The sequence below is a fragment of the Cavia porcellus genome, unplaced genomic scaffold (genome assembly GCF_034190915.1).
Source record: "Cavia porcellus strain 051 isolate PalLab524CR breed Dunkin Hartley unplaced genomic scaffold, mCavPor4.1 scaffold_2, whole genome shotgun sequence".
NCBI classification, from domain to species: domain Eukaryota; kingdom Metazoa; phylum Chordata; class Mammalia; order Rodentia; family Caviidae; genus Cavia; species Cavia porcellus.
This window is the reverse complement of record NW_026947485.1, coordinates 62,098,526-62,218,007: the sequence shown is the minus strand read 5'-3', so window position 1 is coordinate 62,218,007 and position 119,482 is coordinate 62,098,526. Positions and strand designations below refer to the sequence as shown.

The 119,482-nt window shown below is 37.4% G+C and overlaps 2 protein-coding genes and 1 long non-coding RNA gene across 3 annotated transcripts; 2 read left to right on the top strand and 1 right to left on the bottom strand.

Annotated features, from left to right (window-relative positions):
• The first annotated feature begins 427 nt into the window (after positions 1-427).
• On the top strand, positions 428-71,351 carry Asb4 (ankyrin repeat and SOCS box containing 4). Its single transcript, XM_003475110.3, has 5 exons — positions 428-687; positions 13,301-13,600; positions 43,845-44,335; positions 68,056-68,169; positions 69,169-71,351. Exons 1-5 carry the CDS (start codon positions 501-503, stop codon positions 69,355-69,357), a joined length of 1,281 nt encoding a protein of 426 aa, XP_003475158.1. The 5' UTR covers positions 428-500; the 3' UTR covers positions 69,358-71,351.
• Positions 71,352-97,904: 26,553 nt separating this feature from the next.
• LOC134474433 (uncharacterized) lies at positions 97,905-103,262 on the top strand. The gene is made up of 2 exons (XR_010045310.1): positions 97,905-98,143; positions 98,494-103,262. It is a non-coding gene; the product is annotated as an uncharacterized LOC134474433 (long non-coding RNA).
• Pdk4 (pyruvate dehydrogenase kinase 4) lies at positions 102,231-114,181 on the bottom strand. The gene is made up of 11 exons (XM_003475111.5): positions 113,851-114,181; positions 112,720-112,861; positions 111,809-111,880; positions 110,915-111,099; positions 110,661-110,747; positions 110,104-110,181; positions 108,164-108,240; positions 106,201-106,299; positions 105,912-106,022; positions 105,497-105,610; positions 102,231-104,446 (listed from the first exon to the last, which is right to left on the bottom strand). The coding sequence occupies exons 1-11, from the start codon at positions 113,978-113,980 to the stop codon at positions 104,303-104,305; spliced, it is 1,239 nt and encodes a 412-aa protein (XP_003475159.1). The 5' UTR covers positions 113,981-114,181; the 3' UTR covers positions 102,231-104,302.
• Between the last annotated feature and the right edge of the window lie 5,301 nt (positions 114,182-119,482).

The window sequence follows — 119,482 nt, the reverse complement described above, 5'->3', positions numbered from 1 at the left end:
TAATCAGTCTTGATGTCACTGATTTGTATTACAAAATTATTACAGATTTTCAGGAGCACTTGTATTGACAACCAGAAAAATTTTCATTTTTGTCTTTGTGAGTCAGAGTGAGACACTGGGTGTCCAGCCAGGCACCAGAGGGTTTTAATGAGGAAAGAAAAAAAAGGGCAGTAGGAGCTTTTAAATCTTATATTACTCCTCTGATCATAAAAGAAGTAACAATGACATTTCATGCTTGTTAATGTATTGTGAGAGCTTCCCTTCCTATCAACATTGTGTGTTACTGAATGAATCAGCTGATATACACTCAGTTTAAGGGACATGAAAATGCAGTGACAGTCAAGAAGGATATTTTGAAGTTTGAAATGATCCCTATATAAATAGAACGGATCAGCATAACTTTGGGATAAAATTAGCCGACAGTTTGTGGACTCTCTAGCCTGTCTGCTCGGCGTTGCTCCTCTGAACAATCACGACACAACTTCCAGAGGGACAGGAGGATGGACGACACCACCGCCCCTATCACTAAATCTGGAGCTGCCAAGCTAGTTAAGAAAAATTTCCTTGAGGCTCTAAAGTCAAATGACTTTGGAAAACTGAAGGCTATTTTAATCAAAAGGCAAATAGATGTGGACACAGTTTTTGAAGTTGAAGATGAGAATATGGTTTTGGCATCTTATAAACAAGGTAAAAAATATAGGTGTAATTGTAAAATGGATATAAAATGAATCTTTTTAAAAAGCACAAAGCTTTAGTCACCTACTGTAAACCAGTAGCTCATATTGATTAAGCATTTAATTAACACATATTTGTATCTCTTAATTTTTCTCTCTTCATTCTTTTTAAATTGAAATGCTTATAGACTGATATGTATCACATACTTATGTATACTATATATAAAATACAGAGTATATATAAGCAAATATATTAAATATATTTCTTTTCTTTTTCTGTCCTGTGCTTAGAATTTGAAATCCTGAACAACCATATTTAGTAATGCATTGTGTGTTTCTAATTTTTCTTCTGACTGTAATGATACAGATTAATAAAATATTTTTAGATTATGATTGAAACAGACAATTGAGACCTACTCTAGACATTGTGATTGTTAATTCTCTATTAGCAGCCACTTAAAGATATATCATCTCAGTGTCCATGTGAATGAAAAGAAATCTTTTCTCTTCCATTTGAAGATTAATTAAGAGAAGGAGTTATAGTGCAGGCACCTTGATGATCTTCATCATTTTAATGAGTTTTAGTTCAAACACAAAAGCTAAATTCAGAAAAACTAAAAAGTTAACTTCAATTTCTGAACTACAATTATAGATCAAGATTGTAGAAGTGCAGAATATCTGATCGGATGCAAAACTAAGGAAAACAAAAATTAGCACAGAAATCCTTTTATCGAGGATTTCCCTGGAATTCACGCTTAAGAAATCGGAAATAAACAACATGCTGATTCTAACTTCCAAATCAACTAGTTAATGAGGGAACTTGAGTAGTTTGGCCATCTGGTGAGCAGACCGCAAATAAACACCCTACTTAACATCACTTCTGTTTAAATAAATAGATGAGACAGTATCATGTGTAGCATTTAGCAGTAAAAGTGTATACAATTACTTTTCATGTGTATAGATGCCTTCTGTTCATATATATAAATCACTAGTTCCATACATTTCCAGACAAAATGCTAATGGTATATATTTTTGTACTAATTCAGTAGTCCAGGATAATCAAGACTCAAGGAAGTAAGTAAAATAGTTAAGACGAGTTTCTGTGCTTACAGTTAGTACTTACGAGCTTCGCAATAAATTGGCATTGTTATTTTGACTGAAAGACAAAGGAAGTGTCTATGTTTTTAAAAAAAATTTTGATGGGTACTCTGCTAAAAAGAAAAAATGATATACTATGTAATTAAATTGCTTCTATATTATGAGTCTGTTTAGTGAAAGAATTTATTTAGTGAACAACTGGTTAGTTAGCAAAAGTCTTGAATGCTAAGCACATTTTAAAGGTATTTTGAAAACTTATATTTATGTCTAATGCAAAATAACTCAGGGCCAAAGCTCTGGGTAATTTATTTGACCCAGATTCCGAAAGACTGTCTGTTCTCAATTCTGTGTAGCCAGAGTACCAGGATCTTGTGAAAGCTTTGAGGTTATTACAAAAGAACTTTGAGGTTCCGGCTCTTAGGAAATAGTTTTATTTTATTCCCTGCTATTTATAATGGTGTCATCACCCCTGGTTAAGAAGAAACAGTGTCTTAAATTCTTGTCAATGCAAGTTGACTCCTATGGTTCTCCCAAAGCTAAATCTTCCTTTACTCTAATGTGCATTTTTACAGTTTTAGAACTATGGGCAGTGGCTTTCAATTAGGAGACAGCAAATCACAGAACCTGAGAAACAAAAGGAAAGTTCCAGTGTTCTTTGTGCTAGGTGTGTGTCTGAACAGAAATACCAGGACTTGGGACCATATCTTCAGGGTTGCAGGATATCACTGGTGTGTGTGTGTACATGTGTGTGTAGAAACACAACCCATTTACCGTGAGTCTAAAACTCTGTCTCTTTAATTCAGGTTAGAGTGTCATCTCTCTTTGATATTACTTCAGTTCTTTTTCACATACTTCCAGTCTAATCACCAATTTAATACCAACGTTTGGAATGGAAGTGATAAATAGCAGCCTGGTTGCTGGCTGAGCATTGTAGACCTAAGTGGTCTTATCAATTTCTTAACTCACAAAGGAGTGCTTTTGAAATAGTGTAGAGCAGAAAGCCTACACCTAGTGTGTTAGTTTCTGAGTTCTTTTTCAAATTGTTCTGAAGAATAAGTCCTATTCTGTGTGGCCTTGAAGGACGTGTAGCTGGATTAAATCCTTTGAGTATTTATTAACTAAAAGCAGAACTTTTGGCCATTGAAGACTGCTGAATTCTTATGTGCTACTGTTTGATATTTTTTAAAGCATGCTTGAAAAGCTCTAGGCAAAAAAGTATACAAATTGTAAGCATTAGCCTAATAAACCTCAGTAACTAGCATACAGATTGGGAAGCATTATTTTTGTTTACTTTGAAAGGGTGGGATTCTTCATCTTCAGTTACTTTGGTTTGTATAAAACCAATGACAATGTTTAAAACTATAACAGATATGTTACTTTAAATTTTCTTATGTAATTAATAATGTGAATCTGAATTCAACATGTGATTATCCTGAAAAAGGTTAATAGATGATTTAGTCACCATTTTTTTCCTTTAAAACATACTATAGTGTTTTTATGGCATTGAAAAAAGTAGTTAGATTTTAATTCTAAATACAATACATTTAAAATAATGCAAAAATCATACTATCATTTTTGGAATGGTAACTCAGAACTTAGCTGGCTAAGAAGCCCATTTAACATCTAAACGTTATTTCCCCAAATCTACACCCTAATAAATATACTAGTAGTCAAAAGTAGATGAATATGATCGATAGTTTGTAATCTATACACGAATATAGATTTAGTGAGTGGGAGAAAATAAAGCTATTGTGTCCAAAGAAGTCTGAAAATGATTCTCTGCTTCTCCTGGTAGCTCTGGATCCAGTTCCAAGCAGCCCATGGAGCACAGAATTGGAAGTCAGTCCCCTGAGCATATGTTCAAATTGTGGGTTCTGTGTTTCACCAGCACTTGACAGTAATTTCTTAAAGTTGGAGAATCGTCAGGTTGCTATTTCAAGATACTTTAAGCTTAGTCATAAAATCTTCAACCAGTTTCAGGGACATATGCTGGTAGCTGTAGTCCCAGCATTCTGGAAGGACCCCAAGGTCACACCCAGCCTGGGCAGTTAGTGACTGAGCAGGACTGTCTCAAAATAAAATTTTTTAAAAAAGGATTGGGATGTAGCTTGCCTGTCATGTAGAAAGACCTGGTTCCAATTTTAATACCAAAACAAACAAACAAAAGGAACAAATAAATAAATAAAAATCAAAAGCAAAAGACTCCAGGTAAAATTATGTTTATTCATTTAAACAACAGCATATTTTGTAAGGCAAAGTAAAATGTGCTGGCTGGCATTTGAGAGACCTCCCCAGGAATGACAGGGACATGAGTCTTAAGAAGTAAACAAAATAGCATTTACTAGACGGTCACTTTAAAAATGATGGAAAAAAGAATAAATATAGGAATTAATGTTTAATTACTGGATGCAATAAATGGTTGAGTAATTAAGGGACGTCATGATATAAAGTTTTTTCCAAGATGAGTAGACAGTATCTAGAGAGAAAGCAAACTGAGATGAAATCTCATGGAAACAACAAAGGTGCTTCATATTGGTTCCTGGTGGTAACCTATGTACTGGAAACGTGAACCAATGGCCTCCAAAGTGTTCCAAAAGTTTGTCTGATTACATGGTTTGATTTTCTTTTGGATATGTTTTTGGCTTGTTAATGATATAAGCACATCAGACATCTTGGTATGAAATTTTCTATTCAGCAAGGTAATCAGAATCCTTTAATTAATCAGTGTAATGCACTTTAAATATTCTATTTATGACCCACAGCCTCTGGTTTCTTGGTTGGTAGTCATATTTTTAAATTAATATCACCAATGAATAATTTTACTTGAAAACTCTCTGGCAGGTACTTTATCTGCTTTACGTGTTGCAACTGCTTTCCAAATACCATGAAAGTTCTTCTTTCTACTCTTCTAATCAATAATCTCTTTATCACCCCATTTTTCTTGTTTCCAGAAATCTACTCTCCTGCTTTGTATTACAATCCTAGAGTTCTTTTCCTTTCCTGGATGCTCAAACTTTTTTCCTTTACTTTTTCATTTTCAGTTTGCTTCCTCTTACCCTCCCAAGGGGAGATCAGAGAATTATCCTGAACGCATTAGCTATTACAAAATAGACAAGAATTGCACTTTAGTCTATAATCCTTCAGGACTTTGTAAATAAGTGGACACAGGCAGAGCAAATGTCTGCTAATCCATCCACAAGCCGTGTGTATAACCTTTGGCTGTAATCACAGAGGCCTCTTTGCATGGGACTTGGGTGACTCATAGCAGTCTGGTTGATAACTGTTACAGAGCCCTGGCTTAGCTGAAGTTTTCCCAGAAATGTGTACAGACTCCCCAAATGCTGGAGCAAAATCAGTGCCTTCTCCCCAAAAGATGTCTGAATCGCTTTGCTCCTTACCATTTTTCTTGAGCTAGTGGGCTCTCTGTCCAGCCACACAGGCATAATTCTTTGGTTTCAGATTTAAATTAAGCACACATACAGGAGGATAATTTGCATATTTTTGCAAAGGTAAAACTTCTAAATTTCTTTGAGAATTTTTAGCTATAAGTGAAACTGGCTTGGAGGTGAAGTACATGTAGCTTTAGATCAGAGATGGCTACATAAAGATTTGGGGAGATTAGTTTGAGAGTTTGATGGATCTCTATCAGTACTAGTTTACATGGATATGGGCACTTTCTATTACTTAACTCCTAGCAGATTTGTCTTCATTTGTAAAGTGGGTGCTTTGCTAATACCCTCCCTAAGCTCCTGTGTGCAGAAGATTTATGTTATGGAGATAAAATTATGTAAGCAAATAATTCATTAGGGTCTGGGGAAGGGAAAAGGTGAGCCTGTGTTTGGAAGTTCTAGGGGTCTGTTCACGGGGAGAAGCATCTCTCTCTCTCTCTCTCTCTCTCTCTCTCTCTCTCTTTCTCTGGTGGAGCCCTTCACGGACACCAAGCTCATCTCAAAGTAGTCATAACTAAACACAGATTTTGGACTTCAGGTAGAGAGTAAGTGGTTTACACTAGTGGTAAAGCCTGAAGCTTCACTCTCCTACCCAGCCCCCAAGGGCACTGTCTCCTGATGCTTCCCACCCTAGTTCTTTGTGCAGCCTGACCTCACGGATATCTTTATGATATCCGTGAAGACAAACAGAGGGGGACTTTTAAACACAAACACTAAGAATAAACCACATTCTAGGCTTTGAATCCCTGGGAAAATTCTATGGAGGAAGAGATAAACATAAGTGAATCTGGATGATCATTTTGTGGTGTTTCCAACATGCTGTGCGCAGAAGTGGTTATAGTTTGGGGACAGATATCTATCCCTTCGCAGACCAGCATCCACACAAGTATGCTTGCAGGCTCAGTCACATCTATGGTATTTGAAGACCACTGTACCTGGGGTCCAGTCCTTTATGACAGTAGGTGTATTTCCACACTTGCTACACAGTGACCCAGGTCTCTAGTCCCATTTTAAGGTGGTGACTATATGTGGGGGGTCCCTTTGCAATAGTCTGTTCTTTCCTCTGTTCAGTGCAGCAGGCTTTCCTGTTCAGCTTGGGCATATTGTCCAGGAGCTCCTGGCCTCAAGCACACACCAAAGTCCTACAACAGAGCTTTCAAATGAACACCAGCGTGCCCCAAGCCATGACCACTCATGGGGGCGGCAAAGAAAGTGTCTTGTTCAGTTACACATATTCTGATCTAGCAGAGTGAGTTGTAGGCACAGTACCATTCTGAGTGTTGGCTCCATTCCAAGCCCTCATGGTGTGTGAGCCCGATTTACTAGTTAATGCTTATGATTATGGAAGATGCAGATGAAATGATTGGAGAAGCCAAGGATGACTGATTCATGTAATAAACAGGCAAGATAAATTCTTTAGGTGTTAACGGGAACTTAGGAGGAAGAAAAAAGATCAACAAGGAAATGAATTTTCAGATCAGAGATCTGACTTTTACAGATGAATTAAGATTTTTCCCTTTCTTTGTTATGTAAAGCAGACTTGGAGATAAGCCTATTCTGCCTGCACAAAGACAAAGACAGATATTCTGCATTGCAGAAGTCATGAGCTTGGGCTGAGGCAGGAGACTTATGGCTTATGAGTAGGAGACTTACGAAAATGTGGCAGTTTTTTCTTCTGGAAAATAAAAGGCTTGGAATGCATAATTCTCCTTCCACTATCAACACTATGTTTCTTTAATTTTACATCAAAATGATGTTTTCTTAATCAGCTCTCTGCTTCTTCCTTTTGGAGATCATCTTTTCTTCCCATCGCAGAAGCAGGCATGAGCTTCTGATCAGTTGCCGCACAGAGCTGCCTAATCTTTGAGGCTAATCGGTAGGCAAAATACAGCCTGGTTTTCATGTCTGGAGCCAGCTTCTTTCCAAGACAGAAAGAAAAAAAAAAAAAACAAAACAAAAAACCTATCTTTGCAAGTTGCTTACTGAAGAAAGTTGAGTACTAAAATGATTATGTATTGGTATTAATAGGATTCATTCATAATTAGTGATCAAAGCAGGTTGCATACCATTCAGCTTGAGAATTTTGCTTGGCAAGCATAGTCAATGTCAATAATTAAATAGAAATGTATAAATACATGTGTATATACAAGCATCCCTATGTTGTGTGTGCATCTGCATGGGTCTGCTGGGAAAAATCCTTAGCACCCATGCTCATCCTTCTCAGTGTCTGAAATCTCCTATCATTATCTTGGCAACTTAGTTTAATGACTGAACACTAATATGCAAATTCAGATAAACCTGAGAGCGATCACACTTTAAACAATGTGCAATCCATTAAACCTTAGGATAAAATAAGTGAAATTCTTTTGAAAGCACAGATTTAGGTAAGGACAGATGTGGGAGGAAAAGAAAGAAAGATGGCCTTAGAATTCTGAAGAGCTGCAAAGGGGATGGTGTGTGCGTGTGTGAGTGTATATGTGTGTGTGTGTGTGTGTGTGTGTGTGTGTGTGTGTTTGTGTATGTGTTTGTGTGTGTGTGTGCATGTGTGTGTGTTTATATGTGTTTAGTTAGGTGCAATGGTGGAATACAGGAAGATAAAGTCTTGATTTATTCCTGGGGTGTTTATCAGCATTGTGTATGACCCTGTAAATGCTGTTTTAATTTTATAAAATTTTAAAAAATTTAATACATGTATCAGATTCTAACTTTATAATCACAATGGGCGCATTCAGGAACAAGTAGACCTATGTTTTTTTCTTCCAGTCTGTGGTTTTCTTGGAGACCACCATTATAAATAGTTTCTGATTCAGAGTATTTAAAAATTTAAAAATATATTTGCATATGATTAGAGTACTATATCTTGACTTCTGTTTATTTCAGTGTATGTACAACTTCCCAGTTCTTTTAAATGGCTAGATAGCATTCCATGCAATGAAGATACTCTATTGGTCTCCTATAACAAACAGTGAAGCTGTGTTCAATCATTTAACTACCAGGAACAGTGCTGTAGTATACACACAGTCTTATGTACAGGCCAGGTTATCACGATCCATAACTCCATGGGCTTGTGTAGTGCAGTGGTCCTGTAAGTTATTTCACACATGAATGATCTTGCTTGTAGAAGAGATACCCAGGAATGATAAATATGTATTGTTTTCACTTAACTGAGAGAATTTTGGTATCTGATAACCAGGCTCACTTTAGTGTGGTCATCATCTTTAGAATGCTTCCGGTTGCTCATCATTTCTTTTAAAGTCTGGTGCTTAAGGAAGAGTTCTAATATTTGAGAATTATTCTGGCCTCATCTAATTAGTGAGGAATACAACTTTTGCTTCTGTTTTTCTGGGTATCAGTTTCTGATTAACGTGGATTAATATGGTATACTTTTTTAAGCAGCTCCATCCCACTGTTTCTGAAATTACTATCAACTCAAACTCCTAGGTTTTTCCTTAAATAAATGACCATTTAACCATATTCTCATTACCTTTGATTTGTGAGATCTTTATAGCCAAAAAGTCATTTATTGAAGTATCTGTGTTAAAATTTATTTTGCTGTTTCAGCTTTCAAGTGTATCCCCACATCTTCATTTTGCCATAAGTAGTTCATCTTTCTCTACCCATGTTCCCTTCCACACTTATATTGAATTTAAAATGCTATGCTTGTAGATGTTGACAGTTTTATACATTCATCGTTGTCACAGCTTGTCAAATGTGGCAACTGTTAAAGACTTATAGAAGAAAGAATAGCTCAGTGAATAAAAAAATTGGGTCAGTGGGAGAGGGCTAGAAAGGAGGAGAGAGGGGAAACATTCCAATAGCTAATAAAATTTTATCTAAGATCTCAGTTCTAGGAACAACTATTCTTCTCTTGGCCAGCTAATGTGTGCGGAACTTGCAGGCATAGTTAAGTGTATAAACACATCTGGATTTCCTGTTTATTTTGGCTGCTAGGAATTTCAGAGGCAATCTCACTGAAGTTCTATTGGGCAAAATGTCATTTATACTTTGTGTACCTTTGGTACTCTTGACATCTTTTCTGTCTTTTTTTTTTCTTTGCCTATATTTTTTAGATCATTTTGAAAAATCTTATATTGTGTACAAATTAGTGTTTTGTATTAATTATGTTTTGGAAAGAAATAGTGTATAAATCAACAGGTAGGCAAATAAAATTTTGGAATGTGTAAAAGATTTTTTAAAGAATATTGGAAACATTCACAATTTGGACTGAACAAAGCTATAGGGAAAATAATTGAAATGGAATAAAAATTTTAAGCTAACAGTTTGGCTTTATTCAAGACAAATTCTCAGTGATTCAGGGAGAGTCTCATGTAGTTCATCATATAAAATAAAATACAACCACAGAAATGGAGGTCTCAAACAAATCCTTTTGAGACCCAAGACTGTAAAGTTCATAAAGAAATAAGATAGCATGAATAGTACAGACAGAAAGAATTTTAAAAAGGACAGGGTATGTTGGTGCCTGCTTGTTATCCAGCTACTTGGGAGGCTGAGACAGGGAAATCAGAAGTTCAAGGCCAGCCTGAGAAATTTATCATGACTTTTCTGCAAAAAAACAAACAAACAAAAAAAGAAATTGGGAAGGGAGCTCAGTGGTACAGGATTTCTTAGCATATGTGAGTCTCTGGGTTTAATCTCCAGGACCATTAAGAAACAAGAAAGTGGGCATATAGGAAGATAGTGGAACAGTAAGCAACAGAGAAACTGGCCTCTGTGAGAGGATGTGGGAATATAGCATCGTGGGGAAGACAAGAAGGAAGGAAGTGGGTCCCCTCGACCTAGGAAAAATCTAAAGTGAGAATTGAAGCTCACAGAGAGAGTAAAGCAAGAAGCATTTAAACAAAGAAGAAGGTGGTAGCTGGCAGCATTTTCACCCGGAGCCAGACCCACCATGCGAGAAGGGCTATTGAAACCTGGGGACGCACAGTCACAGTGATAGTGGTGGCTGGCAAGCCTGAAGGCCTCTGCAAAGAAACATGGGGGCAGAGGGAAGCATTGGACATGGAGAACTGCACTGGCTGACGATGAGTGTAGAAGACTTAGTCCTCCTATGGGAGAGGGTGATGGAGGGCTCAGTCCTGCCACGGGAGAGGGTGATTGGCCAGGAGCCATTTTGGAATCAGGCAAGATAAGCCCAGAACCAGAAATGCAGCTGGCTTCCTTCAGCCACTCTTAGCTCAGAGCAGAATGGTGGAAATTGCTTGGACTGAGTCCTGCCACTCTGCGCATCCCAACAGCCATTGCTGAGGTTCCCTAAAGCTGTCTCCAACCAGCTCTGTCTCCTGCACATACTGTATGTAGTGGGGGCTCCTGCTGTTAACCAGCTTGGGAGGGAGGTGTCAGCCTGCCGTACCCCTGCTTGCACTCCACCAGCCGCTGGTGAGCCAAAGCAGGCTGGGAAAAGCAGCAGATAGTCCTATATCAGCATACCCATTGGTCACCATCAGATATCTCTAGCCAGCCCTGGCTAGAAAAATCAAACAGTCTCCCTTCAGAGAAATTATAGCCAACACAGGAAGTGCTGGGAACCCCACTACCCACCTGTCCAGTAGAAACCAGGAACATGAGAAGAGGAAGAAGCATAAAGCAGTCTCTCACCTCTAACCCTCTGGTCCATGAGGTGTAAACATGGATGAGATCAGGAGTTGCACACCTGAAGTTTCTGAAGTGATGGCAACTGAAGTAAAGAAACAACTTCATGAGGCTATAAAAGAAATTAGAACAGAAATATTATCTCAGGTCAAAGAAGAAATGAAAAACATAATAAAAGAACTGCTAAGCACCTCTAAAGAAGACATAGATAGAAGGATAGAGAATCATAGGAAAATGAGGGAAATCTTGAATGAAGAATATAAAAAGGAGTTAGAACACATGCAGCAGATTCAGAGAGTACCAGGAAATTAAAAACTCCATTGAAATCTGGCAAAACTGCTTGAAAGAAACTAAAGACAAACTTTCAAACCTTGAAGACAGGTTTGCAGCTTGCGATCAAGAAAGGAAAGATCTCTTAAAAATAAGAAGGAACCAGGAAGTAACGATTCAAAGACTACAAGATGACACGAAGAAGCACAATTTAAGAATAATAAATGAGAGTGAAAAAGCAGGGGTCAACAGAAATGAAATACAAAGGCTACTTACAGAAATAATTTCAGAAAACTTTCCAAGCACAGGAAATGGAAATGATATCAGATAAGTGAAGCATTTAGAACTCCAGCCAGCTACAACCAAAACAGATCTATCTACACCCAGACATACAATAATCAAGATCCTAGAAATTCAACACAAGAAAAAAAAATATTAAAAAGCTGTTAGAGAAAAGAAATAGGTCACCTATAAAGGAAAACTCATCAGAATCATGACAGACTCCTCAACACAAAACATCAAATCAAGAAGAGCTTAGGGCAAAGTATTCTAAGCCCTAAAAGGAAATAACTTCCAATCCAGGTTGATGTACCCTGAAAAAATATCTTTCAAAATTAATGGAGAAACAAGATGTTTCCTTGACAAAGAGGAACCGGAGGAGTTCAACCCTACAAAAAATACTGAAGGATATTCTAGAGAGAGGAAAAAAAAAAAGACCATGGTTTCAGGAACACTGGCAGAGGGAGCTCACTGAGTGAGGCAGACAATGGGGTGAAGGGGAAAAGTAGGCAACCAATGGCAGGAAAATAGTGTGGCAGAGATGAGGCAGAGAATGTTGGCCATATTCACTAATATAGATGGCCTCAATTCAATAAAAAGAAACATAGGCAGAGTGGATCAGGAGACAGGGTCCACCAATGTGCTTTATACAAGAAACATATTTAACCTAAAATGGGTTTATAGACTGAAAGTCAAAGATGAGAAAACAATGCTCTATTTGACAGGGAACAAGAAAAAAGTGGGGGTAGCTTGCCCATCAGCTGCAGACTGGTTAGAAAGCCATGCCACTTTTATACAATGGAAAACTATTCGGCTATAAATAAAGATAACCTTGAGGCTCTTGTGGGTAAATGGATACAACTTGAGATCATGTTCAGAGGTAAAAAGATTCAGAGTCACATATATGAATAGTGTGTTGCTTCCCTATAAAAACTAAAGGAGTTAGTGGGATCCAACTTGTACAATACATCCTGTGAAAGTGCAAGGGGAGGAATTGTCTAAAAAGGGAAGGAAGTAGCCATTGTTAATCTATTATTGTGATTTGAAACTCGTATTATTTTTATTGTCCTGTTTAGTTTGGTTTTATTCTGTTTGTGTTTGTCTAATTATATTATATTTGATGGCGTAGACAGCTATTTCAAAGTTAACAAAAATATATTATGGTAACCATTTTTTGATTTCCTATTAGCTTGATTTGAAACCTTGTATTCTTTCATTGTTGTTTTGACTGATTTTATTCTATTCTGTTTTGTTTGATTTTATCATGTCTAATGGTATAGGCAACTACTTTGATGATATTAAGATGATTATGGTACCTATTGTGATTTTACTACTATCTTCTTTTGAAGTCTTATACTGTTTACGTTGTTTTGTTTTTATTGATTTTACTCTGTACTGTTTTGTTGATTTTATTATGCCTGAGGGTATAGGCAATGCATTTGAAGATAACAAGAGGCATTATAGTAGCCATTGTAGAACTCCTTGTATTTTTGTTTTTAAGTCATGCACCATGTTCATCCTTTTGTTTTGATTGACTCTATTCTTTTTTGTTTCATTTGGTTTTCTTCTCTTCAAAATAAAAATATATTTTTAAAAAAGAAACAAGAAAGAAAAAATGGAAGGAAGGAAAAAAAGGAAAGAATAAAAGGAAGGGAAAAGAAAGCAAGAGAAAGGAAGACAAAAAAAGAGAGAGACTAGAAATTACAGAGAAAGAAAATTAGGAAAAAACTTAAAAAGTCTAAATCACTTAAGCACATCTAAATAAGTTAATGAATGAAACAATGGCAAAAACCTCAGCTACTAGTCTATCATCTGTGGAACGGTTGTTCCTCAATTTGTAAAAATTTTCACAAAATAGGGAGAAATCCTCAACCTAAAAAATGAAACGGTGCTCTCTTTCTCTTCCCTCTCCTTCTCCAGGCTATTGGTTGCCCAGTTATAAATTAAAGTCTTCCTGGGCCACAGGCCTGCACCTGTCAGTCCTGTTCGGTCATGTGGAATGCCTCCTGGTGCTCTTGGACCACAATGCCACAATCAACTGCAGACCCAACGGAAAGACCCCTCTTCATGTGGCGTGTGAAGTGGCCAATGTGGACTGCGTGAAGATCCTGTGTGACCGTGGAGCCAAGCTCAACTGCTATTCTCTGAGTGGACACACAGCTTTGCACTGCTGTACAACACCGAGCTCCATCCTCTGTGCCAAGCAGCTGGTGTGGCGAGGTGAGCCCTTCTGGTTGGCTGACAGCAGCATCCCTGCACTCAGGCTTTTGAGAGTCAGTGAATCCTCCTCACTCAGACTATCTAGTAGGTGTGCCCATGCTTTCAGAAGAGTTCCAGGGCTGTAAGGTACATGAACTTAAAATGTTGGCTTCTTTTGGGAGAGGTCACTCAGTGATGACCACACTGCAAGCTTAACATGTGTCCCCATAGGAAATACACTAACATTCGTTTTCTGAACAGACACTCACTGAGCTTCTTCTATGCATTAGGCAATGTTGTAAGTGAAAAGAAGGAATAGTTTCCTCTCTCATAAAATCAATAGTCCAGTAGGGGATAGGAATGTTAATCAAATTAATTCATAAATACTGCATATAATTAAAAGTGGGGGAAAGTGTGATGGAGGAGAAATAAGGAGTTACAAAGGAGAGAGTTAGAAGTGAACAATGATAAAGTAAGGATTTCTCTAAGTAAGACCTTAGGAATAAGAAAGTGCTAGTGTTTCAAAAAAGGAGTCATGAGCAAATGGAATGGAGATCTATGGGACAGCACAAACCAAGTGTTTGTTAGGAGAGTGAAAGACCTGGAGTTTTAAATGAATGTCCTGAGTATGGGAGATGTGGAAGGCCAGAGGACAAATGGGAGAGGGGAGAGCTCCGAGATGACATCGGGTAAGTTGGGCAACAGAGCCCTCTGCAGGCGGAGGTGCAAGGTCCCAAAAAGCAGACGCTTAACTGTCCTGAGCAAGACATGGTGTGCTTTAATCTCTACTTGAAATTCTCATACTGGAATTATGCAGGGATGGGTCCACGGGGCAAGAACAGAAGCAGGCAGACCAAGAAGGGAAACGACTGGGTGTGATGTGAAGGGGACAGTGGCCCATGCTAGGTGGTGACCCTGGGTGAAAAGATTAGGGGACTAAGGGACGGCTTTGCACTCAATTCTGGAAGTGGCATGGAGGGATTTAGAGACAGATTAGAGTTGGGGTGGGGGTGAAGGGGAAGGAAATTCCAGGGTGTCTGGTTTCAGAAAACAGGCAGACAGCAATGCTAGAAGAGATGGAGAGACTTGAGGAAGAAAACACATATAAGGGGTGAATGCTAAACTAGAGTTTTGAAGGGTTAATAGAGTATAATTTACATGCAGTAAGATTCAGGATAAAATTCACCATGTTTGAGGAACATTCTTTTCATAAAACTATTACCAAAATTATCTTAAAAAAGTTATTTGGTGCCCTTCATATTATTTCTTCTCCCTGTCCCACCCAATCACTGATCTTTTTTCTGTCCCTAAAATTTTGCTTTTTCCATAATGTCATATTAATTAAATTAAGTGTGTGGCCTTCCACTTGTCATAATTATGGGAGAGTCATCCATATGCTTGTATGGACCGGTAAATCAGAGCTTTTCATTGCTGAACAGTATTGCATGCTTTATACTGCATGCAATTGATTCACTTTCCAGTAGAGAGGCTTGAAATATTCCTGGTTCTTGCCAATTTTGAAAAGACAGTGATATCAACTTTTACACATGAAGTCTGATGTTTCCATATTTTCATTTCATTTGGATGAATACTTAGAAATGAAATGATGGATTCTTTGGTAAATTTATAAGAAATGACCACCTTACTTTCCAGAATGGTAGTATCGTTTTATATTTCTATCAGCAATGTGTGACTCTTCCAACTGCTTCTTGTCCTTGCCAAAGCCAGACATTGTGAGATTTTAAAAATATTCTCTAGCTGTCCTATTAAGTACATACTGGAATCTCATTGTGGCTTTAACTTACATTTCCCTAATGACTAAGAGTGTTGGATCCGTTTTCATATATTTATTTGTCAGATGTATATTCACTTTGATAAAATATCTGCTCATATCATTTGCTTCTTTAAAAAAAGCAACGTGTTGCTTGCTTTGATAGTATTGATTTGAGAGTCTCTGCATATTCTGGATACTAGTATTTATTACACTTATAGTTCACACATATTTTTATTCATTCTTTGCCTTTTTGGGGGGGGGGTCTTTTTCATTTTTATCGGTACCAGGGATCGAACTCACAACTGCCTGCTTTCAAGGCAGGCGCTTATGCTGCTGAGCTAAATCCCCAGCCTCTATTCTTTGCCTTTTTTTCCCATTCCACTCACAGTTTCCTTCAAAGAGCAGTATTTTACATTGATAAATTTAATTTGTCTAAATTTTTATGGTTTGTGTTTTTTTTTGTCCTATCTAAAATACCTTTGACTACATTGACAACATTTTCTACTATGTGTTCTTCTAGAAGTTTTATCATTTTAGGTTTTACTTTGGGGACAAGAATTCATTTTGAGCTAATTTTTTGTATCTAATGTAAGGTGGGAATTACAGTTTAGACTTTTTTAAAAAAAATATGAATGCCTAATTGTTCCAGCATCATATGTCACTAAATTTCCTTGGTATCTTTATCAAAGACCAATTGGCCTCATATATATATATATATATAGTTTTTATTCTGCATGTCTTTTTTATATATCTTTTATTTTATTCTATGTATTCTATATATTTTATATATGTTCTCTCTATGTATTGTATGTATAATATATACATATATTATATATATATTATATATTATGCTATACATCTATTTTCTTTTATTCTATGTATCTAGTTTTTATTCATTTATTTATTTTGCTTGTGCTTCATTAACCTGACTGCTGCCACTTTGTACCAAGTCAGGTAGAGTAAGCCCTGCTATTTTGGTTTTAAACAGGAGACTTTTCAGGCTCTTTGAGCTGTCAAAACAATTAAGTCAAGAATACTTTTGATATAAAAGTGTGGGTTTCATGGAGCCGGATGTAGCTCAGTGGAGGAGTGCTTGCTTAGACCATAGAGGACCCTGGGTTCAATTCCAGAGCCAAAAAAGAAAAAAAAATGTATCTCAAAAGAAAGCTTTGTACTAAAACTACAATTTTTAGAATTGTTGACCTATAGATTGCATTCAAACTCAAGGACCTCATTAAAATCACCTGGAAAAAGTATCTAGAGAAAAAAAAAAAATAGAAGGCCAGGGAATTCTAACATTTAGGCTCTAGAAGGATGAAAAGGTCAGTAAAGGATAGTGAGATGGCCTATTCTGAGGAATTGAAAAAACCAAAACTGGGTTAAGTAGCAAGGGTAATTAACTACGTGGACAGCTGTCAAGGTTTAATGAGATGTTCCTTCAGTTAGGTAGCAGTCATCACTAGCAAAAAGAGTTGAGTGAAGAAATGTAGCAGCCAGATTTTTGTGAAGTGTGAGTAGGTGACTAGAAATGAGAAGCGGCATATGTGTGCAGTTGTTAGCGGTTTGGCTGCAAAACAGCTTAAGGACAGCATCATCGTTGCAGGAGGCTGGGGGACGTCATGGGAGAGCAATGTTGCAGATGAACAGAGAAACACATGTGCCCAGGGAAATGATGCAGTGGAAGAAAGCAATTGACCGTACATGTGATAGGGTTACTGAAAGATTCTAAATCTTCAGAAAGGTAGGATGGAATGAAATCTAGGAACCAGTGGACACACTTTTATTCCTAACAAGTGGACCAAAACAAAAGTTGGTTTTTAATGCCAGAACATTTATAGATTCAGTGATGTTAAAATGAGAGAGTTCATGCTGGGCATGGAGGTACAGACTTGTAATCTCAGCACTGTGGAAGCTGAGGCAGGAGAGTCACCATGAGTTTGAGACCAACCTGGACCACACAATGAGTTCAAGACCAGCCTGAATTATGAAGCAAAACCCTGCTCAAAAACAACCATCAAACCATATGCCCCTGCCAAAAAAGGGTCATATGTGACTAAGGCCAATTAATCATATCTGAGGCAAAGTCATCAGCCAAAAAGGCAAGGAAAACAGAATGTATGGACATTTGATGTGGCTGGGGAAGGACCAAAAGGTCTTAGGAGGAACAGATTTACTTAAGAATTGTGGCCAAGTACTGGGCTCCTAAAAATGTATTTTTGTCTCCTCAGCCTATGGGACTGGAGGGAAAGAGTAAGCCTAGCTTGCTTGCTTTCTTTTTCTCTCTTTCTTTCTTTCTTTCTTTCTTTCTTTCTTTCTTTCTTTCTTTCTTTCTTTCTTTCTTTCTTTCTCTCTCTCTCTCTCTCTCTTTCTTTCTTTTTTCCTTCCTTCCTTCCTTCCTTCCTTCCTTCCTTCCTTCCTTCCTTCCTTCCTTCGTTTCTTTGTCTCTTTCTTTCATCTGTCTGTCTTTCTAATACATGTTTGCATTACGTAGTGATTACGTTTACGTGAGGAGTTGGTGCATCTATGTAACAAATCTTAATTCTTTTTTCCCATCCCCGGTCCCACTTCTCCCTCCTTCTCCTCCATCCCTTTCCCATTTGCAAAAGTTCTGTTTTTCATTTTCTTTCTTTTTATTGATTTTCTTTGAGCCCCTGGACAGAGGGCCCTGATGAAAGACACAGAACAGGGGGGCATCAGCCAGTGTTCATCCACCTTTCTAGGTGTGGCCCCCTCCTCTGTTCATACTTACTAATTGCTTAGATTTAGATTTAGTTTTTATGTTTATGAATATTTTCAATATTCTAAGCTATAAAGATATTTGTTCATTTTTACAAGTTTGAAAAATTATGTTTTTTTAAATAACTTATTTTAAATGTTTTACTTTTGGGGGTAAGAATATTAAGGATTTGCTACTCAGCAGGGTAGTATTGATTCTGGTCACTATGTTGTACATGGGCTCTCATGGACTCAGTCACTGTGCTTTACTGAAATTGTATTAACTCTTTTTGCTCCCGCCTGTTCCTGTGACTTCCCACAGCACAAACTGACTGAGAGGGAACAGTCCTTTCCTTCCTCAGAGCCGCCACCTTTCCAGCAGGCACGCTATGCCCATCTCTTTGGAGCTGACCAGAGCCCTGGGCAGTGCTCCCTGCACCGATGAAGGACACTCATGCCAGTCAGGCCCACCAGAGACTCGCATGCCACAGGCTGAAAGGTTGAATCTATGAAGGAAAGAAAAAAAATTGGAGAAAGCAAAAATAATTACTTTCTGGTGGCAAACATCATAAAGTTAAAAGATAGTCATAAAACTCTGGGGTATGTGTGTGAGACTATGTGAGAGAAGTACATTAAAACATTTTGTAAAAATTAAAGGACGGATTGGTTAAAACTAAGCAGGAGAAAGAAGGAAAGAAGGAAGAAAGAAAAGAGAAAAGTGAGGGGGAGAGAGAGAGAGAGAGAGAGAGAGAGAGAGAGAGAGAGAGAGAGAGAGAAAGAGAGAGAGAGAGAGAACATAAATGCCAAGACTAGGAATAGATAATAGATATTTCAGGAAAAAATTAGATAAATAACCAAGGTATGCCACAGTGACTACCTTCATGGGTAGTCAGCGAGCAGCAATGGCAGTAGCAGATGCTTTTGTCACTGCTAGCTATGTTAACAAGGACACAGGTGGTAACACTGTACCCACACATGAACATACAGGGCAGGGCCTCTCTACTGCTATGACAAGGGGTACACTCTGGAGGACTTACACAACACATATCAGAGCTCTTAACTGCTTAAAACCTCTGTAAATTCATGAATTTTACTGCTAGCATTAGAGACTAATTTCAGGCAGAAGGAGCTTTTGATCTAATTCTGTTCTTTGTTTAGAGCTTCATTCAGACTTTAAATACCTCCTTTAAATACTTCCATTAAACAAGGTTGCACAGAGTCAGAGGTAACTGAAGAGAAGTAAGAAGAAGGTGTTTGCCATGACTTTAGGACTGTACTTGGTCACTCAATCTGTATGCACTAGAAATTAAGAGACTGTCTTAGTCACTGGCTACAATAACCAACGCCTGCGACTTACAGGAGGAAAGCTTGATTCGGGCTCACGCCTTCAGTCTGCAGTCAGCTGGCTGCAGGGCAGACATGGTGGGGTGGAAAGGCATGACAGAAGAAAGCTGTGCTTCCCCTGGCAGCCAGGAAGCAGAGAGGGAAAGGGGGACCCGGGAAGGGAGATACATGCTCCCAGGTCACACCCACAGTGAACATCCCGCCCTCTCCTAGCAGACTACATGGCCAGGGAACTAGTTGGTGGGTAAATCCATGGCCAAAAACAGCAACTCCACATTCCAGGCATCCTCCCGTCACATGAGGCATTTGTGGGACATTCTTGATCCAAATCATAACAAACACTTTATCCTAATTCTGCAAAAGTCTTCAGAATAGATCAATTATAACGAACTTTATTTTTTATATTTTTGTGTTAGACCTTTTTGTTGGTTAAGGAAATCATTCAGTATACACAACATTTTAAAAATATACAACACTTTTCCTTTTACAAACACGGAGTCTCTAAGGAAGAACCCAATTTCTTTTTGCCATCAGAGAGTCATTCATATTGCTAAAAAGCTGAAAAATGCTTGCATATCTAAAAAACTTGAAGTTGCATATTCCCCATATCAGGCAGGCATTAAAAACGACATTGTAAAAGATTGTTCATTGATATGGAAAAGTTGTTAAAAACTTCAGAAGTTAAGAGGTTTTTCTAAAAACTATCACAGAATTAATATCTAACATACCAGTCTAAAGTTGCTGTCATGGCTAGTGTTTAACTGCACCTACACAATTGCAGAAAGGCAAATCTATTACTTAAGATTCTCGGTCCTAGAAAGAACATCTGGCAAATAGGAATCAATAGGAAATTGTACCCTGCACTTAAAAGAATGACTAGGTAATGGGGGAAATGTATTTCTTCTGTTTTATGGTGGGAGAAACGGAACGAAAAGGTTAGTGTTGACAACTGTAGAAGACTGTGAGCAGCCCATGTCCTCTGCTTCTGTGTGTCCTCATCCTCTAAGATAGGACTCGGTGCACAAATGTCACACTTGCTATCTGGCTCCTGGCTGCTCTGGAAAAAGCTCACGAAGCCACTGCCGTCTGACTAATGGAAACTGTAGCGTTCTTGGTCAGCTTTGCCCTCCGCCTCTCACAGGAGGTTGCTGAGGGCCGAATTCACTGTCTCTGGGTTGCCGTGGGCACTTTGAGGCGAAGCCACCTACCTCACTTTGTGGCTGGACAGAGGGAGTGGAGACAGCACAAGGACAAGGAAAACAAGTCAGTCTAACATGAGACTTGGGGTCCGAGCAGTCCATTAGAGAAGAACCAATACCATGGCAACTGAAAACCCATGTAATTTAATTTGCTATTTAATGGGCTGCTTGTGGAAAAGTGCTCTTTGTGGAAAAGGCTAATTGAGTCCAAAAAATTACACGCAATTTTCTCTTAAAGGATTTTCCCCTGTTTTTTCAGTGTTGCAGAGCCTGCTTTGTGCCCATGGTGGGTTCTGTCTGCTATTTTTCTGTTTGCCTTTCTACTTAATGCCTCCCATCTTCAGGCCTTTGTTTCCTTTGGTATTAGTATAATGGTGTTCATCAGTTGAGAGAGCTTATTTACTTCGGTGAAAACGTCCTCTGCTAGCATCTTGCATTTCTCTTCCAATAAAGGGAGTCAGGTCAGATTTGGCTGCTAAGCAGCATATTATTTCTACCTATTTCCTTTTGTAAGGCGGAAATGAAAGCTGCTTGCTTTACTCTGCATGAAGCAAATCCTGACAGGAGGAAGAAAATTCGTGACTGCAGGAAAGCCGTAAAAATTTGAATGTTTTCCCACAGAATGTAGCATGAATGTCACATAAAGAAGACTGTATCTTTTCAAGACTGTCCCCTTATACTTAGTATGACAGTGACACGAGTCACCCACATGTTTAGGACATCCCTTGTTCACTTAAGTGGTACATAGTAAGGCAGGATACCTGTGACCTTCACGTAAATCAGGACGTGGAGAGGTCTGCGGCCAGCCACTCCGCCAGCCTTCCAGCTTGCTCTTGCTTGTGTTATATATCGCAGGAGCACAAATCTGAACATCTTAGTCATTTACACACCATTCAAAGATTTTTGCCACATCTATATTGTTGTGAGCACTACTTGTGCAATAAAAATTTAATCTTTTAAACTGACACTTGTTAGTAAAATTAATTTTAAAGGAACAATATTACTATGAAAATTTTGAAAAGCAAAATCCCTTGCCACCCATAGAAAGAAACAGTCACAGTGAATCATAGAAAATGAAATTCTGGACCTCCACCTGCTCAAAGGCCCACTGCTCTTAGATGTCAGAGAATGACTGTCAAAAGCCTCATTTTCTGGTCATTGCTTTTCCTAGAAGCCTGTCTTTCTAATCATTCTGCCCTGAATGGGAGAATCTGAAATTAGTTCGCAGGCCACCTCTCCCACACGACAGTTCTTCCTGGCCCATGACAAGAGTCCCATGTAAAGAATTATCCCACACTTTGCAAAACACAGTCTTATGCGGTGTTATATATAAGCTGATGGTCTCTTTAGAGGTGGAATTTTCAAAGCAATTCCTTTTAGAATCAGGGTTGAAACAAGTTTCCTGTGCAGCAGGTCCTAGCCGACACAAAGGGAAAAGGAAAATAAATAATGCATGAAGACAGGACAGAGGGAAGCAAACTGCCATTACTCCGCACAATATGTTTGTCTACAAAGAAAACTCAAGAAAATAGAGTGTGGAATGGTTAAAATGAATAATTGCATTTACCATTGTGTTTAAGATCAATTTAAGAAATCAACTGTATTTCTGTATACCAGAAATGAGTTGCCAGAAATTGTTCAGATGTATTGTAAAAGAAAAGCTATATTTATAATATCACATGAAATTAAAGAAGCTTACAAAATATATTCAATAAACTATTGAAGAAATATATAACTGGGAGAAACATACAATTGTTTGAAAGACATGAAAACATTAAGAAGACACCATATTCAAGATTTACTAGGAAAAAAATTTTTCTTTTTCATTTGCAGGCGAGTCAAGTGCTCCACCACTAGGTTATGTTCCCAGTGCCAATATTAAAAAGTAATGCTTGACTATTTCTTCCTTGGAGGTGGTTGGTTTTTACACCTTTAATCTCATTAGTTTAGTGTTCATCTATATAGTGACAAACAAATACCATTTCTTTACACACGAAAACTGAAAAAAATAAGTAGTAATTTAACAGTTTTGTGCCCATCTACTGTTTGCTGGATAAAGCAAGATAAAGACCTAGTTCCTATCCCTCCATCTGCCCCCCTCGCTAGTTCTTCCCTGGGCCTGGTCACCTCAATGCAGTCATGACTATGAGGTTTGTAACAGCTAGGAAGACTTTTCCTATTTGTACAATGCCTTGTTTTCCCTTATGTGGTTGGTCTTGATCTACCTACCTATGTTTAGTTTTCTGTGAATGCATTGCTATTTTAACCCCATTTTTTGGATCAAAACTTTTTAATTTTAATTTTTTAGATTTCAGAAAGGATCTTGCTCTGGTAGTCCAAGTTAATCTCAAACTGGTTCTCTTACAGCCTCAGCCTCCCAAGACCTCTGGCTACAGGCATGTGCTACCATGCCTTTTTGGAAATATTTAAACTCAAAGGGTATTTTGTCAATTTCATTTTCTTGAGAAGATCCCCTTGAGAGCCTTCAGATCCAGGTCCAGCTGGCTGAATACCTACTGCTCCTCTGGGGGCTTGGGATCCTTGTTTCTTGTCAACTCTAAGGTTTCCCTTTTCTCTCCTATGTCCTGGCTTTCCCCAACCCAAGTGGCTACCCACCTGGGTTAATACATCCTCTGAGAGATTTCTGAGAAAGAGTGCCTGAAACTCTAAGTGCACTTATTTATTCTAGACCAGTAGAGAGAGAATTCTAGATTTATAATTATTTTCCTTTAGTATGATAAGGGTATTGCTTCTAGCTTGCAGTTCTGCAGCAACAAAATCTGAAGCCACTTTATTTCTTCATCATTTTTGTTTGAATGTTCTGAAATCCCATAATGATCGGCCTTGCTGGATTTATTTTTGTCCATGGTGCTGGGTCCTCTCAACCCCTTGGTGCTTGTTTATTAATGCTAAGAAATGTGCTGAATTATTTTTCTTGCATGAAGGTTTTCCTATGCTTTTTTTCCTTGAACTGTTATAATTTGAACATTTACCTCCTGGACTGTTCCTTTAATTTCTGATATTGTCTTTCCTGTTTTACTTTGATTTATCATTGTGCTCTGTCCTTTGAGAGACTGTGCAGTTCTGTTTGACTCTCTCTGCACTGCACTGGAGCTTTCCTTTGTTGTCTTAGAACCCTTGGCTGTCTTTCTGTGTTTAAGACTAAGTGATGTTTGTTGACTATTAACTTTACTGCAGGTAATTTGGCCAAGATCTTTTGTTTGAAGAATCTTTGTTGTAGATCTTTAGATTTTATTTATTTTATTTATTTGTTTTTTAGACTGGTCAGATTCTCCAAAGAAAAATGTAACTTCCTCTTCCTGGAGAATTAAGACCAGATGCCAGTATTCCAGGTGCTGAGTTTGTGGGAAAGGGCAGGTACAACTGCTACCTAGAATGGTTGCATTTTTCTCTTTGCTGAGCTATAATTTGCTTAATCCTAAGGCCAAAGTTCAGACTTTATTCTGATGATCATTTTTCCATAACTCCCTTACACTCAGTGAGATCTGATAACACTTTATAGTTTTCCTTTGTGACATCTATATTTTTATATTTTTTGTTGGTTTTTTAGACAGGTCTTGCTATGTCATTCAGGCTGGCCTTCACCTCACTATGTAGCCCAGTCTAGCCTTGAACTATCAGTGATCTTCCTGCCTCAGCTTCCCAAATGCTGGGATTACAGGTGTTCATCAACATACCCTATTTGCTTAATTCTTTGCCTAGTGTCTCCCTGTAGATTCATGAGAGCATATACTGTTTCATTCAGCATAGTCCAGTGCACAGTACATTTTTGGTGTTGACTGTTGGAGATGTATTGAATGTTCAGTTTGGAGCAAGTATCAACTAGCACCAGGCAGGAAAGTGTGGTTGAATTAAAGCAGTTCCATCACCATTACTGGAAAAAGTACACCCAGTTTTTGGTCTATTGCACTCATTGCTTCTTTCCCGCATGAAGAGAGCATGTCAGGAAGAAGGAGAGGTCAGAAGTGTTAAACGCTATTCAAAGATCTAGTAAGTTAAGAGCCACAGAGATTCCACTGGATTTAGTGATATGGAGGAAACAATGTTGCCGAAATCAGTTGAGTGATTGTTGGGAAAATCAGAATAGAGGGACTGATACTACAGATAAGGTTGTCTGAGAGGATGGACAAGTCTTTTAGGAAGTATTTGTGACGAGGAGACAAGGAGATAGATCAACAGGGAAATAAGGTGGAGTATTTTTCTTTTAGATTACACTAATCTGAACATTTTTTTGAAGACTAGAAAAATCCACCAGCAGGGTGAGACCAAAGAGAAAGAAGAAAAAAGAGGGATGATTTATGCTGTGGGAATTCTGAGATGTCTGGGGAATGAGGTCAGAGCTAACAGAAGGATTGATGTTAGTGAGAACATGGATTATGTCATAGTCAGAGGCAAAAAGGAGAGGATGAGAGGTAGACCTAAGAAAGTTTTGAGGAAGTTTCTTATTTTAGAAGTAAAGCAAGAAACATCAAGGAGAATGAAAAGAGAAGGGAAAAGATTAAAAACACAAAGAAGAAAGGTTTGAAATAACCACTGTATTTTAGAGAGTGAGGAAATAAATTAGGAATAGAGACATTTGGATTGCAGGGCATCCAGAAGGCCCAGCTGACGTTTCATGGCTGGTTTAGGGGACAGTCGCTGTCTTGCACAGGTGGAACCTCCTCACCCATAGTAGAATTCTTGCCATGTGATGCCCCTTGCTTGGAGGCACTGAGACCATAGCACACTGAGTTCCTTCAGGTTTAGGGTCACTCATAGCAAATGAGGACTTGATGGTGGAGTTTTTGAACTGATGGAGTATAGAATTAACTGAATAGGGACAGATAACATCAAGCAACATTTAATGGGCAAAGAGAAGCAAAATGATTCTGTGGATGAATTCCCACAACAGTTGTAGTGGACACGAAGCAAGCAAGATATAAAACTGAAAGGTAATCATCCAAGAACTGGATGTGCGAATTAGTGGTGTGGGGAGGCTGATTAGCTTCAGGTGCAGGTATGGCTGTGGGGGAAGTAATCAAGGTAGGCGGGAGAGGAAGTCACTGAAGAACGTGATCCACAAACCAAGAGACCACAGCATTAGATGAGTTATCGATGTGGTTATTAAAGATGCCCAGAAAGATGACAGGGATTTATGGATGTAAGAATAACATGAGGCAGGTGCGAGAAATCTTGAGAAGCTGATAGAGAGATACAAGTACTCAGGTAAGAGACTGGGTGCTATAGCTGAGCAGGCAGAGCTCCAAAGGGGCAAGATGTTCTTTTTATTTATGTTTTCAAGAGAATTATGCAGTAATTGGAACCGGCAATGGGGAGTCAGATATATGAGAAAAGATCACTCAGCTACATACTGCAGGCCAGAATTAAGCATCCTCCCTCCATTGTTTGAGCTTGGAACAGAGTAAAGCAAGTTTAGTTGCCATGGTAACCAACACCATGTCTCTGGGTTCATTAAACCTGTGTTCCAAACTAAGCACTTAGCAATAGCTTCTGAATAAATGCAACAAAGCTCTGCATATTGAAAAGGGCATATTCATGTTAAGTAGGGGAAAAAGGTTTTCAATTTCACTCATTAAACTTGAGTAAATAATTTAATATCTTTGTGTGCCAGTCCTCCAAGCTAATGAATAAGGATAAATGCTTAATGGAAAATCTAGCTTAGTAAAGTTAACAGCACAGGCTCCACATGTAAAGAAAATTGATGTGGCCAGCATACATGCATAGGAAGGGGCAAATAACATATATTGACGATCTCTGGTGTGGATATGTCAGGTACTTGAAAATAAAAAAGTCTCGTTTAATTCTTGCAACAGAATATGAGGTACACATAATTCTCCTCATTTTACAGATGAGGAATCAGAAGTTCAGAGTAGTTAAATAAAGGTCTCAGTTCACACAGCTTGTTGCATTGGAGGATGATGCTCAGCTCCCTTTAGTCAGAGTTCATGAGGATCCCTCTGTGTCCTGCTGGAAATTGCATAAGTCTTACGCTTTGGACACATTCAGCTAATTTAAAAATGAGAAGAAAAGTTTGTACTGAGGTAACATGATATAAACTAGAAACTTCAACGCTGCATCGAGAGTTTCATTAGTTTGAAGACAATTTCCTATCATGGGGTTTTTAAAGGCTTTTCCTAAAAAAAGTATGAGAGGGCAGATGGTTATAGCAAAAGCATGTTTAATTAAAAGACACGAAAAAACAGTCCATGCTTCTTCTAAAAATGTGTCCCACCAAAGGAATTATTTACCCCTATTCTTTCATTTTCTAACATAAAGAAAGGTTTATAGTTGTAAAGTAGATCAGCTGGAAACTAATTTTTTCTTCCCAAGTAGGATAAATGACATTGCGTTTTCTGAATTTTCTGCAAAGAAAGTGAAGATAAGCGATCAATTAAGATATATTTAAAACCTATTCATTCATTTTCCTTAAAATTAAACCTGTTAAGAATGACACTTTGATCAATTTCCTTCTGCTTCCAACTATGTGATATAGCAAGGTGTAAAATGAAGGAAATAACTAGTTGTAAGTTAAACATCTTTTTCACTAAACTTACCTGTTAGGAGTTTATTTATTTTTAAAAATAAAACTACTAATTATTTTAGTCTTACTCACAATATTATGTCAGTCTTCTTCAAACTTGAGTTGCATAATACTGCCCAGACTATTCTTGAGAGAATTTCCAGAGGGATCACAATGAAAGCTCTCTTTCCCTGCTGTTGGCATTAGTTATCTTTCTCTAACTGGCTCTTTTGACCTTAAGGTCCCCTATCAAAAGTCATATGTGACTTGATTTCTGAGTTTTTGGCCTGTGTGTGTGATCTTTGTTTTGCAACTAGAAGCATCTGAAATCAGAAATTAAAGGATGTCGTTTCCTTGGGTCTATATTGCTTAATTTGTTTTTCCTATTAGCACTTTTTTCTCTAATTTTTTCTTACTCAGAAGAGTCCAGATCTTTTTAGCCTCTGAACATTTAAAGCACCATTTAGCAAAAGATACTTGAAAGGCAGCATTTTCTTTGTAAACTCTGTAAGTAATAATTTATGAAATATAATCCAAAGAGCCCAGATTTAGAAGTAATGATTAAGTCAAACAAGAACCCAAGGTGCTGATTTCAAGTTTCTATTGTTAACCAAGAAAACATAAATGCATGAAAAATGGTGAAAGCATCAGAATCAGAAACTAAGAAAATCAAGCATTTGCCAACTTCTTCAAGGAGTTTACTCATTAGAAGGCCAATGGGAAGAGAAAAAGAGTTGGCCCCTCTCTCTTCTGAGAGTGAGAAAAGGGGCTGAACCTCTGGGGGACTGGTAAGGGGCCCATGAAAGCAAATCCCAAGAGTGTTCTATGTCATTGTGGCCTTGGAAGTCTGGAAACCCTCAGCAACCCTGTTCATTGAAGAGGGTGACAGCCATCAAAGAAATGGATGGCAAAGTTGGAAATAAATTTATTTGCAGAAGGCAATATTGAATTAACCTAGGAAGGGTCAGGAGGTCCCAAAGGAAAAGTGGCTTTGAATTTAAAATCGACTACCACTTGTGACATTTCTTTTGTGTACTCTCATTTTCACAAGTGTTCTTGTTCGTTCTTTTGTTTGTTTGTTTTGCTTTGGTTTTTGAGACAGTGCCTCACTTCGTAGTTCAAATTGGCTTTGAACTCACTATGCGGCCTAGGCTGGCCTCAAACTCATAATGATCCTCCTGCCTCAGCCTGCCATAGTCCTGGGACTGCGGGTGAGATACATCATGCCAGAAAATCTTCACAACTATTCTGTCAGGCTAATACTGTAATACTCATTTCCAGATTAAAATAGGCAAATTGCTTGCTGGTGAAATCTCATTTTGACTAGGTAGATTGAACTCTGGGCCAAATATCTATTTTGTCCACTAGGTGGTGTGTTTTCCCTTTGCTGGGGCGTGTCCCATAGTTAAACTAAATTATTTTTGGGAGTGAGGAGCTTCCTTCGTTCTGTTTAAGGAATTGTTGTCTACACTGTATATCCTGCATGTCAACCAATAAATCTGCATTTTCTCCCCTCCTTACAATTGCCTTGTTCACAGCCTCTGAGAGCACAGGTTGCTATGTTCTGTAACACATGATCCTCTCTACCTGACACGATTAGACCAGGTCTGCCAGTGGATTAACATCTGGCCTGATAGGAAAATGTGGGCTCAAGTACAGTGCTTAAGCACATAGGCTCTGGAATAAGACTCTTTAGGGTCAAATTGTCTCTTCCATTCACTAAGTGTGTCAAGAGGGCAGGGTAGAATCCCCTTGGTCCTCAGCCTTGTTACTCAATGGGAGTGTTGTTAATAACCCAGGAGGGCCCAGAGGTCACTCACCCAGTGTGTGGACCTGTGAAGGCACCTTCGTATCGATGAGGAACGTGGTTCCCACTGTCTTATACATGGATTCTGGTCCTGCTATTAGATTTCTTCCCACAGGACTTCTCAGAATCTTTTCTACATGTTCACGTGAATTGTAACTATATAAAGCTGAGAGTCTACATGTTTACTTAATCACAGAACTTTTACTTATAGCGCCTCTTCTGGGGCTCAGATGGAGCAAAGATTTTGAAAAATGCTGATTTAAAGGAGTGAGACTGGGGCCATCACCAGAAGAGAGACTGAACCATGGTGCAGTGCAGATTTTACCTGTGGAACTCAGTCTCCCTGCAGCTTTCCTCTCAAGGGCAGAGGGGTAGGCTGGAAGAGCTGTGGGTGGCTACTGGAATCCCTGCTTCCCAGGGGAATCTCAGTTTTTGTTCTATCAAGACCAGCAATTAATTGCACAAGGCCTGCTCACACCAGGAAAGGCAGTTTGTTTTCAGTCAGATTCACTGATTCGCATGTGAATTGCATATGGCAAACACCTGCACAGAAGCATCCAAGATAATATTTGATCAAACATCTGGAAACTATGGTTCAGTCATGCTGACCACAAATGAAATTAACCATCACATCCACTGAGTACGGACCTACATTACTATGAGATAATCAATATTTAAGTTTTATTTTTATCTTTTTGTCTTCTTCCTTTTTGTCTGTACTGGGGATTGAACTCACGACTGCCTGCTTGCAAGGCAGGTGCTTATGCCGCTGAGCTAAATCTCCAGCCCCAATATTTAAGTTTTAAGCAACTTCATTTCTGGGAATCTGTTCCAGTAGAGTAAAAAATGAATAGTCATCCTCCACTTAGTCAAACCGTCAGCATCTACTGCATGCTAGTAATTTCCTACCGAGGACTTGGTCATCTGTCTCTCAGACTTAGTCCAAACCCCTAGTTCTGCATCATCCAGGATCAATTTTGTTGCTGATTGTCCATCTAATTTCAGTTTCTCTGTTCAATTAACCACTCACAGGACCACAGTGAGTGTGACGGCGTCTCTCAGGGTGTCTCCACAGTGCCTCATGCTCTGTGGAGCTAGCTGGATCTAGGGTGTATGATATGGAAATTAAAGCTCTGTGGTACTAAATTTACCCTCTGATTGGAATTCCCAGCCTGGTAGCCTAGGTGGGATAAAAAAGGGAAAGGCAGGCTGGCTGCCTGCTGCTGCTGCCTCCTGCTTGTTCTGCCATGGACTGTTTCTCCTCTGTGAGGCCTGCCATGATGCCCCCTGCCTCAGAAACAGCTAGCTGTAGACTGAAACCTCTACAAACTTTGAGCTGAAATACACCTTTCCCCCTTTAACTTTGGGTGTCTGATATTTTTGCCGCAGCAATGAGAAAAGACATTGAGCAACAGCTATTCAAACTTTAAATCAGAGGGCAGGGACTGGGATGTAAACTTTTGATGAGATGCTTCATACTGTAGTCTCTTAAACAGAATGAACAGATGGTCCCCCAACAAGCAGCGAAAGAGCAACTCTCACATTTAGATTCTGGCTTCTCCCTCTACTTAACTTTTTTTTTCAATCTCTACTTATTGAGAACACAAATCACAGTGTCAACAGGTAAGAGTTAGAGAAGACACAGATTTTCCACTTTTCTTATTCATTATTCTATCTGAATAATGAAAACAATAAAAAGAAGTCCAGAAGAGAAAAATATGTGCCCTAGAAGAGAGGAAACATGACCCTGACAACTCAGGGGAGCATAGCTGTAAAACTTCCTTTCTGATTAACACAGACAAAAACTTTGAAGACTTCTGCTTAGTTTTATCCAGAGGGAAAATAGTTTAAGAGAAAAAGAAGAAATGAAGAAACAAAACAAACCAAAACAAAAAAGCTGGGGGAAAATAATACTTTTCCCTTCATTTTGGTTCACCCACTTGGAACACAGGAGTCCTGGATGTAACAGCCATGATCATGCAGGAACTGGATCAGCAGGAAAACGTTTTCAAAGCTCCTCTTTCCTGCTCTAAATCTCAGCATCTCTAAATCTTAACTGTGCAAGCAACTGTTCCTTCTGTAAGCCACTGGCTGTAGAGAGAACCCCTGCTTTCTCTCTCTAAAGGCTCCCTCACTGTCCAGCGCCCTGGACATCAGGCAGGGCTCCATCAGCACCGCACTGATCATTGCTGCCTTCCTGGGTGATGGAGTCTGCTCTTTTAATTCCCACCTTGTACCTGTCTGCTTCACACTGTGTCACCTGCCTATATTGTCTCCACACATTCATCACCACCCCCGGGGCTGCTTCAGCCTCCTCTTCCGTGTCACCAAAACAAATTTTGTCCCCAAATAGAGAAAGAAGTCCTATTAACTCTCTCCAAATTCATAGATTAGCCTCTTTCTCAGCTGAATGACAATACTAGCATTAATTTCCTATAGCAAAAACACCATCCCACCCTAAGACATGGTCTGACGTCAGGTGCCCAACAAGATCAGCACAAAATAATAAAACAGCTTGCAAAGTCTGAGTTATTCACTCTTACCTCTGGTTACCTTGCTAAGTTTTAATCAGTGTTTTTGGGGGAATTAAAAGATAAAAAAACGAAGTAAAGATAAGATGACTGAGCTCAGTGCCTGCATCTTGATCGCTGTCCAATAGCACATCTAAAAAGTTATCTCTTCTTTCAGGATGAGTGAGTTTAAAATAAACAAAATGATAAATAAACATAGGCTCTATGAAAAAAAATGTGCCTCCCAAGGGATGAGAAGCAATATTCCGAGGAGCTGGCAGATAAACTTTGATATGAAAAAGATTTGCTTCGGGAGGCAGAGGAAAGCAGTTTGTGTTATTTGCTGCCTATTTTCAATATGGTTCAGGAAAAAAAGAAATACAGGTTGCCGTTAAAGAAGAAGAAACTTGCCATGAGAACAGAGACATGTAGGAGTTCAGTTTAATTAGGTTTTGCTCAGCGGGATCAGACTGGAGATGGGTTTTGATAGCATCAACAAGTCTTGCCACTGAGGGGTTGCTCCCTCCCTGACCATCAGTCTTGTTGTGCATGAGTCCCGATGCTCTGTCCTATATGCTCTGTTAGTTTTCAAATCTAAACTCAGACCAGGGTCATCCCATGTAGTCCTCTAGCTCCAAGAATCATCAAACAGTGTCCACCTCAAATTTGTGTGCACAGCTGACTGTCTCCCCCAAACTACAGACCCACACTTCCTGCTCAGTGTAACCCACACCTTCACGTTGAATAATCATCTCAAGGTAGCCATGTCCAGAATGGAGCAGTGTTTCTGCACCTGACTCAGAGATCACCACCTGCCTTGTCTCAGTAACCATAGCTGAGTTCTTCCGGTTGATCAGATCAGAGCCAGCAGGTGACTCTGTTTCCTACTTTCCCTCAAACCCCTCAGTGGCAAGACTTGTTGATGCTATCAAAACCCATCTCCAGTCTGATCCCGCTGAGCCACTGCTCCTCGGCCATCCTTCCCGAGGCCACACTGTTTATTCCTGCACTGCTACAGCTGACTCCCAATAATGTCCCTGCTTTCACGTTGTGCTCCTTTGCAAGGCTTCCACATGGCCAATGAAAGACAAAGCAGATCATCTCACCCCTCCGTGGTGCATCCCTTCCCACTCACACTGGGTTTGGATTCCCTCCTTCTGTCACTTCCCTCTTTCAGTGCTTTCCTTCTTTAAGTTTTCAAATATATCAGACTTGTTAGAACTGTAACTCTGCTGTGTCCTTTGCCAGGAAAGCCTTTCCCTGGGAACTTTAAACACTTTAATTTATCGCCAGGCAAGGTTTGTACTATCAGCCTTTCTGTGAAAACTGCATCTTCTCCCCCATCGTTCTCTGCCACTTCTTGACTTTATTCTCCCTTATCATATTAAACACGAGTAAATTGTTTCGTCCATTTCCTTCACTAGTGTTATGGCTTATATCTAGATGTTTCCCAAAGCCTCGTATGTTCCTAGGTGGGGCTTGGCCACAGGTGGCTGGATTGTAGGTACCTAACTATGAACAAAGGGTGTGTGATATTTGCATTAGTCCCTTAACTGGGTTAGCAGAGTTCTGACTGTAGGCATAGGGATTTACTGAAGATGGAAACCCCACCATAGGTACGGGTAGCACCAACCAAAAGGCATTTAGCCTGGATGAAGTTAAAGGGAAAGACAGAAAGAAGTCTGGCTTTTTTTTTTTTTTTTTTTTTTTGCCTGCTCTTCCATAGACTGTTTCATTTCTGCCACACTCCTCTGCCTGGCTGTCCTGCTCTGGAGCCAGCCAACTATGGACTGGACCCTCTAGCAAACTGAGCTGAAATAAATCTTTCCTCCTTTAATTTTGGGTGTTGGGTATTTTTTTTTCTTAACAATTAGGAAAGTGGCTAAGAACCAGTTTGCCAACTCTACAAAGCTGATGATATTTCTCTTAGTTACTGTGGTATTTCTAGAGTTGCTGACTGGAGCTACTACAGAACAGGGGCCCAGAGAGTGCACACCGTGTTGCCCAACCCTGCAATCCATTTCAGAACACTTCATCACTCAGCAGGAAAGCTGTGCCATGCCCCTCAGCAATCACTGTCCATTTTCCTCCAGTGCCCACTCCCAGCTAGTCACTGGTTCTGTGTCAGTACACTTTCCATATGAATGGAATCACTATCATCATAGTCTGGATCTGGCTTGTTTCACTTAGCATAATGCTTTCAGTGTTTCTTGGAACAATGCAATAAGTGATATGCCAGAATTTTATTGCTGCATAATTGTATTCATTCATCCATTCACCAGCTGATGGGCATTTCAATTTTCTTTTTTAATTTATTGTGAACTGTGTCTCTGTGCATGTTTATGCCCAACTTTTTAAATTAAATTTATGCTACAATTTAGGTATACAGAAAGAATTTGTTCCTGTGCATGATTTATCTTAATTCTTTTTTTTTTTTTTTTGTTCTCTCATTCCCATCCTATTTCCTAAGTTTTTCAGCAGAGATATATTTTGATTTTAATTGAGTGTGTGCTAGGGATGTTAAAATGTTGGAATTATTGGGTTACATAGTAACACTGTTTTTAACCTTTTGAGATCTGTTCTCATATTTCCCAAAGTGGTTGCACCATTTTACATTCCCACCCATCAGTGGGTGATGATTTCTGTTTCCTTGTGTCATTGATAACTCTTCATATTATCTGCCTTTTTGTTTGTCACATCCATCCTAATGAGTATAAAGTGTCATAAAACACTTATTGATTTGCATTTTCATGATGGCTAATGGCATGGAACACTTTTTCATGTGTTAAGAACTATTTGTAGTTTCTTCATAAAAATGTCAATTCATGTCTTTCAACTATTGAGTTGTAATTATTTATTATATATTTATTATTTTATATTAATAATAGTTGTAATTACTTGTTTATATTTATTATTCCTATCAGGTGTATGAGTCTTCATATAGTTTTGTTTTTTGTTTTTTTTTTTTGAGACAGAATTTCTCTATGCAGCCCAGGCTGGCCTTGAGCTCACAGCGATCTTCCTGTCTTGGCTTCCCAAGTGATGGGATTATAGGTGTGTATACCACACCTGGCTGTCATATAGTTTTGAGAATCATATTTTCATAAATAAATTGAAAAGAATAGTTATAGTTGCTCCAGGAAGTTATGTATAGAGAGAAGATCACAGAGCAAATGATGATACCAGGGTGAGATACAGCAATATAAAGGATGAGGAAAAGAAAGGAAAATAGAAAGCTCATTAAGGAATAGCCACTGAGGAAGAAGAAAGTACTCTAAAGGAAGCTGACAAAAGTCAGATTTCAAGAAGTGAGTCAGAACCACCACTAGATATCACGGAGAAGTGTAGTATGATGAAAGCTGAAAATGAGGTGAGGGTAACTGTTATGGCTTATGTCTAGACCACCCCCACCCCAGTCTCCTGTGCTGATATGCAGGGAGTGTCAAAGGTGAGTGACTAGACTAGGGTATGTGAATGTGGATTAAGGGTATGGAAAATGGAAGCTCCACCTTGGGTGTGGGTGCCACCAATCAAGCAGACTGTAATTCCTGGATGGAATTTAAAGGAGCAGAAAGAAGGCAGGCCTGCTGCTGCTACCATTGTCTGTTTGCTTCCTTTCTCCAGTCATACCATGAACTGTTTCTCCTCTGTGATGTCACCCTGTCTTGGGGCCAGTTGAGAATGGACGGAAACCTCCAAAAACTGTGAGCTGAAATCAACCTTTCCTCCTTTAATTTGTGGGTGTCAGGTGTTTGGTTTCAGCAATGAGGAAACAGCAATAAATTAGAGGCGGTTGGTGACCTTTATCAGAGTAGCTTCAGTGAGACACAACACATTTTGATAGACTGAGGGATGTCTAATGGTGAGAAAAAGATATAGAAAGCAGAATTCACATATGCAAGACATTTTCCCAGAAGGAGATCAAAAGAGATGGAAAAGTAGCTAAAAGGGAGAGAAAAAGCTTTAAGCATGTTGATAAACTCAGGGCCAGGAGCCAATAGAAGGGAGATATTGGATATGCAGTACAGAGAAATTTTTTGTAGGGCAATATTTTCTCTTTGAGTATATGACCAGTTGCAAAGATGGAGACATTGATCTTTCTCCTAAAATTAAAGACAGGAAGAAAAGTAATTGCTGAAGCAGTCAGCATTTTTTTTTGTTTGTTTTATAGCAACCTACAGAAGCACAATTCAGTGGTGGTAGAAATAATTAGTGTACACCATTATCTAGCTGTCTCTCCCTCTAGGCTTATGGAAGACTGCACTTTCTGGTTCCCTTGCAGTTCAGCAGGCACATGGCTCCTCTAGCTGCTGTCATGTGAATAGAAGAAATGAGTCACTTTCAGGTCTGTGTGGTTACAGGCTCATGCAGGATTTTTTCAAGATTGTTCCTTCCTTTGGTACGGTGGTGATTGAAACCTCACACAAAAGTGAGGAAGTCACAAGAACAAGGCAGCTTGGACTCCTGACATCAAATAAAGGGTTTTTTGATATGGAGAACTGCCTCCTGGAACTGCAGTGGACTACATGAAAAGACTGTGAAACATAGGTTGCAACACAGATTTAGTTCATTCTGATTAAACCCTAGCTTGAGATCAATTAGAATACACTGGCAATGCAGGCAGTGGAGGATGCAACTAAGGGTAAGAGGGAACTGGGCTCTAGAGCCAGTAATTCAGACTAGCACAGTGGAGCTGTGCAAACCTTTAGCAATGAATTCTCTTCAGGAAGCTCCGATGGGACTTTGATAGTACAGTGTACTTCAGAAGAGTTGGGGGATACAAAGGTTGGATGAGATATTTACAAAGATTTGGATGATGATGTCTAGACAGAGATAAAAAACAAAAAAGACTGAACCAGATACCTGTGTCTGTGGTGGAAATGGGAGAGGAGCGTTACAGAGAGTTTGTAAGATTACTGATAAGAAAGGATGGAGGATGATCTCCCTGGGTGACAGGAGATGCACAGGGTGAGAAAGTTGCAGTTCTTGTTGATCTAGAAGAAAGCAGTTCTCAACTTCAGACCAAAGAGAATGTGAGTCTTAGAGAAGTGAGACCTTAAAGAAAATGGTATTTCATTTAAGATTTCATTTGAGACAAGACTATAGAAGATACAAGAAAATATATTTGCTTTCAATTGTAGACTGAAAGGGCAAAATTGAAACAAGAGCAAAGCACCCAACTGAAAATATGCTTTGGTGACAGTTAATAACAAACTTGACACTGCACAAAATTACATCTTTGACAAAGAAGCTGACTTGAGAAGCAATTCCAGAACACTCAGAAATTGAAAAGCTCTGAATAGGAAAAAAGAACTCTAACCTTTGCATAATAGATATTTCAAAAGAAGGTTTACTGTTCATAATAAGCAAGATGATATTAGTAAAATCCTTAGTGAATGCTCAGAGAATGGCAGACTTTATTAATATTTTCATAAAGAACACTAGGTGAATATGCTGTGTTTTTCCTGTACAAAAATGTAACTATACTGGCCATTTGAATAGAGGCAGTTGTAATTCAAGCTGATGAGAACAAATGTAAACTCACCTGCATGAAACAGCTCAGGTAAAACAAGTAGCTAGTGAGGATTCTAAATTCCTACTCAGAATTAATAAATTAAGCAAAATTCTTCTATCCATGTTATTATTTTCTCTGTGTTCTCATCTGTGTTGCAGACCACTATATCCAATGAGAACAAGGTATTTTGCCTTGTCTATGAAAATGAAAGTTCTTCAAAATGATGTTAAAAGGAAGCCATAGGAAGCTTGCAATGTTTTAGTTTTTGCAGTTAGAAACTAGGGTCAAGATAATTGTGGGAAGAAATAGCTTATCGATGACTTACTTGATAATTGTTGGATAGTGAATATTCTAAGTAAAAAATAGTTGTTATAGTTTTTATTACATAAAGAAAAAATATGTCTAATGTATCACAAGCAGAGAAGGAAAATTCCTCTTTATTTAAAAATATGCAGTCATCGGAGAGGAAAAGGGTAGGTTAGTTATTGACAAAATTAATGAAAAAACTAAACTCAGCTGTACCTTTAATAAAATATCTAAATTCAATAAAAATAGTAAAATTATACAAACAGGTGAGTAAACAAAAAACAGATGGCTTGTAACTGAACAAAACTTGGTGGGCTTCCATGTCTCCATAACAGTATTGAAAAAATGTTATACTATTCAGTATTTTAAAAAAGGAAACAAGGGATAAGAGAAGGAAAGAAAAAAAGAATAGAAGGAAAAAATGGAGATCAGGCTTTTGTAAGTAAAGAAGGAAGGAGAGGCTGAAGGGAGGGGAGGGGAATGGGATAAAAAGAAGCGGCAAGATTAATCATGTACAGGTACAAATTCCCTACCATGAATGTCATCACTGTGTATATCTAAAATGTACTATTAAAAAAAAAGAGTAGAACAAACTTGTGGATTTTGTGGGGAAATTGCTGTCACTCGAAAACTGCGTACTCCTTAAATGCTATTTTTAAATGTATGATACAAATAGGAAAAAAGAAAACTGTCATGTACTTGATTTCCTAGGAAAATGTGTAAAGTTACCTCTCCTAAAGCATGTATTGGATATGTAGGATGCTATTAATTGAATCAAGTGTGGTAAATGGGATGTAGTCATAAAAACAATCTTAGGATTGTTTCCAGAGCATCTTCAAATGTCAGAGGGTCTTGCTTATGCCGTGTTTTTGGCTAAGAACTAAGGCAAATTCATGTCCTTTCAGGTATGTTTTAGGGAAAAAAGTCACGTGATCTCAAAACAGTCAGAAGTTGGACTTCAGTGCTAATGATTCAGATTTAAAAATGAAACACCTTTCTTCCTTCCTTTCACTTTCTGCTTCCAATTGGAAGCATGCCCTGGGGAAGGGACAGACTGCCCTTCCTCACTTGCACTTCTGTCCTCTTACTAAGGGTGGATTTCCCAGGCAGGTGCAAGGGGAAGCGGGAGAGAAAGAAGGCAGGAAATCTCTTATCTCTGGTGGTCTAGCATGACCACCTTCTAGATCTGGCAGTTGTTTAAAGCAGTGTAACCTCACAAACATATAAATTAAGTTAGACAAAGATAGAATTATTTAATAAACATCCACTTTAGAATAGTAGCGGTCTCTTGGCAGAGAAAAGAAAGAGAGGAGAGAAGAAACAAGTGGGTTACAGTTTATTGTTAAATTCTATCTCAGGAAAAAAGAAAGCTAAAGTAAATATAGCAAAATTAATATCTGTCAAATATAGTATTTTGATATTTTCTATATGTTTGAATATTTCATAATTTATAAAAACAATTTTAGAGTTGGAAATGTTGTCAATAGATATTTAGATATAGTAACACAACAGAATTCTAACCCAACTCCATTTTACATATAAACACAAAGTAATTTTGAATTTTAGATAAATATGGAATGCAGTAGGGAAAAATCATGGTAACATTGGGTTTTCTTTTTTCAGAATTTTCCCAAGATTTTTCCTCATTTGAGAGCATCTTTCCTTATGGTCATGATATTCATGGTATTTGAATTATAATACAGAACATTTGTATCTATTCAAACATATATGCGGATTCTCCATATGGATTCAAACAAATCATTTCTTTATTATGTTATGTAGGATGATCTTTCTTAAATGCTAACGATTGAATTTCACATAGTATTACTGTGGTTTATATTATTTGTAATAATAATGCCTATAATTTAGCTGGGATGTTCTGTTTACTTTCCAAAGTTCATGTGTGAAGGCAGATGTCCCTGAAAAATAGGAGATGCAAGATGTGTCTGGAAGGGGAGGGATCTTGGATTCAGGCTGCTTCTTCATCTCAGTGCATATTCCTCCATACAGATATTCAAGAAGCGAAGATCTTTGTTATGTGTTGTATCTAGATGTCCCATCAAAGCCTCAAGTGCTCATGAGGTAGGGCTCTTGGCAGTGATTGGATCATAGGTAGATTATATCAGTTCACTAAATGCGATTACTATAGTTCTGGGTGTTGCCAAATGGATTTACTGAAGGCAGAAGACCCACCCTGATGTCAGTGGTACCAACCATAAAAAGTCTTTTGGCTTGGATGGAATAAAAAGGGAAAGGGAGACTAGCTGCTTCCTGCCTCCTGCTTGTTTTGCCATGAATTATTTCTCCTGTGACGGTTCCCTCTCCTGTGTTACTCTGCCTTGGAGCTGAGTGACTATGGATTAAGATCTCTGAAAACTGTGGGCTAAAATAAACTTCTCTTCCTTTAACTTATGGGTTTTGTGTATTTCATCCCCATAACAAGAAAAGTAACCAAGATTACTATCATGGACACAGGAGAGCAGGTTTAGGGACATGAAATGGGGACATGGCTTCCCTGAGTCTGGGAATACAGTGGAGTGAAAGTTTCTACAGTGATACAGACCTAGTGCCTCTTTCTTGCAGCTCTGGAATGGCAAGAGACTTGGAGGTGTAGTTCTTCCAATAAGGATGGCTCAGGGAGTCTGTGGGGACACCAACTCAGCAGATGGTTCCCAGCAGAGGGAACCACAGTGATGATTTGGCAGACATTTAAGATCTTCTGCCTAAGACTGACAAAATTAGTGTTGACTGTTGAGTGTAATCAAAGAACATCATGGCAGAAATAGAAAGATATTGTACCAAGAGCATTCTGTTAAAGTCCCTCCATGACCTTCAACTCAAGACTTTTCTCCAAAAATCTTGAGCACAGACCTTTTCTCCTGGCCAGCTCTCACTCTTTCTGTTCATCTACTTCTCTATCTCACCTTTTTGTCTCATTCTCACTGTTTATAAATCATCTCTTTGCCCACAGGTGAAATCTAAATGTCTTGTTCTTTACTATACAGAGCAAATTTAGAATTTTCTTTTCAGGATGCAGGAATGAACACAGAAAGTGCTGAGCTATATCCCCAATCCCTACTTTCTTTTCAGTTCCTATTAATTTTACTAAATATTGGGTTTTGGCATAGTATTTGCATGCATGCTTATGACACATTTAGATCATATTCATCCCTCTGCCATCCACCTTAACACCCCTTTCCCCCTAATCTTGCTCACTTTCTATAGTTTAATAATAGTCTCTCTTCTACTTTAAGTTGTCTAGGAAAATGTCAAGGAAAATGTGCAGTACTTGTCTATGTCCGGCTTACTTCACTTAACATGATGATCTCTAGTTCTATTTTCCTGTAAATGACGTAATTTTGCTCTACTTTATGGTCAAAGAATACTCCATTATGCATACATACCATCTTTTTCAATCCATTGATGAACATCTAGGCTATTTTCATATCACGACTATTGTGAATTATACGACAATATGCAGGGCATGCAGGTATCGATATAGTATACTGATTAATTGCATTACATATACATCAAGGCCTGGTAGAGCTGGATCACATGGTAGTTACATCTTCAGTGTTTTGAAGAACTTCCACATGGATTTTCATAGTACCTCTACTAAAGCACATCCCCACTGCAGTATATAAGGAGTACCTTTCCCCATTATCCTCACCAGTGTTACTGGTTTTTGTATTCTTGAAAACAACCATTCTGACCGTGGTGAGATGAACTATCAATGTGATTTTGATCTGATTTCCTTAATGCCAAGTTCTCCTAAAACAGAATTTTTCGACGTTGTTGAGGCTACTCTCCAACTCTTGACTCTCCTGCCTCAATCTCCTCAGTAGCTAGGATTACGAGAACAAGTCACTGTGCTAGATCAGAGTTTACCTGCTTCATTAGTTGCTAGTTTAGACGTCTTCTAAAGATAGCTTTGCATCAATTACAAGGTTCATGAAGAGCTTCCGCTCATGATAAATTACTTTACTCAAGAGTAAAATATTCTGCTTACCTACAATGAAAATTGATACAAAAATCTTTATGAGAAGTACAAATATTTTACAGGAATACACAAGAAACTTCTTGGAGAAACAGACCATATATTTCTGCATGAAAAGATTCCACAGAAGTGTGTCAATTTGTCGCGAATTGTTGTGCATACCAGATGATGCAACCATTGTATATAATTTAAGAAAGAGGCGGAAACAGATGTTCTTCCTAACTCTCAGGAAAAACAAAACACTTTATTTATAGATTTTTGGTCTGCAGAGTTGTGGGAGAATATATTTCCATTGTTTTAAGTTGTCCAGTATGTGACACTATCATGGCATCAGTTGGCAATGTATATTTTACATTTTTACATTAAAAATATTTGCAAAATTTACCAAAGATTTAAGTTGCTTGCCTAGTTTCTTGAGTAAATTACAACATCTAAATCAAAATATAGTCAAACAATCCCATTTGATAGAATATGCCCTGCAATAGTTACTCTCAAAGGCACAATTCAAATATAAACACAAGGAGCTCCTTTTAGAAAAGGCAACTGGGCTGCATTGCACCTGGAGGTCAAATGTCAATTATAAATGTCCAAGTCCATTTCAAAGAAAGTATGTGGCTTGTTCCAAGTTGGTGTACAAATTTCATCCTGACTCTTTGATGCTCTTCCTTACTGGAAATTCTCCAGGATCTGAGGAAATGAACTTTTCCAGGTAGAATACTGATGAGAGCAGAGGATCGGTTAAAGGTAGGCTTTGGTTATACCTCTGCTTTCTGCAAGTCAGGAGGAGAGGCAGCCTCAGAGCATGCAGAGAAGAATGTTCTTGGGCTGGGGATTTAGCTCAGCGGCATAAGAGCCTGCCTTGCAAGCAGGCAGTCGTGAGTTTGATCCCTGGTACCGATAAAAATGAAAAAGACAAAAAAAAAAAAAAAAAAAAAAAAGAATGTTCTTGCAAACTGCACTGGAGGTTGGTTTTCCACAGAATCCAGAGCATGGTTATGGGGATGTTATTTTTTTATTTTATTTTTTGTCTTTTTGAGACAGGGTCTGGCTAGTCATTTCAGCTGGTCTTGAGCTTACTTTGTAGCCCACACTGGTCTTGAACCTGTAAGGATCCTCCTGCCTCAGTCTCCCAAGTGCTGGGATTGCAGGCATGGGCCACTGCACCTGGTCATAGCCTTTTCAAACATGTTTCATATGGATAGGAGGATGCTACAATAAGGGTATGAAAGAACCATCCGGGAAGAATAGATTTTCTAAACTTACGAAATGCAACATTATTTCTCTCTTTTCTAGCTTTCATGTACCAAACAAATATACAGAAAATTTTCAAGCAAAAGACTATGAGGCAAAATATCATAGTAATGAAGGATTTTGGAGCCAGGCTGTTGATTCTAAGGCTGCTTATTAGCTTAGTGTGCTTTGGACAAATGGTTTACTAAGTACAAATTTCTTCATCTATAAAATTAGGATACAGTTGCACATACAGTAAAGAGTTGCTGGAATGAGGCCACAGAATGAAAATAATTTAGCTCGGAATGTGGCACATAGTTAAGTGCTAAGTAAATATAGTTATTGCAATAATAATAATCTTTGAGAATTATGCTTGATGAAGCTATAAAAACTTCTAGTAAAATTGAATATAGAGTCAACTCCCTAGTTTGGTTCAACTCAAATTAGGCAGAAAAGGAAAATTTCAGCTTTACAAGTTGATCATTTTACACTCAAAATCCTTCATCAGAAGAACAGAATTCACTTTTATTTCCTGATCTGTAAACAATTTCTAAGGTGCTGGTCAAGAACAATGTCCTTTGTCAACCATAAATTAAAACATGTTACAGTCTGTGAATTATTTTTTCTTTCAGTGAGTGTTTCTATTATATTAGCATGTACCCTTTTCAATGCAAAACATGACCTTTAAACTAGTTGATGGCTAAAGATGTTCACGCCTGTGCACGCGCACGTGTGTGTGTGTGTGTGTGTGTGTGTGTGTGTGTGTGGTGTATTCCAAAGAAGTGGCACAGACCTAGCCCTGCTACTGTGATTTTGGTCAAAGAGCTCGCACATTCCAAGTCACTAAGGTTCACCTTGCACCAAACTTAAAGTTCACTTGCTTTGACAAAGAAGAAAACATTATTTGTAAAAGGCTCAAGACCTTTGAATTTTAAAAAGCCACTTATATGAGCCTCAAAGCTTCCTGTATGCATAACCTTTATTTTAATGGTGTTTAGTATCTCACCGATGAAAACATTTTAGTTCTGGAAATCACTCGTATTTCCAAAAGCACCTGGGAGTTCAGAAGTGGAATTCAGCAAGAATGCACCAGCCTTGGGACCGGAACTCTCTGTTCCTCTCCCTGGGGTGCCCTGCTGGCTGTCCTGGAGGTGGCACTGTTGTTTTGAAGGAGTGACTTCTGCCAGGACAGGAAGTAGGACTGGGAAGAAGAGTGGAGATAATGCGGTGTATGGCAATCAGAGATCAGAAGGAAATAGCAGAGTCCCGTGAAAGGGCTCTTGGGAAGAACAGCAAAATAATCGTCCACCTCAATTTCCCTTAATAGGTGCGAACGTGAACATGAAGACCAACAACCAGGACGAGGAGACGCCTTTGCACACCGCGGCCCACTTTGGGCTCTCAGAGCTGGTGGCCTTCTATGTGGAGCACGGGGCCGTCGTGGACAGCGTGAACGCCCATATGGAGACCCCGTTGGCCATTGCCACCTACTGGGCGCTGCGCTTTAAAGAGCAGGAGTACAGCCCGGAGCATCACCTCATCTGCCGCATGCTGCTGGACTACAAGGCCGAGGTCAATGCCCGAGACGATGACTTTAAGTCTCCCCTGCACAAGGCGGCTTGGAACTGCGACCACGTGCTCATGCACATGATGCTGGAGGCTGGCGCTGAAGCCAACCTCATGGATATCAATGGCTGCGCTGCCATACAATATGTGCTCAAGGTCACCTCCGTGAGGCCTGCCGCCCGGCCTGAGATCTGCTACCAGCTGCTGCTAAACCACGGGGCTGCCCGAATATATCCTCCGCAGTTCCATAAGGTGAGGCCGTGCCCAGTGCTCAGTTTACAGGGTAGCTGAGACTCAAATGGTGGTGGCTTGGTCCTAAGTCTCCAGGAGTCTCAAGCTCGTTGGAGGTTTGGAACTTGCCTAAGCACCTCTGGTCTCTATTTGACCTTTCACTGATAACTGTCCTGCAGGCTGTGCAATAGCCCCTGTTCTACAGAGGGGGACTCGGTCATAGAGTTTGCACAATGGCAGTGCTAGGTTTAACCTTGGATAACATGGTTCCAGTATTCAGTCTTATAACAGCACACTTTACAGCTTCTCTGGTGAATCCCTCAAATTCTAAGCTGGCAGGTACCAAAGGATGACAATATTAATAAGTAAGACACAGCACATACCCTCAGATAGTTTAGAATCTAGTGGGAGAGACAAGCACAGAGATCATTTTTATATGGCCTGGCAAATGATGATACAGAGAAATAAAGGATGTGAAAGGAACATGGAAAATAAAACTGTTATTAACCAAAATAATAATGCCAAAATGGATTTTATTTTAAAATAAACAAGTCAGATCCTGTACCTAGAACTGCCCTCATTTAAAAAAATATAATATACAATAAACAGAGGAGTTCAAAGAATAGACAAGCTAACAAATGTGAAGGCTACAAAACACATCCACAAAAATTTTACCAAACTCCAACTATGTTTATCTTCTACCTTGATAAAATATTGGAGACTCATCTGAATTCCTGCAGTGGGAGGCTGACTTAGAATAAAAGAGTCCAGAATCTACAGGCAGGAAACTCAGTGCAAACTCCACATGGACATCCCAGAGAACATTTAGTTAGATAAAGATATGGTAGTTTTAGCAATTCCTGTGATCAGTAAAGAATTTTCTCTTGCTTATCATTGTTTTAATGGAACATTATGTTTTTTTCTTGTAAAGTTCAGAATGTCCTGGAACTTCCTAATCTTCTTATAGACAGTTTCAAATGATTGGTCAATGGTCACGTGTTAAGTTCAGACCAAAGTCTGCTTGATTCCTGAGTTTTCTGCTGACGTATAACCCATAAAATGTAATTAAACCTAAAGAATCATGAGGCAAGAAGAGGCCTGAAGAAGCAACTTTGTTTAGTTTTTAAGATTTTAGGGAGACTACTACTCTCTTTTAGGCACAACTACTGTCCTATTTGTGACTTTCTATAGAAGGCTGGTTCTGTAGCACTCTTTTCCCTTAATATTCCTTGGATTTTGAAGCACTTTTCACTTAAAAAAATTGTGTATGCCAATCCTGTAGTTCTAGTTTATCACCTAGAAGAGCTCATATGTGTCCAATTAAATTTCTGAAATATACATTAGTTTTCTGGAGTTGGACAGAATAGCTAATGTTTACCACCTTCAATGTGGCTATTCTACCTAGAGTGTTCCATATGGAACTGTTCCTGCTTTTAATTTTTAATCTCTACTTTGTCAACGTAGCTCATTTATTCTATTTTAGCCATGCTGTTCATAATAGGATGAAGACGCATGGCCTTCAGGTCAAATCTAATATAAGAGGGTGATTGAATACATGACTTTACTTTCCCTCACATTAATTTCCTTTCCTATAAAATTTGTAGATGCAGACTCACTTCAGCATCAGAAACAAGTTGATCCTATGCATCTTTCATTATAGAACCCCAAAGATGATGCCATGTTTTCTTTACTTTTCTGTTAGACCACCATCTGTCCTTGGAAAGTGCCCTAGTTGCTTGCCTTAACTGTTACTCTGTATGTATGAACATCCTTCCCTTGGTCAACTGCTACCTCTTTTCCTGTTCATATCCCATAAGGCTCTTCAAGTGGAGCCTCTAGACGATAGCAGTCCATCTCTCAAGAGAGCTCACTTCATAAGAATTTTGTGTACAATTATATCTTTGACCATCTTTCTTCTAAGAGAAAGGATGAAGAGAGACACATAGTAGGAAAGGATCTACCACTTTACCCATGAATGATTATAGTCTTCTGATCGAATTGGTTGAAGAGATAATATTTGAGAAGTGTTTAGGATAGTGTCTGCTGCCTGGCAGCCATTAAACAAAAGATGGCTGTCACTGTTGTTATCATTACAAATCTCTTGAGCAACAGAATCCTTGCTTCAGGGCCTGCCTCAGGTAGAGGCCATCTCAACAAGCACAGTATGTTAACTGTGACACAGGGACTGGGCACAGGGAAGGAACATTGAGCACATTCTACAAGTCATTGCTCATTGATAGGTTTCTATTGATAAGTTTCTGTAAAAACAATTCAGATACTCTCTCCTTGTGCCGCTTTAAGAGCCGTATCGGTGAGAAAGTGTGTTTAACCCAGTTTCTGTTCTCCACTAAGCAGTCTTGTGATTATGTGAGTGATCCCAGGTCTTTTTCAGAAAGACTCTTCTCTGAGGCAAGTTAAGAGCAGAAGCTTATTGGCTATGGATGGACATGCAGCCTCCTTTGATTTTTAAAACAAAGCCCTTAATCACAGATACCCACCCTCCTCCTGTGAACAATAAGGGGAACAATATGAACTCTTCAGGAGTGTGTGAGAGGTGAGATATGTGATCCGTGAGTCCAGGAGTGGTGATCAGTCCCAGCCTTCTTTTTGTTGTCTTCCCCTAAAGATGTGCTCTCAGCCTAGTGCAAGCCTGTTTCCCACCAATCTTCCTTGCTGGTTGCACTAGCCCATAAATTAGGCATGTGATTACACATCCCAAGGAACATTGCAGCTAGATTTTTTTTGTTAGCATTTTCTTATTCAGTTGTTTGGCCCTGCAAGTGCCCCTGGTTTGGTTGTATGTTAAAGAAATTTAAGAAAGAGTTGGCTGCTGAGACCTGACTGCTATTGTAAACATTTTATTGCTACCCAAAAGAAATGTGGAATAAAACTGGCCCCCTTCCAGGTGAAAACTAAAGAAAAAACTCTTCGATTTACTATGCAGATGCTGAAAGTGATTTACAGCAACTATCCTGCATTTGACTTTGCAAAAGAAAAGTTGTCTTTACCACACATAAATGACGACTCATTTATCCAAAAGATAAAGTGATTTGTTCTCTCATGGATGGGGAATTCAGTTTCCTTTTTTATAAGAAGCAAGGTCAGAACTAAGATGCTGGCTTCCAAATACAAAGTAAATTCGTAGAAGATGTATTTCACTGAAAGCCAATGTATAAATTATATAAGTAAGGGAAGAAAGAATTATAGGGGCTTCAGTAGCTTTCCAGGATACAAAAGTGTGTTTGATTCTTTTTTTTTTTTTCTTTTTTTACTGTAAGCATAATTCAGAAGCAGGTGATACCCCACGAAGGCAAAATTGAGATTTCTTGTAGGGCAAGAGAGATTCTTCTAGGTGAGGAAAGGGTAACATGAAAGTTTGGGAGAAGTAAGGATGATTGTTGCCTGTTGAACAATGCTTACATGAAGCCCAGGATATAAACAGCTCCCTTTGATTACCAAGCATATTTTGGAGCACAAATACATCAATAGATGAGAGGTGGTGGCTTTAGAATTTCTCTACCAAAGTGACTTGCAGGTAACATTTGGATTGAGAGTTACAGAAAAACTTTGAATCTGTTTTTTAAATAGGTTTTGCATTTATCTATGCTTTCAAGGGCCAGGGGATGAGAGCAAATGTCTAAAATTCTCTCTCACTGTAGAAAGAAATACTCCCAAATGATTTTTTTATAATGAGAGAATAAAGATGATTCCAGAGACTCCAGAATAAGTTCCCTGGACATTTGCTATTACCCAGGTTGGGCAACAGCAAAGATGACATTGGTGGCTTCTCTTTTTGAAGCATACAGTGTTCCACTGTCCTGGGGGCCAGGTGTGTTATGTCGCAAGGGTCTTCTTTCATTGTAGTTGCCTGGTGGCATATTTGCTGAGGCATAAGCAGGTGTGTCCAGCTGTCTTAGTTCTGGGAGGAGCCCAAAGTGCCAATGAAGAGAGTCAAGAGGCTCTCAGGTTAAAAGGAACTGTTCATGCTCCAAGAACCAAGTCATCTGTCAGCAGAAAGCTTACTAGCCAGCAGTGACTAATAAACAGCAGGGAAAGTATTAGACTTTGTGCATCTCAGGTCTGCAGAAGGTGAAGATTTGGAATCATTAAATTTTTTTACCATAATTAAAGATAAGAAATGGTCTCCCTGTGATATACCGAAAGATACCAGGTACAAAAGGAAGCACCACGTGTGCGAATGTCAGGTCCTAAACTATGAATGCATTGCATTCCTGTACCCACAACTTGGTCTGAATCATTTCTGAATTAGCAACTGGGAACAGGATTGCCAGATAAGTTGCTAAGTTAAATGTGAACTGAGGCAGATCTCTCTCAAGCACTATTTGAAATATACTTACACAAAATAATATTTTTTTCTATCTGAAATTCAAATTTAACTGGGTAGTCTGCTTTATGATTATTTACTAAGTTTGAAAGCCTAGTTGAGAAGTGGATTATGCACAGTTAGAGAACAGTATTTTGTACCTACATCCTCTCTGTATCTGTTTTTCTGTCTTCTCTGCATCTCCTTTGCCTCTGGTGTGTGTGTGTGTGTGTGTGTGTGTGTGTGTGTGTGTGTGTGTGTGCGTGTGTGTGCATGTGTGTGCATGTGTGTTCTCCAGGAGAAAAGGAATAAAAAAAAAGCCTCTTCAGTGGAAGAGGCTCCCCAGGAAATCATTTGGCTACTAGGAAGATCCAGAATACCTTGGAAATTAAGGTGGAACACAGATGTCAATTTTCCGAATGACACCTAAGCCACTGGGGGAAACTTGTAATAAATTTTTTGACTTTTCCATGCCTTTTTGTTTTCAAAATTTCCATAATAAGTATATTCTTTATGCAGTGCTTGGACTGATTTCCACAATCATTGCTGCACTGGTAACTTCACTTTGTCTTTATTTTGGATTTTTCCCTTGATTACCACCTATTTCTTGCCATAGGTCAATCCGCTAGAAAGGGTGTGTCTGGAAGTCTTTATAGGACAGATTTACTTTTCATATTCATTAATAGGAAAATCTTTGCAGTCATGAAAGAATTCTTTTGAAACACAAAACCCACATTTCAATTTATTCATCTTCAGATGAGAGGTCATATGTTATTTCTAGGGACTCTTGCAGTTATTATGATATTATGATAGTAGTTTATGACAGGTAATCAAAACATTTCAGCACCTGTAATTGTGTCTTTTTTGCATCAATTTCATATGTGCCATGCTTGTCAAAGGTCCAAAGAGAAGAGCAGCCCATTTACCTCATTTTTCCCGACTAAGGTGTTGGAAAATTACCTGCCACCTGGGCAGCCATGAACCCAGACAGAAGTCCTCCTGGCTCGTTTCCTGGAAGCTCAGAAATGCTGACTTCTCAGGTCCCAATAGCAAAAGGTGACTGGTTCCCCTTTTTACCCTGATACAAACCAGTGGTACAAGATTAATCTTTACTTGGGCCTAGCTAAAAAAAAAAAAAAAAAAAGGCATGGTTAACAGCAAATCATTGTGCCCTGTGTCCAATGTGTGTGTTTGGGTCCTCTAAACACATACTCGTTAGGACTTGGCTGTATATGCATCTGGTCAGTTGTGGCTTAACAGCTGTTGTTAAATATCAGAAATTTTGAAAGTGGATTGTTAAATGCAACCATTATTAACACATAAGTCATGAAAATAGACAAAAATGTGTACTAAAAGCAAGGAGAATAAGTGATAAAATCACATGGCTTTCTAGTTCTTTTTCTCTACACTTTGTAGTTTTTCTTACTCTACATATCTGTGCCCTTATTTGTATGTATTATTTGTGTATGGTGGAAACACTCTACAATACGAAGCGGGCCTTGATTTATTGTTTTGTTGATATCTAGACTTAAGAAATTGATAGACAACGTGTTTCTAATGCAGATTAAATTTAGAAATGATCTGCACAGTATCATGAGCTGATTTCTTTGATGTGAACTCTCCCATCATGGGACGTTCCAAGCTACCGAGGTAAGACTGATAGGAAATCAGCACATATAAACATAATACATGCAGAAAAAATTTTGCATTTTCGGGAGTGATTCTATTGTAGCTGGCCTTGATGGTTTTTGATGCACTATTGAGAAAACTGTTGTTTCCTTTGTGTCACATTTTCTTTTTTTTTTTTTATTTAAAGAGAAAAACAAAACTAAACAAAGCAAAACAGTAAAAGACTAGAAGTAATGGAGAACTTCAAGAGAAAAAATATACAGTAAGAATTCACCAGTTAATAGATCACATATTGTCATCTTAGAAACAGTTGTCCAGATTACAAAATTAAAGCATACAAAGTGGACATTAATACAGTGAGATTGCAGTCAGTTCTGTTCAATGATCCAAGAAAAACTCAGCAATATGGTTCTCTATCCTACACATTTAAATATACTTGTAGTTATATCCTTTAGATCACTTTCCTTCCTCTCTTTTTTATGCTAACAATCGTACATTTTAGTTTCCATTACTCCCACAGTTCTTATAACTTTTTCTTTGAAGAGGAAAAGAAAAAAGATTTTAAAAAAGGCCAAAAAAAAAACAAAAAACAAAACAAAACAAAACAAGACGGACCAAAGAAAAACCTAATGTGATGAAGCAAAACAGAATCAGTTAGATCAGGAGGATGGACATAGTATATAATGAAAAAAAAAAGGATTACTAGGTGATCAACAATGGTTACCATTGTGCCTCTTTCCTTAAAAGAGTAGCCTATATCAGCTGGTATAAAAGAATTGAACAAAACTGTACAGAAGACCAGTAAAACCCACATTGGAGAGCTTACAGGACTCCAAAGAAGGTAATAGTCAAACAATAATGGGCATCATAGAATATTTGGTTGTCTTCCAAATGGTTGCCTATATCCTCAAACTTGATACTATTAAGCAAAACAGAATATAATAAAATCAGTCAGAACAAGATGTGGAGAACAATACAGGGGTTCAAATCAGGTTAATAGGGAAACAAAAAAGTTACTATAATCTATCACACTATTTTAAATTTAGTTTTCCCTTAGTTAAAAGATACTAAGAAATAAATTAATTTTTTAAAAAAAGGAAAGAAAAAGTGGGGGGGGGATTGAGATAAAAAAAAAGAACATATCAATAGAACAACACTGGTCAGAACCGAAAAATTTAAGCATCATTGTATTTCACCCCCAGATAGCCTGACATTAATAATAGTTACTATAGTGACTCTTTCCTTGAAATATATGAGTCTAACTTCATATACTATAGCATCAAACTTATCAAGACAGTGTGAAACCGTTCAAGAGAATGAAATTATTGCAGGATATTTAGAACCAGCTAGCAGAAACTGAACATCAATTTCTATATTATCTCTTTGTCTATAAAAAATTTGCTTATACTATTGCATACATTAAGATATAATAAGATACAACATGTTAGAACCAATGGAAACAAATGAACAACAACTTGATGGGGCTTCAAAACAGGATGATATTAAATCAGCGCTAGCTATTATGCTCTTATTTGCTTCAAAATAGTTATTTGTAGTATCACAGACAATAAAATAAAACAACCCAGATTAAAACCATTCCAATTAATGAGTGAAAACATTATATGGTTTCAAACCAGTGTGACTGGGAATCATGATTACCACGTACTTTCATGTATTCTTATCATTTCTTGCACTAGGGAAACTATTCGGTATTTATACATGTGAGTTTGATTTATTTCACTTATGAGTATGGTCTTGAGCTGCATCCATTTATTTATAAATGTCTCAATGTGATCATTCTTTATAGCTGAGTAGTACTCCATTGTTTAAAAATACCACAACTTTTTATCCATTCCTCAGTTGATGGACACTTCGGTTGTTTCCAAGATCTGGCTATTAGAAATTGTGCTGCTATAAACATGGGTGCACATTCTCACTGTGGTATGATGCTTTCAGTTCTTCTGAGAATATGCCTAGAAGTAGAATAGCTGGGTCAAATGGTGCTTCCAGTCCCAGCTTTCTGAGAAATCTCCAGACTGACCTCCACAATGGTTGCAACAGTCTACACTCCCACCAACAGTGCAAGAGAGTTCCTTTTCCCCCACAGCCTCTCCAGCATTTGTTGTTGGTGGTTTTCTTGATCTTGGCCATTCTTTCAGGAGTGAGATGAAATCTCAGTGTGGTTTTAATTTGCATTTCTCTAATGACTAGTGATGCTGAACATTTGTTCATTTATTTATTTATTTATTTGCCGTTTGTATTTCTTCATCTGAAAATTGTTTACTCATCTCAGATGCCCATTTTTGGATTGGGTCTTTGAATTTTGGGGGTCTTATTTTTTTTAATTCTTTGTATGTTTTAGACAGAAGTCCTTTGTCTGAGGGGCAGTTCACTAGGATTTTTTCCCAGTTTGTGGGTTTTCTTTTCACTATGTTAGAGATTTCTTTTGATGTGCAGAAACTTTTTAATAAGATGTGATCCCAGTTATTGACTCTGGGAAGTATTTTCCGTGCGGTTTGAGTCTTGTTCATGAACTCTATACCTACCCTTATGTCGTCAAGGTTTTTACCCAATTTGTCTTCCAATAGATTCAGTATTTCTGTTTTAATATTTAGATCTTTGATCCATTTAGATTTTATTTTAGTATGTGGTGACAGGCATGGGTCTAGCTTTAGTTTTCGGCATATGGAGGACTAGTTTTTCCAACACCATTTATTAAGGAGACTGTCATTCTTCCAGTGAACCTGTTTGGCCCTTTTATCAAAGACAAGGTGGTTGAGTGTGTTTGTAGTTGTGGTTGTATCTTCTAATCTATTCCATTGGTCTTTGGCTCTGTTTTGATTCCAGTACCATGTTGATTTTACTACAGTTGCTTTGTAGTTTAACTTCAAGTCAGGGATTGTGATACCTCCTGCCTTGCCTTTGCTGCTTAGAACTGTCCTTGCTATTCTAGGTCTCTTCTCACTCCAGATGAACTTTAGGATTGATTTCTCGAGATCTATGAGGTATGTTGATGGTATTCGTATCGGGATTGCATTGAATCTGTATGACAGTTTTGGGAGAATGGCCATTTTCACAATATTTATTCTTCCTATCCATGAGCAAGGGATGTCTTTCCGTTTTCTGAGATCATCTTCAATTTCATTTTTCAGTGTATTATAATTTTCCCTGTATAGGTCTTTCACTTCTTTCGTGAGAGTAATTCCTAAATGTTTCATTTTCTTGGTTGCTAGTGTGAAGGGTGTGGCTTCTTTTATTTCTCTCTGTGTGATTTTGTTGTTAGTGTATAAGAATGTTATTGATTTTTGAGTATTGATTTGTATCCAGCCACATTGCTGAATTTATTTATTATATCTAGGAGTCTTTCAATGAAGTTTTGGGGGTCTTCTATGTAGAGTATCATATCATCTTCAGATAGTGATAATTTAACTTCTTCTTTTCCTATCTTTACGCCTTTTATTTCTCTTTCATGTCTAATTGCTCTGGCTAATATTTCTAGTACTATATTAAATAGCAGTGACAGGGGACATCCTTGTCTTGTGCCTGATTTTAAAGTAAAGGCCTGCAATTTTTGGCCATTTAGTATGATATTAGCTGTTGGTTTGTCATAGATGGCCTTTATTATGTTGAGGTAAAGATCATCTATTCTAATTTTCTGCAAGGTTCTTATCATAAATGAATGTTGTACCTTATCAAAGGCTTTTTCTGCATCAATAGAAATGATCATGTGATTCTTACTTTTGACTCTATTGATATGATGGGTTATATTTATTGATTTACATCTATTGAACCATCCCTGCAGACCTGGGATGAATCCCACTTGGTCATGGTGTATTATCTTCTTGATGACTTGCTGCGTCCTATTTGCCAATATTTTATTGAGGATCTTTGCATCTGTGTTCATTAGGGAGATTGGTCTGTAGTTCTCTTTTTCAGTTGGGTCTTAGGTTTTGGTACTAGAGTAATATTTACTTCCAGGAATGACTTGGGAAGGATTGCTTCCCTTTCAATTTCATTGAGGAGTTTGAGGAGTGTCAGCATTAGGTCCTCTTTGTATTTCTTGTAGAATTCTCCAGTGAGTCCATCAGGGCCTGGGCTCTTCTTTGTAGGTAATGACTTAATTACATTTTTGATTTCATTAATAGAAATTGGGTTATTCAGCAGTTTTCCATTTTCTTGACCTAGCTTTGGTACTTCATATGCTTCTAGAAATCTGTGTATTTCTTCTGTGTTATCAAACCTTTGAGAGTAGAGTTTTTTGATACAGGTGTTGATGATCTTCTGTATTTCTATTGGGTCTGTAGTGATTTCACCTTTTTCATTCCTTATTGCATGAATTTGAGCTTTTTCTTCCCTTTTATAATAAGGTTGTCTAGGGGCTTATCAATTTTATTTATTCTTTCAAAGAACCAACTCTTTGATTCATTGATTCTTTCTAGTGGTTTTCTTTGTCTCTATTGCATTGATTTCTGCTCTGATTTTTATTATTTCCTCTCTTCTTTTGGCTTTGGGCTTGACTTGGTCTTCTTTTTCTAGATGTTTGAGGTGTAGTGTCAAGTTATTTATTTGTATTTGTTCTGTTTTCCTGATGTGGGAACTCAATGCAATAAATTTCCCTCTGAGGACAGCTTTCCTTGCATCCCACAGATTCCAGTAAGTTGTATTTGTGTTTTCATTTGTTTGTAGATATTGTTTAATTTCTTCTTTAATTTCCTCTTGATTACTCAAGAGTGTGTTATTCAGTTTCCATGTGTTTGTGGGACTTTTTCAGTATCTTTTATCATTAATTACTAATTTCATAGTGCTATGATCTGACAACATGCAGGGGATGATTTCAATTCTTTTGCATTTCTTTAAATAGGTTATGTGAGTTAATATATGGTCTATTTTAGAGAATGACCCATGTACTGCTGAAAAAAATGTGTATTCCATTGTTGTTGGGCAGAATACTCTGTATATGTCTATCAATTCCATTTGTTCACAGGTGTGATTCAGTTCTTTTATTTTTTTGCTGATTTTCTGTCTTGTTGATCCTTCCATTAATGTCAATGGTGTGTTAAAATCTCCTGTTATAATTGTATTACTGCTAATTTGGTTTTTCATTTCTGACATTACTTGTTTTATGTAAGTGGGTGCTTTGGAATTTGGTGCATATATATTTAAGATAGTTATCTCTTCCTCTTGAAGTTTTCCCGTAACCAGTATGTAGTGACCTGCTTTATCTCTTCTGATCATTATTGGTTTGAAGTTCACATTGTCTGCAAACAGAATAGCTACCCCCACTTTTTTGGGGCCCTGTTGCAGGAAGTATTGTTTTCCATCCTTTGACTTTCAGTCTGTGAGTATCCTTTTGGGTTAGATGGGTTTCTTGTAGACAACATATGGTTGGGTTTTGTTTCTTGATCCATTCTGCCAGTCTATTTCTTTTAATTAGTGCATTGAGACCATTTACATTAATGGTTATAACTGTTATATATTGGTTTATTGGTGACATGTTATATTTCTGCTGTTGAATTTTTATCTTTCTGTTCTATTTAATTGTCTGCTTTGTTAAGTGGTTTTTTCTTAAGTGTATCTAGACTGTCAGTATTCTTTGCAGGATTGGCTTGGTAATCATGAATTTCTTCAGTTGTTCGTTGTCGTGGAAGTATCTTATTTCTCCATCGATTTTGAAGGACAGTTTTTTAGGGTACATCAGTCTAGGTTGGAAATCATTTTCCTTTAGGGTCTGAAATACTTCACTCCATACTCTTCTTGCCTTTATTGTCTGTGTTGAGAAGTCTGCTGTGATTCTGATAGGTTTTCCTTTATAGGTGATCTGTCTTTTCTCTCTGACAGCTTTTAATATTCTATTCTTTTGTTCAATTTCTGGAATGGTGATTATTATCTGTCTGGGTGTAGTTTTATTTTGGTTATGGCTATTTGGAGTTCTATATGCCTCATTGATCCTGATATCAGTTTCCAATTTCATGTTTGGGAAGTTTTCAGCAATTACTTCTCTAAATATCCTCTTGACATCCTTTGTATTGTCTCCTTCTTTTTCATTTATCCCTATCAACCTTATGTTGTTTTTCTTTGTGTCATCTTACAGGTGTTGAATTGTTATTGCTTGATTTCTTGTTATTTTTAAAAGATCTTTCCTTTCCTGTTCACTGGCTGCAATCTTGTCTTCAAGGTCTGAAATTCTATCTTCGAATTCATTCAGGTGGTTTTTACAACTTTCAATGGAGTTTTTGATTTCCTGTATATCTCTTTGCATCTGTTTTATATATTGTTTGTTTCTTATATTGTTCATCCAGAGATTCTATCTTTTTGTTTAGTTCCTCCAATCCTTTAGCTGTATCTTCTTTAGATATGTTCAGCATCTCCTTCATTTCTTTTATTATTTCTTCTTTTACCTGATAGATTATTTCTAGTTTGAATTCCTTTAAAGCTTCCCAGAGCTGCTTCTTTATTTCGGTTACTATTGTTTCAAGTATTTCAGGTATATGGCATGTATTTTCTTCTATGTACATGGCTCCTAGGCTTTGTTGGGATGGATTGGATGTTTGAGATTGCATTTTGGTCTTTCGTTTTGTCATTTTCCTATATTACTGTTTCAAGTGTTGTTCCAGAGTTTCCCCTGGTCGTGTTGTAAATTGACTCTTATGTCCTGGGCTCTTGGGACTCCTCTGGTAGTAGCTCCCTCCTTGGGCAGCGGAGCCCCTGGATTAAAAGAGGCTTGCCAGGCTCCTCTCAGGTAGACATAAAGCCTCCTCAATTTGCAGTTTCCCCTTCTGGTAGCAAAGCTCCCCTGAGGGATAGAAGGCCAGTTGGTGTGGTCCAGGCAATCCCAAATCATGTTAAGCCCAGTATAGTGTGGCTGCAAGCCCAGTGGGCCCCCAACCCCCTAGAGCAAGGATCTTATAATCTCCCAGGGATTGGATGTTTTGTAACAATCCAGCTCCTTGGATGGCAAAACTCCTCAGGCTTATAGAAGGTTCCCTTATGGCTTAAGTAGGCCTCAAACCTCCTCAGCAGGACTGCTCCTTCCTTCAGGCAGTGGCAGTAGTGCTGGTGCTCTCCAGATCAAAAGAAGGTCGCAGGTGAGGTCAGAGCAGGTTTCAGCAGCTCAACCCAGCTCCCTTTTTCCAGCCAGCAGCTGTGGTGTGCTCTTTGGCCAGACGAGGCAGCGGGCAGACCTGAGTCCCCTCCACTGGGCTGGGCCCTCTCCTTCTGGCCGGTAGTGGTGGTAGTGTGGTCCCCAGGTGGGAGAGGTGGCAGGCAGGGCCGGACCAGAGTCCCCTCCACTCAACTGAGCCAGTCACTACTTTTTTAAAAGCCTTAAAAAACTTAAATTTTTTCAGTTAGTTCCATGGTGTGATGGTTAATCTTGACTGTCAGCTAGACTGGCTTTTGGGCTGATAGGGAATTCGTAGAGGACAGATCTTGGGTGAGAGTGAGTCACAAAGGTGTGACCTTGGGACTGTACCTGGTCCTTGTCCCTTGCTGTCTCTGTCTCACATTTTCATAAGAAAAATTCTGTTAAAATAACCACCTGCCATGCCTCTGTCTCCAGTCTCTCATTTCACTTAACAAATGAATTAGCTGAGAGGGGAAATCATGCTTACTTGCTGGTCTTGGCTGGATCGCTAATGGGTGCCTGAGGTACTTGTTCTCCTGTGTGGTACATAGTATACCTCCAGGGATACATTCTACTTCTAGAAAAGATCTGCAGTTTGGGTGTAAAATTAATTTGAGGGTATACTATTAAATACAGTATGTGGCCCAATAACTAAACATGTGCAGTAGGTGCCATCAGTAATAAAGATGACACTCTGCTCTACAATGTTGTCCCGTTCATTTCATTTTAATGGATTTATTTATGTATTTATTGGTTTTTCATGACAGGATCTCTCTATATAGTTCAGACTGGCCTTAAATTTGGTATGTAGCCCAGCCTTTGGTTCAAATTTGTGGTGAGCCTCCTGCCTCAGCCTGTCAAATGATGGGATTATGGACATTTGTCACTATACCCTGTTTTTTAAATGATTCTGAACTCAGAAAAGAAAGTTATTACTGGCCTCTAAAACCCTGCATTCTCTGACACAAAGATCTTAAAGATGAGGATGGATTAGACCTAGTTCCATGTATCCTCCCATTCACTGTTTACCCCGTGGGAACTGGTTCTTACTGGTTTCAGGGCACCTTGCCATTGGTAACCTCGACTTCAAATCAAAGGCATTAATATTTAATCTTCTTCCATCTTTCTGGTTCTCGTGGCCTGGTGATAACCAGCTCTCAGCGTTTTCTCCTTGTGGTGTCTTTCACTCTGCCATGCTGCATGTCTTTTGATTTTAGAGTCATGTGAGCTTGTGTTCAAATGGTGGTTCTAACACTTACTACTTAAGCACCTGGAGCTTAAAGTTTCCCAGCCTGTGGTTTTAAATCTATGAAATGGGGATGAAAATAGGACCAACCTCATGGGGTTGCTTGAAAACTGGGGAAGCTCTAAAGTATGTAAAGATTTACACAGTGCTTTGTACATAGTGCAACCTTGGACAATTTAGCTGTTACTTTTTCCCTTTTTGCTTTCTCATGCCTATGCAAATTGCTGGAGCTGGACCTTTACCTTATTTGTTTATATCCCTTTAGAGTATGATTGAGCCTCACAGCTCTAGTCAGCACGTAGTTCATGTGTGTGTGTGTGTGTGTGTGTGTGTGATATTGGAGTCTGAACCTGGGGCCTTTACATTGAGCACATCATAGCCCTTTATTTAAATTTTTTTTAAATTTTGAGACAGGGTCTCAGTAACTTCCCCAGGCTGGACTTCAACTTATAGCAGTCCTGCCTCAGCTTCCCAGAGTGCTGAGCTTACAGGTGTGCATCTGCATGCCTAGGCTGACACATACTTCAGTGGTGCACAAAGCTCTTGGGTTCTCATCAGAGCCATCTATCATGTTCATTTTGCCTGAAATTGACATTACAGATGAAATATTCTTGTGCTCCTTGTCTACCTATCCCTGAACTTGTGTGTTTCTCTAAATTCCTCATGTCTATCAATGGCATCTCTGTGTGTCCCTGATTTTGAGTTTCCACATTGTATTCTCTACTCCTATATCTAATTAGTTGTCACATATTATTTATTTTTGCTTTATTTATTTGATTTTGCTTTTTAGCTCTAATTTCTCTATTCCTCTGGTTGAGGTTTCTAAGTGTAAAATCCCAATAGGGCATAAAAAGAGCACCATGATACCCACAAAAATATTTTACAGATATTTTCTTAAGATATGCACCACTATAAGGTCAAATTAATATTGTCTTAGGTTAATTAAAGAAAATTCTGAGAAACTTGCTATTTTTTGATATTTTAAAAATATTATTTAAAGAGAAAAAAACAAAATAGGAAAAAGGGTAGAAGTAATACAGAATTTCAAAAAAAAATAAACAGTAAGAAATCATTAATTGATAGATTACATATTGTGACCTTAGAAATAGTTGTTCAAGTTACAAAATTAAAACATATAAAGTGGACATTCAAACAGTGAGACTGAAAACAATTCTGTTCAACAATCCAACAAAAACTTAGTAATATTATGGTTATCTATCTTGCACACTTAAACATACATGCAGTTATATCCTTTAGGGCACTTTCTTTTCCTCTCTTTTTTACAATAACAGTTACACATTTTGAATTTTATTACTCCTACAGTTCTTGTTACATTTTTTTTGAAGAGAATAAAACCAAATATGACAAAACAAAATAGAGTCAGTCAAAACAAAAGGATGAACATAGTACATGACATAAAAACAAAATACAAGGTGATCAACATTGGTTACAATGTCTTTTTTATCTTCAAAAGAATTGCCCATGTCATCAGATATAATAAAACTGAACAAAACAGTACAGAACAAAACCAATAAAAATGAAACATTGGAGACATTATAAGACTTGAAAAGAAGGTAATAGTCAAACTAGAATGGGTATCATAGTGAATCTTATTGTCTTCAAAGTAGTTGCCTCAGACTTGATACTATCAAACAAAACAGAATAGAGTAAAATCAGTCAAAACAAGACAGTGAAAACAATACAGGGCTTCAAATCAAGTTAACAGGTTATCAAAAATGGTTTCCATAATATATCCTGCTATCTTTGGAACAGCTGTCCATGCCATCAAATATAATACAAGAACACAAACTGGAACAGAATAAAACCAAACTAAACAGAATGATGAAAACAATTTGGATTTCAAATCATGATAAAAGATTAACACTGACCACTGCCTTCCTTTTTTGGACAATTTCTCCTCTTTCACTTTTACAGGGTGCATTGTGCATTTTGCATCCCACTAACTCCTTTAGTTTTTAGATTAGGGAGGCAGCCCACTATTCACCTAAGTGATTCTGAACCTTTTTACTCCTGAGCATGATCTCAAATTGTATTCATTTACCTATAAGAGCCTCAAGGTTTTCTTTCTTTAAAGCTGAGTAATTTTCCATAGTATAGAAGTATTACAACTTTCTAGCCAATCTGCAGCTGATGGGCAGGCTACCCCTACTTTTATCTGGTTCCCTGTCACACAGAACATTATTTTCTCATCTTTGACTTTCAGTCTATAAACACTCTTTCCAGTTAATTGTATTTCTTATTATAGAGCATATTGAGAGACCCTATCTTCTGATCTACTCTGCTTGTGTTTCTTTTTATTGGTGAATTGAGGCCATCCATATTAGTGATTATAGCCAACCTTCTCTGCCATATTATTTTTTTACCATTGGTTGTCTACTTTTCCCGTTCATTCCACTGTGTGCCCCATTCAGTGAGTCCCTTCTGTCTCTATTCCTGAAAACATGGTCTTTTATTCTCTCTCTCTCTAGAATATCCTTCAGTATTTTTGTAGGGTTGGTTTGATGGTCATGAACTCCCCCAGTTCCTCTTTGGTATGAAAGTATCTTGTTTCTCCATTAATTCTGAGAGATAGTTTTACAGGATACACCAATCTGGGTTGGAGATTATTTTCTTTCAGGACTTAGAATACTTCACTCGAAGCTCTTCTTGATTTGATGGTTTGAGCTGAGAAGTCTGCTGTGATTCTAGTGATGTTTCTTTTCTCTGACAGCTTTTTAATATTCTGTTTTTGTGCTGAATTTGTGGGATCTTGATTATTATATGTCTGGGTATAGATCTATTTTGGTTATAATTGGCTGGAGTTCTATATGCCTCATATATCCGAATATCATTTTCTTTTCCTATGCTTGGAAAGTTCTCTTTAATTATTTCTGTAAATAGCCTTTGTATTTCACTTGTGTTTACCCCTAATTCTTCACTCATGTTTTTTATTCTTAAGTTATAGATCCTCTTGTCATCTTTTAGCCTTTGTATTGTTACTTCCTGGTTCCTTCTTATTTTTAAAAGATCTTTCCTTTCATGATCACAAGCTGCAAGCCTGTCTTCAAGATTTGATATTCTATCTTTAGTTTCTTTCAAGCATTTTTGCCAGCTTTCAATAGAGTTTTTAATTTCCTGGTAATCTCTTTGAATCTGTTTCATGTGTTCTAAACTTTTTTTATATTCTTCATTGAAGGTTTCCCTCCTTTTTCTATGCTCCTCTGTTCTTCCATATGTGTCTTCTTTAGGGCTGCTTAGCAATTCTTTTATTTGGGTTCTCATATCTTCTTTTACCTGTAATAGTATTTCTGTTCTAAGTTCTTTTATAGCTTCATGGAGTTGTTTCATTATTTTGTTGTTATTGCATCAAAACTTGCAGGTGTACAACTCCTCATCTCTTCTGTGTTTACATCTCCCAGACAAGTACTGCTTGAGATGGAGGGCAGAGACTGCCTTTTGTTTCTTCCTCTTGTCATTTTCCTGGTTTCTTATAGACAAGTGGGTAGCGGGGTCCCCAGCACTTCCTGTATTGGTTATAATTACTCTGAAGTGTGTTGGCTAGGTATTTCTGCTGTTTGCTGCTTTCCCCAGTCTGCTGGAGGCTACTGAAATATAAGCAGGGGCAGCAAGGCTGGCCCCTTTCTTCTGAGCTGGTTAACCACAGGGAGCCTTGTTGGTGTGTGGCTGGGTGGTGGGATTGGTTAGGGATAGCTTTAAGGAAACCTCAGCAGTGGATATTGGACCACTCAGAGGGGTGGGACTCAGTTCCAGAAATTTCTATCACTCTGCTCTGAGCTAGGCATGACTGAATGAAGCTGGTTGCAGTTCTGTTTCCAGGCTTATCCTGCCCAACTCCAAAATGGTTCCTGGCCAATCTCCCACTCCTTGGGAAAACTGAGTCACACACATTCACTGCCAGCCAGTGCAGTTCTCTGGTCTGCTGCCCGTCTCTGCCACTGTGTCTCCCTGCCAAGATCTTTGGGCTTGCTAGCCACCAGATTCACTGTGCCCATGCATCTCCGGGTTCCAACAGTGCTTCTGGCTGGTGGTTCTGGCTCCAGTGAAAGCACCCCCAGCTACCACCTTCTTCCTTTTAAGTTTTTTCTTTCTTTTTTGTTGTTTAAATTATCTCAGTGGACTTCAGTTCTCACTTTAGTTTCTTTCTGGGTTGAAGGGACCCACTTCTTTCCTTCTTGTCTTCTCCAGAATGCTATATTACAATATCTGGACTATTTCTCTCAGAGAGGCTGTTTACTCTGCTGCTTACTGTTCTGCCATCTTCCCAGACTCCTCAAAACTTGCTACTTAATTATAGACTGTATATGAAAATTTGATCAAAAACTATCTTGTTTCCAGATTCCTATTCATTAGTATATATCTTAATAATTTTGCCCCGATAGCATATCTACTCTAACAAACTCTAGCCTGCAACATAAAAATAATTTTTCTATATTTTTTTCTCTTATGTTTGTGAAGGTTTTTCTCCAGGTGCACTATTCAGTCTCTTTATAATCTCATTTTCATTATAAATGTATTTATAATGTATTACTACATTTGTTTATGTAAGTTGTTCTCGGTTATTGGTTTAGGTTACCTACGTTTCTGGAAGACTGGTTACAAATTGAGGTTCACACTCCTTCATCTGGGTTTATTCATTAGAATGACTCATAGAACTCAGGAAAGTGATTTAGGTAATTGATTTATTGGATTCTTATAAAGAACACATAACTCAGAAATAGTCAAGCGACTTCCTATGAGAATATGGAAGCTAGATAACAGCAGCTATGGAGGTTCTCTGAGATAGCCAGCTTAGAATCCAGCAATGGTGCCGTGTGAGGAGTCCTAAGTAAGGGGAGATATACCCTGCTGACCCAGGAACAAACTAAGCTGAGAGAAACCAACTGGAAATACAATCCCGGTGCTATGACTAGAACAGATAAAATCTCAGTGCCAAAGCTGGAACCCACACCTCTGGAAACCATGATTTGAATTTCCTGCTGCTGCGTCTGAATCAGCACAACAGGGATAGAGATGCAAAAGCTCTGAGAGTGGGAATCAGTAAACCAAATTGAGAGCAGAACTGGCAGGGAGCCCTGCATCAACCTGCAGTGAGTGAGAGGAATGGGGACCCTTCCATAGACTAGGAGGCTCCAACAAAGGACATTCTGGGACCAGGCAGACTAGCCAGAACAGGATGCTACAGTGACTTTGGTAGCATATTCCCCTAAAGTGGGATTGATGGGAAGCACCTGACCTGGGTGAAGCCATGGGCTAAGACCCAGTAGGCTAGCCCAAACCAGGTCCCAGTGCCTGGCGGTGCACCCTAGCAGTGAAGCCTTCAGTAGGTGACCTGGAGGGGTGGGCCCAACATATGCTGCCACAGTCTGTGTCTCCCTAGTACACTGCAGTGGGTGGGAACAGCTAGTATGTGGATTCAAACAAACTGTAACCCACAAAGAAAGAAACTGGGGCTCCTATGTATGCCTATATGGAAGGAACAAAAAATATGAGAAGAGGAGGCAACAAGAAAGGATCCTTGGTCCCCAATCCTGAGAACACTGATCCAGGAAAGGTAAATGCAAAGGATAATGAGGACAGAAAACATGCAATATCAGACACAGCACCAATAGACATAAAACGATATCACGGGAGCCTCATAGATGAGTTCAAAAGCGAAGTGTTTAATGAAGTAAAGCAAGATACAACTAGAATAGTTGGAGAAATGCTAAGCACTGCCCAAGAAAAAACAGATGGTGGAATGGAAGAATAGAAAAAAAGGGGACAATTGTTTGATGGAGAAAATAGAGAAAACATAGAATACGTGAAGCAGGTTCAAAGAGATTACCAGGAAACTAAAAACTCTATTGAAAGCTGGCATAGTAGCTTGAAAGAAACTAAGGATAGATTATCTGAGGTGGAGGGCAGATTTGTAATGTGGGAGCATTAAATGAAAAACTTCTTAAAAATAACAAGGAAACAAACAGCAATAATACAAAGGCCAGAAGATGATAAGAGGATCTATAACATAAGAATTCAGAACATAAAGGAAAAAGTAGGGACACAAACAAATGAACTACAAAGGTTATTCACAGAAATAATCCAGGAGAATTTCCCTAATTTAGCAAAAGGTAAAGATACATCTGTATGAGGCATACAGGATGCCAGCCACCTACAACCCAAATAGAACTACACCCAGGCATATAATAATCAAAATTCCAGAAATCCAATATAAGAACAGAATATTAAAAGCTGTCAGAGACAAGAAACAGATCACTTACAAAGGAACACCCATTAGAATTACAGCAGACTTCTCGGCACAAACCATCAAATCATGAAGAGCATGGGGGGAAATAATTCAAGCTTTGAAAGATAATAATCTGCAACCAAGATTAATATATCCTGCACAACTGTCCCTAGAAATTAATGGAGAAACAAGGTGCTTCCAGGATAAAGAGGAACTAGAGGAATTTGCAACCACCAATTCAACTCTACAGAGAATACTGCAGGACATTCTAGAAAAAGAAAAATACCAGGATTTCAGAAACAGTGGCAGAGCTCCATTCCACAATGAATGGAGCTGAAAGTGAAATGAATAAGACAAACTGACAACTAATGACAAAAAAAGAGCTCAACAGAAATGAGACAGAGAAGGTTGGATGGCAGGAACAGCTATTTTGGAGAAAACAAGACATCATAATAGCTAGTGCTGATTTAATATCATCTTGTTTTGAAGTCCCATCAAGCTTTTGTTCTTCTGTCTACATCGGTCTTAACATGTTGTATCTTATTGGATTTTATTATATGTGATAATATAAATGAAAACTTTTATAGACAAGGAGATTATACAGAAACCATTGTTCATTTTCTGTTAGTTATTCTAAATACCCTGTAATAATGCCATTCTCTTGAATGGTTTTACATTGTCTTGATAAGTTTGATGCTACAGTATATGAAGTTATACTCAAAGATTTCAAGGAAAGAGACACTATGGTAACTGCTTTTATGTCGGGATATCTTGTGGTGAAACTCTATTTTGCTTAAATGGTTATGTTCTGACCTGTGCTGTTTTGTTGCTGTGTCCTCTTTTATCTCAATCTCCTTTTTTTTATTATTTACTTTTTTATTTTTATCTTTTTCATTAAGGGAAAAAATAAATAAAAATAGCAGGATATATTATAGTAACCCACTTTGATTTCCTATTAACTTGATTTGAAATCCTGTATTGCTCTTGCCATCTTGTTTTGACTGATTTTCCTCTATTCTGTTTTGCTTGATACTACCAAGTTTGAGAGTATAGGCAACAACTGTGAAGACAATAAGATTAATTATGATGCACATTCTGGTATGACTATTATCTTCTTTTGAAGTCCTGTAATGTTTCCAATGTTTTGGTTTTATTGGTTCTTTACTGTTTTGTTCAATTCTATTATAACTGATGATATAGGCAATTCTTTTTAAGGTAGCAAGAGGCATTATGGTAGCCATTGTTGATCACCTTGTATTCCGTTTTTACATTATGTATTATGTCCATCCTTTTGATTTGACTGACTCTGTTTTGTTATGTCACATTTGGTTTTATTCTCTTCAAAAAAAGTAATAAGAACTGTGGGAGTAATAAAACCCAAAATGTGAAATTGTTATTGGAAAAAATAGAGGAAAAGAAAGTGCTCTAAAGGGTATAACTGCATGTATATTTAAGTGTATAAGATAGATAACCATATTACTGAATTTTGTTGGATCGTTGGACAGAACTGTTTGTAGTCTCACTGTTTGAATGTCCACTTTATATGCTTCAATTTTGTAACTTAACTATTTCTAAGATGACAATATGTAATCTATTAACTAGTGATTCCCTCCTGTTTATTTTTTCTGAAATTCTGTATAACTTGTACCCTTTTTCTGTTTTTTTTCTTTTTCTCCTTAAATAAAATTAAAAAAAAAAGAAATAGTCAAGCATGAAAGAACCGTAAGTCTATTAAAGATGGTAAGGGTGTGTGTGTGTGTGTGTGTGTGTGTGTGTGTGTGTGTTGAAAATTCTAACTCTATAGTCAAGGTATGTTCTTTCTAGTTGAAAGAGGCTTCCTATGAATAGCCAGAGATTCTCTTATTACACTAAAAATAATGAAAATGTTATAGGTTCTGTAGCAGAATTCCATGAACAAAGACTAAACACACTGTACCCCACCCATAAACTTTCCTTTTCCATTGGAGCCCTCCAGGTTGAGGAATGTCTGGAATATAAGAGAGAGGAACTTGTTAATTGAAATAGTTTATAATTCCAATTATCCAGTCAATGAGGACATTTTATTACTGAAATTACATTTTTCTTATATCTGGAATGTGGAGGACTTTTTAATATTAACAAGGAACTAGAAAAAAGTGTGGTCCTTATCAGAAGTATAGAAAAGTTCTAGGGAATGGTTTTGTGGTCAGGAGAAAGAATAAAGCTGTTTTTGCATATGCCATACCTCTTTCAAGATAATAGCCTCATTTGCTGATGTTGTGCATGTGGAGAGGTATGTGAGTCCATATTGGTGGATATGGGTGTTGTGTTTACCACACCTTTTGACTGCCTAGAACTGAAGGCAATACTCAGCTCCTCTAAGATATCTTTCCTGACTAGCCCCTGACTATTTTCCTTGGAATTTGTGTGCCTCTTATTCTTAAAACCACATAATATAACTTGTAAATATGTAGACTGACCATTTATCTCTATTGGCCTTGTTGTGTGTATGTATTTTTGCCTCTCATTCTCATGATAAATCCCTTAGTAGAAACCAGCATGCTTCACTTTCTGAGTATTTCTTATGTATGTTTATACTTATAATCTAATACTACTACTTGGTGGATTGATCAGATATGTGCAAAATTTATGGCTAGTTCAAAGCTTGGTTAAGTGGCTACATATCCAATTCAGTTTTGTCTAAAATCTAAAAACTGTCTCTTGTAGGAAATGCTGGAACTCTTGACTCAATTTTCTTGTTGTTGTTTTTTAATTAGACAATGAAATATTGAATGGAATGTGCTAATGAAATATCTGAATCTTACATTATCTTTTATTTGTTGATAACAACTCTTACCTTCTTTGTTACAATGTGTCTACAGTGATCATGGATGGTGAAGGAGGCTAGTTTGATTTTATTTATCTGCCCATCCTCCATGCTGGCTGCCAGTGTCCTTGGCTACTCAGAGACATGAGATTTCTCAAAAGCACTTCAGTGCTCTGGGTGGAGCCTAATCCAGGCTGCTCTCAAACTCCTGAGCTCAAGGGATCCTCATACTTTAGACTCCTGAGTCACCAAGGCTATACGTATATGTTACTGCACCTGGTCATGGTCTATGGATTCTTGCTATGTCTGTGAACAAAATTCATAAATTGGATGTGTGTACTGAATAGATGAAAATATGCTTTTCTGCAGGTGATAAAGGCTTGCCATTCTTATCCCAAAGCAATCGAGGTTGTGGTCAATGCCTATGAGCACATCAGGTGGAACACAAAATGGAGAAGAGCTATCCCTGATGATGACTTGGAGGTAAACAAGGAATCTACTCATGATTTTACTAGTCAAGTACCATTAGACAGAAGAGCAAATACAGACCTTTCTAATTTAAAATACTTTATCTGGGAATTCTTTTAAAGCTTTTTCAAATATAATGGGATGAAGGGTTGTAAAATGCCCCTATGAGAGTATATAGTTCTATCATGAACATGATATCAGGGAGTTAATCTCTCAGGAGATTGTTCTATTTAAGGATAAGATGAATAAATATATAAAAGTAACAGCTCTACCTTCTTTTCAGTAATTTAGATGAATTAAATGATGATATTTGAAACTGCTCATGTAGCATTTTTGCCAGGAAGTTACACTATTTTGTGTGTATTATTTTACTCACTTTTAAATATTTTAAAGTGGTTATTAGTAAGTGGAAAACAACAACACAAAAAAGTGGCATAGAAAGTCACTGGCAGAGCCACATCTTCCTGTGCACTTCCAGACTTTGCTGCCTGAATCAACCATTTCTTCCTACCAAGTGTTCTATCTTTGGGTTTAGAAGTGAAAGTCTGTCTCCAACACATGGGACGGGATCAGAGTCTAAAGTCTAGGCTTAGGGGCTGATGATTAAGTATGCAATCTTATTCTGCTACTTATTAGCTAGCTTTCCTTTAAAAGTTATATAATCTGACTGATCTTCATCCCCCACTTTCATTAAATATCTGAATACATTTGTTACATGGACACATAGTGGAGATTAGCATAATTTAAAATAGCCATTTTGTCTTTCATGGGTCCAGAAAGTTCACATAAGTATAGTTTATATTTTTTTCTGAGTTCTGAATTATGCCATACTATTTTCTCTCCTCTCTCCTTCCATTTCCTCATCTCTCCATCTCAATTTCATGTTTAATTCTGTCATCAGAAACCCTCAAAAGCTGTCCTGACTAGAGTGAGGACAAAATGTACCATTGTTATTATCATTAATGTTTACTGTGGGATCTTCCTACCACTGACCTGTCTTGCCTTCCTTTTCAGAGGTACTGGGATTTTTACCAATCTCTCTTCACTGTGTGCTGTAATTCTCCAAGGACCCTCATGCATTTATCAAGATGCGCCATTCGGAGAGTACTACACAACAGATGCCACAAAGCAATTCCTTTGCTTTCCCTCCCATTGTCATTGAAAAAGTACTTGCTTTTAGAGCCAGAGGGAATAATTTATTAAGCCTTATGAGACAGCAGTTTCCAGTCCTAGATTTCTAAGAGGACACGCTTGGTAGACACAGTTTGCATAAATAAAATGGTACTTGGGTTGATTATAACACTCCAGGGATTTCAAAACACTTTACAAACACTGTCATTAATCTTGGCATATTATGGTGATGGGAAATAAACAGGTACAGGTAAGGAATTTTCAAAGACAAGAAAGTATTCAGAAAGTACTGCTATTATAGTAAAACTAATATGTACAGTACTCATACTAGATGCTGTAATATTTTGTTTAATTTTGCATATATTATCTAATCTGAAATGGGACCTAATTTTTCATAAAATCAAATTCTGTGACATCAGTAATAAGTTTACGTTACTGTTCAGTTAGCAATATAGCAAGTTTTGTGTTCAGTTTCTTAAAGTTGGTGTCTTACTCTGTGACTGTAGCAGTAACTAACTAGCACTAGATTTGTAAAATCCTACTCTCCCAACCAAGGTCCTCAAGTTGTTTTAGTGAAGAGTGCACCTAAAAATAGTCAAAGCAAGATCTGTGAGTCAAATTAGCAATAAAGAAAGACCAATCCACTTCGTAGTTAGGAATGGACATGTCAGCGCACACACACACACACACACACACACACACACACACACACACACATTGAGCCAGAGACTGGAGATGCAAACAAGAGTGAAAAAGAACTCCTGCCCTCCACGATCTCCCCTTTTGGCAGAGGATCCAGACATATAAGCAGGCAACCGTAGTGCAGAATGATACAGGTACAAAATCACAGTTAGTGCTTACCTTTCAAATTTATGTTTCTGACATGAAGTGTGTGAAAATAAAGAATGAAGTGACTGAGAAGCTGAGGTTTCTCCTCTGATTGTTAAAATATATGTATCTACTTTTTAAATTTAGTTTCTCTAAATATCTAGGTATTGTTTTATTTTACTATGTTTTCTTAGTGTCTTTCCAAATTCTAAGAAAAATATCACACACTCAATGTACTTGTGAATTTGACCAGGGAATTTAGGAAAGTGGATTTAAAAAAATGTGAAAGAACTTAATTGATTATGTTGAGCTTTTAATGTAACTGACATTTGCGAGTGTTTTAGCTGGAAGGTAAGGAGCACTTTTCGGGTGATTACTGGCCTCAGAGAGTAAACTGAAAGACTTGTGAAAATGGTGAATATTTGAGAGGCTTGGGAGATAGGCTTGTCATGCAGACTTGCTAGGGAGTGGTAAGATTCACGTGTAGACCTCACTGTTTATTAGACCACTATTGTTTCACTTTCTGTTCTTCAGAATCACTTTTAGGTAAGCCCATTGCCTCTGGCATCACATTTTAGAGGCTAAAGTAGAAGTAATTAAGGGCAAAGGAATCTATTTGCTATTTGTTGACAGGTTTCTTTTGTTTGTGTGCTCTTCTATCTTGTTTAACTTCTCATACTTGAGTGTTGGTTAGAGATAATGTCAAATAATCTACTCAGCTACCTCTAGGCTAAACTCCGAAACTGTGATTCTCTTACTCCTAGCCCTAAGTAAGAAAAACCATGGGTGGCTGCAGTTATTTTTCTAAAGTATCAGTTTTTCTCAACTAATCTGGGGAAAACATTTTGTACTAAAACAAGATTTTTCTCATGGAAGACAACATTGAATTTGCAAAAATTATTCATATAAAATGTGACTCCTTAAAAAGTGACCTGTTTTCAGCAAGTATATTAGGACCCATCCTAGAATATTTCAAAGACTGTTTTTTCCCTCCATCCTTGGAGCTTCTGGCAGAGAAACTTGAAGACTTAGGACAAACAGACTGATGTTGAAGACAAGAGGAGACGTTTTTCATATGAGGAAATAAAAATGTTTCTCATTTGGCTTGCTTGTGTTTAAACATTTGTATTAATCTAGCATAGCTGCTTGTTTAGAAGTGCTTGTGACTTAAAGTGATTTCCCCCGTCATTTTCAAACTTTTATTTAGAGAACATAAATAAAGCTCTTCTGTTTCCTTCTGTCTTTGTGCATAGTTTACTTTCCAGTAAGACTTTTTCCCAAAACAACATTGACTTTTCCACAAAGACACTGAAGAACTCTACAGGTTTCATTGCTTTATTCAGCATTTAAAAGGGAAAAGAGAACAATGAACTGTGTCTGGAAAGAAATAATGTTTTCAAAGGAAAGTAAAGGGTAAATGTGGCTGAACACAAAATAGAGGTTACTGCTGTAGGAACAAGAGTTTTAATGACAATAAAAATTGTACAGAGTCATTTTCTTCTACTCACCACCTCTGCCATTCTGAAGTTTTTCAATTTCCTTCATTCTCACCATCCACTCAACACCAGGCAAAACAGCAGAGAAAATTATATCCTCTTGATGCCTTTGTTGCTTTCTGGGAGAACTTTCTGTAAATAGACATTTAGTGTCCTGAAGAAAAAGCAGTTTTCTTCTGTGCATTGAATCAGAAGTAGAATTTCCAGTATGAAGAAAGGTCATCCATCCAGCATCTTCCACTTCTCTTCCTAGACACACTTGTGTTCTGCTTTTAATCACCCAGCATTACATCTCTAATGTGTTTTACTATTTTGAACTAGTAGGTTTTGCTTTTTAAAAAACCATAGTCATCAAAAGATTATAGCAGAAAAGTAACAAAGCACTTGCCATAGATTGTCTATGTTGGAAAAGATGTCTAAGCCTTATATTTTTATTGCATATCTCTGTTAGTGAAGAGCTTACGAAGTTCTAAGCTGAAACACACTTCAAAAACTTTAAAAAGTTCCAACTATTCGCTCATTTTCTTTAAAGTGCAGACACCATAGCTGGTACCTGGCAGGAATTCCTTCTCACTTTCTATGAGCACATTTACAGGTGCATGTTCTGATTTTCAACTAATGGTCACTGCAGGGAACTTGAATGCCAGTGTTTGATCATCTGTCGATGGAAATGATTATCTTATGGAGACGATCAATGGAAATGATCATCTACCTAATGGAGGAAACAAGATACACAAACCACACTACATAGTTAATGCCCTGTAGAGGTAGATGTATGTATATGTGTGTGTGTGTGTGTGTGTGTGTGTGTGTGTGTATGTTTGTGCACATGTGCAATATAATACTGGAGTACACTTGACCCATAATCTAGGAGAAATGATGCATGTGTGTCATGCTTTTGTTTCCTTATTTGTAAAACTGGAATAGTAGTGGTTCCTACTTAAAGAACCTTTATGGGGCTATTTTGAAGGTTAAAGTGTTAAAAGATTAAAGCACCTAGAATAGCAGATCACACAGTAAACATTTGATTATCAGTGCTACCTTTGCCATTGCCATAACTGTAACTAGTCATGGATAAGCATCTGTCAGTGGGATCATCTATACTTAAGAGTCCTTGTAGGAGATATGTGGAAGGCTTCTGCTCACTTTGAAAGGTACACAAGGTGCCAGGCTTTGATAATGGCTGACAGTCATTGAAAAAGTGGAAGGACCAATGAAGTCCTTGACTTTCTTAAGCTGTTTTTGAGATGAGGAGCAGGAATAGAGATAACATTAAAATGAAGGATTAGTAAAGGAGAAAATGAACTGACCTTTGAAATTTCGCCCTTATGTAAGTGGGTTTATCATGGAGGCAACGGCTCTTTTTCCTATGTCCTGCAGGATGTGGGGTCGCTTGAAATTGGACTATGTGAAAGAGAGTGTTGCTTATCTATTTCCATCTGTAGTGGAGGAAAGGCAGGAGGAAATAGATTACATGGTAGGAGGTAGTGGATTAGCAGTTTGCTTCCACACAGTGAAACTTAATTGCACAGTAGAATGAATGAGTGGGTACGCTGGAGAATTTTGTTTGTTTATTCCTTTACTGATAAGTCTGTCTTCAATTCTACTACAGGTGTCATTCTGGGTTAGATGAGGAAGGAAAACAGGAATATTGTTTTCCATTCATTAGACATTCACTTTTTTATGCTTTTCTTTTTTTTTTAAACTAAGAAGTAAGAATAAAAATACATAGAACTTCTTTTAATTAGGTACTATCTAAACTAAGCTATTTTTCTTGCCAGCATGATATGAAATAGTTGATTAGAAATGATTTTTGAAACCAATATTTCATTGCTAAATTGCCTTTTTCATGTTTGGTCACACCTGGCACCAATGGAAAGCAATGCTTGCAATATGCAAATCTATATTCCAAAAAGCATTTGCTTTGTTTTCTTTCCCTTTTTGCAATACCAAAAGGCTTAGATGTGTTTGAATTTCTTCTTTACTAATTGGTTTTCTCAGCTAGAAGTATGCCTCAATGATATTGGATAGCAACTATGCAAATATGTGCTAATCCGGCAAAGGAAATAAAATAGTGATGATACTTTGTACTTTCTGAATGAAAGACACTCCTAGGTTAGTTTTTAGAGTTTATCAAGCAGGAAAGAGTGGGACAAAACACAACTATTACTGTGGGACACATAAGGCAATCGTGAATGTAGAAGATGAACGGAATTTCCAGTATCCCTGAGTCTGTGCTCAGGTACACAAGAAAGGCATGCACTCTGTTCCCTGATCTAGAATGCAGGGAACTTGAATGCCAGTGTTTGATCATCTGTCGATGGAAATGATTATCTTATGAAGACGATCAATGGAAATGATCATCTATCTAATGGAGGAAACAAGATACACAAACCACACTACATAGTTAATACCCTGTAGAGGTAGATGTATGTATGTGTGTGTGTGTGTGTGTGTGTGTGTGTGTGTGTGTGTGTTTGTGCACATGTGCAATATAATACTGGAGTACATGGGAGAATTCCAAAGACATTTATGTGTGCAGGTTAAAGAGCCAGCTTTTATTTTTTACTGTACTTTAAATATAATAATTTTAGATGGTACCACTCACACTTAGAATCGAATGGCTCCAAGCCGATGTGTTACTGTTCTCTACTTGCTTTGGGATGTGCTGAAGCAGGCTCTGTGAGGAAACTTTCCCCTACCATGAGTCTACATTGTGCAGAGACTGGAAGTTCTCATTTCTAAAAGACAGCTCTGAAGAAAATTAAACCTGACAGTGCAAATGTTAGAGGCATCTGAGTTAGATAAAGATATAAGCAGTCAGACAGGGGTAGGCCCTTGAAGGAGCTAGCACAGAAGGCCAGATATCATGAAACCACAGGGGAGACTGATACCTCCTGCTGTGGGCCAGCCCTCAAAACAAAAGTCAAATCACATACTTCCTAAGTACAAGCATCAGGAATTGATATTCTAACTAGGTCTGTGTCACCCTGAGGAAGCCAGATGTCACATCTCAACCCCCCAGAGGAAGAGTCACTGCTCTTTATGTGTATCCTCTTGCTGAGTGATTCGCTTTCCCATTTGTCTCTGATTTAGTCAAATTTACCTGTGCAAATAATTTTACTTGTTGACCATAATTGGTCCCACTCCATGCCTACCTTGAAAGTTCTCATGTTTTCCCCACCTTACACTTCTCTTACTTTATGGTTTTGCTCTATAAAAGTCCCTAGAAAAGACTGTCTTTGGCAACCTACTCGGGACCCCTTCTGTCTGTCTCTCAGACAGAAACTTTCTCTCAATAAATATATTCTGCTCTTAATTTTCATTGCTAATGAAAGAGTTTTGGCCCAGACAGGACACTGTAGCCGGTAAAGCCTCAGGCGGAACCAAGGAGCTCCTATCTCCCCCACCCCTAGGAATTTATCTCTGGCACCAAAAGAATACCAATGGGCTACCTGTGCATCCTTAATGCCCCTCAGGCACCACCCCTAACCTAAGCTACATGTGTGCCTCCACTCCACGTGTTCCACGGAGAGATTGCCCACCCTTGGCGTGGAGATGCCATACCCCATGGGGGTCGGGGGTGTCTCTCCCACATTCTCAAAATAAAGGTCATTTATATTTCATACTTCTTATCTTTTCAGCCACCGCCGGTCCCCACAGTTCTGTCACTAAAACTCATCCTTCAGTTTTATAGAACACAAACTCATACTAGACATATAGCAAGTTATGAGTTTCAGTCCTCTATATCACAAGGAAAACAAACATATTCTACAGCAGATTTCTTTAATCTTCAGTTTATGGTTTAAAAGAAATCTATTCTGCTCTTCCCTAGAATGAAATCTGGATATAAGAAAGAGCTTTTAGACCAAGGATTTCTATCCTAGTTATATAATCTGGAAGAAACAACAGCAGCAATAACATTGCTTATTAGTTTCTTTCTGAGTACTTCAGAAACAATTTTGTTTGTAATTCAATTCACTAAATTTCATTTCATTTCTTTCCTTCCTTCTTCCCTTTCTTCTTTCCTTCCTTTCTCCCTCCTTCTTTTCCTTCCTTCCTATGTATCCTTGCTTTCTTTCTTTTATTCCTTCCTCTTTATTTCACTGTTGTTTATGTTATTTCTTTGGAGTAGATTTTTGTTTTGCTTTTGGCTGTTTAGGAAGAATTTTGATGTGAGCTGTATAGTGTGATAGCTCGGACCCCACAATAAAATCCAAGGAAGCAAGAAATTAAAATTTGGGGAGCAAAGGCTTTATTTTAGGCCAGGCCTGGCGACGCAATCCCTGGGAGCCAATTTGGAGACTGCGTGCCTGACAGCTAAAAGGCAGGGCTTTTATCTTGTAAAAACCACAAACAACTGCTGGTCTCACAATGCAAGGAGGGGGATAGGGGTGTGGCACACTACAGAACAGGAACATGGCGATTACATTGGGAAGAGCAAAGTTCAGATAAGGGTTGGGCTAACAAGCAAGTCTCCCTGCATACAAGCAAATTTAGATTGGGCAAACATCTTTCCCTCAGCAGAGAATAGAGAAGTCTAGCAGTAATTAACAACCCCTGTTAGCTTATTTTAGCACCACATCTGTTATTTGTAGAGGGCAACAATGGTTAACATACCAATTAGGTAAGATTTTACAATTTTTACAGAGGAGAGCATTTCTTAAAGAACAGCACATTTTATTACAGATAGCCAGATCAGGGGTAGGGAAGGGGGTTGCAGGATACTGAAACCTAAGGCTTTTACAGCTTTCTCAGGAAATAGAAACTTACCCTAGAAAGATAGGGAGGGAGGGGGCCCAGCGGTGCATACAGAATAGGAATGAGGTGCAATGGTTAGAACTAGGCTATAACATATAGGGGGCATCCTGGGATATTCTTGGGGGCTGTCAATGACTGATATGACCAATGTCTACTGTAAAATTTAGATGTGTTTAGTTTATACTTAAGCCATGAAAAAACTGGGAAATCTTGTGTTTCTCTGTAATTCTTTGATTCATTTTTCACCGTTTGGAAACAACAGTTATGGATGAATTTTATTTCTAGCAACAGATTGCAGGGGAGATATGAGGGCTAAGCTAGAAAGACAAGCAACTAGAGAGGCAACAACAAGCACCACCTCCAAAATGAGCATGTGTGTTTCTGTTGGTCCTCCACTGCCCAGGAAGAGCACCAAACATCCCTTCTGGGTTACAATAACCCATATGCTGTTCTCAGAGTTCAACACGTCCAACAAGGGGTCATAGATGTGTGCTTATTGGTAAAATTAATAACAATTACTTTCTGGCAAAACTGCCAAATAAATGACCATGCAAGACTCACAGGTTCAGACTTGCCAGACTGAAATCCTCTGCTATTTTCTTTCTCTAAGCCAGTTCCTACCTTGGCCATTAGAAGCGATAACTGCCTCATTAAAGAGTTGATTTGAGGGTAAAAAAATAACCTAAATCACATTTATTCCAAGATTGGAACATGGTTCATTTTTTTTTAAGTGCAAGGTCAAACTCACCACCTCATGCATGCTAGGCAAGTGTGCAACTACTGAGCTTCACCCTCAACATAACTTTTGATAAATTTTAACTACTATTCTAATGTCATTCTATTTTTCTCCTTGATTGGTGGACTGATTCTTACACTCAACACAATCAGCAATGTTAGGGAGGGGTAAATAGCAAATAGGTGGGAATAGAATGCATTAATGTGTTACAGATGATAGGTGGAAACTGGTCCATTTGCAGACATTTAGTTCTCACAAGGTGCTTAAATGGATGTTTTGGGATGGCAAAATATTCATGTAACTAACAACATTAAACCATTGTTAAGACTTTCTCTCCTGATAAACCCAGACTCAGACCACAGTGTGTAGATTGCCACTGCTAATTGCTTGGCATTGATAGGTAAGATGAAATTCTCAGTGCTCTCACAGACTCATGGTCATGCCTTATGTAAATAAATCACTGAAAGCAATTACACAAGAAGGTGGCTATTACCGCATGGGGGGTGTCTTGTTTGTTTAGTTTTGATCAAAAGCAGCATAGATTCTGACATTTATTCAACAAATATTTGCTGAACTAAACCTTGTACCTGCTGGGGACTCAAAGCTGAACAGTGGCTGGCAAAGTCCTGTTCTTTATGGGGCTCTAGTGGGGCCAGAGGTTCTCACTCTGAGCTGAGCCTTGGGGCACCTGCAATGTTTATAAAAATAGCAGTGCTCTTTAAAATCTTGACAACAAATGAGGCCAGCTACCTCACTTGCCACACTATGCTGAAAGGTCTGCCTGCCTATAGTCTACCTTACAAATCTATAATCTCCTTAAAAGGAAACTGTAATCTCGTCAGATTTTTATAAATTAAAGTAAAATTTGAAACAGTGTAACACAGAACCTTTAGATATCCAATTGGATGAATGTAAAAAAAAAATATGTACCCCCTTGCTATTTTAATCTAGAAAAGGAATGCATGTTCCCTTCTTCCCCCTGCCAGGAAATCCCCACATCCACAGATAGCTACTGTACTATTTCTGTCACAGATGAGTTTTACTTGTTGAACTTAACAGAATTTGAATTACACGGTACACACTCTTTTATGCCTGGCTTCTTTCTCTTAATGCAATATTTTGGAAACTCAACTGTGACTTTGCATATATCAGTAATTTATAGTTCTTTATTGCCTAAAATTCTGTCGTATAAATGTATCATGGCCTATTTTTTTACTCTTAGGCTATTCAACAGCTGGTTAAATTTTACATGTTAACTTTTCTAAGGTATCATATACAGATATTTAGTCAAATATCAGCCTCAGTGTTGACAGAGTTTTCGGCGCGATGAAAGAGAGAATATAAAGTAAAAAATAGCCTTTATTCCAAGGATGTGGAGAAAAGTCCATGACCACTGGCAGCCTGGCTTTCTCTGCCAGAATGTGGGGCATGGAATATACATATAATCTCTGACCAGAGTGGCACTTAGGGCTGGCATTGTTGAGTGCAAGGAGCTGATCGGAGTTTTCTGTAGGTACAAACAGGAAGGGGAGTTGTAATTAAGGCTGAAGAAAAAACAGGAAGTGATAGGCACTTCCGCTTTGGCCTTCCACCACCTTAGACTGCCGCCATAATTTCTACTATGGCAAAAACCTTTCAAGTGTTGCTGTTATTTAATTCAACAGATTTTAGGTAAGTCAGGTTTGCCTCCATGTGTGGGAACAGACCTCACCCAATCAGCTGAATACGTTAGTAAAAGACAGAAGCATGGAGGAGGAAGGTGTTGTGCCTCCAGGCTCTGCACGGATCCAGTCCTGAAAGGTACACTCACCTGGGTCTCCAGGCTGCTAGCTCCTGCTGCAGATTTTGAGCCTGCTGCCTTCCATAGTCACATGAGGCAATGCCCTAAAATCCCCTTCGTATAGCAACATCACTTTCTATGTGCATTATTCTTGTGGTTATGGTGATATTGGTATAGACAAAGCCACTACACTAGCAGCTGTATAAAAATGTAGCACACACAATTATGGGTAGTACACACTTGAAAATGTAATAAAAGCTATGTTATTTCTTCATGTATGTACTGCACTATATTTATTGTTGTTTCAGTGAATTCTCTTTCTATTTAAGAACTAGTTAACTTTAAGACAGGCCCAGGAAGGGGCTGGGGATTTAGCTCAGCGGCATAAGCACCTGCCTTGCAAGCAGGCAGTCATTTGATCCTTGGTACCGATAAAAATGAAAAAGACAAAAAAAAAAAAAAAAAAAAAAAAAAAAAAAAGACAGAGCCAGGAAGGTCTTACTATTCATTTTTTAAAAACAACTAATATGACCAACTTAATGGTGTGATCACTTCACGTTTAATTCTTTTAATTCTAACTGCAATCCTTGGAGCAAGTACATTTATTTTTATTGTCTAAATGACTAAACTGCAGCTCAGAGAGGTTTATGCGGTTGGCCAACACTACACAGCTAATCAGAGATGCAGGCAGGATTCAAACACAGTCACTCCTCCCCAGTGCTTGTCAGTTTTTAAACCACTTTGCTATTTCCTATGACAAAATTAATTTTGGAACTGTTGAATTTGAAGGGTTTGTGAGATAGAATACTAAGGAAGTCCACTAAAGCTAGGACACTTTAGAGTCTCAGGAGGAGAGGGGAATACAAAAAAACTGGGTGCTCAGTTACTGCAGTGCATGATCATAAGAGGATGGATGAGTCAGGAGCAGTGAGCAGTGAGTTGGATTAGGAGATGAAAGTTGCCACTAATTTTGAGTCACAATCTTAATTTTCTATGGCCCTTCCTTGACCCCAAAGGCAGGTCAGTAACGATGAAATTTTACAATTTCCAATAGTCTACTCCTAAGATATTCTCCAATACTGGAGAATATTGCTGGTTTATATTAGAATCCAAGCCAGATGGACTTGGCTGTCTCCCCCAAGAGGCTAAGAGCTCACAGTCATTCCAAAAACTCCCTTTTATTTATTAGAAGCTCCACATTTCACCAGGCATGCCTCCTGCCAAGGTGACTAATGCTTTCCTCTGCTTGGATTTCGTTTACTCTCCTGATAAGAGAGTATGAGTCAGGGTCCCAAAGCTGGCAGCACCAGATGGGTGTTAATTTGTGCTCTCTTAGCTCCCAAAGGGTGAGTAATCATGCCCAGCAAGAGGATCTCCTGGGGAAAACAGGTGCAAGTTTACAAAGGAGGCCTCTGTGACCATAGCAGAAATTTAGCTAACACTGAGTCTATATTTACTTCTCACAGCAGAATATTATTGGAATCATGGTTTACAGGAACATTCAGTTTCCCTGAAGCTTTTTACACTGATTACATGAGTTTGATGGACATTCAACCATGTGGCCTGGCCTGGATCTGGGGATCAGGTCTTCAGGTCTGAAGCCAGAAACTTCCTCCTGGCACTCCAGAGAGGCAGAATGTGACTCAGAGCAGCTAAGCCCAGCTCTGTCTACTGGGTTGTACACACAAACATGTTTCTGAAGTCCTTTGTACACTCAGCAGGGAACACACTGTTCTTTCTGGGAAGTTGCCAGAAACTTATGAGAGACTCTGAGCTATGCCAAGAGTAGACACAGAAGCCTCTTTCTACTCCAAGTTGCCACTGCCCCTCTTTACTCCCTTGAACTCCAGAATCAATCATGGAGTTTTCCTACACATCCCAACCACTTGGATACTTTTAAAATTATTGCTAGTAGCCACTGTACCTCTTTGAGCAGCTATAGTCTATTAAAGACAAATGTCAAGTTATTTACTCTTGTATTTATTTTGTGTCTCAGTAACTCAGACCATGGACCTTTGAGATCAAGTCTAAGGAGAAGAACCATCATCTTTCCTATATCAAACTACGACTTTGGAGTTTGAGTTGCTGCTGTTCCTTATTAATCCTAGGCTGTAAATTCATCAAGGAAAGCAAAGGCTACTTCAAACTTGGCTAGTGGAGATAAAGTTGAGAGAAAGTTTGACTCTTCTCTAGAGGCCCTTGATAGCTCTCTACTTCTTCCTTCACATGATATCAGCAACATGAAATGTAGACATTCATCCCATCCATTTATCTGACCATCCATCCATCCATCCATCCATCCATCCATCCATCCATCCAATAGTTTGGAAGTTTAACATACCCAAAGCATAGCAAGCAGCTTTAAAATGACTGAAGTTAGGAGCCTACAGCAACAAAGAGATGAAAATATCACATAAATCCTTATGGTTTACTAAGGACAAGTGAAACACAAAAGCTCAGAGGAGAATGGCCTTCATGAATGTTAAGGATTCTGCCATGGAAAGTTTTCACTATGAAAAACAGGGGAAGTCAAGCCCAGACAGATACACTCATTATGTATTTGGTTTCAAATGCATGTGGACAGAACTATTATAGGATTGGATTCCAATGTGGGAGGAGAAATGATACATTTCACAGAAAGATCTATCTAAGTCCAGCTGAAGAGGCTTTTACATGATATGATTGTGGCTGTTGTCAGTGCTTGCATGAGGATAACACTCTGTTCAAGAGATGCTGATAATCAAAAAGTAATAAATATGAAGGCCAGTTCATTATTTCCTAACCATGATCTTGAACTATTCATTTATATTACTTGTTTATTCAATAATTATTTTTATTTTAAAAATAGTAAAACCAAACAAAATAAAATAAAGCCAATCAAGACAAAATAATTAAAGTGCTACAGGACTTCAAAACAAAATAACAGAAAATCAACAATGGCTACCATAATATATCTTGTTATTTTTCAAATTTCTGCCCATGCCATCAGATATAATAAAATCAAACAAAACAAAACAGAATAAAATCAAACCAAACAAAACAATGAGCATGATACTGGATTTTAAAACAAGATAATAAGGAATTAACAATGGCTACTACCTTCAGAAGGAGATCCCCCATAGTCGCTATATTGCATATTGGTGTCCTCTAAATAGATATTTAGACTACCAGCTTTAGGCCTGCAAAGCCAAACAGTGAATACCACAACCAATATGCTGTTGTTGTTGTTATTTTAACTTCATTAGCTATCATCCCATCCTGTGTCTCTCCATTTCAGCTGGTTGCTTACAGGGTGTGTGGAGGGAGCTGTTAGTCTGTTCTCCCAGCCCGAGACGGCCACTGGCTCACAGGAAAGGGTTGGCTTCTTGTTTCTCCTCCCTGTGGCCCATAAATGCTAATGGACTCAATAAATGTTTATTGAATCCTATAAAGTACCAAGTATGAAGTAAGTAATTGAAATTCTTATGTCCTTTATACAGTCACATTAATTATTATTTGCACTCCACTTTTCTAAAGTATAATAATGTCTGTGTTGCAGAGTGGTGTGTAGTTGATGCTAGGCAAAAGCTTTCATTTTGTCTCAGAATTGGTAAATTACCTCCAAAGTTAGTAATAAACAGGTGATAACTAGGAGACTAATAAATAGTTGAGATTTATTCAAAAGCAAATCCATTCCATTATCTCAGTTATCATGCTCCAATCACTGATCTTGAGGGAAATATTGAGTTTTAAATCTTCAACTTCAGGAATTTTTCATCTTTTGGGTCCACTCATGCAATAAGCCAATGACTTATTTTCAAAGAAAGTTTCATAGAGATTGGATTTGCTTGCAAGAAATTGAGCCTGGAATCTTAATTTTCAGTTGGCTCACCAGGTGTACAATAGATTTGCTGAAATGTCTTTACTTGAACAATGATGAAATTTAAGAAGAGAACTCGGGGTAGAGAAGATGAGCAGCAGGAGAATGAGTAATCAACACTATGGAAGGTACTAGCCTTGAACTCTCATGATGGAAGCTCACCCTAAATTGTGACACATTGGGATTTCAGTAGGAAAAGCCTACAGGGTGGTTTATTTGGGAATGAGAGATTTGGGAGGAGTGTACTGGAGTTAGTTTTCCATCAGAAGTGTTGGAGGGATTCAAGAGAAGCTTCCTGTCCTTGACACTCAGCCCCAGGAAGGAGGTAAGTATGTGAGCTGAATGTGAAACTGAAATGAAAGGTACTGGAGTACATTTGTTACAAACCCAATAGGTCAGAAAGCTGGCATGCTGGAGATGTTTCGAAGTCTTGGGATTGGGAGGTTCAATGGAGCGTCTTAGGCCAGGATGGGAGAAAGATTAAAACCCTATCAGTTTTGAGCCCTGTTGAATAGAAAGTGTGCAGTCATGTAAAGTACTTAGCATCAGTCAGTGCTACACAAATGCTATCATGTTATTCCTAGCGATGCAAAGAGTAAATCTTCAGGAAATGCACTTTCTTTTTATAGCCAAAGTGTAAATAGGCTATTCAATTTGTAACTGTGGTTTAGGAAAAAGCAAAACATGCTCATCATGTCTTCAAGTTTTTATCCCACCAACCACCACCATGGGAATATTTTCTGAGCTATTTTGCCATAGGCTGCTGTTGGTACCTGTAGGCAGGATCAGAGCAGGGCTGGAGGGCATCACAAAGGTTATCTAATCTCATTTTCTATCAGGTTAAGGTAAAACACTTTTAATTATGAGAAAAATACTTGAAGTTAATAAGAAACAAAGAATAAGTAATAAGAAACAAATTTGCTAACAAAGCAGTTACTTCCACGCTTATGAATCATAGAGGAGACCAAGAGTCTCCATGCAGTAAAGTAGAAGACTAAAGATAATGGACTTGGACCTGACCCAGAATCACTCCCACCATGTGAAATTTTATTCATTCGTTAACTGTACCAAGTGTCCCTTTGCTTACCTGTAGAATGACAATTTTGACAAAGATTGTTCTGGTTAGTGTGACAATTAATTGAGAAATGAGGTCAAGTATACAGCCTAGTGCTAGGCACATGACTAATGCTCAAGAAATAGCTGTTGCCCCTATGCTAAGGCTGAAGAGTTGGAAGAGTCCTAAGCAGAAGACATAAGTTACTGTTGGTCAGATGGAAGGGAATGGAGGAGAAAGAGATCAGAAATAGACAACTGAGCATCCACTTGCACATTCAGTCAAGGTTTGTGGCCAATTACATGGCATTATTTAGAAGGCCCATGGAAAAATGAAGCTGATACTCCTGGAGAAAAAGGCATCTTTATATTTATTTTATAATTATTATATAGCTTACATATATATGGGTATTAATATTTGTAGTTCAGTTGAAAGGGTATTTACAATTCAAAAAACTCTAAAAATCATGAAAACTATTTGATATAATTTACCTACAAAACATACAAGCATTTGTGCAATATTGCATAAAGCACATTTCAAAACACTATAAACATTATTCACTATCTAATTTAAATGATCAGAAGGCGAAAAGCAATAAAAATAAGTGTGTAAAATAAATTAAAAGTTAAATAAAGGGAAGAAAACCAATCATCAACATTGAAAATGATTAAATGTAGGATTTTTAGTATGATCTTAAGAACAGTATATGTCAATGATGTTACCTAAGTTTTGAGGCAAATTTTTTCCAGCAAAGCTTTTTTTGTATTTTGTACAGATGAAGAGTGAAGAGATAAATATGAATTAAATGCAAACATCTTACTCTGAATCTCTTATTTACAAATAATATCAATGCTTTGTGATTGAATAATGATTGCTAGATATTTCTATTTTTGTTAAAGAATGCAATATTTTTATAAATATCTGTAGCTTGTACTTCAGGCTCCATAGTCAGCTTTCTGGATGCTCGTCTCTCAGCTTCTACTATGAAACAGCCTTTGTTCAAAGAAGCAAAACAAATCAATCAGGCAGATAAGAAACTTCCAGCATGAAACCCAGATTGTCTTCCAACCTGATGGTGTTGGAAGGGAGCCTTGCCTTGAAACTGAGTCTTTGTTCCTTATCATTCTTTTTTAGGGACGCTCTACTTATGTATTCAGGGAAAGTAGAACCAGAGAGAATTTGATCTGCAAAAATCTAGGTTAGTGTTTCAGTCTTCTTACTTACTAGCCCAGAGGTCATGTTAGATCCTGAGGCCTTCATGACCAGGTTGGTTAAATCCTCTGGTGCTTCTCTAAATAAGAAACAGGATGAATTTTGTAAACAATTTAGATGTCAAAGTTTTAAAATACTGAAGTAATGGCACTACACTAAGAAAAATATGGCTATCAGGTACTTACCAATCAAGTTCTAAAATATTGAAAATTGAGGCTTTAATCACTAATTAAAATCATTTTGATCCGGAATTATTTTCCATTGAACTGCTTTTCCCCCTTTTGAGTAAGTCCAGTTTGATTTAGGGAGAGGCTATGACATATATTAAGTATAGGAGGGTATCCTATGAAACATATGATTACATATTAAAGTGTTCTTCCTTTAGCCATTAATAACTTGGTATAAATCACTTATCAGTCAGGTATTCAACAACAGGACCCAGCCATTGTGGCTGGGGAAATGAACTTTGTGTACCAAGGGTAACTACAATTGTGAGGTGACACCCAGGGAGGGAGGTGCATACATTGGCCGTGGAAAGTCTGAAGCTGTCTCAGGAAGGCAAAGTAGGCAAAATGTTGATGAAGATAAAGCAGAGTTCAGAGGGTGGGCATTCACCTGAGCCACAGCAGGTGTCATCTTGTCTCAGAGTCTTCATGTTAAGTGCAATAAAAAAAAATGTATCTTTAAAAAAATGATCAATGCTTTTACCACCATGAAGAAGAAATCACTTTTGTGCAAAATCAGTGAAGATGAGAAAACGTGAATAAAATTATAAAACTATTCAGGGAGCAATACAGAGGGAATCATAAGTTAGGAAGTTATGAGTTTCTGTGGAGAAGTCTATTTTGAGAGGTGTTTTGAAGAGAAGATAGATATGGATTGATGAACAGAAAATGTTTGATATTGAGGGAATGTTGTACATAAATGTATTGTCTTAGCTTGGGTTCCTGAGAAAAGAGCCTGAGGTTAACTTATGAGCATGTGTACCACTATGGAGTGCGAGCCCAGAGAGTCAAGAGGAAGAGAAAAGTGGAGGATTAAAAAAAAAAAAAAGAGAGAGAGAAATCACGTGACTAAACTCTTGGTCATAGGGAAAAACAAAAAGGATTACTAAGCTGAGACTCTCTACAGAGGAGCTTTTGGATTCTCAGAACAGTCCTTGGTAGAAAGAAGAGTAAACAAACCTACCTGCCAGTTTCTTGCATCTGTTTCTCACATTTGTTTTCCCCATTTGAAGTATTAATTTAACTTCTTCTTTCCAGATAGCTTCTGGAATCTGACTGAGCTGCTGTTGCTTTTCCCAGGATGAGAGTGGTAGAAGCTTGGTCTTTTTCACTCATGATCTGAAGGAGACGTTAAAAATCACCAGGGAGTTAAGTGGTGGTCTTCTGTGTTTTATGTCTATTGGAGTGGCACTAGGCAGCCAATCAGTGCTGGACTCCTGCTGTCAGGAATCAGAGCAAGTTGAAATCTGGGAGTGGAAGGAAGATGAGGCCAGTTGGATGTGAGAAAGTTTAAAATTTATGTCTGGCACAGAAAAGATAATGTTTAGTGAAAACTTAGCATGTCTATAAATAATGGAGTCTAGACAAATGTGCAACCTAATGACATTTGGGTGACAGTCTAGGAGTTCCAACCACTCTAGGAATTACACGTTAATTTCAGTGAGCTTGAAATTTGTGGCTATTTTGTTGTGCTTTTTAGGGTTGAGCACTTGACTGAATTGCGGAGGATAGAAAGTAAAAAGCAACCAGAGTTGCTGGTTTGTGGATATGAGATGGATTTGTTCATAGAAACTGGAACTCTGAACTGAAGAACTTGGGAAGAGAGGCTTCAAATGTGATTGTAACAGAGACAAGGTACTTGGTCAGCAATTGCTATAGTGATGTGCATAACAGCAGGACCTGCCACCCCAGGACTCAGGCTGGGATGCTCACTCTGAGCCTGTTTATCTATCAAATTATTTGTAAACCTTTTAACCTCCTTCCCCTTTGGATAAGAATTATTTCTGTTCTGGAGAAATGACTATAGACACATTTTTAAAGGTTTGTTGGACAAGTCTACAAGATGAGAGAGGTTGAGAGATTAATTCTGGCTTCTAGAAGCTGACTATATAATTCAGTGATTATTAAATCTGATCATCTCCATTATTACATATTTGCATTGGTATATTCTATAAAGAATCAGAACATTAAAGGAACCCAATTGTCTTTGACTCTTCAGTCATCATCAAACAATAAGAGAACCTCAGCAAAAAATGTAGTATATGAAGGAATTTGGCATCCAGAAGTCAGGAAAGAGTTAGTGTTTGACTCCAAATACACACTATATTAAGGGAATGCCTATCTCTCTGTATGCTAGAGGGGTCTATATAAGTTTGTGCTTATATGTGCTGTGCGTAACCTGTCTTGCCTTCTGGTAGATCTTGACCCTTTATTGCATTGTGAGAATTTTTCTCTTTCTCAACTATGTACTGTGTGACAATGACTAAAAGCTCATTTTGTGCAGCCTCAGATGAATAAAAAACAACTTGTAGCTAATTTCATACTTTATGTGGAAGGTGCTCTGAAAGGAATGGATCTAGAAACATGAAATAACTGGCCTACATATAAAAGACTTCTGGTCTTTTTTTAGAAAGAAAGAATAAACAAAACAGAAAAAGGGTAGAAATAGTACATAATTTCAAAGAAAAAATAAACAGTAAGAAATTACTAGTCGATAATTACATATTATCCTCTTACAAATAGTTATTCAAATTATAAAAGTGAAGCATACAAAGTGAACATTCAGACAATGAGACTGCAAACAGTTCTGTTCAACTATCTAACAAAAACTTAGTAATATGGTTAACAATCCTTTACACCTAAACATACATGCAGTTATCCATATATTCATGTATGTTAAGATTAAACAAACCAAACCAGGCTAATATCACTCTGAACAAAGAATAATAGTATTGCTGGATTTCACATTATGACACTCCAGGATCATCTCTGGGTACTTAGTGTCTCTTTTTCTTTAAAGTAGTTACTCATTTCATCATGTGTCAAAAGATCAGTTTTCATAAACTGTTTATAGGCTCTATACATGCATGAGTCTCTACATATATTTCTATCCTTTCTATATTAGAGGGAGAAACAAAACAAAGCAAGATAAAACAAAGCATGTTCCTATAAACAAATGAAACAAAAAAGTCATATAAAACCACAGTACAAGATGTTCTACAATGGTTACTGTGTTGTCTCTTGTTATCTTCAATAGAACTGTCTATATCATTAGGCATAGTACAATTGAACACAGGAGAACATAACAATATTAATAAAAACAAAACATTGTAGATAGTGTAAAACTTCAAAAGCAGGTAATCATCAAACCAGAATGGGTATCATAGTGAATCTTGTCATCTTCAGTGTAGCTGCATATACTCTCAGACTTGATATTATCAATCATAACAGTTTTAAATAAAATCCATCGATACCCAAACAGCAATCTAACAAACCAGGTTCAACTAAGATCAGTCATAGTAAAAGAGTATAAGTTATACAGGACTTCAGATTAAGTTAATAGGGAATTAAGGATGATTACTGTACTATATCCTATTTTTGGGATAGCTGTCTGTGCCCTCAGATCTAGTGCAAGTAGACAAACTGAGACAGAATATAGTCTATCTAAACAAAGTGATGTGAGTAATGTGGGTTTTGAATCTTGATACATTATTAAAAATATTCTCTGCCATCTTTTTTAAGACCATTCCTCGTCTTTCATTCTCACAGCGTGCACTGTGCATTTTTGGATCCCACCAACTCCCTCAGTTTTTACATTGAGGGGGCAATCTGCTATTTACCTAAGTGGTTATGAACCTTCTCCTGGACTTGATCTCAAGTTGTATTCCTTTACCTACAAAACCTGTCTTTCCAACCTATCTGCAGGTGCTGGTCGAGTTGCCCCTATTACTCTCTGGTTCACTGTCACATAAAGCATTGTTTTCTCGTATGTGATTTTCGGTCTGTAAACCCTTTTTCAGGTTAATTATATTTCCTATATAGAGCATCTCAGTGTACTCTGCCTCCTGATCTACTCTGCCTGTGTTTCTTTTTTTTTTTTTTTTAGTGTATCAAGGCCATCTATATTAGAGATTATAGCCAACCTTCTCTGCCTCATTTCTGTTGTGCTATTTTTCTGTCACTAGTTGTCTGTCTTTCTCCTTCATTCCACTTTCTGTTTCATTCATTGAGGCCTCTTTGCCATTGTTCCTGAAATCCTGGTACTTTTTTCTCTCTTTAGAATGTCCTTCAGTATTTTCTATAAGGTTGGATTGGTTGTTGCAAATTCCCCCAGTTCTTTGTCTTGGAAGCATCTTGTTTGTCCATTAATTTCTAGAGACAGTTTTCAGGGTTCATCAATCTGGGCTGGAGGTTATTTTCTTTCAGGGCTTGGAATACTTCGCTCTAAGCTCTTCTTGATTTGATTGTCTATCTCAAGAAGTCTGCTGTGATTTTGATGGGTTTTCCTTTATAGGTGATATGTTTCTTTTCTCTGACAGCTTTTAATATTCTGTTCTTATATTGAATTTCTGGGATCTGTATTATTATATGTCTGGGTATAGCTCTGTTTTTGGTTGTAGGTGGCTGGAGTTCTGTATGCCTCATACATCTGAATATCATTTCCTTTTCCTATGTTTGGAATGTTTTCCTTAATTATTTCTGTGACTAGGCTTTGTATTTCCTTTGTATTTACTCCTGCTTCTTCATTCATATTCTTTATTCTTAAATTATAGATCCTCTTGTCATCTTCTAGCCTTTGTATTGTTACTACCTCTTTCCTTGTTATTTTTAAGAGATTTTTCCTTTCCTGATCCCACATTGCAAACCTGTCCTGCAGTTTGCATAATCTATCCTTAGTTTCTTTCAAGTAGTTCTGCCAGCTTTCAATGGAATTTTTAATTTCCTGGTAATTGCTTTGAATCTGCTTCACATATTTTATGTTTTCTTTATATTCTTCATCAAATGATTCTCTCCTTTTTTTGTGTTCCTCCATGCTTCTGTCTGTGTCTTCTTGAGAAGTGCTTAGCATTTCTTTTATTAATCTACTTATATCTTGCTTTACTTGATTAAATATTTCACTTTTGAGCTCATCTATGAGGTCCTGAAGGTATTTGTTTATGTTCACTGATGCTGTGTCTGATATTGCATGTTTGCTGCCCTCAGTCTCTTTTATTTACCTCTCCTGGATCAGTGCTTCCAGGGCTGGGGACTGGGGACTGGGGACTTTTTCTTGTTTCTTTCTCTTGTCATGTTTTTGGTTTCTTCCAAACAGGTGTATAGAGGAAGTCCCATTCCCTTTCCTTGTTGGTTATGGTTCTTCAGAAGCACGCTGGCTAGGGATTTATGCCCTTTCCAGTTTGCTATTGGACACTGAAGTACAAACAGAGGTGACGTATGCTGGCCCCTTCCCTCCAGGTCAGTCAACCTAAGGGAGCCTTCATTGCATTAGTATGCGCCATGTGTAAGGAATTGGTTTGGGGCAACTTATTGGGTCCTGGCCAGAGGCATGACCCAGGCCAAGCATATCTCACCCAGTCTGGTCTGGGAAGGGAACAACTGACTGAAGTCACTGCTCTTCCTTGTTCCTGCCTGTCCTGCCCCATTTCAACATGTCATCCAGTTGGTCGCCCCTTTCCCGTGGGAGGATATTATCCCAGCACTTACTGCGGGTAATGCAGGCCCCTTGCCAGCTCAGTTCTCCATTGAGCTCGCCAGTCTCTGACTTCAGTATGACTGCAGTTCCAGTGAGTTGCAGTGGTGGGAGTTTGGTCAGCTAGGTCGAAGCCTCAGGAGTTTGGGCAGCTTGGAGAATCACAGCCACGCGAGTTTGGGCACTACAGTGTGAGGACTGTGGTGAGGGCACCATGGCTGCTAATCTTAGCTGCTCCAATGGTAGCCTTGAGACTGCATGTTTGACCAGTTCTTTTCTCTTTAGTTTCTTCCTGGGTCAAGAGGATCTATCTCCCTCTGTCCAGACCTCCCCACAATGTTTTATTCTGGCATCTGAGTTGTCTGTCTCAGGGAGCCTCTGTATTCTATTGCTTATCTACCCACCATCTTTAGCTCCTCCAAGACTTCTGGTCTTAAATGCAAACTTATCTAAGTGCTGAATGGAATAAAGAGTGGTTCTGAATTTGTTTCAAGGATTTTATGTCAGTATAAGAAATTTAAAGTTACAATAGAAATGTTTTTCTTTTCAATATATACTAACAGAAAAATCACTTAGCTATGTGAAAGAAGCCACAGTGAAATTTGTAGCAACTATTATTTAAAGTGGTCTTTACTCACATTCAAGGGACAAATTTTGATTTTTCTGTTGTAAATCAAAGATAATTATCTGCAAGAATCTCAACCCATAATAACTTTCATATTGAGTGTGGTGATATAATCAAAAAGATGTGGCTTCTTTCCTAGATTCTTGCTATTTCAAGTGTCAGATATGTTGGAATCACCTGAGAAGTTTGTACAAATACGGGCTCAGGTCACAGCCACATGTGTCTTTGCCATGCATACAGTTTTCCTTGTTTTTAGCTAAGGGTGACAGTATAACAGATCTGACCAAAAAAGCTTACAGAATTATTTTGTCTTTAATGAAAGGAACAGAGACAAAAAAAGTAGCTTATTGGCCTATCTGATTCCTCTTTTCAAACTAAACACAGAGAGAATTCTTGACACCACAAAGGGGGAAAATAAGAACAAAAAAAATAAGAACAAAAAAATCACATTTTGTGAGAATTGAAGAGGAAAAACAGAAAGAGCCAATTCCTAATGATGTTGACTCACCACTAGGATTCTAGACTCTTTCTCCACAACTCAGATTTTGTGAAAACAGCACAAAGAAGGGGCTGGAGATTTAGCTCAGTGGCATAAGTGCTTGCCTGGCAAGTGCAAGGTCATGAGTTTGATCCCCAGTACCACCAAAAGAAAAACAAAAACAAAGAAAAAAAGTAAGAGAATAAAATTATCCTGTCTACTTGTTCAATAGATTGCTAAGTACTTTGTTGTTTGTTGCTGCTATGAATAAGAAAGACTTATATAGCCAGGACATGATCCTGTCAATTCTACGGTTTTGGCATCCAAACTATTTAAGTCACAAGGCAGTGTAGTGTGGCAGAGGACCTGGTTTCTGAGAGTGGCTTCTATACATCTGAGCAATGCAAAATGTTGAGCCTTGCTTTATGGAACTTTGGCTCCTCTATTTACAGTCATTGTTACTCCTAATTCTTTTCAGGAGAATAGAGCTAAACTCTGAGGATTTTCCTTCAGTAAAATATGGGCTTTCCTAAAACTTTATCAAGTGTTAATTGTTTTCCTTGATTGTAGTTGTTTTCTATGCATAAGTTTAATCACAGTATTTTCCTATCAGAAGACTTTTGAAGCAGCTAATTTTTTTTCTCTTTGGGGGATAAAAAAAAAAACTAAAGCTTTAACAAGATTTTCTTTCAAATCACATGCCTTCTTTTTCAAGACAAACAAAATCCTATGCTGAATTAAAACATGTTTCCTGAAATCATGTTTTAAATACAAGATTTTTAAAACACACAGCATGTAGATTCCAAAAAGAAAATGCAAATACTATTTTAAAGCTACATTTATAAAGTTTATTTTATATTATTTTATTTTATAACTGGAATTGTATTTTATTTATTTATTATTGTATTTTATTTTATAACTGGAATTTTCCTAAACTGCTGCTTCCTCTTCATATAACATGTTTGAGTTTCATCTAAACTCAAATCAGACCATCACATTCTTAGCAAAACCCTTCTAGGAAATGCAATATTATTTCTTAATCATCTTCTCCAACATGTAATTTACTGTACAAATTCTTTTGATTCTCTTGAAACCATGATTCTAAACAAAAGTATCTACTGAATAGGAAATAGCTTAGGTGTTTTATTGTAATGCAAATGTGCTAATTTTTGTATTATCTTTGTTAGGGAGAGAAACTGCAGGATAAAATAATCCTTAAGATAAGGCTATGACTGTTGGAGAAAAAGTTTATTCCACCATATTCATAAATAACCCTACTTGCTCTCATCCTAAAACTTTTAGCTTTCAAATTTTAGGCATTAGAATTCTTGGAGAAGGATCTTTCATGGATTTCTCCATGTCAAAATTTAAATCACCAAACTGGAAATGAACTTTTAAGACGTCAAGTGAAAGTAACTGCTATGCATTCCACTGTACAATTTCCATATAGAAGCTAAAATCCTTATACACTAAGCTCCTCAGATTACAAAAGGGTAGCTGTTCTGCAACACTCCTCTAAAAAAGGTAAGTATTTTACTTATCACATGAACATTACCTTGAGAGGAAGGGAAAAAAATAGCATATTGAGAGTTCTTCAAATTAGCTTTACAGAGAAATTTTGAAAATGTTTTGACTTGCAAAGCTTTTACAGAGCTTTGCAAGCTCTGTAAATCTGCTTTGTCTCCTCCCCATATTATTGTATACACAATTGTAGCTCTGATTTTCATAGAACCCTGTTTTGATCTTTTAGCTCCTTGGTCAAAATCAATAATGGTTCCTCACTGTGTGTCACATCATGTATACCCTTTCAAAGACCCTTGATAATGGATAAAAAAGACATGGTACTTTTATACAATGAAATACTACTCAGCTATAAAGAATGATCACATTGAGATATTTATAAGTAAGTGGATGCAACTTGAGACCATACTCATAAGTGAAATAAATCAAACTCACATGTGCAGATACTGTATTGTCTCCCTAGTGTAAGAAGTGGTAAGAGTATCTAAGATACAAAATCCTCAATAAATACAGTGAAAGGGTTAAGAATCTTCTCAAAGGGGAAAATAGTATCTCAGGGAAAAGGAGGTAAAAGAAAAAGGAAGGGAAAAGAAAAAATATCTAAATTTGTATAAACACACTTAAGATAGCTAAGATGATTGTGCTACAAATTCTCTAAGTTTGTAGAACAAAGCAGTTAATTTTCATAGGACTGGACCAATTTTGCATATTTGTGTCAGGTGACCTAAGGAACTGTTGAAGATCACTTTGTATAATATCAACCTTAGTCCTGTCCCTACCACTGTGTTTTGAAAGCCTGTATCATTGTTTTAGGCCCTTTGCTATTGTTAATTTTTGTTTCTTATTTTTCTATCAATCTGTTTTGTTTTATTTTGTTGTTTGCTCTAATGCAGAAAGGATAGGTATACATGTAGAGGCCTAGAGGCCTAGAACTTCTCCTAAACAGTTTATGAGAATTAATTACACTATGTGTGATGAAATGAACAGCTATTTTGAAGAAAAACAGACATTATGGTATCTATTGCTGATTGTTTCATCATGCGGTGAAATCCAATAATGCTTCTATTTTTTTTGTTCAGTGTTTTTAGTCTGTTTTGTATTGTTTAATTTCAACATACATGAAGTTATGGGCAGCTATTTTGAAAAGAATAAGAGACATTATGGCAGCCTTTTTAAATTTTCATGTTTTCTGGCTTCGAAAGCCTGTTGTGCCTTCATTACCCTGTTCTGATCAGTTTTATACTGTATTGTTTTATATGAATTTTGTGTGTGTGAAGATATAGACAACCATTTAGAAGAAAACAAGAGACATTATGGTAGCCACTGTAGATCTCCTGTTATGTTTTGAAATCGGTGTCACTTACATTGTTTTCTTCTGACCTGCTTTGTTCTGTTTTGTTCTGTTTAGTTTTACCTTTTTAAAAAATAAAATAAGATTTATAAAAAAATCAAAGGCCCTTGATAGTCAGCACCCTTCCTGCCTATGTGTTATTTCATATTTCCACATGATAAACTTTGTTATTGCCTTACTACCTTTCTCTCTCCTTATCAGCTCCAAAACATACGGATTTATGTATAAACACACACACACAAACACACATGCAACCATGAATGCGCATGCATTTCATATATATTCTGGCTCAGGAATGTTTCTTAATTAGTCTGTAGATACACTAGTCTTAGGTATAGTCTTAACTAGTTTATAGATACACTAAAACTTCTTTACCTATTTACCAGTTGAACGCTTATTTTAGTTGATTCTTGTTTTGAGAGCTTATAGGAAAAAACTTATAAACATTCACATATGATATTTTTATAGCTACATTACATGTTCTTCTCTTGGAAGTCTAGGAAGGCTGGAACATATGATGGATATATATTTGAGTTTTTAAGCAATTCTCAAATAATTTTTCTCAAGTGGATATAAATTCCTACTAATAGTATATGAAGACTCCAGTGGCCCTACATTCTTGCCAACATGAAGCATAGTCAGTCTTCTAAATATTAGTCATTTAAATATGGATTTAGTTGTATCTCATATATTTTAATTTGCACTTTCCCAGTGACTAATGATTGACTACATTTTCATGAGAGTATTTGCCATTCCTACATCTTCATTGACCAACTATCAAATCAAAAGTTAACAAATATAAAAATATTTCTTCCAGTCTATGAATCACCTTTTTATTTTTTAATAGTTTAAAGGAACAGAATTTTATAATTTTGATTGGGCCCAACTTACCATTTTTATATGGTTTTGTCTAAAACCATATATGGTTTATATGGCATATCTAAGAAATCTTTCCTAACGTAAGGCTGCAAACATTTTTCTTCTCTGTTTTCTCCTATAAATTTTATCATTTATGGTTTTCATTTAGGTCTTTTGTCCATTTTGAGTTAATTTAGGTATCTTTTGTGATGAAGTTCCTGTTTTACAGGTGGATATACAATTGTACGATCTCACCAGTTGAAAAAACTTATAATTCCTCAATTGAATTGCTTTTTCACTTTTATCAGCTGTTTATATACGTGTGCGTTTATTTCTGAGCTCTCTATTCTCACCAATTGATTTTTTTCTTTTCTTTCTTTCTGTCATTATATCTGAATCACACACTTCAGAGTATTATAGCTTTAGAGTTAGCCTTGGAGACAAATACTTTTAGTCTAGTGTGCTTTGGCTACTTGGGATCTCTTACATTTCCATAAGGATTGTAGAATGACATTGTCAGTTTTCACTAAAAGCCTACTGAAATTTGATTAAGATTGTATCGAATCTGAAGAGCAATCTGAAAAGAACTGATTCATTAAAAATAGTTGTTCGGTTTACAAACATGATATAACTCTTCTATTTGTATCATCTTCATTGTCTCTCAGCAATGTTTTCTTAGGTTTGTAAGGTGCAAAACTCATATATCTTTCGTTAATTTTATCCAGATACATGGCTTGTCTTTTTTCATCTCTTAACAATGTCTTTCCCAGAGTAAAAGTTTTAAATTTAATAAAGTTGTAGTTATCAGTTCTGTTCTTTCATGACTTACATTTCTGGAATAAAAAGTGTTATATTTGTTACTTTTTTAATGGGGTAAAATTTAATATTGTAATAATCATGTAATAATTATATTGATCAAGGTATAATTATTTTTATGTGTGTTACTTAATCTGTCTTTGTTCATTGCATGCTAACTAGCATGAAGGTAGATACTAAGTCTGTTTTGATTATCATTTTGTCCCAGGGCTTGACTTGGTGTTCAACATTTGGTAGATATCTAATCAATATTAAGTAAATATCCTCTTAAACAGTAGAGGATTAATGATTTTCCTATCGAGTAGATTTGATGTCTCAATTATTCTGTTCAAAACACTTGGAACTTGCCTCTTTTTATTCATTTTACCTGCCAGGAAACTTCACAACCACAATCCATGCTTTCTTTCTTTGCATTAGACCAGGAATCAGCAAATCAGAGCTTTGTGAGGGAGCTAAAAATACTTTTTACTTTTTAAAATGTTGTTAAAGTGCAAAGAAAAATATGTGAAAGGAACCATACATACATAGCCCACAAAGCCTCAAATATTTTTCATCTGATTTTATATAGAAAAATAATATTTTGCTAACTTTGAATCCAGGCTATTGAGCATTTATGAGAAACAAAAAAGCACATAACTGAGCAATTGGTCCATAGCCTATTTCCCTCATGCCACTGAACATACTATATATTATATTATATTATATTATATTATATTATATTATATTATATTATATAGCAGCTCACCTTTTTTCTCTTTGCCATTACTTCAAAATCACATTTGCCCTCAAAACTCTGATCTTCTAAGCATCTTAGCCAAGAATATAATCTACTGCACTGGGTGTGGTTTTCTGCAGTGCTTGAGAATCTGTTCCTTCCTGGAACAAGGGAAAATTCCTCACGTTCTGGATCTTTCTTTACTGCTGTAGGAGACAAATGTTTTTGCTCTTCTACCAAGCTGTCCTTCATGGAAACATTTCTACACTACTTTGTAATTATTCTCCCAGGTTTATAGGGTTTCCATTGGAATGGCTGCTACTGTACTCTCATGCCTACAGGCCCACTCATAGGCAAATGCCTGAGCCTTAAACAACCAGACAATCTGTTCTCAGAACTAGTTAGAAGATCAAAATATGCCATCCCTCAACAAAGCACTTTGGCGTGATGAGCATTTCGAACTTAAAGATATTTCTGATTCAACTAATAAAAGAAACCCTCCCTTGGAGTTTCTCTTTCCTGATGAAAAGAAGAAATTTTGGGAAATGAGAATTGTCATAAATCCTGTCTCTGTGGGAAATTTCATGGCCATGAGGACAGAAATTTGATGCTGTGATGGACCTGCATACCCAAGTCTTACTTAGTTTCACCATATATATTTTTGGAAACATAAAACTTTTAAAGTTGTCTTGTCTTTTGCCTATAAATTGATTGTGTTTTTCAGTGAAACAATAAAAGCTCAAGTTTTAAGAACTCCTTTGAGTGATTTATTGAGTTTCTCATTGTGATATAGACAGCATGATTTTAGTACATTCTGTTTTTTTTTTTTTTTTTTTTGTCTTGTCAATGTGTCTTCTGTCAGTGTAATCTGCATGACCCTTGCCAGTGAACCTTAGACAGTTCCTGAATTGGCATAACCTAGATTGGTTGATTCCAAAAAATGCAACCGATCAAACCTTGACCTAATCGCCATCCTGGGGAAAGAAGTGGTGTTTTCCTTTGGAGGGACCTCTCTCAAGAGCAAAGACTGGAAGAAGCGAAGAGGATGTGTATTTACATGCTATCGTCTTTATGGTTAGTGCTTTTGGGGCAAGTTTTACTAGGACCTGGATTTAAAGGCAAACCTGGAAGCTTAAAAGATACCTGAATAAGCAGTAAGAGGCTTGTCTCCCTGGAGACACTGGGTTTGTATTTCAAGAGTGTTGAGAATCCTAGGAATAGAAATGTTCCAGGGATTGTAAATTTGGAGAGGCTTATCTTTTATCCCCTCTAGAGATACTTATTTACATTTCAAAGTAAATGAATGAAGGACTCTTCTTTTTCTTTCCAAGGAAGAGTTTGTATACATTAGAAAGCAAAAGTTTCTCTCTCTGTCTCAGGAGAAGTTGAACCAGTTTTCTTATCCTATACAATCTCCCTTTCAGGATCTCTTAATCCTTTGTCTACAGTACTGACTACATCAAGTATAAGGTGACATGTGATCTCACTCTGTCACTATAGAGAAGGGAAAAGGATTGAGGCAAGGAGAACTGATGCGATTATTACTGTAAGTACAATTGTTTGTCCTTATCTCAGATACCTTGTATCTACTCTCAGATCATATGAATAAATGCAGTTATTAAGACAGGACAATATTTATAAGATATTCTATGTTGATGAATAAACTACAGCATCCACTGGCGTAGAAAGCTTTGTAGTTTATTATGGCTTTCCCAGTATATGGTAGGTTCCATGCAGTGCTTATGACATGTTTATTGATTACTTGTTGTGCAAGTAACTGAATTGCCTCAGTGCCTGATGAATTGCTAAGGCCGTTCAGTAGAGCATAAGGGCTGGTATAATAATTCCAAGTGTCTGGTAACACAGAAAGTAGGTGGGATTTTCCTGTAACAGTCTCCTGAAAAACTCTGACAATCTCCAGATGGTGGGACTAGCACAATTATGATGAATTCGGTGTCACTGTGCCTCTCTGCTGCGGACTACTGAGTGCCTTGATTCCCCATCCCAGCTCTGCTTGGATAGATGCAGCTCACTTTGTTTCTTTGTGGCTCAGTTTCCTATCAGGAACATTCTCACATTAGTCACAGAGAATATGAGAATGAAAGGAGTCCATTCATAAAAGAGGGTTCATATAGTAAAATGAGTTAATGAATATATTTAAAAATACCCAACATCAAATGAATTCTATAGGATTTTAACTTGTTTTTTAATTTTAAATGAGTTCAGAGACAGAAAAAAGGTCCAGTGAAACCAATGTCTATTCTAATATTCTAATGAAAGAGATATTTATGACAGATACAATTAAAAATCAAACCAATTATACTGCCTTTGGTTAACAAATTGTTTCTTCAAGTTCAGTAACAAGTTCCACCCTTAAATAATTTTACTCCAGTTGATGGTAAATGGACATCCTAACTGGAGCTCTTTGGATTGAAAAAATGTCAGAATAACATCTGACTCTGCATAGGATGCAAGATAAGATTTTAATTACAGATATGGTTAACCTTACCCTCTTTGAGATGTAAAACAAATAGGTGGGACTGATAATCATATTACGGAGCTTTTGTTCGATCATAGAGCAGAATGGTTTGTAGGGTCACTTTTTTGAATGTCATTCTAAATACTTTAATTCTATAACCTGAACAGCCATTTCGAAGATGACAATCCGTAACTTATCAACTGGCAATTTCTTACCTTTTGTTTGTCTGTAATTTTGTATTATTTCTACCCTTTTTTTTTTATCTCCATGTATTTTTTTTCTTTTCGTTTCCTTTTCTTTAAATAAAAAAAAAAAAAGATTTTAATTACAAAGAACCATTGCCAGACAATTTAAGAAAAAGAAATAAGAAGACATTTTCTACTGACCAACAAACAGCCAGTGTACTATTTTCAAAAGCTTTTAAAAGCCCATGTTTTGTGCATGTTTTTATTGTCATTTGGAGATCTGCTTTCACACTATGAATCATGATGTTTAGAAGAGGAAGACAACTAACTAGGGAACAACTGAAGCCTAATTGATATGCTCACAGCTTAAGCCTCTTTTCTTGCGTTTGACAGTCATGGAAAGTGGGTTATCAGGCCAGTGTCTTTGTGACTAATTATGATGTGCAGTATTGGCTACCACTGGTATTCAGGAAGGTTCACTCCCATACAGAGGGATCTAAAAATGTTAACAGAAAGCATTAGGTAACACATGGCGCCACTACCCACCCAGCTTTTGGTTGGGTGGCATTACTAAAGAGGCCAACGTCCTGGCCTGATCCTTGACTGGCCAGGTTTCAACAGTTTCAGATCACAGACTATTCTTTGACCTCTGAATGAAACTTCAGGACCTTAATGAGGCAATAGGAAAATTAGAGTAAAGTTTTTATTATCATGAGTGCATTACATGCTCACACTTTATGACCTCATATCTGTATGACTTGTCATGTATTTATGTCTTGCTTCTTTAAATTTTTAGTAATCCTCTAAATTTTTGTGGTAAAAGATCTAGTATTAAGACTGAAATATAAGGCCCAATTTAGTCATGCATTTGTACTACAGCTGCGATCCATCTGAAAATCAATGTGGATCCTTCAATGATTGACAAGAAGAGTTAAGTCATTAAAAACATTAAGATGAGTGGTTTTGGTTTTAGATCAATAGAATATTCTGTTCATTTAAGACTTGTTTCATTGTTTTTCTCTGTTTTCCTTGTTCATCAAAATATATTAACCATGAAATATTTTTTAAAATATACATTAAAAGGTCTAATGGCATTTGCTTTATCTTGGTAGATATAACTCACTAATAAAGACAAATTGGATTACTACATTTTATAATGATTTATAACATTTAAATATTAGGCTTAGGAATTATGTGAAAAGTGTTGTGATGATCCTGATCATGTGAGAATTTATAAGAGGTGGAGGTGCCCAGTGTTTAAAAGATAACATACTGGATTCAGGTCAATAATGGAAAACAGATATTGTAAGGCTGGTAATGTGGGTTGGATTGTAAAAAGCTACAAATATCATCCTCTTAAGTTTGGGAAGCCAGTAAAGGATTTCAAATTTGGAAGTGATATTATGAAAAGTCTGTTTTTGAAGAATTAATCTGGTAGTTACTATTAAGATAGAATGAAGAGAGGTTAGAATTGTGGTATTCATAAGCAATTACTTGTAATATAGATTCAAAGACTTTAGAAGTCAGGAGTGCTTCTTCATACAGTAAGACTTCATTTAATTAGGAGAGAGAATTTTGGACTTTAGAGAAAATTATCTAGAATTCAGTATAAGATTTTTGTTTTTTTTAATTTATTACTTTGTTAATATTAAGAAGAAAAGATAAAACAAATTTTCACAACAAAATAATGAAAAAGTAACAACTGTTGATAAATTACACATTATCTTTAGTCACTCAAGTACAAAATATGGGCATAAAAATTTCTTCAATCAATATTAGCACAACCTTTCCTATTCAGTGAACTAAGTGACACTAATGGTATAACTAACTTGCAATTTGATGCTTGTAGAGTTTGGTGTTTCACTGACCTTGCAGGTCTAGGGCCAGTGATCTGATCATTTATTCAGAGGATAACGATACACAGTATGGCATCTAGAGAAGATCTTCTGAATGTGGTAGCCATTGTTAATTCTCTATTATCTTGTTTTGAAACCCTGTGTCATTTTCATTGTTTTGTCAGGTTGAGTTTTGCTCTGTTTGATTTTGTTATATCCAATGACATGAGCAGCTATTTCAAAATAGCAAGATACATTATGGTAGCCATTTTGGATTTACTGTTGTCTTGTTTTGAAGTCCTTTATTGCATTCATTGTTTTGTTTTGATTGGTTTATCTTGTTCTGTTTGGTTTTCACTATGTCTGCAGGTATCTGCAGCTATTTTGAAGACAATAAGAGGCATCAGGTAACTACTGTTGATTTTGTATTGTTTTGAAGTCCTGTATCACTTACACTAGTTTGTTTTGATTGGTTTTATTCAGTTTTGTTTCCTTTGATCTTATACTCTTTAAAATAAAAGAAAAATAAGATAGTTGCTTCAATAGTTTTATAAGGCTATGCAAATTTTATAGATTAATTAATATTGAATGTGCCACCAGGAAATTCTTTAACTTATTATTCATTGTACTTCAAGATAAGTGAAGAATTGAAAGACCATGAGTTAATACTAAAAATATTTATTATAAAAATTATCTCATTTCTCTGTACATAACTGAAAGACAAGAACAGAAGTCATACATTAATAATTTAAGTGGGTCTGAGCACTTAGTAACCATTCATTAGAATTCAAAGGGTCTTTTATCTAGTCCACAAATACCAAAGTAGACATTTTGTTTATTTACATAGTTGATGAACATGAATTGCTAACTTTTCTTTTTTATTCACGATTTAATATTTTAAAGATAGTTTGCAGTGTTTAGGTCAATTAATTAACTGCTCTAAAACTTTGGTAACTACAAATATTTACATACAAAAATATTTTGCTCAAATTTCATTCAAAAACCAAAGCAAGAGACAAACAGCTTTGTGTAATCACCAAGTGCACAAGTCAAAGTCCCACCATCAAGAAAAGTCACTGTTGAGGACTTCTGAATATCTGAAATTCACAACAAAGGGTTGAGGTCTCTATTGCCACAACCAGAAGCACCATAACTCTAAGACCTAGCATCTAGGTCATCACAAAATTAAACACAGATGTTAAATTCAACATACAAACAAATGCTGAACAATGCAGAAAATTCTAAGTTTCTTCCTGTGTGTCAGTTTAGATGTAATTTGACACAGATGAACCCATTCTCTCATCATAAGTCTATTCTCTTATAAGTGTGGAAGCCATTAAAGGAAGGCATACTGCTTTGAAAGACACCAATCCATCCTCTTGTCCATGGTTCATTCATATAAATACAAATCAATCCTTGGAATAATTTGTGGGGGAGATAGATAGATGCCTGCCTTTTGATTTCCTCCTTTTCTCTTTCCCTTGTGTCTTTAAGTTCTTTATTCACTTCTTATCTGAGAACAATTTGGACACGAATAGTCTGAAGACCTGCATGGTCTACTTCAATTCTCCAAAGTACCATTTGCATGTCAGCTTTCATTCCTGACCTCTCAGCCTCAGCTATTCTCAGATGAAAGCATTGTGGGCATGAGAACTTTTTCTTCCCAGGCTATCTGACTTTTAAAAATGCTCAAAAATGTATATAATGTCTAATGCTCTTGGGCCGTATAACAGTTAAAACATGTTTAACAGCCATGTTAATGGTGGAGTGTATACAATATAATCAAATGTAGCAAAAATACAATTTTGAAAGTTTAAGGAATGGATGCCTTTGCATTTTCATCACTTCCCGTTACAGAACACTTCTAAACTCCACTACATTTAGGTATCAAATAGGAGAAATCTTTCCCTAACAATAGCTTTCCAACCTACTGTTTCATTTATGAGCAAAATAAGGTAAGGTGTAGCATTGCTATCACTCTGACAATCCTTTTCTCTCTCTAATCTCCGACTTCCTGAATTCAGTGTACCTTTAACAACTCACCCAAGACTGGGCACCTGGCAATAAGCATTGGTTTACTGCATGAAATATTAATAGAAAAAGCAGCATAATAAAGGAGCAGTAATGATCAGAAGAGGTCTTCTTCTGAGTTTTTACACAGGTCCAACGTCTTAGCTGAAACTGAATAAAACATTTTAACTCATTCTTCTTCTTTGAACTACAATGAACATTATTTTAGTCACTATCCTTTTCTCCCTAGAGCATATAAACATAGTATCTATGAAATGTATATTTACATACATTTCTAATTATGTAGTGTAAACTAAACTTCACCTTTTACATGGTAGGCAAATCCTGGTATCTTAACACTTGGTATTCATCAAGTACCAGTATTGATAACAATAGGATGTTCTAAAATTTCTTTCTATTGGAATTGCTAATAACTGCCTTCATTTTCATCCCCCTCTCCATTCCTATTGATAAGAGATGGAAAACAAGATCTGAGTACACTGAAGTCATTCTACATTACAGAACAAAGATCTGGCCCTTGTTTAACTCCCACAGTTCTGTCCTGTCTTCTCCTGGATCATGGAAACCAACACCATTTCTCACGGTATTAATGTTTCTGTTGCAGTGATCTGTTTCTGCAGAAACAAGACTTCACACACGAACATTTAAGAAGCAATTGCCCTAGACCCACTTTGATCCCATAGAGTGTCCTGAGTGTTGCTCTTCACATGGCCACTTTTTGGTTTGCCATATTTTTTGGTTCCTTGCTTGGGATACACCAGTCGTCAGCTTCAGAACTCATCTGGTAATGTTTGAAAGCTGACTTATTAAAGACGGGAAGCTTTTCTATGGACTCAGAGGACAAAGCCTAAAGAAAAAGGAAAAAATATCAGACCAAAGAAATTATGGGTGGCATAATTTGCACTTGAAATGATTATTTAAAATTTATTTAGAGGTAAGTATTTAGTATTCAAATACATTCATCTCATTCATTTTAGTAGTAAGAATCCAATAATATCTATAGTGGCTTAATTATTTCTACTCATGAGGAATTGAAATAATGCATATGTAATTACAATTTAGGGAATAGAATACATGTTCAGTATTTACAAATGACCTTTGGATATTGCTGATGATATAAAAGTGGACAGCAAAACTATTGTTTCCAAAGGAAAAAAATTCTGAATCTGTAATAAAATGAGAATGCTAATCTGATACTATTAATTTATTAAGGAGCTCTTTCCCATTGGTTTGAAGATTTTTGGCACCTTCAGAAAGGAATAATTAACTATTTCTGACAAAGTCCATTTGGCATTTAAGTCCCATGTGAAATGGAAACCTAGCAGTTTAATGTTTTAGTTGCTGTTATTGGTAAATATGTTTTCAGTTGAAATGGTTGGCAAATGATTAACAGAATCAGGACAGTTATCTTAACAAATAAACTGAGGTTTCATTCCAAACAGAAAGATACATTCACTGGGGTTTTAAAGTTCAAATAGCAAATGCCTGGCATCCTGCTGACAGTGTGAGCAACCAGATTACCTTTCCCTAGATTTCTAATAAGGTCATCTTAAGGTCTTGATTTCTGTTGTTTGTAGGATAGAATATTAGCATTTATTTTTCACAAGTTTCAGTAATATAAAAATACAGCTACTCTCTCGGATGGCAAGAGAAAGTTGCCATTAAAAAATTGACATGAGCATGTACTCAATCTAAAATTTTGGTATTCTTTTTGGGAAACAACTTTGCCTCATGTTAGTCAAGTGTATGGCATAGCTTTCTCCTTAGTAAATTACCATAATAAATGATTTGTGCTTATATATCCAAACAGAAAATATTGGTCATTTATTTGCCTTAATTCAGCTTAGGGAATTCCCACTGTGGACCAGGATTTTTTTAAATTGAATTCAAAGAATACCTTTAAGTAGATGATGGCATCTGTTCCATAGCCTGACAAAGAGTAGAGATTCAGATCTCCTTGAAAGTATTTGGCGTAGAGGCGAGAAATGGGCAAGCCATAACCAAAACCAGCCTAAAAGAGAAAATCGTATATTAGTATAGGAATGAATGTAGCCAGGGGACTATGAAATGTAGGAAAAAGTTATGAACCTCACTGGTACTTAAGTCTTAGAACCTAAATAAATATCTTCTACTTCCAATCAGGGACCCCTTGCAACATTGTTTTTCACCACGTTTTGATTGATTTATTATTCTTTCTCATGTCCCTCACATGTAATTTAACCAGATTGATTGTCTCATTTCATTTTAGTAATCCTTGATCAACATTTAGAACTAGGTAGCTGGGATTCATTGAGCCATATAATTGGTCTTACCAAAGGGGCATTCCGGGAATTATCCATCACAGGTGTTGGTGCTGTAGAGTATGTGTAACTGAAGAGGCGGTCAATAATCCTCAGGGGAACACCACCTCCTCGGTCAGAAATCTGATATAAACAAGTCATCAGAGCTATGCATTAAAAACAGTATGCATTTGTTCATATAAAGTCTTTCCTTCTTTATAAGTCATGCATGATTTTGATCCACTGTCCCAAATAGGGAGGCTTATTACTACAGACCTTTAAAATATTCTCTCAAGACAAAACCAAAGAAAAGAACAGTCACCTTAATTGTAAGGTCTTCTTTTCCCAAGACGACAATCACTTCAATTGGTGTAAGGGAAGGACAGCTTTCCTGGTGTTCAACTGTTGCCCTCATTGCATTCTAAGGAAAAAGAAAACCATAAGGAATTCAATGGCAGAAGAATGAGGTGCAATAAATAAGTATTTTTTATGCTTAAAGTAAGAGCTGCACAGAGGATAATTCAAAGTTTCTATTTTTTAAGTTAGTGGTAAAAGAGCTCTGTGAATAGCCATTTATGAATGTGTCATATTGTATGTATAATGAAAAATATTCATTTAGCATATAATATAGCTCCTGGGAGTAATGCCTAATGGAAAAACAATTCTGCTAGCTGTCAAATTCCTATTTGAAAGCTTAATTTAAATGTAGAAATTGGTTTTTATAGTCCATTTCCTAGCTTTCCTGTTTCTGTCTTTTCATTACGTTTTATATCCAAGCGCCAAAGACTATTACATAACAGATGAACAGTGAATCACTGAACCAATTTATTGGCTTTTAGAACATTTGCTGGAAACGCGTTGTTACTATTTAAAAGGACAGTCCATAATTCTAAATTAAATTTCGATCTCCCTTTGATTTTTATTTTAACTTTTACCAGGGATGGCAACTAACTCTATGAGTTGGATCATTCAACTTAAAATAAACCAAATCAATGGAAAAGCATTTTTGTCCTTTAGCACACAACCAACTAAAATGTGTTTTCAGCCTACTGGCTAAATGTCCTGCAGATAAATAAAGTGCTGGATTGTTTAACCCATTCTCATCTCTAATCACCATGTGGTATAGCATCTGCTTTCTGGTTCCTATATAATAGCTAAGTTTTAGTCATTATCTGAAGTGAAAAAAAAATGGATGATATTTACAGTTCAATCAACACGTCATTAGAATGTTATAAAACAGTAAATTTGAAGTTATGTGAGACTTAGAATTACATTATGCTTCTTTTTCATTATTTTTTTGTCTCCCTCTTCTCCCATTTAGGGACCCTGGGAAAATATCACAAAGCTTCAGATAGTTTTTGTTTTGTTTTGTTTTGGTTTTTGGTTTCAATTCAGTTTTGGTTTGATGTTAGAATCCACGAGAGGATTGATTTTTAGCACTGGGTTATCAGAGAGAAACATCAGAATTGTCTGAAATTTTGTCCGAAATGCAAATTCTCAGAATTATAGATTGTAAACTCTAAGACACAGCCCAAGCATAAGGTTTCAGTAAGCCCTCCAGGAGAAGGTAGTGCATACTTAAGTTTGAGAAGCATTGCCCTATAGCCTTGCTGGTGTGGAATTGAACCAGGATTTCCAGTTAGATCACTGGAAATTCAGATCTTAGGCCCCAGCACTGACCTAATGATTCAAATTTGGAATCGAACCAAGCTCCTAGGTGATTCTGTACATTAAAGTAGATCACTGAAGGAACTGACTGTTTTCTGAGCATATTCTAGACTCAGAATGTGGATGGATCCCTTATAGGAACTCTGAATTTGAGCCTTTGAGTTTTGAGCTGAAATAGCCTAAGGAGTCAGAGCTATAAGGCTTTATTCACTGATGCTGCTTTAAATTTAGATTCTTGAACAAACAATGGGAGCATCCTTTGCTTCTAAAGCATTGAGATGTCATGAAACATATTGTGCATTCTCAAACTTATGTTGGTATTAACATGAGGTGCGTGTACTTTTTTCTTTTTTTTTTTTTTAACTTTTTATTGGTACTAGGGATCGAACTCACAACCACCTGCTTGCAAGGCAGGTGCTTATGCCGCTGAGCTAAATCCCCAGCCTCTCGTGTACTTTTCCAAATATTGGCTGTGTAATTTCTTTGTTACATGCCCTAAAATAGTCTTAGAAGAAGATATTGAGGTTGTTGTCTAGAGATGAATGATGAAGGAAACAGAAATATAACTAATGAACTATTTTAAAGACAAAAATCACAGTTATTATACATTACCGTACCTTGAATAATTCAAAGAGCATATGATGAAGATGAGAAGGAACGTATACGATGTAAATTGGTTGGCCTGGAGATTTAACTAGAAAAATAAAATTTATTTAGAACTGAGAAACAAATATTTCACTAAAATAAATCTCCATATTTATTTAATTAATACCTTAGATATTAAACAGGGTTCAAATATTTCACATCCTTCCTACTCAAAAATTCTGTAAAATTTCTCTAGTAGTAGTAAACACTACTGGCTTATTTTTTAAATAGCCAGTATTCAGTTGCAACCTAGGGTTCTATGATAAAATTTTGCATTTCTAATGTACAAAGTTGAAGAAAGTGTAAAATAATGATACACATTGTATTATGTGGTTTATTTGTTTCTATTTTCAACATGCCTGTACTGGAGAATTTCAGAGTTAAATTTTTCGGTAGAAACCCTAGAACTGAGACTTTTAAAGTATGTTCTTTCAAACAGTGTAATTTGTTCACAGTACTTTTTTATTGTGACAAGAGCACTTTAAGATAAAAGAAAGAACGTTGCTTACATTATAACCTTGAAATTAATGCTAACTATAATTTTTTAATTTTCATGCATGGTAGAATAGTATATCTAAGGGGGTTTTTTTGGTATGCTTTAACTTCACAAAAACAAGCTAAAGAAAACAGAGGAAAAAAAAACCTCATGATATTGTATGAAAAGAAAAATAAAAGTATTATTCTTTGGTATCCTAGCCTTGGCAAAATTTGATTCAAAAACACAAGGCCTTAGACAATCCCCTCTGTGTTTTATCAGAGAGTTCCAGCAGTTTGTCTGCAAGAATTATGTAACAGTGCTGCTTATATTTAGAGATGTTTTTAAATCCTTGTATACCAAATTTAGTTAAGGATTCACCTACATTTGTTTGACCCCAATCTGTGAGTTAAACTACAATACTCCTAATTTGAGCAAGTTGATTTTAACTCTTACCACTGATAAAAATTGTTTCTATAAATATTACTTGGAAGAGATGTTTACTCTGAATCAAAACGAGAATGTTATTCTAATTTCTGTATATTGCTTTCCTTTGAGATACAACTACCCAGATACAGGATAGGATAAGATAAAAATAATGTCTTCCATTCATAACATAATCACTTCAGCTTGGGGAGACCTTGATAGAAACCCTAGAATTGAAACTTTTAAAATGTGTTCGTTTACACAGTGTAACTTGTTCATAGTACATTTTTTATTGTGATAAGTGCATTAAACTTGAGTTCTCCACTCTTAAATTTTAAATGCACAATTCAGTATTGTCAGTCATAGGTACCACACTGTTACAGTAGATCTCTAAAACTTATTTGCCTTGTATAACTGAAACTCTAGACCTGTTGAATAGCAAGTCTCCATTTCTCCTTCCCCTTAGCCCTTGGAAGTCACTATTTTACTTTTTGTGTGACTATTTTGGATGAATCATGTATGTGGAATCATGCACTACCTGTTATTCTGTGAGTAGCACATTTCTTATAATGCAATTTAAAATATTTTTGTTTCTAGGTGTTGCGAATAATCTCTTAGGAGGATATCTCCAGTGCTAAATGTTTATTTCTGAATTCCTTATCTTTCACATTGTATAATAAATAATCTTTTCTTGACTAAGATACTGGAACTTAGTTGCTTTTTTAATCCCGATTTATTTGTTCAAACTACTTTTAATGATCATCATTGGTAACTGAATATACACTACTGGAGCTTTCCAATTATAAAAATTATAGAGAAATGTGGCTTCAAATAGTACTTCAAAAAAGTACTAAAGATTTTGATTAGTGACTGGGTCAACTGTACAGTGAATAAATTTTAGGCAAGTTCAGAGAAGAAAGTATTTACAAAAGTATTATTTATAAAAAAATGACTACACTGGAGAAATAACAAGTTTCTTATAGATTAAAGTACATTTTACTCGTAGCTTACCATTCACTTGTGTGAGCTTCATTTCTGGAGATGTTAAATAGTACTGTTCACAGAGCATCTTCGAGCAGTCAAAGGCATCTGGAAAACAAAATATTTGGCAATAATAAATGACTTCATGACAATTACGGTTTTCAAATTATCATCCATGTGTACACTAACCTTAATCTAAACTATTTGCTAGAAGATAGGTTTATGTATACGGAAAATGTCTTTTTAATGCTTTATTGAAAAACCATATTTTGTTGATTGTAGCTCTAGTAAAAGCAGTATGTTCACTTCACAGATCAAATATAATATATAAAGATATGATATCTTAGCCATTTAAGTTTTATAATATTATAAATTAGTGTTTTTATTTCTAACTCTCAAAAGCAAAAGACACTGATGGCATATTTATAAAAATATAAATGGAGCCCTGTGAACATAAGTTCATTCAAAATCGCCTTCATATACATATATACATACATATATATGTATATGTATGTATATATATATATATATATATATATATTGCATTATACTGGATTTAAAAGGATCAACAGAAATCTAGAAATTACCTTGGACCACTGCTGCCACATCACAGTTTGGATCAATGCTTCCAATATGGGTTGGGTTTCCTGTCTTCTCATCACTAAATATAAGAACTGTTGAAAAATAAAAACAAAACATGACGTTACTAAAAATCAGGAAAATGACTGGAAGTACCACTGAGACAGAAATGTGACCCCTGGTAAGCTGGACATGTAGCTGTAGTGTGGATCCTAATCTACACTTGTGTCTATGTAATCAGGATCCCAATGAGATCACTTACTGTGCTGATTCATGAGCATCCGAGTAGAAATACGGTTCATGTAAAATCGATCCAAAAAGTACTGAAGATTTTGATTGGTGACTGGGTCAACTGTACAGGCATCTTTATATTCTATAATTCCTTGTGCCATTGTAGGGACTACATTATGGTGTCGATTTCGAACTTCGATGAGTGTATCTACAAAGCTAAGCCATTAGATTTGCAATTAGTGAAAGTTAGGTAAGTTTCATTTACTTTTTGTCTTTAGATTGTTTTCAATAAGGATTCTTCTAAACAAAGGAAATTATAAATGGTTCAGTGAGCTTTATTGGGGTTCTAACCAAGAATTCCCCTCCTACACTAGAGGAGGTAATTTCATAAATAGATATATTTTGTGTCTAGCTTACATGAAAACTTTCAGATCTATGGCTAGTGCATTTATTATAGCTGTTCATTCAGCGTTCTCTTAAAAAAAAAAAGTTAAAAATGACTCCTGAATACCACTGTGAAAAAGCCTTGAAAATTCTTGTTAGTTTTAGAAAAAAATCTTTTTGGGGATAGTTAGAAACTTCCAGTTACTCTGAAAGAAGATGTACAATCTACACTGACACTAAAACACTTAAAATTTTGAAATATAAATTTTCCTAAAAATTTCATTAGTCCTAAACTTATAGTAAAAGTGGAATTCCTTGCAGGATGTGGAGGATATTAAGTTATCTACATTTTTTATATTCAGCATCAGTTTTCAAGACCAAAAACACAATAAGCCAAAATTTGTCATCTGTAAGGGAATGGTAATTTATTACTCAGAGCTACAGCCCCTTTAATTTAGGGCTAAAACTTTTGGGCATACCCTTAGGAGTATGTCAGCAAATAGTCAAGGTTTTACATATTCATTCTAATGCTAGCACTTACTCTGATAAGGCTTTTTGGTCATCTGGATTTTTCTCATGGAATTCCACCAAGTCCATTAGGCTCTGGATATACCTGCAAAGCAGTAAGTGTACTTTGTTATAACATCAATAGATCCAAATGGCTGAAACCAAAAAGGTTCTACAGTTTGCGTGTATGTTTCTACCTCTGATTTTTTTTTTAAACGGGTGTGGAGTGCATATATTTCTTGACTCAGTGAACAAATAGTTGTGCAGCCAGTGGATTAGGGTGAGGTTCTTGTACAAGTCTGCTTCAGTTGAACATCCCAATTCCGTTCTCTGAAAACCTGTTCTTGTGGGTTATCTACTTTCTCTAAGCATCACTATCCTTCTTTGTAAAACGAGGTTATGATAACTGTCATTGAGTGCTAGCTGTGTACTAGGTACTATTTTAAATTGGTTTTTTATGGATCACCTCAGTTATACTCAAACATTCATTTGAGACTTATAATTTATTCTCCTCATTGAGAGAACTGAGGCAGAGAGAGTTTCCAGCACTTGTCAAAGAGTCCGCAACTAGTGGGTGGCAGAGGCACTTTGACTACTTCCTGACTAGGACTTGTCTGAATCTTTTCTAGGCATTGGATATCTTTTGCAATGTCAAACTCTTATTATGTAAAATACAAAATTAAAACTGCACATGTTCATTATTTTCCAAATCACTTCCAAAGATAAAATTATATTGTAAAGGAATCAATTTTTACAGGGTAAAATAATCTATTTCTAGCTTTACAACTCCCCTATTAATAACTTACACTGAGTAAATATTTTTTAAATCTTCTGAAAGTATTTACTGTGTAGACCATTTGTTTTCTGATTATGGAATTAACACAAGAAACCACACTCAAGTAACTGTTTTACAACTAGAAACTTCAAAAATGATTCACCACTTACCAGCTTTTAACCAACTGTACTGAAGAGGTATTCACTAATCGATCAGGGAGGATATCAATTTCCTTCAAGATATTGGCTAGCCTCACAGGCAATTCTTGTCTCAAAAATGCAAAAGAAGTCCTTTCACATGCATTGTGTGAACCTACAAATAAATGAGGTTTATTTAGTTTTCAGAAAGCAATGTATCTAAATGAAACATGCAGAATTCATTAACTATCAAATATTGAACATATACATATAGACAGTTATATGCCACCTTTGGCTGGGTTACTGTTTATAAATAATTCAAGCCATGCAGGCACTGTGCTGCTGAGTATACCCCTGGGCTAGGAGCAGGTATCTTTATAGGCTTTTTCTTTCTTCTTTTTTTATTTTAAAAGTGATAAATACATGACAATTTTTGTTTCCTGTTTTTGAGAAAGATTCACTCCCCCAAAGGCAGCTATCCCATAGTTCTTAGTATTTATTAAAAAAATGCAGAAGTCAGTGACCACCACAAAAGCACCAACATGAAGTCCTCTGATGCATTTTGAAGTGCAAGGGGAATGGGAAGAGAAGAAGTGGAGGTCATGTGGGTTCCACAGTAGCGGTAAACACTATCACTTTTAAACATTTGATGCTTTTTTTTTTTAAATTTTAAAAATAAGATCCCTCCAGCAAGTGTACAAATATTTTCAACAGTAATGCAAATATGTGGAAAATTATATCAGTAAAAAGACAATGAATACTGCTGAGAATTTGAGGCGATTTCCTCTATGGAGAGGTACATGGTGGTTAAGAGATAAAAATCTATTGATTTGAAGCTACTTTGTAATATCAGGAATCTTCTCTAAGAAATTCCACATCGTGAAGGAAGAGAGAAGGTTTCTAGTCTACTGTTAAAGAGTGAGTGAAAGTGAAATTTTTATGACTCCAAAATCCAGGCAAACAGAACAGAAAGAGTGAACTGAAGCCACCCAGTAGCAGCAGGGCTGCAGGCGGCCTTGGCCTGAACGCCCAACTTGTCAGAAAGCCGCCCCTGAAGCGCCGGGCTTGTTTTAGCTTGGAACCCAGACCTTCTAACTTGGGGTCCCAAAATCAGGGCAGAACCCCAGCCCCAGCGCCACCCGCCGGCTCTGCTTCCCCGCTCACCGAAGTCCAGCAGCTGCTTCATGGACAGCGGGGAGGGGCTGTAGCGCGAGAAGAGCTCGACCTCTCGGGGTACCAGGCTGGCGCTGCCCAGCGAGCCAGCGCTACGCATCATGAAGCGGGCCGCCTTCATTCTGACGCCCTTGGAACAGACCAGGAGCAGAATCGAGTCGAGACGGTGCGCGACAGGTGCACAGCAGCGCGGGGTTCAGGTGCTGTTGCGGAGGTGCCTTTGGTGGGTCGCAGGGCCAGGGACTGAGATTTGTGTGTCTCAGCACCCGCAGGGCGCAGCCTTTTATGTGCTCCCCTGTCCTTTCTCCCCAGCTCCAGCCCGGAGGCGTCACCCGGACTTGCAAACACGTCCAGTACTTGGGGCCGCGCCAGTGCCTTCGGAGAAAGAACTTTAGGCCCCGCCCCCCGACGCTGTTCCAGCAGAATGGCCTGGCACAGTGACCGCCGCTGGCCTGGCACGGGCTCCAGGGGAGGTGAGGGTAAAGGATGGGAAGGAGGCCCAGAGCATTTAGCTGGAGCAGACAACGTGGGTTCTGAATCGGTCTCCGAGAGCTGGCCCCGGGTCGTGTGGGCGCGGGACCCTCCCAGACTCGTCCTTGTTTACAACTCCGAAGCTGCCTCAATGTCACGCATTCTTGACCAGAAACAGGTTCCAAGATTCGGAGCTCCCGAGTGCTCATTGGTCGATACTCAAAGCGGGACTTTTACACTAGCCAATCACCTGCGAACAAAAGTATGGGTTCCTTTGCCATTGGACGGCGAAAAGACAGAGCCTTAGTTTTCTGCGTGATCACTTGCGGCGGGCAGGCCACAGCGGAACAGGGCGTTCTTTTTGCTTAACTTTAGGAACTGACCACACATAGTTTTATCCTGTGCTAAAATAGACCATCAGTTCGCCTCCAGAACACTAACTCTGTTAATTAAAAACAACACAAAAGCAAACCTATACGTTTGACTCCTTTTTTCTCCTATAGGGAATTTGTTCCCTCTCTTCCACAGTCCAAGTGCCTCTTCCTTCAAATCTTTGCTGGAAGCCATGCGACGCTGTCTGCACAGTCTAACTGCTCCAAGAGGTTTTCCCTGAACGCTGCCGTCCCCTCTTCATCCAAGTCTTTGTCACTTACCGAGTTACAATACATTATAATTCTGTAGGCTCTTATTGTCCCTCTCTGATACCCCTCCCCCAAAAGAACAGAGTAGGGATGGTGTCTGATGCACCTTTGTGATCCCTCCCGATGTTGTCACTACTCAATGTTTGTTACCTTAGTGTAGTGTCTGAAACACATTACCCTGTCAGAAAACTGATTCTGCCTTCTCTCCTCTCCTCTCTGTCTCTCCTCTCTTAAAGGGAATGCAGAAGGAAGCCATAGTGCTTAGGGTAGCTGGCAGTTGGTTTCAGGTTTAATGAATGGGAACTGAGGGGATTCTGAGACGGTGGCTTGTTATCAAAACAGAAAGAAACACACCCTTTGCATCCTGTCCCTGCTTTCAACAGTGGGGAAACCTGAAAGTCATGGGTGATCATGGCTCTACTGTTGCCTTTCTCTAGAGATCTCACTGAGTAACCAGACTGAGCTTTAGGTTCTGTTTCAAGAGCACACTTTAGAGCCAGACTCCCGTACTTAGCTTCCTATTTGACTTTACCGTTCGAATGTTAATCAACATTTATTTTACTTGTCTCAAATTCATCTCTGTTACTGACGATTTAAGTCAGCACTATCTTTTGTGTGACCTGTATGGTGTAACCTATTAGAGCTTGCCTACTATTTCCTCTTATACCCATAGATTATCGAGGATTTGTGACTTTACTTTTTGCTCAGATATTTTGCTTGAAACTATAAGAAACTGCTCTGTGAGCAGTTCAACCTTCATAATTTTCTGCTGAGGGTGAGATTGGATCCTTAAGGATGTTGACTGGTAATCTGGGGATTAATTGAAATCTACTGTATGTGGGAGAAACAGAAGAGCTAAATAGATAAATACAAAGCAACTTAAAATACAACCATTCAAACTGAATCAATTGTGGGAACATGAGAAAATTCCAAATTGAATCTTCAGTTGTACAAAGGTTTAGTACTACTGTAATTTATATTTTGTTTTTAGAATTAACTACTTAATGTTTACATGAAGCAAGGACATATTTTCAAAAAGCCAAAAGACTAAATAGATTGTCTTTGATGATGTAAATAAACTTAAGGTTAAAAATCTTTCTTCCTTACAGCTAAAGAACAGAAAAGAAGTACACATTTGTTTTTCTTAGCATTTGTGGGATCAGGAGTTGATAAAATATGTATTACAAGGAGTCATACATTAATCTTCTGAGGGAAAGTAATTCAGTTGTGCATCAGTACATGTAGGGCTAATTTAGGAAAGTTCCATTTCCATAAGTCCCTTGAGTGCTTAATCTCACTTACACTCAGTTATGAGGTAATGAAAGATCAGGTGGAGTCATCTCAGTTTCAGAGATGACTTAAGGGCAAAAGTGAACTGAGGTCACCAAAATTTTATCTCCATGGTAACCTATCCAATAATATTTACCAGATTACTTTTCATAATGCATTGGATTTCTCTATGTCATCTTGGTATGATGGGAACTCGTATAATTGGCAACACTGAAGGTGGCTGGTCTGGAATGGCCACTATCATTACCTAGTTGGCTAAGATAATCATGCATGACCATGACTAGCGAATAGCCTGGGAAAGGAGTGGAATTTCTATTCTCAAGCAGACTGCAGATCTTGGAAGTGATTCAGTTGGAGCAAAGGTGAAGCTAAAAGATTATTTGGGGATAACGGGTATGAAAACAATCCATGTGTTTACTTAAGTAAAACCAACTGCTCTGGAAAACAAACACCACTGCTCTGCTGTCTGAGCAGCTCGCTGGAGTCATAACTCAGCCCCAATAATAAATTTGAGGGACAAGGTTGAACAAAAAAAAGCATTTTATTTGTAAAGAGGAAAAAGGAGAGAGAAAAGAGAAGATGGATAGCTACCCTGATAAGAAAGAATCAGGGGCTCTGAAAAGATGGAGGACCTATAAGCCCTTTGTTTTTAGCTGGTTTTATTGGGGGGGGTTCCCTCTGTTTGTTATAACTGGATTGGCTTTTGGGGACCTCTGCCTAATGTCATTTTTCTGTGTGTGTGGTTTATGTTTGGCTTCTTTTTGTCTGTTTACATATTCTTGATAGACATATTCTTGATATCTCTGGGGTAGGAGGCTAGCTGACAAGAGCATGCCTTGAATCAGTAAGGAGGTGTGTGTCTATCTATTGTACATCAGCATGAATACCCATGTATGTAAGTGTCTATGTTAGTGTACATGTGTGAGTACATATTGACTTAAAATTAGTCAGCCTCCCCACCTTTGTTTTACCTATAGTTTACTGGAGGGAGGGGCAGCACAGCATTTGTGCACCTGGGTTTTTCCGTCTTGCCTGTTAGCTCTTTTTTTGGTCCTTAGTGCAAGTCTCAAGGTTATTTGTCTTTTAAAAAATCATTTTATAAAAAGCCTTGCCTTATTTTTTTGAGGAATTGATCTAGTTAAGTTTGTTTTTGACTCTTTTTAGTCAAGATTAACCAGAAGATTTAGGGAGGCTCCTATTTTATTTTGTATTTTTGTCCATAGATCCTTGTTCCTACAAAACCATGGAAAACACCTCTACGTGATTTAATGCTGAGGGATGATAATCAAAAATTCTCCTTTGCAGACAGTGCTGAAGACATAATCCCTGATTGATATCCCTAATTCTTGAAATTTTTACTTGCACTGTTACCTTGTATTAAACAACTCTATTTGCCTTGCCTGGCAATATTTAGTAATATAAAACTACTGGTCAACTTTTGAGAATGTAACCACTCTATTTCTGGCGTTCAGGGGGTGGCCAATTTGAAAAAAAAAATGTATCAGAACACTTAAAGAGAAGCTTATTAAATTTATCTGCCTTTAAGAATATATTCCAAGGAAACAAAGATACACATAACAGGATCTCTAAATTCATGAAAGCAAAATTAACAGATTTGACATAAGGCTAAAATATGCACAGTGAAAAAAGTTCAAAACAAACTTTACTAGACAGATTACCCTAAAAAATAAGACTTAAATTTTTTAAAAAAGGTTTTAAAAAAGACAAATAACCTTGAGACTTGCACCAAGAAATCGAAAAAGGAACTAATCAGCAAGACAGAAAAACGCAGATGCCTAAATGTTAAGCCACCCCTACCTTCAGTAAAATACAGATAAAACAAAAGAGGAGGCTGGAGAAGAAGTAGATGTCATCAAAGCATTTCGCCCAAATGTCTATATATTAAATCACAGAGCTATAAAAATGCACATGAGGAATTAAATAGACTTGAACTGTCTTGATTTAGTGGTCAAGGATGGTCTTTCTGAGAAAATGACAATGAATTGAGGCAGAGGCAGCCTTCTATTGGGTTGACAGGGAATACTGCCAGAAGTATATTTATTAGTAAAGAGGTTGTGGGAATAATGGACCAAATGATCACTTAGCCTCTAACATTTCTTATAATTAACATTAACTTAGAGGATAGCTGGAGCAAGGAGCTGGATTGCATAGTTTGGTGGATTCAGCATCTGATCTCAAGTACTCTGAATCACAGTGAATAGATAGATGATGGAAACAACAGCCAGGTATTTTTAACTAACTAATGAGGTTTGAGCTTGGTAATCAGGACAAAAAGTTGTACTTAGATACATTAAAACAGCAGTGCATAAGAAAGTTTCCATCAATACCAAGTTGATTTTGATGGTGTTGGTTGATAGTGATAACATCAGCGTGATAATTCCATACTTGCTCAGGGATCCTGGGAAGAACAATAATTTATATATGTGATAGAAGACTTCAGTTGGGATTGTGAGGACTGACATCAAGGATAATTAGATAGATGGACAAAGTTTTGGCAAATTACTGATAGGTCAGAGGCAGATGGTCCCTGTCATGCCAAAAGCACAGCTGTGGGAGAGGGGGATAGATGAGAAAAGCAATGACTAGTTTAGTCTGGCTGCTGTCTAGAACATGTTGGGAGAGGAAGAGATGAGAGAGTGCTTCCTGATCAACTTTATTATTAGTGGTAATAGATTTTTAATTATAGTTTCAATTTCACTGATTGACTGGGTTATTTAGAATATTTATGCCTTCTTGATTCAGCTTTGGTAGTTCGTGTATATCTAGGAATATGTCCATTTAATTTATGTTTTCCATATAATTAGAAAAAGTTTTTTGAAGTAAATATTGTTGTGATTTCACCCTTTTTGTTTTAAAGTACAAAAATCATACGATCATCTCAATAGATAAAGAAAAAAAATTTGACAAAGTCCAAGCCTACAAAAAATTGGAATAGATGGTCTTTATTTCAATCTGATAAAAGCCATCTATGATAAATCAACAGCCAACATCATACTAAATGGTCAAAAACTGAAAGCTTTCATTCTAAAATGAATAAGACAAGGTAATCTGCTACACCATTCCTATTTAATATATTTCTGGAAACATTAGTCATAACAATTAGACAAGAGAGAGAAATAGAAGCAATAAAGACAGAAAAGGAAAGAGTTAAATTATCATTATTCACCAACAACATGACAATTTACATAGAAGACTCCAAA

Excerpts from the sequence above, each read along its gene's own strand:
- Asb4 (XM_003475110.3), top strand. The coding sequence starts at position 501 with ATGGACGACACCACCGCCCCTATCACTAAATCTGGAGCTGCCAAGCTA. Across the intron at positions 688-13,300 it reads TTTGGCATCTTATAAACAAG|GCTATTGGTTGCCCAGTTAT; the intron begins GTAAAAAATATA and ends CTCCTTCTCCAG. Across the intron at positions 44,336-68,055 it reads ATCCTCCGCAGTTCCATAAG|GTGATAAAGGCTTGCCATTC; the intron begins GTGAGGCCGTGC and ends GCTTTTCTGCAG.
- Pdk4 (XM_003475111.5), bottom strand. The coding sequence starts at position 113,980 with ATGAAGGCGGCCCGCTTCATGATGCGTAGCGCTGGCTCGCTGGGCAGC. Across the intron at positions 110,182-110,660 it reads TGTGGCAGCAGTGGTCCAAG|ATGCCTTTGACTGCTCGAAG; the intron begins GTAATTTCTAGA and ends TTTGTTTTCCAG. Across the intron at positions 105,611-105,911 it reads ATTCCCGGAATGCCCCTTTG|GCTGGTTTTGGTTATGGCTT; the intron begins GTAAGACCAATT and ends TTTCTCTTTTAG.